Genomic DNA, 144,179 nt, shown 5'->3' on the forward strand with positions numbered 1-144,179 from the left:
GTCTGTTTAGAACTGAGATGCAGAGAATTTCTTTAGTCAGAGGGTGGTGAATCTGTGGAATTTGTTGCCATGAATAGCTGTGGAGGCCAAGTCATTGGATGCATTTGAGGGACAGATAGATAGGTTCTTGATTAGCCAGGGCATCAAGGGTATGGGGAGAAGGCAGGGGAGTGGGGATGACTAGATGAATTGGATGAGACCATGATTGAATGGTGAAACAGACTTTATGGGCTGAATGGCCTACTTCTGCTTCTATATCTTATGGTCTTATGGAACTTCCAAAGGTATTGTGAATCAGGTTACAAATCTCCCTACTTTAGTACTTCTTCATCAAGGAATGGAGACTTCGGTGATATTCAATATGACTGCATCTTAAAATACCACTTCAAGTCAGGTCTCCTGCCTGACCAATGCTGAGTAACTAAGCAGTGGGTGCCCACCTGAAGTAGCTAATTTATTACCAGTAAAAAACAAAGAAGCTTGTGGAATCAGAATTGGGTTTATGAATGTGGGGGATAGTAGAGGAAGAATGTGATGCATGACAGTGCAGGACCAATTCAACTTCTCTTTTGTGATATTAGGTACTGCCTATCTTATTTCTGTCCACTATATCCTCCTGCAACTTGCTTTGCTCGATGTGCCTCCAGGCAAATTTTAGAGAGAACTCCAGATGGTAGGAAAATAAAACAGGCAAGGCTGATCAAGGAGAATCAGTCACTTGGCATTCAGGATGAGGTAGTAAGTTAGATTAGACATTGGGCTTGCAAGAGAAGCCAGAGAGTGGTAATAGATGGCTGTGCCACTGACTGGAGCCGTGTGACTAGTGGTGGCTGCAGGGATTGGTGTTGGGTCCATTGATGTTAGTCATCTACATCAATGATCTAGATCCAACCAGTGAGTGGTGGAACACTGAGGAGTGCTGTAGAACAGAGGGATCTAGGAATACAGATTCATAATTCTTTGAAGGTGGAGTACAGATAGATAAGGTCATAAAGAACGCTTTTGGCACATTGGCTTTCATAATAAAGTCATTGAGTACAGGAATTAGGATGTAATGTTGAAGTTAGGATGTTATGTTGAAGTTCTGAGGCTTAACTTCGAGTATTGTGTGCAGTTCTGGTCGCTTACCTACCAATAGGAGTGATATTGATAAGAGAAAATTTGCAAGGATGTTGTTTGGACTTGAGGATCTGAGTTATAGGAAAGGTTGAGTAGATTAGGACTTAATTCCCTAGAGCATAAGAAAATGGAGGGAGAAATGATAGAGGTACACAATATCTTGTGGGGTATAGGAGGGTAAATGCAAGCAGGCTTTTTTCACTGAGGTTGGGTGAGACTAGAACTAGAGGGCATGGGTTGAATGTTTGAGGGAAACATGAGGGGGATACTCTCCACTCAGAGGGCGGCCAGAGTGTGGAATGAACCGCCAGCGGAAGTGGTAGACAAGGGCTCAATTTTACAATTTAAGAGAAATTTGGATAAATATATGGATGGGAGCTGTAGTGTCTGTGAGTCTAACACTTGAATTAATACTGAGCTTTTCACTACTTCAGGCTGCATAAAGTGCTTTAGAGCTAAATTATGGACATTTTAATTGTCATGGTTACAAATCAGAAGAGGCAGCAGTGAATATTTGCACAGCAAGCTCCCACAAATCAAAATATGCTGTTGGTTATGTTGTACCATTTCATGATGTTAGACATTGCCCTTGTCCTTCTCTTCAAGTTGTACTGGGTACCTTTGGTGAACTCAGATGTAATATCTCAGATGAACCTTACACCAGAGTACCTGGATATCCTTGGGTTCAAGTCTCTGGAGTATGCTTTGAAACTATGATCTACTGATTCAATTTGGAATAATATCATTGGAGTAGAACCTTAAAGGTCGTTGTACTGTATATGTACCCACCTTCAGGTTAGGAAGAGTTAATGGAATGAAAGGAGAACACTGGAGGTTGGGGTATGTGTGGGCTGATGGTTAGGTGGTAATTGATCTGTGACCTGAATTTTACATATATAAAGCTACATGTTAATCGCTACCTATCAATTACGGCAATGCTACATATTAGCCTCCTCCTCTGAAGTCCAGTTTCACTGACTTTACCACTGAACTACAACTTATGTAGCTGTGGGTACATTTTTGACCCACAATGTTGCTTTCAGTTGAACTTTACTTGTGACAGTGAAAGCAGGCAATAAAGCACGTTTTGGTCATTTGCTAGGCAGATGTCAATCAATTCTAGACTTTTATTTCAGGGCCTAGAAATGTAATTACCATACTATAGATCTAAATGGAACTTCTTGTTAAGTTGCTTAGAGAAAGATTAGGTGTGTAGACAGGAAACAGAGAGATATCAATGAACATATATTGATTTGATAGCCCAAGAGACACACATTGAGGACATGCAATGATTCTCAAATCGCTTTAAATTCTATATATAATTTTGAAAATAAAAAAAAAGAATTGCTGTCAGTTTGGGCACTCAAGTCAAATCAGGTTTGGCATTTTGTGGTTAGTGCTAGACCGTTTGAAAAATGCGAAGTTCTGTATAATGACATATCCTATGTTTACCTTCATTTTCACAGTGATGCTCAACATTAACTGTATGCATGCACCTTTTGAGACAAATCATTTTATTTAAAATCAGGATAATTCTGTACTTGGTTTTCCCTTCCTCATTATCACCACTTTTTGTCATTGGCACCATGATTACGAGAACACCATTACTGCCTGGACTCCAATGACTCAAGATCCACTCTTACTCCTATAGCTCATGAACAACTCAGCCCATGAGATAGTTTCTAAATATGTGTGACCATTATTAAGGTCCTCCAGCGCCCAGGGCATGCCCTGTTCTCACTGTTACCATCAGGTAGGAGGTACAGAAGCCTGAAGGCACACACTCAGTGATTCAGGTACAGCTTCTTTCCCTCTGCCATCTGATTTCTAAATGGACATTGAACCCTGAACACAACCTCACTTTTTTAATATGCAATTATTTCTGTTTTTTGCATGATTTTAATCTATTCAATATACATATACAGTACTGTAAATTAATTAATTAATTTATTTATTTTTCTTCTTCTTCTATATTATGAATTGCATTGAACTGCTGCTGCTGTTAACAAATTTCACAACACATGCCAGTAATAATAAACCTTTCTGATTCTGACTTGCGAATTACTCAAAATAAATCCATACCATCTCTTTATAATATTTGAACACAGCTGTTAAACTTCTTTAAAATAAAAGATGGAATTCATTAACATATTACACAGACATTTGGCTTTAATGCATTATCTATTTTATTACATTAGCAAGTAAACAGTGATGCAATAATAATTAGCTGTTGACAAATAATGATCTAGTTACAATTGGTTCATGAGTTCATACTGCACAGGAGAAAAATGCCAAAATGTATTATGCAGACCATAATAATCAATCATATTTTGTTAGAAGGCTAGTACATTTGCAGACTTTTTTTGCTGTATATTGTAAGCTTAGGTTGAGTTTATTCTCCATTGAAAGATGCAACACATCTTCTCAAGGACTGGGTGAAAATTTGTTTAATATTGCTGAGAGCTGCCACAGGTCATACCTGTGTCATTGTCACAGAATGGTGAAGCTTGTGAGATTGACAGCAGAGATAAGTGTAGAGAAGAATCCTTGTTTCCTTTTCTTTGCAAGATTGCTCCAGTAGAACATAATCCAAGATGATTAAATAGCTGTGGTAGATTTGAAGACTTGGAAAATTGCTTGTGAGTGGACGTTTGAGACTCAGATACTTAGGTAATGGCTGATACTGTGATAGCTGCATGTATTGTGAAGGATTTAATGTCTTGATGAAATTATCAGTATAAAGTAATTGTGGATGTAGTCACACTCTTTTATGAAAATATGACTACACAGTCTTTGCTTGCTTAACCCCTGCTGCACAGTGTAAATGAATCACATATGTGCTATGACAAGCAAAATGTTTTTCCCTTTGGGCCAATAAAATACTTAAATAATAATGTGCTGTGTGGGGTACAGGATTCTAACAGGACACAGCTGGATAATGTAATATCATGTAACCTAAATAGCACTCATTATGCCTTTACACAATGTGGTAGAACACAAAAACAGATCTGCGATGTTTCATATTATCCCTGCCACTTAACACCACGTGGAAATGATAGGAGGAAATACCTTGAGAAGCTGAGATAAAAGCAGAGTATGTCATAGCTTCCATCAGTGTGGTTGACAGCATCTGCATTTGTCCAGCTACCCTATAGGAATTACTTTTCAGAAATTCAATTGCACAGTGCATGCTTTTGTAGAGGCCTCCCCTTCAACATGAAGGGGAAAAGCCATTGTGAAACATATTCAACATGTTCACAGGTTGTGAAATTGAATCCCAGTCTGGAGGTTGTGGTAGCTAGCATGTTTTGTGTGTTTTCTGCTGCCACAGTATGGATGAGATGTGATTATGAGTCAAAGAGTGTAAGCCTTGGTAAGACTGAAGAGTGGGTCTCATTGCCTGTCTGAGCTTGTTAACAGGCTGTTAGGAAACAAAGAGTTAATTAGCAAGAGAACATGGCCTTCTATTCTTGAAAATGTGTCAAGTATGCTGGAGCTTTTACACTTTGCTGGTTATGCTCCTTGTAAACCATTGCTTAAGTAGGATAAGAAGCGTTCTATTTTTAACCTCTTCACATGTACTGCTGAAAAGGTCCTGACTAGTTTTATTATGGTCTGGCACAACAATTCAAACATGCAGGAATGCCAGAAGCTACAGAGAATTTAAACGTAAACTACAGAGAATAGTGGATCTGCCCAAAGATTATGGGCACGGCATTCCCCACCATCGGAAATATTTACATGAGTCAAGTCAGGTCAAGTTTATTGTCATTTAACTATAGGCATGCATTCCACCAAACGAGACGACGTTTCTCCAGACCAGGATGTAAAGCACGGCATTACACATAACACACACACTGTATAGCACACAATAATTTAGGAAAGTAAGAATTAAATCTACAGTATGTTTTGCATAGGTAAACAAAGTAAAGTGCATAAATTAAATATTGTAGGGTACAGTGCAGGTTATCTGGTTGCACTTAGAATGCAGTCAACTCTTCCCATTAAATAGATCACTGATACGTATGCTGCCTGTAATCTGTCAAAGCAGTCACACCGAGAAATCATCATGCATAATCCAATAGTGTGTGGATACCCCCATCATGTCTGAATAACACCAAAGCCAAATGACATGAATTTATCTTCTCTCTTCACAGATGTTGCCAGGCCTGATGCGAGTTCCCAGCATTTTCTGATTTTACTTCAGATTTCCAGCATCTGCGTTTCTTTTTCAGGACCGAGGGGAATACTTTGGGGGCTGCCATAGACTCATGGGGTTGAGTGGCCTCCTTTCATGTCATCAAAAAAAATGAGTAGTGACGGTGACCACTCCACCACACAACTCTGTGCATTACAGATGTTCAGGCTGTGGAAAATAACCCTACAAAACTGACAAATCAATACCCAATAATCTGAGATGTAGAATAGAATTGGCTCTCTGTGAAAATAAGTAAATAAATCAATACTTTCTTTTCAACTTGCGCATGTTTCTAGATCGAGGTACAGATAACACAGCTTTGAGTTCTGGGAAACAACACCCCCTACATAACATGGGTGGGTGATGGAGGGAGGGGTTGTTCATATGTGTGCACAATTATTAATGGAAATATATAGTTATCAGGGCATATAGTTACTGTATGTCTGGCATATCTACCAATCAAACTAATAAAATCCAAACCAAGTCCTGGAGTCATCCAAAAGGCCATAGATTAAAGTTGCTGTTGTTTCTGCAGTCCAAAGTCAAAGCTGAGTTTATTGTCATAGGCACAAATACATGCAGGTGCAATGAAAAATGATCTCCCAGTATGATGGCGGCATGCTCTGATGCAGCCGTTACTCTGGGTCCAACCGAATTTGTTTGTCTTGTAGGTCTCTTTTACGATCGCAGGCCACTGCTGGATACTAAGAAAATCAAGTACTACAGGACTATCCCACCAGTGAGTTGCTCAATGGTGGTGGGGCTAGACTTATTGCGTAGTGTTGATGTGTTGTTGCCTGGGCATGTTGCGTACTGATGTGCCAAGATGGCGTGTGATCCAAAAATTGCTGCGAGTGATTGTCTTGGATGTTTTTACTGTGATTGCAAGACCCCGTTGGACATTGGTATCGTAAAATACTGAAAGGCTGGTTTACTGGGGCTGGTGGTAGAGACTGATAAAATAAGCACATTTAAACGATTCTTGGAGACGTGGCTATAAGAATATGAAGGGTTATGGGCCATGTGGAGTAGGTTTATATATGTTAGCACAACATCACTGGCTGAAGAGCCCTTACTATGCTGAACTGTTCCATTACACAAACAAAAGCTTTTCACTAAATCTCGGTACAGAAACTGCATGAATGTCACGGCTATATGAAATTCAGCACTTTGTCATTATAGCCTGGGGAATTGATTTGTGTGAAGCACCATAACCCTATAAGACAGCAAACAACTCCATATGGTAGCAGCCATTTGAAGTGACTGCTACAAAAGGATTCAAGATCAGAGAATCACGTAAAATGCACCCCTCTTCAAAGTGCTCAAAGCACCATCCAGTGCTAATAAATCCACACAACATAACCTCAAACTCAATGAAAAAAAACTTCAGATGATGCATCTGTCATCACTTTCACGTCATCACTCTGTGAGGACAGCCTATTTCTTTGTAAGGCTGCTTTGAGTGTGTTTGGTATCTCAGGCCCAGTACATGTTTGCAACTGTAACAAAGGCACACCAGGGTCTTTAGTTGGAAGTATAAGGAGCTTTGACATGTTAATGAACACTCCAACTTCTACAGGTGTAACATTGAAAGTATCCTGGCTGGTTGCATTGTGATCTGGCATGGCAATTCAAATGCACAGGAACAAAAAATGCTACAGAGAGAATTGTCATCCTGACAAGAGAGAATGCTACAGAATGCATTACTAACACATCCCTTCCAACTATCTGCAGTATATACATGGGATGTCACCTCAAGAAGGCGACATCCTTCATCAAAAATATCCGCCATCTAGTCCATGCCATCTTCTCACCACTGTGATCTGGCAGGAGGTAGAAAACCTGAAGTCCCAAAGTACCAAGGTCGAGAATAGTTGATTGACCACCCTCTGCATACTATGGGAAAACCAATTCTGAATCCTCTTTTACCACCACTCTCCTCCTCTTCTCCTTCCCTTCTGAGCCACAGAGCCAGACTCAGTGCCAGTGACCTGGTTGCTGTGGCTTTGCCCTGATAATTTGTTTCCCCTCCGCTCCAATAGTATTCAAGGCAGTGCACTTGTTATTGGAGGGAATGGCCACTAGGATTCCCTGCAAATGACTGCCTTTTCCTTTTCTCTCTCCCAACAGTCACCCAGCTACCAGCCTTCCACAACTTAGGTGTGACTGCCTCGCTGTAACTCCGTCTATCGCTTCCTCATTCTCCAGTTCCAGCTCCAGTTCCCTAATGCTTCTCACACATGTAGTCATCAGGGAAACTGGAGGTCTCCCTGACTTCCCACATCATGAAAAAGGAACATTACCCTGCCTTGGTTTCCATTCCCACTACCCTACTTATGCAATAATAAAGAAAGAAAGAGAAGCTTACTGGAAACTCAGAATCAGAATCAGGTTTATTATCACTGGCATGTGTCGTGAAATTGGTTAACTTAGCAGCAGCAGTTCAATGCAATACATAATCTAGAAGAAGAAAAAAAAATATATAAGTAAATCAATTACAGTATACATATATTGAATAGATTAAAAATCATACAAAAAATAGAAATAATATATATTAAAAAACTGTCATGTCCCTTCTTTATAACTGCATCGATATGTTGGGACCAGGTTAGATCCTCAGAGATCTTGACACCCAGGAACTTGAAACGCCTCACTCTCTCCACTTCTGATCCCTCTATGAGGATTGGTATGTGTTCCTTCGTCTTTACCTTCCTGAAGTCCACAATCAGCTCTTTTGTCTTACTGACATTGCGTGCCAGGTTGTTACTGCGATACCACTCCACTAGTTGGCATATCTCACTCTTCCACGCCCTCTCGTCACTATCTGAGATTCTACCAACAATGGTTGTATCATCAGCAAATTTATAGATGGTGTTTGAGCTATGCCTAGTCACACAGTCATGAGTACAGAGAGAGTAGAGCAGTGGGCTAAGCACACACCCCAGAGGTGCACCAGTGTTGATCATCAGTGAGGAGGAGATGTTATCACCTATCCGCACAGACTGTGGTCTTCCGGTTAGGAAGTTGAGGATCCAATTGCAGATGGAGATACAGAGGCCCAAGTTCTATAACTTCTCAATCAGGATTGTGGGAATGATGGTATTTAATGCTGAGCTATAGTCAATGAACAGCATCCTGACATAGGTGTTTGTGTTGCCCAGGTGGTTTAAAGCCGTGTGAAGAGCCATTGAGATTGCGTCTGCCATTGACCTATTGTGGCAATAGGCAAATTGCAATGGGTCCAGGTCCTTGCTGAGGCAGGAGTTCAAATTAATCATGACCAACCTCTCAAAGCATTTCATCACTGTCGATGTGAGTGCTACCGGGTGATAGTCATTAAGGCAGCCCTCATTATTCTTCTTAGGCACTGGTGTAATTGTTGCCTTTTTGAAGCAAGTGGGAACTTCCACCCGTAGCAGTGAGAGGTTGGAAAAGTCCTTGAATACTCCCACCAGTTGGTTGACACAGGTTTTCAGAGCCTTACCATTGGGACCTTCCACCTTGCGAGAGTTCACCCTCTTTAAAGACGGTCGACATCAGCCTCTGAGACAGAGATCACAGGATTATCAGGTGCAGCAGGGATCTTCACAGCTGTAGTTATATTCTCCCTTTCAAAGCAGGCATAGGAGGCATTGAGTACTTCTGGTAGTGAAGCATCGCTGCCATTCGTGCTGTTGGGTTTTGCTTTGCAGGAAGTAATGTCCTGCAGATCCTGCCAGAGTTGTTGTACATCCAATGTCGCCTCCAACCTCGTTCGAAATTGTTTCTTCACTCTTGACATAGCCCTCCGCAAATCATATCTGGTTTTCTGGTGCAGTCCTGGTTGCCAGACTTGAATGCCACAGATCTAGCCTTCAGCAGATGACATATCTGCTAGTTCATCCACGGCTTTTGGTTTGGGAATATACAATAAGTCTTTGTAGGCACACACTCATCCACACAGTTTTTAATGAAGTCAGTAACAACTGCAGCATACTCATCCAGGTTCAAAGATGAATTCCTGAATACAGTCCAGTCCACTGATTCAAAGCAGTCCTGTAGGCACTCCTGTGCTTCCCTTGTCCATACCTTCTTGGTCCTCACTGTTGGTGCTGCAGTCTTCAGTCTCTGCCTATACACAGGGAATAGAAGTACAGCCAGGTGATCAGACTTCCTAAAGTGAGGGCATGGAATAGCACGGTAGGCATTCTTGATGTGCTGTAACTATGGTCCAGTGTATTGTTTCCTCCAGTGTTGCAAGTGATATGTTGATGGTAATTGCTTAGTAAATTTTTCAGACTGGCCTGGCTGAAATCCCCCAAAACAATGGTGAAGGCATTAGAGTGTGCTGTTTTGTGCATGTTGATTCCATTACTTAGATCATCTAAAGCAATGGGTCTTGGCCTCTGCCTCTTCTCACCAAAGCTTGTTGAGCCAAAGCCTTAGTTTACCACTCTAATCCTGTCCAATCTCCCACAATGGCCTATCTGCTTAAACCTAACTCCTTTATATTGGCCCTTGCCAATTAGCTAATTACCCGATCAATCTGACACTGAGCAGTAGGTTCCAAATGGTACCGCTTTTTCAATCTCTCGCTTCTCGCAACAAGTAACGGTTCTTGCTACCTCTGTGCACTGACGCTTTTAGCCTGTCATACATCGTGAATAAAATGGCTTCACCACTGACGGCCACACCTTCAGCTGCCCATGGTCCTGAACTCTGGAATTTACAGCCCTAAACCTTTAAGTCCATTGTTCATCTGCTCTCATACCTACTTATGCAGTTCAGTGTGATTTTTTTCTTATTTGTTGGCAGCACTTCTGCAAACCATCCAGGGATATTTTGTGCTTAAAACTGCTCATAAATCTAAGTTGTTTTTGAGACATAACAATTGACTATAATTCACGCGTTTTGGGATTTTAATATCTGGCTTTTCAAACTACTTCAACTCTTACCTTGCCTTATGTTCTTCTGCAGTGTGACAGTAAAGAATAGCCAACCTCAACTCTATGAAAATTGCAGGCCAATTGAGACAGTTCATTGCCATTGAGAGCATCTAATATGAAGCCCTTAAGGAATTTTCAAAGTATCATGCCGAAGAAACTGCCTGTAGGAGGAAAAAACTAGCCCACTTCATCACAGGAGGCATACTGAAATGTTTGTTTTAATAAAATGTCATATTTCTACTCTTTTTATTCATTCATGTTGACTCTATCTTAACCCTCTAAAGTCATGTAGCAACTATACCATACTTCATCCATGGGTAGCTTGGAGGCTGATGAGCTTTGAGAGAAGCTCTGAGCACCCCAGGCGTGGAGATGGTCTCCCCCGTTGATGTAAGATCTCCCTAGTTCCTTTAAAAATATTTAGCACAATACTCAGTATCTGAATGTTCACATGGCGTTTGTAAGGTAATTTTAAAGCTGCTTTTTATTTTCTTGTAATATGACTGAAAGTTCACTTGGACATGGATGGATAGAAGATACTTAGAGGGATTTGGGCTAAACATGAGCAAATTTCAGTGGCTTAGATAAGCATTTGTGTTGACATGGACCACTTGAGCCAAAGGGCCTGGTTCTATGCCTGTGACTCCAGGATTATGATCATTTGGATTATTTTTCAAGGTATGGGAAGACTCTGTGTATTAGCCATCCACTTGTCAGTAGCTGTTTTCACTCTTTGCATATATAAGCTCTGATTCAATCGGTAAAACTGTACTGAAAGATGATAGTTTCAAAAATCCAGACGTGTAAGTCTCGATTGGCATTCTAGTGCAAAGCTGAGGTAGTGCTGCATGGCAGAGGGGCTTTCCTTTCAATTAAACCCAAAATCAAAGCCCCGAGGATTGTCCCGGTTGGACGCAAAAAAACATCTCTCAGGGCTTGGAGGTGATAGATAGATTGAGGAGAGGTAAAGTATAATGGGCAGATAAGCAAAAAACAAAGGTAGATTGAGCCAGGTGGGGTGGGAAGGGGAATGTAAAGGTGGAGACAGGGACACGAGGGGTACATCCAAGAACACAAAGTCTACAAGTGCGAGAATCCGATAAATGAGGTAGGTGAAAATGGGAAACATTAAGGGAAAGATGTTAGGCAGATGAAGTCTATTTGCAGATTTTAGGGTTCTATGATTAGTAGTAGCTGTGTTACTTGGACAAACCTGCTGACATTCACCTATATGTGCGCCAGAGGTCCATGGGTGTCAGGGAGCAGGAGTGAGTGCCATTGCTATTACAAAGGGAAAAATGCTAGGCAAACTCAAAGGTCTTAAGATGGATAAGTCACCTGGGCCAGATGGATTATATCTCAGTCCTGAGAGAGGTTGCTGAAGAGATAACAGATCCATTGGTCATGATCTTTCAAGAATCACTTAATTCTGGTATTGTCCCAGAGGACTGGAAGATTGCAAATGTCACTCCACTCTTTAAGAAGGGAGGAAGGCAAAAGAGAGGAAATTATAGGCCAGATGGCCTAATCTCAGTGGCTGGGTAAGTGTTGGAGTCTATTATTAAGGATGATATTTCAGGGCACTTGGAGACTAATAATAAAATAAGTCAAAGTTAGCATGGTTTCTGTAAAGGGAAATGTTGCCTGACAAATCTGTTAGAGTTCTTTGAAGAAGTAGCAAGAGAGGTGGACAAGGGAGAGGCAGTGGATGTCATTTACTTGGATTTTCAGAAGGCATTTGGTAAGGTGTCGCTCATGAGGCTACTTAACAAGATAAAATCCTATGGTGTTACAGGAAAGATACTGGAATGGATAGAGGAATGGCTGACAGGTAGGAGGCAGTGAGTGGGAATAAAAGAGGACTTTTCTGGTTGGCTGCCAGTGACTAGTGGTGTTCCTCAGGGGTCAGTATCGGAACTGTAACTTTTTACACTGTTTGTTCATGATTTGAAAAATGGAATTGATGCCTTTGTGGATGATATGAAGATAGTTGGAGGGGTGGGTAATTCTGAGGAAGCAATACAACTGCAATAAGATTCACACATATAGGAAGAATGGGCAAAAAAGTGGCAGTTGGAACACAGTGCTGGGGAATGTATGATATTGCATTTTGGTAAAAGGAACAATAGTGCAGACTATTATTTAAATGGGGAAAAGTTTCAAACTTCAGAGGTACAGAGGGACTTAAGAATTCTCATGCAAGGTTCCAAGAAGGCTATTTACAAGTTGAGTCTGTGGTAAAGGTGGCAAATGCAATGTTGGCATTTATTTCAAGGAGGATAGAAGATAAAAGCAAAGAGATAATGTCGAGGCTTTATAAGACACCAGTCACGCTGCACTTGGAGTATTGTCAACAGTTTTGGGCCCCATACCTCATAAACCATGTGTAGTCATTGGAGAGGGACCCGACGAAGTTCACGAGGATGATTCCAGGAATGAAGGGGTTAACATATGAGTACAGCTTTGAGCTTGTACTCACTGGAATTTAGAAGATGCAGGGGGGATCTCATTCAAACCTAAGAAATGTTGAAAGTACTAGGTAGGGTGGATGTGCATGGCAGATGTATTTATGAATGCATTCTGTCACCTAGCCTTTTTTCAGAAGATCTCTGATCCTAGGACACCAGAGGCATTCACAGATGCAGTGTCAACTTCTAAAGAAATCTCAAACTCCAAGAATGAGAAGTCTATCCCCTGAGCTTGTAGAAAGCTTCAAGATCTGGGCATTTGTAATTACTTCGCAATTACATCCGCATGACTTCTTCATCGGCAGATGTCAATTGGTGAAGACTGGTAACAATATCTCCTCCTCACTGGTATCAACACGTGCGCTGCAAGGCTGTGGGCTTTGTCCCTGCTTAACTTTCTGTACAATAATGTGAAATTGCATAATGTGAATAATTATTTGAATGGAGAAAATAGGGATGCGTTCCAGAGGGCTCCCTAAATATGTTTTATCTGTAATTTATTCACATTTTATACCAATATGACACAAAAGCAGTACTACAAGACAATATTTGTATTATATTTAATCGATTTAAGGTAATATTCAATGTGATAAATCATAGAAAGTTAACATCCTCTGGTGTACAGTACTCACCAACAATGGCAGGTGTGTTCGCTCTGGGAGATGAGTAGATGTTGTGGTGTCGGGCAGCTTTACACAGATAAGGTGAATGGTTGTGGTTGTCGGATAATATCAAGCACAGCAAGGGGTGAAGGAAAACTCACAGAACTCTTAGAACTAGCAACACACATAAAAGTTGCTGGCGAACGCAGCAGGCCAGGCAGCATCTCTATGAAAAGGTACAGTTGATGTTTCGGGCCGAGACCCTTCGTCAGTACTAACTGAAAGAAGAACTAGTAAGAGATTTGAAAGCAGGAGGGGGAGGGGGAGTTTCAAAATGATAGGAGAAGACAGGAGGGGGAGGGATGGAGCCAAGAGCTGGACAGGTGATTGGCAAAAGGGATATGAGAGGATCATGGGACAGGAGGCCTAGGGAGAAAGAAAAGGGGGATGGGGGGGAAGCCCAGAGGATGGGCAAGGGGTATAGTGAGCGGGACAGAGGGAGAAAAAGGAGAGAGAGCAAAAGAATGTGTGTAAATAAATAAATAACGGGTGGGGTATGAGGGGGAGGTGGGGCATTAGCGGAAGGTTGAGAAGTCAATGTTCATGCCATCAGGTTGGAGGCTACCCAGATGAAATATAAGGTGTTGTTCCTCCAACCAGAGCGTGGCTTCATCTTTACAGTAGAGGAGGCCGTGAATAGACATATCAGAATGGGAATGGGATATGGATTTAAAATGTGTGGCCACTGGGAGATCCTGCTTTCTCTGGTGGACAGAGCGTAGGTGTTCAGCGAAACACTCTCCCAGTCTACGTCGGGTGTCGCCAATATATAGGAGGTCGCACCGGGCCTTCTATGTCCCATTCCCATTCTGATATGTCTATCCATGGCCTCCTCTACTGTCAAGATGAAGCCACACTCAGGTTGGAAGAACAACACCTTATATTCCGTCTGGGTAGCCTCCAACCTGATGGCATGCACACTGATTTCTCTAACTTCCGTTAATGCCCCTCCTCCCCTTCTTACCCATCCCTGATTTATTTATTATTATTATTATTATTTCCCTTTCTTTCTCTCTCTCTTTTTTCTCCCTCTGTCCCTCTCACTATAACTCCTTGCCTGCTCTCCATCTTCCCCTGGTGCTCCTCTCCTCCTATCCCATGATCCTCTCCCTTCCCCAGCCTCGTATCCCTTTTGCCAATCAACTTTCCAGCTCTTAGCTTCATCCCTCCCCCTCCCGTCTTGTCCTATCATTTCGGATCTCCCCCTGTCACTCCCACTTTCAAATCTCTTACTATCTCTTCTTTCAGTTAGTCCTGACAAAAGGTCTCGGCCCGAAACGCCGACTGTACCTCTTCCTATAGATGCTGCCTGACCTACTACGTTCCGCCAGCATTTTGTGTGTGTTAGTTGTAGGGTAATAACTGTTCTTGAACCTGACGGTGTGGGACCTGAGGCTCCTGTGCCTCCTGCCTGATAGTAATAGTGAAAGAGAGCATGGCCTAGATGGAGGATGTCCTTGATGATCGATTCTGCCTTTTTGTGGCAGTGCTCCTTGTAGATGTGTACATTGGTGGTGAGGGTTTGCCTTTGATGGACTAGAATGTATCCACCATTTTCTGTTGACTTTTCTATTCCTGGGCATTGGTGTTTCCATACCAGGCTGTGATACATGAGTCAGGATGCACTCCACTGTGCATCTATAGAAGTTTGTCAAAGTTTTACATGACACGCCAAATCTATACAAACCTCTAAGAAAGTAGAAGTGCTGCCATGTCTTCGTAGTGACGGCACTTATGTAGTGGCTGCAGGACAGATCCTCTGATATAGTAACACCAGGAATTTAAAGATACTGACCCTCTCTATCTCTGATCCTCTGATGAGGACTGGCTCATGAAACCCCAGCTTCTTCCTTCTGTAGCCAATAATTCACTCTTTGGTTTTGCTAATGTCGTGTGAGAGGTTGTTGTTGTGACACCATTCAACCAGATGTTCAACCTCCCTCCCATATGCTGATTCATCGCTGCCTTTGATTCGGCCAACGGCAGTGGTGTCACCAAATGTAAATATGGCATTGGAGTTGTACGTAGCCACACAGTCATAGGTACAAAGTGAGTAGAGCTGGGGGCTAAGCACAAAGTCTTGTGGAGCTTGATTGCTTTCAAATATCTCTGATGGGCAGATGGGCTTGTACCTGTCAATTAGAAACAGATTAAAGTGTTAAAAACTAACTCAAGCTTTAAAATGATATGGGTAGCACAGTATGCAGTTAGATGAGCTCCATTAACCCTGGTGCTGGGTGCTGTTTGTATGGGCTTTGCACATCCTGCCTGTTGCCCAATGCATTTCATCCAGAAGCTCTGGTTCCCTCCACAATTCCAGCATTAGTTTAATTACCTTTAGTATGCAAGTAAGTTGTAGAATGTGAATGTGGGGAAGTTTGTGGGACTCGGAATCAGAACCAGATCTATTATCACCGACTGAGATGATGAGAGCTTCATTGTTTTGAGGCAGCAGTATAGTGCAAGGACATAAAGTGAGTATGAATTACAAAAATAGTTCAAAAACAAGAAATAATGAAGTAGTGTTCATGAGTTTATAGGCTATTTAGATATACAATGGCACAGGGGAAGAAACTGTTGCATATGAGTTTTCAGGTTCCTCTACCTCCACCCTGATGGTAGTAATGAGAAGAGGGCAGGGCACTATTAGTGAGGGGCCCTGGTGATAGATGACACCTTCTTGAGACACCACCTGCTGAAGATGCCATTGGTGATGGGGAGGGCTATGCCCATGATGGAACTGGTTAGTCCATAACCCTCTACAGCTTATGGAGTTCTCCACCATACCTCCAGAGAAATTTATGAGTCTTTAGTAATCTAATGGCCTAATTCTGCTCCTATATCTTATGTTGGGCCCAAGATGCATCCTTCAAGATCATGTAGACTTTGAGAGTAGGCAGGATTAAATTGGTTATTGCAGGATTAGTAATATAATGAGTGGCGGATGGCTGATGTAGATTCAGTGGGCAGGATGGCTTATTTCCATGTTGTAAGACTCTCAATGACTCTAAGATTTTGAAAAGTTGTAGGTAAATTGGGTAAAGAATGATATAGATTTGGTAAGAAGGATAAGAAAGGTATAGAGGGTATAGATATACAGAAACTTCTCCCCTTATCAGAAACAAATAAAACTAGAAGACGTAAGTTTAGGGAAAAGAGTAAAAGACTTAGAGAGCATCTGAGGGGTACCTTTATCACCCAGAGAATGGTGAGTACAAACTTCCAGAGAGAATGGTTGAAGCAGTCACAGACACCATTTCAGGAGTTAAAGAAATACTTGAATTGTCTAGGCTTAGAAGGCTATGGGCAGAATTCAAGTTCGAATTTATTGTCAGGGCAAACATACCCAAGGCGTAAGATTAGCAGCAGTAGTGTAGTACACTACAGACATAACAAACATAAATTACATAAACTTAAATGAACGTAACATAACATAAACAAGTGTGGAAAGACGGGATTAATATGGATGGTGCTCCTTGGTCAGTGTTCACAGGGTGAGCTGATTGGCCTGTTTCCATGCAGAATGACTCCAAAGCTCTCAGAAATGATTTACCTTTAAGTTAAGGTCAATGGCACTATTTGAATTGGTCCCAAACTATGGTAAAGCTGGGGGTCTGCTTAAGAAGTGCATTCAACCCCTCATCTCGAGACATTTGCGCTCCACTCTTGGATTCAGTGACAGATGTTCTGACATCAGACTTTCTGCATATTGCTGACTTATGCAATGAGCCAATGGTCCTCAAAGGATTGGCAGCTAGATCAGCAAGAATTGACCCATTTAGTGGAGCAGCCTCTTTACTCTGGTGGGCTGTGCTCAGGTGTTGAAACCCTCATTAGAAGCCACACTGAGGTCCATGTTAGAACACCTTGGAGAATGGGAGTCAGTGACTCCAGGACAGCATTAAATTTACCCCAATAATATATAACCTGGTTATCACTCATTTCTCATTGCAAATGATACAACTCATTCCTGTATTAATTTTAATATTTTTGAAAATTAATATATTCAGCAAGCAGAGATTTCAGATTAATAAAGAAGGTAGTGTTCCTCACATTGAACCAATGATACAGAACCATGATAATCTCTTAAAAATCATTTTGCAGAAATCACCCCGATTACCATAACTTAGCTGGAAGGTGATTTCCTTACTGTTGTGTGTTAAATATTTGCTTCTTACACAAGGGAATTTGAATACATTCTATGACGGACAGAGGTTAAAATAACTCAGGTATCAAATTGTTCCCCATGTATGGAAGACCATTATTACTTTAATTTTTTCAAAGTACAAACCCAGAATAAATATACATGCATCAATGTGGATGAAAATAAGTAAAAAATAATGTATAAATTCCATAAGTGCTAAATTTTATTCTGTAATTCTGAACTTTTGGAAGTAGTTTGCATAAGGGTGAATTTTCATTACCTGGGGCTGCTGCAGTGCAGGGTATTCTGTAATAAAGGAAATGGTTTCCCAAGGAATGCAATTGCAGCCCTTTCCCTCTTCATTCCGGCTGTCTGTCTGAATCAGGCTGCTGTATTCGGTGTGTCATTGGACAGGAGGGATGTTAAGCGTACCAGCACAAAAAAGATGGGCCAAATGGTTTCCTCTGTGGTTAACATCTATGATTCTATGGAGAGGTTCAGAGGAAATTTACAGGGATAGTAACTGGATGGTAAATTACCTCAGCCACGTATGTGTTACGTATGAGCGGAGCAAGAATGAAAACAGAGCAGTAAGATTATAGATTAGATGTCTTTACTGAGACGTTAGACATGGTACCTGCTGGACAACTTAGTGCGAGAGCAACCAACAGAAAACACGTGCACTTGAAAGCCTGTGCCAAAAGAGAGTACCTCCCACCTGTATGAGGACCAGTCAAATCACCATGCAATCAATCAGCCGTGTGCATACTTGCCATATTCTTGCAAATGATCCATTGCCATTTGGTTTGAACATGTTGGAAGGAGGGAAGGTTAATTGGGAAATGAGGAAAGATGTTCATTCGTAGGCACACAGTATTATATAAGCAGAATTCACATTATGTACAATTTTTATAAAGATAGACACAATTACAACAAAAGTATATGGAAGGAGCTATACATGGCACCAGAGGTTTTAGTGGACCTGGATAACTTCTTCCAGTTCCACCGTGAAACAGTTTAGTTTGTTTTCTTTTAATGTCTCTTTTTCCCTTTTCAAGATGGCTGGAATCCTGTCGCAGCCTGTGATCTTTAACTGCACTCAAACTGCTGTTGTTCAGGATGGTGGGTTCTCGCTCTCGGAACTCACCAAGTGGCCTACATTTTGGGATCTCCAGATGCAGCTTGGAAGGTGAGTGCCTTCGGGGTGCAGCCCTGTGGATGACCCGATTTCTCACCGGTGTTATCAACTGAAGCGTTGCGGGAGATTGTAACATTAAGGCAACAGTGTATGCTGCTGTTGAAAGAAGCAACGCTGCAGATTGTAGCATTGAAACAGCGAGCTGTTTGTCTCCCTCTCATCTGTTGCAGGAGTGATATCTCACTCTCCCTCATTAGTGAGAGAGGGAGGCTGTTTGAGTTGTCGAAGTGTTGGGATGGACAGTAGCTTTTGATGGACTCTAGATCATGGTCTCTGGGGCATTTGCAATTGCTTGCCTGGTAGGTGGTGGGGATTGATGCTGTTGTTGGAGCAATGGGGGAGAGGGTTGATGCATTTGCTGTTGTTTGTGTGTGGGGGGGGTGCTTTGGGGTTCTAATGCTTTCTGTTATTCATTCTTTGAGGTTTTTCTTCTCTTTTGTGGATGTCTGCGAAGAGTAAGGATATCAGGCTGTATACTGTATACATTCTCTGATATTAAATTGAACCATAGAAAAAAAGTACATTTTTGTGTTGCAGATATGTACTGATTAGGGTTGGACTGGTTGGTTCGAGAACCAAATAGTTGAAGTGAACAACAGGAATTCTGCAGATGCTGGAAATTCAAGCAACATACATCAAAGTTGCTGGTGAACACAGCAGGCCAAGCAGCATCTATAGGAAGAGGCGCAGTCGACGTTTCAGGCCGAGACCCTTCGTCAGGACTAACTGAAGGAAGAGTGAGTAAGGGATTTGAAAGCTGGAGGGGGAAGGGGAGATGCAAAATGATAGGAGAAGACAGGAGGGGGAGGGATAGAGCCGAGAGCTGGACAGGTGATAGGCAAAAGGGGATACGAGAGGATCATAGGACAGGAGGTCCGGGAAGAAAGACAAGGTGGGGGGGTGACCCAGAGGATGGGCAAGAGGTATATTCAGAGGGACAGAGGGAGAAAAAGGAGAGTGAGAGAAAGAATGTGTGCATAAAAATGAGTAACAGATGGGGTACGAGGGGGAGGTGGGGCCTTAGCGGAAGTTAGAGAAGTCGATGTTCATGCCATCAGGTTGGAGGCTACCCAGACGGAATATAAGGTGTTGTTCCTCCAACCTGAGTGTGGCTTCATCTTTACAGTAGAGGAGGCCGTGGATAGACATGTCAGAATGGGAATGGGATGTGGAATTAAAATGTGTGGCCACTGGGAGATCCTGCTTTCTCTGGCGGACAGAGCGTAGATGTTCAGCAAAGCGGTCTCCCAGTCTGCGTCGGGTCTCACCAATATATAAAAGGCCACATCGGGAGCACCGGACGCAGTATATCACCCCAGTCGACTCACAGGTGAAGTGATGCCTCACCTGGAAGGACTGTTTGGGGCCCTGAATGGTGGTAAGGGAGGAAGTGTAAGGGCATGTGTAGCACTTGTTCCGCTTACACGGATAAGTGCCAGGAGGGAGATCAGTGGGGAGGGATGGGGGGGACAAATGGACAAGGGAGTTGTGTAGGGAGCGATCCCTGCGGAATGCAGAGAGAGGGGGGGAGGGAAAGATGTGCTTAGTGGTGGGATCCCGTTGGAGGTGGCGGAAGTTACGGAGAATAATATGTTGGACCCGGAGGCTGGTGGGGTGGTAGGTGAGGACCAGGGGAACCCTATTCCTAGTGGGGTGGTGGGAGGATGGAGTGGGAGCAGATGTACGTGAAATAGGGGAGATGCGTTTAAGAGCAGAGTTGATAGTGGAGGAAGGGAAGCCCCTTTCTTTAAAAAATGAAGACATCTCCCTCGTCCTAGAATGAAAAGCCTCATCCTGAGAGCAGGTGCAGCGGAGACGGAGGAATTGCGAGAAGGGGATGGCGTTTTTGCAAGAGACAGGGTGAGAAGAGGAATAGTCCAGATAGCTGTGAGAGTCAGTAGGCTTATAGTAGACATCAGTGGATAAGCTGTCTCCAGAGACAGAGACAGAAAGATCTAGAAAGGGGAGGGAGGTGTCGGAAATGGACCAGGTAAACTTGAGGGCAGGGTGAAAGTTGGAGGCAAAGTTAATAAAGTCAACGAGTTCTGCATGCGTGCAGGAAGCAGCGCCAATGCAGTCGTCGATGTAGCGAAGGAAAAGTGGGGGACAGATACCAGAATAGGCACAGAACATAGATTGTTCCACAAACCCAACAAAAAGGCAGGCATAGCTAGGACCCATACGGGTGCCCATAGCTACACCTTTAGTTTGGAGGAAAGTTGAAGTGAAGTTGAAGTTTGGTTCTTGAACTGGTCATGTGGGACTTCAGACTTCTGTACCTCATGAGGCTGATGGTAGCTGCAAAAAGATAGCAAGCCCTGGATGGTGGAGATCTTTGAAGATGAATGATGCCTTCTTGAGACAGTTTCTCCTGTCGATCCCACCAATGAGGGGGAGGTAGAATGTGAGAAATAGATTTCATTGCTGGGATGATTGGCAGCTGGATGATGCAAGCAATTGACAACAAAGTCATGTGAAGTAGAAAGGATAAATGTCCATTGCCTGAAGATATATAGGCCTTCAGCCTCTCTAGTGAACAATTCAATGACTGTATAATGTGTGGCAGCATGTCAGCATAACAAAATTTCCAAAGTGCTCCTGGTGTTTAGAGGGAAAATATTTTGAAAACTGATTAGTTGTTGGATGCTACAGAAACATAATGCATAATGCTAGTAGCAGTGTTAGATTAATGGCTTTTATTAAATAGAATAAATGCGTTTTACATACAGCTATCCTAATAAAAATAAAGAGACAGATATGTACTCCCGTCTAGCCCATTTATGCAGGGATGAGCACACGAATGTTATGAAGGGTCAGAGACAACATGCCACAAAGTACTGACAGCACTTTCATCAACAAGTCAATCCACTGGCAACTTGGTTGTAAAGGTTTTTAGAGATTAAGTTGGCACTGATATTTATGTTATTTTCTTAAACTGATTTGTAAACATTTTCTTTTCAATTTTGGAGATGTGAACAATATTTCAAACATATATATGTATATCTTGAATCGAATTAATGGTGATGACATTTAATGGGATTCCCATCTCCAGTCCTTACCATTAACAGCATGGGGAATACAAATGACTAGATAATAAAGTGAACCAACCATGCACATACTGTGGCAACAAGAGCAGGTCAGAAGTTATGTTTCTTATGGCCATTAATTCAGTTCATGATGTCTCAAAGCCTTTCTTACCATCTTCAAGATACAAATTGATGGTGCCTGTAGGCAGGAGGTATAGGAGACTGAAGACTCACACTTCAAGGCTCAACACGCTTCTTCTCCACTGCTGTCAGGTTCTTGAACTGATATGGAAAACACTAGTGCTACTTCAGGCTATATTTCTTATTCTCTCTCTTAGCTTGCACTAATGCCATTATGTTTATTTTGTTGTGTAGCTTATGTATAATTTATGTTAATTGAAGTTTATGTCAATTTACCTGTAGAAGTTTCACGAAAATGACTCTGGGATTGAAAGGCTTGTCATATGAGGAACATTTGATGGCCCTGGTCACCGGAATTCAGAAGAATGAGGGGTGACTTCACTGAAGCACATCAAATGTTGAGAGGCCTTGATAGAATGGATGTAGAGAGGATGTTTCCTTCGAGGCCAGAGTCTAAGACCAGAGGATACAGCCTCAGAATAAAGAGACGTCCTTTTAGAATGGAGATAAGGAAGGATTTTTTGAGCCAGAGAGTGGTGAGTCTGTGGAATTCATTGCCACAGGTGGCTGTGGAGGCCAAGTATTTGGGTATATTTAAGGCAGATTCTTGATTAGTCAGGGCATGAAGGGATACGGGGAGAAGGCAGGAGATTGGGGCTGAGAGGGAAGATGGATCAACCATAATGAAATAGTGGAGCAGACTCCTTGGGTCAAATGGCCTAATTCTGCTCCCATATCTAATGTTTGTCATGTTTGTGATGTTCTGTGTCGCTGTTGCAAAAAGCTCTTTTGCATGGCATTTATATTCTGGATATATATGCCTAGGACAATAAACTTAAACTTGAAACTTGAAAAGTCCAGAGAGAGATGGACACACACGTGCAGCATCAACAACATTCCTGAAACTTACCACTAATCAGAAATTGCTTTACCTGCAGCTGTTATTGACCAGAAGAGCAACATGGGCTCCTTCTTTGTCCTATGATCTTATGTGCCCCTGGATTGGTGCTTGAAACCAGAGCTATCAAACACAGAGGTAAGAGTGTTTCCCACTGTTGCACAAGGTGCCAATCACCTTCCCCTAGAGTTCTGGTTCCCACTGTACTGGGACTACTTTAAATGATGTACTCCCAGTAAGACCTGCTGCTCTAGGCAATATTGAGAAAACTTTTCTCAAATGCCCTGTAAAAATTTTTTCAACCTCTTTTGTTCTTTCCTGCGTAAGGGATTGCAGAGGAGGAATGTTTTCAGAACCAGAACCTGGTTTATTATCACTGACTTATATGATGTGAAATTTGTTGATGTGAGACAGCAAGACAGTGCAAAGATTAATCAAAATTCATATAAATCCCAAAAGAAAGTACAAAAAGGGAATAATAAGGTAACATTCATGGACCATTCAGAATCTGTTGGCAGAGCTATTTCTGAGTCATTGAGTGTGGGTCTCCATGTTCCTGTCCTCCAGAGCATGATCTGAATGGTGAGGATCCCTAGTGATGGATACTCCCTGCTTGAGACACATCCTGTTGAAGATGTCCTTGATGGTGGGGAGGGTTGTGCTTGTGATGAAACCGGCGGAATCTACAGCACTCTGCAGCCGCTTGTAATCTTGTGCATTGGAGGCTCCATACCAGGCTGGGCACAACCAGTCCAAGTGCTCGCAACTCTAAAACTGTGTCATAAAGTAGAACCGCTGATGTGTCTTCTACATGATTGCATCAGCCTGGTAGTTCCCACATAATATGTTCACAGTGATGAACAGCCTGCTGTTCTTTGCTGTGTTTTAAGGAATTATTATATTTTTTTTGTGAGCAATGTAGCTGGGAGAAAGTTGTAAATCAGTTGTTACTGTACCACTCATTACCTGAGACATGTGCTTGCTCATCAGGTTCTTAAATATCTCTGCAATGAACGATTTTCAAATGATTTGTTTGTGCTCCAATAGCTACCTGCATGCTTGGAACATTGTATAATTTCCACACCCTAAAGTCTAAGAAAGCAGATTTCAAACTTAATCCATCATAATCTTTAATAGCAGCTGACCTATTGAAGGTCCCATTGCATTTAAAGTCAATGTGTAATATTTTGAGGAAAGGCTGCGTTTGCATAGATTAGGTTAGTATCTGACTTGGAAACGTGAAAATAATGAGGGGACGGATTTGATATTAATATTGGGAGCATTCACTACTTGGCACATGTGTGAAATAATGACTTAATTACAGTAGGTTAATTCCGGTAACAGCTTGGCTATAGAGTATGTTTAAGGTGATAAGCCATTGCAAGACTCATCACAGGAGAGTGTACTACAGAACTGTGAGCCACTGCAAAGTTAAAGCAGAGATCCAAAGCTTTTCCAAAAGGGCCTGGCAAGGCAGATGTGGAGAGAATGTCCTCTCTGGCTGAGAAGTCTAGGAATTGCAGTCTTACAAAAACGAACTTAAGACTGAAATTGAGGAGAATTTTTTTTTCTCTAAAGGAGCTCAGCCATGTTTAAAGCAGAGATCGATAGATTGCATGAGGACATCACGGTTATGAGGACAAGGGTTGTAAAATTCTGGAAAGGTAGAAGATCAGCCATGACGTTGAGCAGAGCTGGCTCAAGGGACAAATGGCCTACTACATGGAATGATAGAGTATTCGTTAACGTAATGCTTTACAGTGCCAGCTGTACGATAGGGATTCAACTCCACTGCTCTCTGTAAGAGGTTTTATATTCTCCCCATGGCAGCGCAGGTTTCCACCAGTTGCTCTGGTTTCCTCCCACACTCCAAAGGCATATGGTTAGTAAGTTGTAGGCATACTATATTAGTGCCAGAAGAATAGCAAGGCTTGCAGGCTGAACCCAGCACATCATGACTGTGTTGGATTTTAAGGGAGAGGAGGTGTTGAAGTTGTTAAAATATATTAGGGCAGATAAGTCCCCGGGCCTGACAGAATATTCCCCAGGCTGCTACATGAGGCGAGGGAAGAGATTGCTGAGTCTCCGGCTAGGATCTTTATGTCCTTGTTGTCCACGGGAATGGTATCAGAGGATTGGAGGGAGGCGAATGTTGTCCCCTTGTTCAAAAAAGGTAGTAGGGATAGTCCGGGTAATTATAGACCAGTGAGCCTTACACCTGTGGTGGGAAAGCTGTTGGAAAAGATTCTTAGAGATAGGATCTATAGGCATTTAGAGAAACATGGTCTGATCAGGGTCAATCAGCATGGCTTTGTGAAGGGCAGATCATGTCTAACAAGCCTGAGAGAGTTCTTTGAGGAGGTGACCAGGCATATAGATGAGGGTAGTGCAGTGGATGTGATCTATATGGATTTTACTAAAGCATTTGACAAGGTTCTACATGGTAGGCTTATTCAGAAAGTTAGAAGGCATGGGATCCAGGGAAGTTTGGCCAGGTGGATTCAGAATTGGCTTGCCTGCAGAAGGCAGAGGGTCGTGGTGGAGGAGGTACATTTAGATTGGAAGATTGTGTCTAGTGGTGTCCCACAAGGATCTGTTCTGGGACCTCTACTTTTCGTGATTTTTATTAACGACCTGGACGTGGGGGTAGAAGGGTGGGTTGGCAAGTTTGTAGACGACACAAAGGTTGGTGGTGTTGTAGGTAGGGTAGATTATTGTCGAAGACTACAGAGAGACATTGATAGGATGCAGAAGTGGGCTGAGAAGTGGCAGATGGAGTTCAACCCAGAGAAGTGTGAGGTGGTACACTTTGGAAGGACAAACTCCAAGACGGACTACAAAGTAAATGGCAGGATACTTGGTAGTGTGGAGGAGCAGAGGGATCTGGGGGTACATGTCCACAGATCTCTGAAAGTTGCCTCACAGGTAGATAGGGTAGTTAAGAAAGCTTATGGGGTGTTAGCTTTCATAAGTCCAGGGATAGAGTTTAAGAGTCGCGATGTAATGATGCAGCTCTATAAAACTCTGGTTAGGCCGCAATTGGAGTACTGTGTCCAGTTCTGGTCGCCTCACTATAGGAAGGATGTAGAAGCATTGGAAAGGGTACAGAGGAGATTTACCAGGATGCTGCCTGGTTTAGAGAGTATGCATTATGATCAGAGTTTAAGGGAGCTAGGGCTTTACTCTTTGGAGAGGAGGAGGATGAGAGGAGACATGATAGAGGTGTACAAGATAATAAGAGGAGTAGATAGAGTGGATAGCCAGCGCCTCTTCCCCAGGGCACCACTGCTCACTACAAGAGGACATGGCTTCAAGGTAAGGGGTGGGAAGTTCAAGGGGGATATTAGAGGAAGGTTTTTTACTCAGAGAGTGGTTGGTGCGTGGAATGCACTGCCTGAGTCAGTGGTGGAGGCAGATACACTCGTGAAGTTTAAGAGAGTACTAGACAGGTATATGGAGGAAGTTAAGGTGGGGGGTTATATGGGAGGCAGGGTTTAAGGGTCGGCACAACATTGTGGGCCGAAGGGCATGTACTGTGCTGTACTATTCTATGTTCTATTTTGATGCAAGTCAACATATTCCACTATATGTTTCGATGTTTCAACGTACTTGTGGCAAATAAAGCTAATATTTAATCTTCAATACTGTTCTTATTTTAAAAATTCATTTAAGAGATGTGAGTTTCACAGGCTTAGCCAGCATTTAATTGTTCATCCTTAGTTGCCCTAGAGAAGGTGACGATGAGCTGCCTCCTTGATCCATTGCGGTCTTTGACTTGTGGGTATACTCACAATGCTGTTAGGGAGGGAGCTCCTGGATTTTGACCCAGCAATGGTGAATGAATAGTGATATATTTCCAAGTGAGGGTGATGTGTAGCTTGGAGAACAACTTCCAGGTGGTGGGGATGAAATGCTTTTGCTGCCCTTGTCCCAGCTAGTAGAGATTGTGGGTTTGGGCAGTGCAGCCTACCTCTAGATGGTACACACTGCAGTTCCTGATGGTGGAGTGAGTGAATGGTTGTGGATGGGGTACCTATTAAATGGGCTGCTGTGTCCTTTATAATGTCGAACTTCTTGGGTGTAGTTGAACCTACCCCCATCCAGGCATGTGGAGAGTGTTCCATCACATTCCCGACTCCAGTCCCATATCTAGTGGGCTTTGGGTAGTAGATTGTGAGTTACTTTTCGCAGGCTCCTTGTCTCTGACCTGATCTTTTAGCCACATTGTGTATTTTATAGGTACTCCAGTTCAGTTACTGGTCCTGGTAACCCCCATAGTGGGGCATTCAGTATTGGTAATGGCATTGAATGACCAGGGATAATAGCTGGATTTTCTCTTAGAAAAAGAGACATAGAAACAAAGAAAACCTACAGCACAATACAGGCCCTTTGGCCTACAAATCTGTGCTGAGCACGTCCTTACCTCAGAACTACCTAGGCTTACCCACAGCCTTCCATTTTCCTAAACTCCATGTATCCATCCAGGAGTCCCTTAAAAGACCCTATCATTTCCACCTCCACCACCGCTGCCAGCAGCCCATTCCACACACTCACTAGTCTCTGCGTAGAAAACCTACCCCTGACATCTCCTCTGTACCTACTTCCAAGCACCTTAAAAATATGCCCTTTCCTGCTAGCCATTTCAGACCTGGGAAAAAGCCTCTGACTATCCACATAATCAATGCCTCTCATTATCTTGTACACCTCTATCAGGTCACCTCTCATCCTCCATCGCTCCAAGGAGAGAAGGCCGGGTTCAGTCAACCTATTCTCATAAGGCATGCTCCCCAATCCAGGCAACATCCTTGTAAATTTCCTCTGCAGCCTTTCTATGGTTTCCACATCCTTTCTGTAGTGAGGCAACCAGAATTGTGCACAGTACTCCAAGTAGGTCGGATACTGTCATTGCTTGGGACTTGTGTGATACGAATCTTACGTGCCATCTCTCAGCACGGGCCTGGGTATTGTCTAGATTTTGCTGCATTTGGGTGTGGTCAGTATCTGAGAAGATGAGAATGTCAAATTCATAGTCAAAGCAAATTTATTATCAAAGTACATATATTACCTTGAGATTCATTTCCTTGCAGGCATTTACAGAAAAATAAAGAAACAATAAAATTTCTGAAAAAAATCTATACATAAACAAAGACTGACAAACAACCAATGTGCAAAAGAGGACAAATGGTGCAAATAAAAAGTAAATAATACTGAGAATATAAGTTCTAGAGTCCTTGAAAGTGAGTCTGGAGGTAATGAAGTAAATTCAGATTTGTGGTGAGTGAAGTTATCCACACTGTTTAGGGAGCCTGATGGTTGTAGGATAATAAAAGTATTCTTGAACCTGTGCTTTGGGATATTAAGCTCCTGTAGAACATAGAACATAGAACAGTACAGCACAGTACAGGCCCTTCGACCCACAATGTTGTGCCGACCCTTAAACGCTGCCTCCCATATAAGCCCCCACCTTAAATTCCTCCATATACCTGTCTAGTAGTCTCTTAAATTTCACTAGTGTGTCTGCCTCCACCACTGACTCAGGCAGTTCATTCCACACACCAACCGCTCTCTGAGTAAAAAACCTTCCTCTAATATCCCCCTTGAACTTCCCATCCCTTACCTTAAAACCATGTCCTCTTGTACTGAGCAGTGGTGCCCTGGGGAAGAGGCGCTGGCTGTCCACTCTATCTATTCCTCTTAATATCCTGTATACCTCTATCATGTCTCCTCTCATCCTCCTTTTCTCCAAAAAGTGAAGCTTTAGCTCCCTTAATCTCTGATCATAATGCATACTCTCTAAACCAGGCAGCATCCTGGTAGATCTCTTCTGTACCCTTTCCAATGCTTCCACATCCTTCCTATAGTGAGGCGACCAGAACTGGACACAGTACTCCAAGTGTGGCCTAACCAGAGTTTTATAGAGCTGCATCATTACCTCACGACTCTTAAACACTATCCCTCGACTTATGAAGGCTAACACCCCATAAGCTTTCTTAACTACCCTATCTACCTGTGAGGCAACTTTCAGAGATCTGTGGACATATACCCCTAGATCCCTCTGCTCCTCCACACTACCAAATATCCTGCCATTTACTTTGTACTCTGCCTTGGAGTTTGTCCTTCCAAAGTGTACCATCTCACACTTCTCGGGGTTGAACTCCATCTGCCACTTCTCAGCCCACTTCTGCATCCTATCAATGTCTCTCTGCAATCTTCGACAATCCTCTACACTATCCACAACACCACCAACCTTTGTGTCATCTGTAAACTTGCCAACCCACCCTTCTACCCCAACATCCAGGTCATTATTCAAAATCACGAAAAGTAGAGGTCCCAGAAATGATCCTTGTGGGACACCACTAGTCACAACCCTCCAATCTGAATGTACTCCCTCCACCACGACCCTCTGCTTTCTGCAGGCAAGCCAGTTCTGCATCTACCTGGCCAAACTTCCCTGGATCCCATGCCTTCTGACTTTCTGAATAAGCTTACCGTGTAGACCCTTGTCAAATGCCTTACTAAAATTCATGTAGATCACATCCACTGCACTACCCTCATCTATATGCCTGGTCACCTCCTCAAAGAACTCTATCAGGCTTGTTAGACACGATCTACCCTTCACAAAGCCATACTGACGGTCCCTGATCAGACAATGATTCTCTAAATGCCCATAGATCCTATCTCTAAGAATATTTTCCAACAGCTTTCCCAACACAGACGTAAGGCTCACTGGTCTATAATTACCCGGACTATCCCTACTACCTTTTTCGAAAAAGGGGGCAACATTCGCCACCCTCCAATCCTCTGGTACCATTCCCGTGGATAACGAGGACATAAAGATCCTAACCGGAGACTCAGCAATCTCTTCTCTCGCCTTGTGGAGCAGCCTGGGGGAATATTCCGTCAGGCCCCGGGAACTTATCTGTCTTGATGTATTTTAACAACTCCAACACCTCCTCTCCCTTATTATCAACATGCTCCAGAAAATCAACCTCATTCATATTGTTCTCACCGTCATCAAGTTCCATCTCATTGGTGAATACCGAAGAGAAGTATTCATTGAGGACCTCGCTCACTTCCACAGCCTCCAGGCACATCTTCCCACCTTTATCTCTAATCGGTCCTACCTTCACTCCTGTCATCCTTTTGTTCTTCACATAATTGAAGAGTGCCTTGGGGTTTTCCTTTACCCTACTCACCAAGGCCTTCTCATGCCCCCTTCTTGCTCTTCTCAGCCTCTTCTTAAGCTCCTTTCTTGCTACCCTATATTCCTCAATAGACCCATCTGATCCTTGCTTCCTAAACCTCTTGTATGATGACTTCTTCCACCTGACTAGATTTTCCACCTCACTTGTCACCCATGATTCCTTCACCCTACCATTCTTTATCTTTCTCACTGGGACAAATTTATCTCTAACATCCTGCAAGAGATCCCTAAACATTGACCACATGTCCGTAGGTCATATCCCTGCAAAAACATCATCCCAATTCACACCCGCAAGTTCTAGCTTTATAGCCTCATAATTTGCCCTTCCCCAATTAAAAATTTTCCTGTTCTCTCTGATTCTATCCTTTTCCATGATAATGTTAAAGGCCAGGGAGCGGTGGTCACTGTCCCCCAGATGCTCACCCACTGAGAGATCTGTGACCTGACCCATACATTCTGTACATTCTGCCTAATGGTAGAATGCAAGAAACGATCATTACGGGGGTCGTTGACGATGGATTCTGCATTCTTTTGGTAATGATCCAAGTAAATGTGCTCATTTGAGGAAGGGATTTGTCTGTGATGGGCAGGACTGCATCTACACTTTTCTGTAGACCTTTTTATTCTTGGGCATTAGTGTTTCCAAACCAGTCCATGATGCAACCAGTTTGGATACTCTCCACTGTGCATCTATAGAAGTTAGTTTAAGTTTTAGATGACACGCAGAATACACAAGCTTCTAAGAAAGTAGAGGTGCTGTCATGCCTTTTTTGTGATGACACTTACATATGTGCTGGTCTCAGGCCAGATACTCTGATATGATAATGACAAGGAACTTAAAGTTACTAACCCTCTCCGCCTCCGATCCCTGAATGAGAACTGGCGCTTGGATCTTCTTCCTCCTGTAGCCGATAATCAGCTCTTTGGTTTTGCTGATGTTGAGTGAGAGGTTGTTGTTGGTGCTGAACATTTTGCAATCATCAGCCAATACCCCTAATTCTGACTCTCTGATGAAGTCCAATGAAGCAGTTGAAGATGTTTGGGCCCAAGAATTATCCTGAGGAACTCTGACACAGAGGTCCTGTAGCTGTGATAATTGTTCTACAACCACCACAACAGTCTTCCTTTATGCTAGGTACAATTCAGTATAGGGGATCCAACTGATTCCCATTGATTCCAGTTTAACCTGGGCTCCTTGATTCCATACTCAAATAAATGCTACCTTGTTATCAAGGGTAGTTACACTGGAGTTTAGCTCTTTTGAACATGTTTAGACTAAGGTTGTAATGAGCTCAGGAGCTGGATGACTTGGGCAGAACCCAAAGTGAGCTTCTGTGAGCAAGCTATTACTAAGCAAGTGCTACTTGAAAGCACTATCCATTATCCCTTCTTCACTTTGCTGAACTTATGTCAAAGAAGGTTCAAATAAAGGAGGAGAGGTACAGAATGTTAGGCTTGGAATTTCAGAACTTGAGCAATAAATGACAAAGACAAGTTTATCATGTTTGAACATTCACCATTGCTGGCAAGGTCAGAATTTCAAGGGTGTCTACACTTCTCTTGAAAAGTGGTCATGAGCCTAGATGTTGGCTGCTTTGTGCTGAAGGCATTCCTACATTCTGCTGGTGGGGAGTTGCAGGATAGTGACAAAGGACAGTTCACAGGCAGGGGAGATGGAATCTTAATGGCAGTATATTTAACGCAAATGGTCAAGAATTTAAGAAATGTATCCGCACTTAATGAAAATCCTCAGACTTTATGGTTGAAGCCCAGGATAAATGTGCATGACTCCAACAACAAATAGAAGTACCCAACAAGAACAACGGTGAGTTGGAAAGAGATTGGAGAATGGAGGAAATTATTACAAGGATACAAAAGGAAAAGGAATTTGTTGCAAAGTAAATTATCTGCATTCAGATTATCAGATGAAAACATGGAAGCAAATGAAGAAGAACTCTGAGGTCTCAGTAAACAACTGCAGGCTACGATCCAAGAAAAGGAAAACCTGGAAAAGCAGATAGACTTGGAAAAACAGCAATTTTAAAAGTATAATGTGCGATAATTACTATTCTTTAACAGGATGATTTTAGCCTTACAAGTGATGTAGATGAAATCAATGTAGTTGAGGTAATGCAACTACGTGAAAACATGTGGCAAAATTAGGGAAGAATAGCAGTTTGCGGCATTATCTAATGAGTGCATTAAGCATTCATGAGGAATTGCAACTACAGAGTGATGCTAATAGAGAACTGCAGGCTGAACTAAATTGTCTAAAGTAGGGAACTCCAGGACATATTTGGTTGGAACACAAGAAGTCTCGCAGGTGGCGGTAATGCACTGAAAACTGGTTGCCAACTGCCATAAAGCAAAGAAGAAGGAGGAGGAGGAGGAGGAGGATGACGACGACTGCGAATGACTGAGGCTGGCTGAACACCATGTAACCTGGGAATTGGTTCTGTTTTCACACACCTATTACTCCTGTACCTCTAACTAGGTCAGGCCATAAGTTGAATATTTCTTATTGCCTTGATTTTATTTTCCTAAGAGGAATAAATAGATAAAAACTGTTCAAGTGTTTGAGTTTATTGTCATAGGCATACATACATAGAGTGTAAATGCCATGGTAACTTGCATTTTGCAGCAGCAGATCAATACATTGCATGATAGAATGATATAATCTTAAATTTAAAATAACTCATAACTTACATGCAAAATCAACAATAACAAAAGCACTAGTGCAAGATTGAGAGAGAAAATGAAGGGTAGACCACGGGAGTGTTAAGGTTCCTCTGATTGGTTCGAGAACCTGACAGCACTGGGGAAGAAGCTGTTGTTGAATCTTGAGGTGTGGGTCTTCAGGCTTCTGTGCCTCCTGCCTGATCGTAGCATCGAGAAGAGGGCATGACCTGAATGGCAGGAGTCCCTGATGATGGAGGATGGAGGAAGGATGAATTTCATGTGTTAACAAAGAATTCACTTCTTTTCTCAAATATTGAAGAATTTCCTGTGTCTGATAAATATTATCAGAATATCGATTACTTCATAAGCTTAATAACCATCTGGCAACCTTGAAAAGAGAAATTAAAAGCTAGTAATATCAGAGTGATAAGTTAATGTTAAATTGTCATCTTTACTCTCAATTAGATTATAGAATTAATGTTGGTGGGTGAGAGTGAAGAACCACTGTAAATAAACATATAGTTCTTGCCTTGACATTATTCTTGCCTGCTTTATGTAGACAGGATCAGCCTTGACAGACCATCATCAGGGGAGAAGTTTCTCTACAAACAGTGAAATACATATTACGTGCTCTGGCACCTTAAAATTTATTTGCTTAAACCTCCAATTATGTTGCTCCTGCCCTTACTTTAAAATTCTGTCATCTAATTTATCTTGACAAATTAAATTTATCAAAGAAGTCACTCAACAAAATTTTGAATTGGATATTACTTCTGAATTGTGAAGTCATGGTTAATGGAACACAATTATGCGACTAAATTAGGAGATCAGTTAACTGATAAAATAAATAATACAGTACATATTTTTTGATGAATTCAACAGAACAGTATTTACTCATGAGATTTATATCTGAGATAGATATCAATTGGGGAGATTAATTTAGTATTAACTGGGAAATTAACAGCAGCTAATTCTGTTTGATTAAAGCCTTTATGATCATTTTTCCCAAGTTTTGTGATGGGTTGTTGAAGATTAAATGGATGTCTAAAACTGTTGAGCTTGTGTTGGAGTTATGAGCTGGTTATCAGAAAGGTGAGGTGCTGTTCATAGAAACATAGAAACATAGAAAATAGGTGCAGGAGTAGGCCATTCGGCCCTTCGAGCCTGCACCGCCATTTATTATGATCATGGCTGATCATCCAACTCAGAACCCAGCCTTCCCTCCATACCCGCTGACCCCTGTAGCCACAAGGGCCATATCTAACTTCCTTTTAAACATAGCTAATGAACTGGCCTCAACAGTTTGCTGTGGCAGAGAATTCCACAGATTCACCACTCTCTGTGTGAAGAAGTTTTTCCTAATCTCGGTCCTAAAAGGCTTCCCCTCTATCCTCAAACTGTGACCCCTCGTTCTGGACCTCCCCAACATCGGGAACAATCTTCCCGCATCTAGCCTGTCCAATCCCTTCAGGATCTTATACGTTTCAATCAGATCCCCCCTCAATCTTCTAAATTCCAACGAGTACAAGCCCAGTTCATCCAGTCTTTCTTCATATGAAAGACCTGCCATCCCAGGAATCAATCTGGTGAACCTTCTTTGTACTCCCTCTATGGCAAAGATGTCTTTCCTCAGATTAGGGGACCAAAACTGCACACAATACTCCAGGTGTGGTCTCACCAAGGCCTTGTACAACTGCAGTAGTACCTCCCTGCTCCTGTACTCGAATCCTCTCGCTATAAATGCCAGCATACCGTTCGCCTTTTTCACCGCCTGCTGTACCTGCATGCCCACTTTCAATGACTGGTGTATAATGACACCCAGGTCTCGTTGCACCTCCCCTTTTCCTAATCGGCCACCATTCAGATAATAATCTGTTTTCCTATTTTTGCCACCAAAGTGGATAACTTCACATTTATCCACATTAAATTGCATCTGCCATGAGTTTGCCCACTCACCCAACCTATCCAAGTCACCCTGCATCCTCTTAGCATCCTCCTCACTGCTAACACTGCCACCCAGCTTCGTGTCATCTGCAAACTTGGAGATGCTGCATTTAATTCCCTCATCCAAGTCATTAATATATATTGTAAACAACTGGGGTCCCAGCACTGAGCCTTGCGGTACCCCACTAGTCACTGCCTGCCATTCTGAAAAGTTCCTTGCTCTGCCATTGACCTTCATCAGACCAGTGCAGACTTCCAAGGACAGAGGTCAATGAGTGAATGTGAAGAGAATGTACTTTCTTACACACATTGAAAATACATGTTTTCACATGTCATGGATTTATATTCAAAGTTATTACTTGGGGGATGAGGAAGGGGCAGGAGAGAAAAACTGCCAGAATCTTTGGGCAGTTTTTGCTCATTTTCCTTGTTTGTTAAGAACATGTGTAGAGTCATAGAGTCACAGAGTCAAGCAGCATGGAAGCCAGTCCTTCGGTCCAGCTCATCTGTGTCAACCAAAATGCCAATCTAACCTAGTTCCATTTGCCTGCATTTAATATCATCATCATCATCATCATCAGGTGCCATGCCCAGTTTGAGCTTTGAATGCCATGGCCCACACACTCCTGTTTCAGGTCAAGTGGATCAATTCATTGGTATTCATTTCCAGTTCTCTGGCTGCTGTCTCCATCAACATTTGTCTTTGTCTTCCTCTTGCTTTCTTCCTTTCAATCTTTCCCATAATTACTGTGCATTCTAACTCCTCTTTCCTAATCACATGTCCAATGAAGTTACGTTGCCTTTTCATGATCTCATACATTATTTCTCTTTTTGTGTTTGCTCTGTATCCTCGTTAGATAATCGTTTTGTCCATGATATTCTTTGCATCCTCCTCAAAAACCACATCTCTGCTGCTACAATTCATCTCCTCATGTTACTACATATTGTCCAACATTCTGAGCATTTAATATATATCCCCTTAAATCCACCCCATCCATGTGCATATTTCAATGTCACTTAAATGTTGTTATTCTATCTGCCACAACCAGTTCCTTTGGCAACTTATTCTATACACATACCACCCTCTGCATGAAAATGATGCCCTTCAGTTTCCTATTAAATCTTTCCTTTCTCACCTTGATTATATCCTCCAGATCTTGATTCCTGAACCCTGGGAAAACAATTGTGAGCATTTACCCTATATGTGCCACATACCACTCTTCCTACTGGAGCAGATATCAATTTGAGCCCCACTGACAATTGGTGATCAACCATAAGAATCTTGTTGAGAAGGCTTGTCTGCTACAGGTGGGTGGGTCAGTTATGGGGAGATAACACAGGACCTTCACTGGGTTGTAGGGTTGACACACTTCTCTACCAAAGAAGCTGGAAGGTTCTTTTTCCCTCCTCTAACCTGCAGGTGACCTCTGCTTTAATAGGAAACTGAAGGGCATATTCTCCCTCATCTGCGAAGGAGTCTGTACCTCCCACATTGTTTTACCAGGCACTTTAGAATCAGTAAAACCGAACGTCTTGGGTCAATCTCAATGAGAAATTATCCTAATAAGCTCTAATGGGACCTTTAGAGCCATTTGCAGTTGGGGATCATTTCACACCTGTCTGTGTGGGGTAAATCTTGCCTCCTTCACTGGCACAATTTTGAGTGAATGTGAATAATCAGATTGACGATTACTCACAAATTACATCATGTGTGGAATAAGCAATAAATTAGGTAGCATTTACATAGTAATCTGAATAAGTTTATTTATGAGTTGCCAGTGGCCCTTGACTATGATTTCAACTATGTTGGAGCTAAACATCATTTTTTACACTGCCTTTCAAAATAGTTCAGCGGTCTAACTGACTGGGCATTGAGATTACTCCATCAAGTATACAGTAGAGCAAAGGGCAACAATTGGGGCTTGGAACATGCCTGAAGCTCACTTGAGTTACAGGAGTTAAACAGCGTATTTCAACTATGTTGTTAGGAAATTTATGAGACAATGTTTGTTCATTCTCCTTCCAGCAAGCAGCCAATGTAATCCAGGAACCCTCCCTACTCAGCCATTCTCCCCCCTCCTCTCCTGTCAGGCAAAAGATCTGGAAAGTTAAAAGCACGTACCACTGGCCTCAAGGACAGCTTCTATCTGACTGTTATTAAAACATCTTGAATGGACCTCCTTATGAACTCTTGACCTCAGTCTATCTCTTCATGGCCCTTGCATTCCATTTGTTTACCTGCACTGCACTTTCTCTGTAGCTGTTCCACTATATTCTGCATCCTGTCTTCTCCTTACTCCCTTGATGTACTTATGTATCGCATTATCTACCTGGACAGTACACAGACACTATGTCTTGGTACACGTGACACTAATGATAATAACGAACAAATAGAGCAACTTTGCAATAAGCAAAATTCAACTTGGTAATTACCTTATCCGAGGCCGAGACAGCATTCAGAAGATTGGTGAGAATCCCAAGAAACCGTGGAAGTAGATGGGAACAAATGCTGCAAATACGAATTACTTCATGAAGTTAAAACCTCATCAACAATTGAATTCAGTGACAGGAATTTCCTGTCAGCTAAACGTAATCCCATAATTGACAAAGCTTCAGTTCTGGATGAAAATTAGCAAAAAAATTCTTTCAGCTTTAAGTAGAAGATGTGCATCAGTTAATAGGATTGCCACATAAGCATTGACTGCACCCTGTTCTAAAGATTATTCTCAGGCGATGGGAGGGAGCCCATTGCATGTTGCTGTAAGTTGGAGTGGCAAGAAGGAACACTATTCATGATAAATAATTGTGATATTAGGCCTTTTAAATACAGAAAATAACTGAAGTAGAGATCACAAGATTGAAATAAGCTTTAAGGTTTAGTTTAGTTTAGATGAGATAGTATCATTCAGAAACAAAAATAAAAGTGCCCAGCCTAATAATTCTGGCATCTTGGCTTGAGAGTGTGGTCAGTAGGCAGGTGAAGACATCATGCAAAGTACTCTCTTCTGCTTTACGCAGAAGGTAAAAAGAATATAGTACATGAACATAGCACAACGTCAACAAGGGTTACTGAATGATTTTTTTTCTTGTTTAATTATGATCTGTCATTCCAGGCATTTGACAAGGTACCTCATGGGAGGCACATGCAGAAGATTAAGAGGCATAGGATCCATGGTGAATTGGCCATTTGGATTCAGAACTGGCTTGCCCACAGAAGACAGAGGGCAGTGGTTGATGGGACTTATTCTAACTGGAGATCTGCAATTAGTGGTGTTCTGCCAGGAACTGAACTAGGACCTCTGCTGTTTGTGATGTATATAAATGACCTGGATGAAAATGTAGGAGGGTCAGTTAATAAGTTTGCAGATGATATGAAGATTGGACAACATAGAAGACTGGCAAAAATACAATGGTATATAGTTTTGAATCAAATCACTGGCACGTGTTGTGAAATTTGTTGACTTAGCAGCAGCAGTTCAATGCAATACATGACAAAAGGGAAAAAGAATAAATAAGTTAATCAATTACACTAAGTATATATATGTATATTGAATAGATTAAAAATAGTACAAAAACAAAATAATATATATTTACAAAAGTGAGGTAGTGCTCATGGGTTCAAAGTCCATTCGGGAATCAGATGGCAGAGGGGAAGAAGCTGTTCCTGAATCACTGAGTGTGTGCCTTCAGGCTTCTGTACCTCCTACCTGATGGTAACAGTGAGAAAAGGGCATGTCATGGGTGATGAGGATCGTTAATGACGAACATCACCTTTTAGAGGCGCTCCTCCTTGACGGTGTCTTGGGTACTACGGAGGCCAGAACCCAAGATGGAACTGACTAATTTTATGACTTTTTGTATCATCTTTCAGTCCCGTGCAGTAGCCTTACCCCCACCCCACCACCACCGCACCCCACTGTACCAGATAGCGATGTAGCCTGTCAGAATGCTCCCCACAGAATATCTACAGAATTTTTAAGTGTTTTAGTTGACAAACCAAATCTTCTCAAACTCCTAATGAAATATAGTCTTCTTTATAACTGCATCAATATGTTGGGACCAGGTTAGATCCTCAGAGATCTTGACACCCAGGAACTTGAAATTGCTCACCCTCTCCACTTCTCATCCCTCTATGAGGATTGGTTTGTGTTCCCTTACACTTAAACTTATCTTACTCTTCCTGAAGTCCACAATCAGCTCTTTCATCTTACTGACATTGAGTACAAGGTTATACCACTCAGGTATATCTCGCTCCTCTACACCTTCTCATCTCCATCTGAGATTCTACCAAAAATGGTTGTATCATCAACAAATTTATAAAAGGTATTTGAGCTATACCTAGCCACACTATCATGGGTATAGATAGAGTAAAGCAGTGGAATAATCACTCATTGCTGAGATAAGCCAGTGTTGATCATCAGTGAGGAGGAAATATTATGACCATTCTGCACAGATTGTGATCTTCCGGTTAGGAAATCAAGGATCTAATTGCAGAGCGAGGTACAGAGGCCCAAGTTCTGTAACTTATTAATCAGGATTGTGGGAATGATGGTCTTAGACACTGAGCTCTAGTCAACAAACAATATCTTGACATAGGTGCTTGTATTGTCCAGGTGATCCAAGGTCATGTGAAGAGCCATTGAGATTGCATCTGCCGTAGACCTATTGTGGTGAAGAGCAAATTGTAATGAATCCAGGCCCTTGCTGAGGAAGGAGTTCATTCTAGCCACGACCAACCTCTCAAAGCATTTCACCACCATAGATGTGAGTGCTATTGGGCGATAGTCATTAGGGCAGCTCACATTATTCTTCTTAGTTACAGGTGGGAACTTCTGACTGTAGCAGACAGAAGTTGAAAATGTCCTTGAATACTCCCACCAGTTGGTTGGCACAAATTTTCAAAGCCTTACCAGATGCTCCATCTGGGCCTGCCTCCTTGCAAGGGTTCACCCTCCTTAATGACAGCCTATCATCGGCCTCTGAGACAGAGATCACAGGGTCATCAGGTGCAGAAGGGATCTTCACAGCTGTAGTTATATTCTTCCTTTCAAAGTGGGTATGGAAGGCGTTGAGCCCACTTGGTGGTGAAGCATCACTGCCATTAATGCTATTGGGTTTCGCTTAGTAGGAAGTAATGCAGATATGGGCAGAGGAATGGGAGATGGAATTTAAGCCAGCCAAATGCGAAATGTTATACTTTGATAAGTGTTAATCCAGCCAAATGTAAAAAGACTGTGCATTGTTAAGAACAACACCCTTAACAATGCTGATGAACAGGGGGACCTTGGGGTTTAAATTCATAGCTCCCTCAAAGTGGCTACACAGATTGATAGGGGGGTTAAGAAGGTATATGCATGCTTGCCTTTATTAGTTGAGACATTGAGTTCAAAAGTCAGGAAGTTACGTTGCACCTTTATGAAACTCTGGTTAGGCTGCATCAGGAGTATTCTATATAGGTCTGGTCACCCCATTATAGGAAGGATGTCATGGCTTCGGAGAGGAGGCAGAAGAGGTTTACCAGATTGTTGCCTAGGTTAGAGGGCATGTACTATATGAGAGGCTGGACAAACTTGAGTTGTTTTCTCTGGCTGAGGGGAGATCTAATAGAGTTTTATAAGATTATGAGAAGCATAGTAGACAGACACTATTTTTATCCTAGGGTTGAAATGTCTAATACCAGAGGACATACAGTTAAGAAGAGATGGGGTAATTTCAAGGAGACGTGAAGTATAAGGTTTTTACACAGAGAATGGTGGGTGCCTGGAATGCGCTGCATGGGGTGATGGTAGAGGCAGATGCATTAGGGATTTTTAAGAGATGTTTATATGGGCATATGTATGTGAGGGAAATGAAAGGATGTGGATATTACATAGGTAGAAGAGATTAGCTTTGTTACCCACTTGACTACTAATTTAATTGGTTCAGCACAACATTGTGGGCTGAGGGGCCAGTTCCTGTGCTGTACTGTTCTATGTTCTACATTACTTCCAAATTATCCTCTTTCAAAACTGCAACGTTAGAACTTAGCTAACAGAGTAAATTGAAAATGGTTTGGGAGTAAAATCTGACTTTCATCGTATGTGCTGAATGTGCAACTTGGTAACATTTGTGCTTTGCACCCTGCTTCTAAAATTTAGTTCCTTTAATTTCAGTACTATTTTATGCATATTGCACATGCAGTCAAGGATGTGTTCTTAGATATTTTCTTTCTCTTAGTTTAAAGCCAAAATTCTAATCTTTGGTTCATTTTTAGACAGAAAATACCCATTTTGATACTTGTATTTGAATAAATTAATAGGCATTTCAAATGTTTGAGAGTACAAAACACCAATCAGGAATTAGTGATAATTCCAGACTAAATCATTTGTGACAAATGGGTTATTGCTTCTAAGGAATCGACAGGCAGGGATTTATACCCAGTACTATAGATGATATTAAACACATTGTGCTATTTTGCCAATACTTTGCCTTCCTCTTAATCTCCTTGATAACAAGGGCTTTCACTATTTATCCTTCGCCATTTTTGAGTTGCTTGACAGGTCAGGATTTGGAGAGAGAGAACAGTTTTGGAAGGGGCTGATGTTAACACAATGCCTAACTGTGGAGCTAATTTGCGTCAAATATTCTCCTTGCTGTTGTGCAGTGATTAACATGAAAACATTCATAAAAGGGTTGGAACGCAGAGTTTCATTTAAAACATAAACTACTGGAGGAATTTGATGAATCAGTCAGCATCCCTTGAGGGAAACCTACATTTCAGATTGAGACATTTCATCAGTCCCATGACATCAACTATTCATTTCCCTCCACAGATGCTGCCTGACCCACTGAGTCCTCCAGTAGTTTGTGTTTATCACTCCAGGTTCCAGCATCTGCGACCTCTTGTCTCTCTGTCTTAATTTAAAACACATTTTGATAAAACCTGCTAAGATGAATAAAATGCAAGAAATGCCTTATTATAAAAAAGCATAGAATTTTCCAGTCTAAATAAGCACTTGGATTCTTAAGTGTATTTGATTTTTATTAAAGAACCTTTCTTATTCTTGTTTGGTTTTTAAAAGTATGAGGCCTGATGCTTCTTGATCTGTTAACAACACTCTATAATTGTTTTCTGGGACCTGAAGATGTCTGCTGTTGGGAACAGGGATGTTCATCTAATTTTTTCCTAAGCCTCAATCGCTGTCATATCCCTATATAAAATGCCATATTTAGTGTCATGTAATGATTTAATAGCTGCATTATGGCCTGGTATTGAAACACCAATGCCTTTGGATGGAAAGTCCTACAAAATGTAATGGATTCGGCCCAGTACATCATGGGTAAAGCCCTCCCAACCATTGAGAACAGCTATATGAAACGCTGTCATAGGAAAGCAGCATCCATCGTCAGAGATCCCCACAACCCCACCACCTAGGCCATGCTCTTCTCTTGCTCTTGCAATCAGGTAGCTGGCACAAGGGCCTCAGGACTCACACCACCAGGGCCAAAAACAGCTAGTACCTTTCGACCATCAGGCTCCAGCACAAAAGGGGATAACTACACTCACTTGTCCATCCATTGAGATGACCAGTGATCTCACTTTAAGGACTCGTTATCTCATTGTCTCATGTTCTCATTATTTATTGCTATTTATATATATTTGCACAGTCTGTTGTCATTTGCAATTTGATTGATCTTTCCCTGATGCTGTTATGAATCTCAGGGTTGTATATGGTGACATATATGTACTTTGATAATAATGTTTACTTTAAATTTTAATGGTAAAGGAGAGACATGGAACCTGCCACATGGCTACAACGAGAAGAGGAGCCTCATAGTTTCAATGTATCCTAACTAAGTTTGTCCATTGGGAACTCATGAAGAAGAAGAGATAATATAGACAGAATTACACTGAGCAAAGTTCAGACATACATATATTATTTTATATAGGTGGATATTGCTTGCAAAGTCAGTATCTATTCACCATCCCCAAATGCCCTGAAGGTGCTGGTGAGCTACCTTCTTGATCTATTGCAGTTCTCATTGTGCTTATCGTCTTTCCCTGCACCTCACCTCCTCTGGTTCCTACAGTGATTGCTCTCTTGTCCACTTGTCACTCCCCACTGATCTCCCTCCTGGCACTTTATCCTATAAGTAGGACAAGTGCTATACCTGCCCTCTCCACCATACAGGGCCTCAGATAGTCCTTCCAAGTGAGATGATACTTCATCTGAGAGTCTGTTAGGGTCATCTACTGTATCCACTGCTCCTGGTGCGGCCTCCTCTACGTCGGTGAGGCACAAAACAGATTGGGGAACTGCTTCTTCGAGCACCTTTATTCCAGCTACCAGAAAAGGCAGGATCTCTCTCTGGCTACCCATTTCAATACAACTCCTCATTCTCATTCCAGCATGTAGGTCCATGGTCTCCTCTACAGCCACAGTAAGGTTGGAGGAGCAACATCTCATGTTCTGTCTGGGTAGCCTGCAACCTGATGGCATAAGCATCAATTTATCTTTTACTTCTGGCAATCTCCTCCCCCTTCCTCATTCTCTCTTTTCCTATTCCCATTTTGGCTACTTCTCACTCCTTCTCTTCTCCTCATCTGTCATCATCTCCCTCTGGTACCCCTCTTCCTTCCCTTTCTTCCACAGTATACTGTTCCCTCCTATCAGATTCCTTCTTACTTCTTCTCCCTTCATCACTTACCCAATTTCCCCCTCACTTGGTCTCACCTATCATCAGCCAGCTTGCACTACTTTCCCTTCCCCCACCTTCTTATTCTGGCTTCTGCTCCCTTCCTTTCCAGTCCTGATAATGGATCTCAGCCAGAAATATCAGTGGGTTTCCAATCATGTTTTGTTTGGATGTGTCAAGCTTCTTAAGAGCTATCGCAGCCTCACATATCGAGGCAAGTAAGGGAGGTTTCATCTCACACCTGGCTTGTGGAATGCAGAAAGACTCTGAAGGTGACTCTCTTGCCTCAGGATACCCTGGCCTGCTTTTGTAGCCAGAGAAAGCTGGGTAATGCTATGAAAGTCAAGTCAATAATGGCATCTTTATGTGCTGATAAATGAGATTATGCCACTGAGAATCAAATGTAATGATTAAATTTGCTTCTGTTCCAGCTGGTTATTATCCGGCACATGTAAGGTATGAGGTTTGGTGTCATGTCATCTTTAAAGTAAAATGATATTTCCCAAAGAGGAATTACTGTGCAGTCATCCCTACACTCGTGAACCTGGACCTAAGTCAAGAAGGTTGCCTGTCTCCTTCTGTTGAACTAAATATAATGTTAAGAGTCAACTGCAATTAGGCTGTGCAGCCACCTTGCAGACTCTCAGCAGGAGCTGTGTGGTTTGCCTGGGTTGACGTGCCTCAGCTAACCTGATCCTGGCTCCCCCCGCATTGCTGCTTGACTTGGAGATGGAGTGGAATTCCCCAAAGCTCCCTCTCATGCTTTTACTTTCCCGTCTGTAACAGCAGGATAACCAGGACTGGATGCTGATGAGATAACACGTTTCCTTCAGAAGAAGTGGAATAAAACACAAGTATTATGTCACAAGACTGTGTGACTGTGGATGTGAAGTGGGATTTTAATTTTAATAGTCTTGCAGATATTCTGTGCGCAGTGCAAAATATTCAACAGAATTTCATCTTGGAAGTCACAACTCTGTCATGAGGCGGAGAGAGTTACCAGAACAATGGATTTCTATCATCTTTGACCTCCCCTGTGTGATGGAAGCCCATCTGTAATCCACATGTACCACTATGAACATTATATTGGTGGCTGGATTATACGTTGACAGAATAGGACATTTTCTTTGACTAATACTTGGCAACATACGAATACAAGGATTGAAACTTTGAAGATTGTGCACCATGGAACTCTGAGCTTAGTCCCACTGCCAGCATTGCAAGCCTTCAGACTGATGCTGAGTGAGTCCTTGTATTCTTTCCCACATCTTTCTTGGTCTGGTTTTTGTTGACTGTAGAGTAAAGCCTAAAGGGTTTCAAGTGCATTGAATGTAGGAATTTGAACGTGTACACAGGGTAGTTTATTGCTTTTAAAAAAAAAACTGTCTGGATAAACTTCCTGGAAAAAAACTTCTGGTTAGGATGGTGCTACCGAACACGTGCGTCAGCTCACTTGTAGTTAAAAAGTTAACCAGTCTGACCAAAAACAGCACAAGAACACCTTTTCTGAGATCAGTTGTGTTAAATTATTGGCACAAACAGCGTGGGGGGCAAGCGATGGCTACATGAGATCGGGGCATGAGCTGAGATGGTATATTGAAGAATCCATGCAGATGGAGTGAGTCATTTGGAGAGGCGAGGTCGCGGCTGTGGAGTTCTGATGCCCGGGTGCGAGATTGGATCACTCTGGGTGCCAAGAGGAGAAGTCTGAGCAGAGGAGATTCGATGCCCATACAACAGTCCTGGGTGTGAGGTTGGATTGCCCTGGGTGCCCAGCTGATTTGAGGAGCCTGAGAGTGGCTACAGGCTGGTCGGCAACGTCTGGGCCCAGGGTGAGTTGCTGGGCGACATGGTCTAGGCTCCGAGCCTTTTGCAGTAGCCGGGTCTTAGTGCGAGGTATGATCCAGTTTTTAGACAATTTAACGCCAGCCCAGCTAGACTGAAAAGACAGGGTGTCAGGATCTGAGGCAAGAGACAATTTCACTCGCTGTCCACTATGGTTACTCCTCTCTTCATGGTGCTGAGGCTATGAAGACTGCCAGGCTGCAGTGCTCCACGCCCACTAATATAATGAACAGATAAACGAGGCTTTGGGCCTACTCCAGGCCGCTCCAGGTTCGGATCTGAGGACTAAATTTTGTTCGGAATGTTGTTGTTCGCTGCAATTGTTTGCATAATTTGTGATTTTTTTTCTTTCTCTTGCGCATTGGGGGTTGGTCTTTTATTTTTATTTTTTTTCTGTTAATTGAGATTGTTAGGGTTTCTTGCTTTATGGCTACTTATAAGTAAACAAATCTCAAGATTGTATAAATTTATACATTCTTTGATAATAAATGTACTTTGAATTTGAACTTTGAATGAAATGTTCCTCAATAAAACTCTGTCAGTAACAGGTTATTATACATGATCTTTCAAGAAACATCAAATGTATCCAATTTGCAAGATCCAGTAAGGTGGTAATTAGATTTGTTCTTGCTGGAGATGAAAATATTTGTATATTTATAGAAATATTCTGCAATACACTATGTAGCCAGTTTTGTAATATAGTTTCAAAGCCAAATCTGGTTTTTAAATCAAAATGAACATCACCTTAATTAAAATAAAAGATTAAATTCCCTTTTGGAAAAATTAAAACACTAAAAGGGTACAGACTTAAAAAAATAATTAAACTCATTTGAACTAACTGAATTAAACTGAATTTTTAAAAATGTATTGCACTGTACTACTGCTGCAAAACAACAAATTTCAGGACATATGTCAATGATATTAAACCTGATTCTAATTCTGATCATTTTATTGTTGCATACACCATGGTGCAATGAAATTCCTTCCTCATGAGAAACTGACAGAGTAAACCGTATACAGGGTAATAATAACAAGTAATGTTAATAAAGTGGCAATAATGGAAGAGGTAGAAATCAGGGCTTGAGAATGTGACACCACCACCAAAAAAGGGATGTGAAAGAGGTGATTGATTCAGAAATCAGACAGCATGGGGAACTTTGAATTTTGAATGAGTTGTTCTGAAGTCTGGATGGCTTACAAGCTGGAAGCATATAAGCTGAAAGATAAGGTGGAGCAGGGTAGGAGGATTGGAGGTAGAAGGCACAAATTGAGGCTGAAACCAGAAAAAGGAAGGATGATGGGCAAATGGAACTAGATTTGGGAGGAGATAGGAAGGATGGGCCAAGGGAGAAGAAACCCAGGTGGATGGATAGATAGTGCCAGGTGTGGTAGTTTTGAGCAAATTTCACAACACATGCCGGTGATAATAAACCTAATTCCGATTCTGATTCTGAAAAGGTGAACAAAGGGAGGGACAACCAAGATGGACTGATGGACTGGTAGAAGTGAGAAAGCAACAAGGTGACGGGGTGGTAGCTTAAAATGGAAAATCCCTTTTGTCCCACTATGTTGCTCGACCTGCTGAGTTCTTCCTGCAGTTTATTTTTGCTCCATATTCTAGTGTCTACGTTATATTTCAAAGCAGCAGAATAGGCCGCATTTCTGTGCTGTATGACTGTGAGTCCACAACTCTAAATTATTGATTCATTGGGAACGACTCAAAGTTAAGCCTTAATGGAATGAAAAGATGAATGAATAATCAAGAATTAGAGGAGCTTGGGTTATAGGTCTGGAGGTGACAACACAAATAAAAAGGACAAGACAAAGGAGTGAACTGAAAATAATTTTGAAATTGAATTGTGAGTTGATCTTATTGAAGAGGAGCAAGTCCAGAAGAATATATTTGCGATGAGTATGCTTGCTGCAGATGCAATAACTGTGCAGATCTTGTTATCAGATGTACATTATTATTATGATCTATTATGAAACATTACAGTTAAAAGTAAAATGCAGAGTTTGATCTTATAATTCTGGTACAAGAAGATATATTGAAACAGTGGTGAACTGGACGTGCCTTTCAACAGACTAAATCCAGATTTATCATTATTGATTTTCAGTTGAATTACATTTGAAACAACTGCAAGATAATTGCAATGATACAGAAAAGAACCCAGAGAAGATTGATGGCATCAGTTCTTCAAGAGCGGGAGAGACTGCAGGAGGAGAATAAATGAAATAGAAGCAGGACTAGACTGTTTATCCCTTTGTCCCTACTCTGCCTTGAAGACCACAACTGATGTTTTACCTCAGCACCACTTTCCTGCATTAACTACATGATTCATAATTTACTTAAGGTTCAGAAGTCTTTCAACCTCAACCTTGAATATACTGTACACAGTGAATGAAACTTCCTACTACCCTCTTAGATATTGAATGTCAAAGAGACAATTCCCTCTGGAGAACGAATTTCTTCTCATCTCAATACTCCATTAGGAGACTATGATCCATGGTTCTCAACACCACAGTAAGTGAGGCATTATTCCTGCATTTACCTCATTAAGCTCTGAAAAACCCTTATATATCCACCTGCACTCTGGAGAAAATAGTTCCATTCTGCATAATCACTCACCAGAGGACAATCTGCCTACACTAGGGATCAATCTACTGAGTCATTATTGCATTCCCTCTTTCACATGTACTGTATATCCCTTATTAGGTAGGGAGAGGAAACTGGGACATAATATTCCAGGGCACTTTCCTCACAGTCCGATATACTCAAACAGGTGAGATATGATCACCTACTTATTTCAGGTGGAGAGTTCACTTCCAGAACTGATACACCGAAAATCAAATGCTAGTTATGCCTCTTGGAGCACTAGCTGTGCAATTTCATGATTTGCCACACTTACTTTCCAGCCATAGAGGTTAATGGCGAGAAGTTGGGTATGATGAGCTTTCTGCCAAAACTGACACTCTGATATGTTCTACTCATTCCAGCTGTCTGTCTGACAGGGTGCTAGACTGGGTAATTACCCCACATCAGATTGCAAGCAAATGAACAAATGCAGAAGTGTATATTTTTGTCTGTGGTTAGCTTTTGAATTTATTTATCTTTTATACAGCTTCCCAAAGCATAGTTAATTTGGCAGTGGGTATCCATTTTATTGGGTTTTTTTTACATGTTGCTGTGTAGATTTAATAGAATCTTGAAAAAGTATGGCATAAAACTTGACATTTTATGGCATACACTTTGCAAGGCACCCTGGCCCCCTCCAAGTCACAAAACGTTTAACCAGCCTTAAATTTTTCCCAAAGAAAGACAATAAATGGTGTATGTTTGCTGAAAAATAGATACATTGGATTCCACTTAATTGGGACACATCGGGACCCAGTACATTTCGGCCCAATTAAGCAGCTGCTCTAATTAGCCAAAGTTTCATAGAAATACTTCAAAAAATATTAAAAAGACAAGCTACTATTTGACTAAGTTACAAATTATATATTTAAATGAAATACATAGAACATAGAACAGTACAGCACAGTACAGGCCCTTCAGCCCATAATGTTGTGCCGACCCTTAAACCCTGCCTTCCATATAACCCCCCCACCTTAAATTCCTCCATATACCTGTCTAGTAGTCTCTTAAATTTCACTAGTGTATCTGCCTCCACCACTGACTCAGGCAGTGCATTCCACGCACCAACCACTCTCTGAGTAAAAAACCTTCCGCTAATATCCCCCTTGAACTTCCCACCCCTTACCTTAAAGCCATGTCCTCTTGTATTGAGCAGTGGTGCCCTGGGGAAGAGGCGCTGGCTGTCCACTCTATCTATTCCTCTTATTATCTTGTATACCTCTATCATGTCTCCTCTCATCCTCCTTCTACAGAACAAATTAGAACATTACCAATAGTACTACAGTAGTATAAAACTGTATATTAATTCCTAATTGTTAACAACAGACAAAATCATCTAGTGTAAGATGCCATGTTCTTTTAATTGTGAAAGAACAAAATCAGTGCAGATACCTAGTGAAGATAATGGACTGCCTTCATACAATATTTTCAACAATTGTATTCTCCAAATCTTCCCTTTCATTGTAACATTCAAGATGATTGCTGATAGCTTCTAATTCTTCATATTTCCTACCTCGTTGAAGTGGTGAAATCATTTTGTTTTCATTCCCGGCCATTTCTGGCATCTCCAAGCCTGTATGCTTGAAACCGCAGGGAGCAAAACGATGCTGAATTGTCATACTGCTTTCTTCTCACCAACAATCAGTGACAAAAGTCACTGCTTTTTGAACACAAACACATGCAACTGATGCTATTTAAAATCTGTTCACTTTAAGTACAGTATAGTGTCTGACAGCCACAGCAAGCGCTTGCGACGCATGCTATTGAGAAACTTTTTGGTAACGGTCGCCTGTCCGAATTAAGGGGAGTAGTGACCCAAGTAATTGAAGGGAATCCCAGGTAATTTTTTGATTAATTTTGTTCTTTAAGAGTTGCCCTAATTAAAGGGTTGCCATGATTAACCGATGGCCCAATTGACCAGAGCCCACTGTATTTGCAAGTGAACAAGCTTTGATTGCGAAAAGGCAATCTCTTCCATCCCATCCACTCCTTTAGCATTCTTGTTAATCACTAACTCAGACCCCCGCGAATGCAAACCACAAGCATCATCAATGATGCAAATATAAACTAGCTTTACATATTGGATTTCCTGTTATTCAGTAGAGTGAAGATCTTTCCCTAAACCCAAAGCAGAATGGGATGTGGGAGGGAAAGAGATTAATTCTTTGTCAAGAGCTCCTTGAAGATTTAATTGGATCCTGTCTCTATCAATGCACAAAAGGAATATTTGTTAACACTTTTTTATTTTTGAAAATCTAATTTCTGCATCCTGGTAGCTGGTCAGGGGCTGAAATAGAATTTGTCTTCAGTTTTATTTTCTTCACAGAGGAGAAACAGAGGATAAGTACTTTTTAAAAACCCCATAAAGCAAAATGTTTCATGGAAAATGGGAGAAGAAGCCACACAAACATTAACCTGACCAAAGTACAAATGTGCAGGAGAAATGTAACTATGTAGTCTCACTTGTTTTTAATTTTGGAAAATGCATTGTCCACTTAAAATGTTTCAAATTCTTGACAAAGTGCTAGCGCTGAAGTATCCATTATTGTATTTAAAGTTTTCAATTAAATGATCCATCAAACTTGGCAGAATTTTCAGAGAAGCATAGGCGTGAATGCATTAAGGATGCATTTGAGAAGTGGGCTTTGAGAGACATGCCCACGAGCGTGGCTTGATAATCCTCTTTATGCTACTGGGAAGGATACAATGCCGATTATGTTTCGTGTTTATGCAGTATTAATAGTGGGATCTTAATGCAATATGTGACCTTGATTTCTGTGGAGGAAAATTAGACTTAAACGATATTTTGATCCACTGGGACTATTCTATACTTTTTTCCTTGCTTGTCTGGACACTGTAAAGCTTGCATCTTTTCTGGGAATTCCGGAATAAAATGACTGTTATTTATCATTACAAACCTCTTTATCATTTAGTCAATAAAAGGCTTTTTTTTTGCAGAGCGAACTCAAGAGTCAGAAATCTGTATTAGTCTCCTTTGGCCCGAAGGCAGGAGATGTCAAAAGGTAAATCATGATCAGCCTTGGCTTTCTGGCTAAATTGTGTATGAAGGCCTCAGGGTAAAGGTGCACATGCTCATTACTTGAGACAGAAAAGAGAAGTTCACACACAGAGACGCACATATGCAGCTGGCAATATTAGATATGAAACAATTCAGCTTCAGACAACTTGATTCCATTTGTTTCACGGATTAACACACAATGTGACTTTCAAGGGTAGGGGGTTTAACTCTGCATAATACACCCTTTGAAGTTTATCAAGAAGGCTTGGAAACAATTTAACAGTCAAATAGCCCCAACAAAGTGGAAAAGAAATGATATTCTTTCGGTTTTGTAGTATTCTGCTCCCAAACCGAAACCATTTTCACACTCGGAGCCTCATGTGTTTTCTCTTTTGTTTTAGTTTGGTTTATTTATACCTTTGCAAACCCTTAATTTTCTACTTTTCTTATTTTTCAGGAGCAGAAAAGTAAACCAAATCGTGTTCTAATTTTTTTTCAAGTGCACACGTTACCGACCTACAGTATTAAACGCTCAGCCACTTTATGGCTCCTTTTAAAATGACAAAGAAATTGCAGAATGATCCCTAAAAGAGCTCAGAGAAACTAGATTTTCCATGGTACGGCACAACTTGCATTTTGTTAGCACTTTTAAACAGTATAATTCCCTTCACAGGGGCCTTCTCATACAAATATTTGATTCTGCGCCACATAAACAGAGATCAGCAAAAATAACCAAAATTCTGCACAGTAGATAGGTTTTATGGAGTAGCAAACAATCTCCCACAGGATCCCAGCAGCTCGAGCAGCATCTGTGGTGGTTGAAGAAATTGTTAATGTTTTGGGTTGAAACCCTGCAGCAGGACTCTATGTTATCTGTGGCCCCAGATTCCAGCATCTGCTGTCTCTTTTGTCTTAAGGGAAGCAGCATGTGCAGAGGGAAGGAAATGTAATAGGTAGTTGGGGGGGGGAGAGGTCAGTTTTCTAGAGCTTACAGCCCAAGCAATTGTGGGCGGTACAGTGGTACTGCCCACTGCCTCATTACGCTAGAGTCACGGGTTCAATCCTGACTTCAAATGCTGTCAGTACGGAGTTTGCACTGACTGCAGTTTGTTTTTTTCATATGTCCCAGTTTCCTCCTGCTTCTCAAAGGTAGGTGGTTTAGTAGCTGCTGTGAAGTGACCATAGGAGGGTGTGTAGCTGATAGGTAGAATCTGGGGAGAGTTGATGGAAATACAGGGAGAAGAAAACAATGGACTAAAGTAGGATTAGTATGTGATTGATGGTCATTGTGAACTCTGTAGGCCCAAGGGCATGCTTCCATGCTCTATCTCTCTACGACTCAGGCAACTTTCTACAAATGTACAACGAAGAGCAGTCTAACTGGCTGCATCACTGTCTGCTATGGTGGGGGTGGGGGGGGGGAGTGGAGGGGTGGTGCTGCTGCAGAGGAGCACCACCCTCAGTGGTAAACCTAGTCAGCTCCGTCTTGAGCACTCACATCCGTAGTATCCAGGACATCTTCAAGGAGTGATGACTCAAAAATCCGACACCCATCATTAAAGAGCCCCATCACCCTTTTCTCATTGCAACCATCAGGAAGGAGGTACAGAAGCTTGAAGGCACAACAAATTCAGCAGCAACACACATCAAAGTTGCTGGTGAACGCAGCAGGCCAGGCAGCATCTCTAGGAAGAGATACAGTTGATGTTTTCCTCGAGGAATCCGCAGAATTCCTCGTGAATACATTTTTAAATTCAGCAGCAGCTCCTTCCCCTCTGCCATCCAATTTCTGAATGGACATTGTACCCATGAACACTACCTCACTGCTTCTTTTATTTTTATTTTTGCACTAATTACTTAATTTAACTATTTAATATATATAAGTACTTACTATGATTCACATTTTTTCCTCTGTTATGCATTGCATTTTGCTGCTGCCGCAAAGGCAACAAATTTCACGACATATGCTGGTGTAACTAAACCTAATTCTGATTCTGATTCTAGCTATTCATGCAAATAAGGCAGCAACTAAATTGGAGGAATGAAAAGGAGCAGAGGTACCTCAAAATTTGGCAGTGAGGAAATTATGGATGGGTATTTGAAAATATTAAAATTAAAATTGTTATTTACCTGAAAGCTTATACATAGAGAGAAAACATTGCACATGTTAAATGAAAGAAAGCTAATAATTTGGAGACTTCCCTCTCCTCCTACTACCAATGCACACACTCTCTGTGGCTCAAAGAGCAGTCATTTTCTTTAACTGATGCAAATGTCAAGCCTAATTAGTGACAAATTAAAGACTCCAGTGATTTTCCTGTCAGTTGATACAAGCCAGTGATTGGCAGGGCACCAACTCTCCTTGAGCTGTTTTACATTTATTTACTTTTATGGCACAGAAGAATCAAAGCCACGGTGTTTTTGTCTGCACAGAGAACAGCACAATGGATAGTGGCAGGGCCTTTGCATTTAGCACCTTGTTAGATTCACTGTTTTATATCAGAGGTTGTGCCCTAGTGTTCCATTGAATAGCCTCACTGGAAATTACACAGTTAACTCACAATTATAAATCTCCAACTAAAACACTCCACACCACCTCAAATCATCATTAAGTTTGCTTATTTACTTACATCACAAACGGAAACCCAGTACCAGTACATTGACAGTCACAATAAGTATGTTCTTAGTTATGCTGTCTGTTATTGAAAATGGGAGAACATCACGTTTTTAGAAATCATGTATTTTTTAGGCCATCCTGAGCTCTCTGTTGCAGACCATTTCAGCTTCCCTTCCCATTTCCACCCTAACCTGTTTGTCCTCAGATCTCTCCACTGCCAGAATGGAGGCCAACACAATCTCAAGGAACAGCACCTTATAGTCTGCATCCCAATAGCATGAATGCTGAATTTTCCAATTTCAGGCAACCCATATCTCCTATCCCCCACCCCTCCCTCTCTCTGATTCAACTTCGGTCCTCCCATTTTTGTCCATTTACCTACTGCTATGATGATGGCTGGTTCTTCACTTGCGAAGATCAGGAGGGAAGAAGTGTTCCTGGGAGTGATGGCACAATCACTGGTGACTGTAGAGACACCCCTTCTCCATCACTGCAGGATTTTTTTTCTTCCCGCCTGCACCACGTAGGTTTATAGTGAGGATCAGTGCCTGCAGACCGATTCCACTCTTTAGGCTGGGGGACGTTCCACAATGGCACAGCAAACTGCGATGACTGCGGTGACCGCAAGGCTATAGGTTGAATATTGGAGTTTTCCTTCTCCTTGACAGACTGCCTGGCAAGGCTAACCAGTCCCATCTCCCGGATTTGGGAATCGGAGTTGTCCTTTTCCTAGGCTGGCTGCCAACGAAGGCTAACGAGCCCAGCCCACTCGCACCATTATCGCTGAATACTGCACGTAGCAAACTCAGGGACACCACGTGAAGGTATTGCTATGGTCACAGTAGTGTAGGAGAGGTCATATGCGAGTGATCTCCTGCATGGCAAGCCAAACAGTGGTCCTGTGGTGATCACTACACCTGGAAATGAGAGGCTATGGGCTGGACATCCTTAAGTGACCAGGATGTCCAGCCCAGGACTTGCCCATCCCCATTCACCTACTAATCATATATTTATTCACTGATTACACCCCCTACCCTGAATGCCAATCTGATGCCACCTGCCCTCTGACTTATCCCCTAATGGTTCCCCATATCACTGTTCTTACATTTCAGATTGCAGCCGTAGTAACCTTTGTGTCCTTGCTTATCACACTTCTAGCTGTCTCCTTCATCCTTCATCCTCCTCTCCCCCACCTCTGTACCTCTGGTTTTTCCCTTTGCGCTTCGAACTCTCACCCATCTAACTCTATCTTCCAGTTCCACCACTCTCCCAACCTTACCTAGGTCCATCTGCCCATCAAGCTGGAAAGGGCAAGCACCTTCAAATTCCTGGGCTTCAATGTCTCAGAGGAACTATCATGGTCCCAATACATTGATGCAATCATGAAGAAGGAGCACCAGCGACCCTCACCAATTTTTATAGGAAGCTTCTCATTATTACCATCAGAGAGGCAGTGCAGGAGCCCAAAAATGCACACTTTTTTAAAAACAAGAGAAAATCTGTAGATGCCGGAAATCCAAGCAGCACACACACACACACACACACACACACACACACAAAATGCTAGAGAAACTCAGCAGCTCAGTCAAGAATATAGCCAATGTTTTGGACCAAAACCCTTCAGCAGGACTGCCTTTTTAAGGAAGCTTCTTCCCCTCTTTCATCCAATTTCCGAACAGTGCCTGAACTCATGAACATTACCTTGCTAGACCTCTTTTACGTGATTAACTTATTTATTTTTGTTGTAACATACCAATTATTTTTCTTTTTTATGTCTTGCACTGTGCAACTGCTACAAGACAACATATTTCACAACATGTTGTTGGTAATAAACCAGATTCTGATTCTGAACGTTTGAACCTTGGGGAGGAACATAGACTAGTACAGCACAGTACAGGCCCTTTGGCCCACAATGTTGTGCCGACCCTCAAACCCTGCTCCCATATAACCCCCCGCATCTTAAATTCCTCCAAATACCTGTCTAGTAGCCAGTCCTGAGGAAGGGTCTTGGCCCGAAGCATTTACTGTTCGTTTCCACAGATGCTGCCCGACATGCTGAGTTCCTCCAGCGTGTTGTGCGTGTTGCTTTGATCCCAGCATCTGCAGAGTATTTTGTGTTTCCAGTTTAGAATATTGTAAGAATGTGTTGTATTGTCAGTATGGTCAGAAGTAAAGTCTATACATGCCTGCAGAAAACAGCTTGTAAAGTAGCTTCTAAAATCAGCCTCCCTTTATGGCATTATAGCTTTGAACAATGTTTTAATGCACTAATCATCAGGTATGCAATGAACTTACACTACCATTACCAAGCTTCTGAATGCAGCAAAATAATCACACATTCATCTGTTAATGTTAATGAACAGGTAGCCAATAGGACACAAAGAGACCTCCACACTGAATTCCCGAAAATAGGCTACCAATGTGCAAAGTTCAGTGTGACTAATTGACAACATCCACACCATTGTGTAAATGTCTCTATTGGTTCTTTCTAATGGAATACAGGTTAAGATCAAGGAAGTGGCCCAAAACAGATCAACAATCTTCTTCAAGAGAAATTGTTATGGATGATAATATTTGGAAATTGTTTGATTTGAATTCTTCTTTTCCAATGAAATCAATTTCCCTTAGAATTCAGAAAGCAGGGGATATCAATTTAACATGTTTCACGGAAGGCTTAGAGAAGAAAATTGAAGAAAAATACTTTCACCCAAAGAATGGTGGGTGTTTTCATGGACAGGATGGGAGGGAGAATCCTTTGTTACATTTCAAGAGTTGATGTGAGCATTTAATATGCAACAACTTACAAATGGCTTGTGAACCAAGAGCTGAAAAGTTGAATTCAGCAGAATAGAACTTCAACACGAACGTAATAATCTGAATAGGCTCCCTTGAACCTCAGATTCTGCTGATTATGTAATGCAAATATTATGAAATGCCATGAGATTTTTAGTGATCCCATGTTGTCTGTGAGCTAGCACTGACAACCTGGTCCTTGAACGGCTTCCTTCTGTACTGCATCATTCCCAGCTTCTAAATCAAATATATATTATTTTGCTGTTCCCAACATTTTAACTCAGATATAGAAATCGCTCCAGCCCAGTTAAATTTTCCATAATATTTTAACTTTTATTTATAGGGTGTGGACATTAACAGCTTTTATTGTCCATCCCTAACTTCTTCAAAATTGAAGAGACCACTACTGGCTTGGAATAACATGAACCAAAAAGAAAAGGTAAGGATAGTAGATCTTTATCACACTGATGATCTACAACTGATTGCTTCATAGTTACCCTTATTGCTTCCTAGTTTTATATATATATATATATCTTATGGCTGGTTCTTCACTTGTGAAGATCAGGAGGGAAGAAGAGCATTCCTCAAAATTCTTGGCTGCTCCGTGGATCAGTGTTCTCCAGTGGTCTTTGTCACAAGCCAGGTGCTGCCACTTGTTGACCTTGATATTTGCTGAGAGGGCTGCTGCTTAAGTTGGTCTTTGTACCTCTTGCGCAGGGCACCACGATCTCTCCTGCCCTGAGAGAGTTCTCCGTAAAGTACTCTTTCAGTTACTGGAGATGTCCGTGCGAGACACGTGGTCTGACCAGCAGAGCTGCTTGAATGGCAAGGTGGCTGCAATACTTGGAAGTAGAGCCTTCTCCGAGATCTCGTTGTCAGAGACACAATCACAGAGGATGTGCTACAGGCTCTAGTCACCCAGTTTGCCAATGCTGTAAGGGTTTTTGGATTAATGATCAGTCTAAAGTAAACAATGTTCCTCCATCAGAAGCCACCTCTTGGCATTTACAACTTGGATTGACAACCACCCTCTCACTATGGTTTAGCCGGTTCACTTACCAGAACAGCATCATCTCCAACAATGCTACAGTAGTAAGACACATTGACAATCAGCTCGTCAGAGCCAGCAGGCCCTTTGGGTGCCTCCAGAAATGTGTGTGGAAGAACCACTAGCTGTGCCTGTTCACAAAGTCCAGGTGTACAGGGCTGCTGTCGTCACAACACTGGCACGTGGCTCCAAAGCCTGGGTCTTGTACCGCCTTGAACATCTAGCGTGGTAGCATTGGAACTACAGTGTATACCTGGATCCATGCCTCCCGTTGCTATACAAGCAAAGTCACCAAGCTATTAATTCCATATCTTCAAAGCAGTTTACAGTCAATTTACCTCAGTAGTCATGGTGGCAGCCCTATTCCAATGTATTACCATTGCTGGGTTAAGAGTAAAAATATAAAACAGTTAGTTATTTATGGCTCAGCAGATCATTTTTGAAAGTCACATATCATCTGTATACTCCAATGGTGTGGGAAAGAAGGATGTGCTGTGACATTGGGAATTTCTGTCTAATCTTCTTCTGATTACTCCTGATGGGAGTGGTGTTAATACTTTGTTTATGTAGAGTAGAACGCTTCACTCTTCACTGGAAAACAGTGCTTATCTTTAATCTCTTTGCTGTGGTAGTTCAAAAGATTATCCTCCTATATCTTATGGCCTTATGATTTTATAGTTATCAATGTCTCCGTGTAGCCATGGTATAATGGCAATGCCCCCGACTGTATGGATAGATGATGCCTGGAGCTGTGGTTTAGTGCTTCTGATTTAGAGATGGATGCCTCTATCTATGGTATAGTTGCTGAGATCTCAATGAGGCCTTGCTGTCTTTCTCTTTGGTGAGGCTGGCTCAAGATGTGTCATGGAGAGAATGGATAGGGAAATATAAGGCCTTGCAAATTAAATGCAGAACATATTAGTCTTGAATCAGCAACGTTAACCATCGTGCTACAATAACGTGTGGGGAGGACTTTTGTTCATATGCATTTTGGAAACAGAAGCAACATTCTCCAATTGATTTCCTCTTCTTTGTAGTTAAAGGATATAGGAAACAGAGGAAGGAGTGGGCCATAAGGCTTCCTGAGCACACTCTGCTATTCAATAAGATCATGACTAATCTGACTTTGGCTTCAACGTGACATTCCTACCTTTGATTCAAAGACTTGCATGTATCAGCCATCAGCTAGCCTACTGACACAACTTCCACATTTTTCCTTGAGATAAAGAATCCAAGAGATTCACATCAGAAGGTCCTCCTCATCTTGGTCTTCAGTGGAAGCTCTTTTCTTGAAACTGTAGCTTGCAGTTCCAATCTCTCCTGTGAGAGAAAACATCCTCTCAGAATCTACCCTATCAAGCTTCCTCAGGACACTGTATGTTTCAGAAATCTCAACCTTTCAATCTTCTTAACTCCGAAAAGCTTGGTTACTTGTTTATAGAAAGTACCTGGAATATATTGAACAAATTTTCATATCTCCAAGGTTAGTGTAATCATCTTTAAGTACCATATCCAAAACTAGAAATGCAGTACTCAAAGTTTGATCACACCAATGTCCAATGCAAATGCAACAATATTTCTTTATTATTATTCTCCAGAGTGAGACTTGCTTTTCCAATTACTTGCTCTACCTGCATGCTAACTCCGATGATGCTTCTCTCAAATTGGACTGCCCATGACCCATTAAGTTTGGTACCCTCCTGATACGGATGAGCAATGGTAAAGGTAATAGAGCTGCTGTTTGAGAAACCCAGGATCCTAGGTTCAATCCTGACCTCAGATGCTATTCACTGCATGATGAGTCTGTCTGTTCGCCATGTGCTGCCGGGGCTTTCTCCAGAAACTTCAGTTTCCTTCCATATTCCAAAAACATGCAGGACAATTGGCTGCTGTAAATTCACCCTGGTGTGCAGGTGAGTGTAGAATCTGGTGGGAGAATGTGGAGAGAATAAAATGATATTAGCATAAAATGATATATTGTGCCGTTTCACTCTATACATCTATGGCTATGTTGCCACTAAAGTGCAGCTATTAAGTACCTGGAAAGCATGCAGACATTCATAAAAATAGTTTTTTTTTGTAAAGCGATTGCTTTTCACCAATGCACGGGTTGATACTTATTGTTAACTCTTAGGTGTGACTTACTGTACATTATGCGTTATTTTTTCAGTCATGTAAATATCGAAGGAGTGATGTTAACTTTTGTTGGGGCAGCATGGTAGCATAATGGTTAGCACAACACTTAACTGTACCAGGGGCCCGGGTTCAATTCCCGTCGCTGCCTGTAAGAGTTCGTACTTTCTCACCATGACCATGTGGGTTTTCTTCCACGGTCCAAAGACGAACAGTTTGGTAGGTTGATTGGTCATTGTAAAATGCCCTCTGTTTAGGCCAAGATTAAATTGGGGATTACTGCACGGTGCAGCTGAAGGGCCGGAAGTGCTGTACGTCAATAAATAAATAAATAAACTTGCTGAAAGTAGGGTGGTTGATGTCATTTAATGTGTCCGGAGCTTTAGTGGTCTTTGGATACTTCCACATTGCCTGTGTTCTGGGATACCCTTATAGGAGTTAGGATGCTTCTCGTATATAAAGTGCTTCCTCTCATGTTGATTAGACACAGTTTATCCTTTCAAAATATTTAAACACATCTGTTATAAACCTTGTACATTTTTGATTAAATGTATAGAAACAGTATGTAAACCATGACTATTTTTCTTTGTTGCTACAGCCTAGATACCGGGAACATTCAGGACTATACATTTATACTTAAAGAGGAAATGCAGTCAGTAATCAAAATATTTGAAATTTGCACACTGACAAATTTGCTAGACCCTGTCTCATGTAATCTGTGAACTGTATTGTTGGCATAAATGAATGAAAAGTTTGAATAATTGCTGTAAGGCTGCAGGAACATACTGACACTCTGGAGACCCACGTTGCTCTCCACAATCCCTACCCACTGCCCCATAATCTGTGGCAGGCCAGATGTTCGTGATGTAGCCTGACTTTGTACTGTCCAAACCAAGTGTTGGAAAGTGTTGAGGTTGGGAGAATGTGGGCTTGTTTGATATTCTGATGGCCATCTGTTCCACTTCAACATGGCCAGGTTCTCAAAATGATTCCGACAGTCTTACAGCAGGCCCATGTTTACAGAGTTCACCATCCTATCTATCCCAGAAATTATTAAATCAAAGACTCAAGTTGCAGGGAAAGTCTCCTCTTTTCTTTTTATTTAAAAAAAAAATCACTTAACCATAAATTGTGTGCTAAATCCATCCATATGCTTGAGTACACTAAAAGTAGAATCCCTGACACTATTTGAGGGCGGTGAGGGAGACAGTATTTAACCCCAAACGAAGTTTAATTAATTAGGCATTGTTCGCTGTATGTGGGACCATGAGCATGAAGTGTCTGTCAACTTGCTCTTCAAAGCTATAATCAAACAAGCTGTAAATCCCCAAAAGACTGATGAGAGTTACAAGCGCTTCTTATGAATGCATCACATGATTGGCTTCATCCCAGGATTCCTGTTTCCGGGGTATGTTTGATGGGATAACTGCTTTCACTTGTACTTGACCTACGTGGTCAGACTGGCTTGGGTGTAATATTTTTAATTTATTATGTTGACTGGCATGATTTGTTCACAGTGAGCATTTTTGGCGTATTAAGTGTAAAGCCAACTGTCATCCTTAGAAAACAGAATCAGGTTGGCTGGCTAAATCTGCTTTGTCCCATCGCAATATTAAATGCAATTCTTGCCATTCCTTAGTGCTGACAAATTAGGAAATTTTGTTTATTCTCTGACAGAATTTTGCTCCTTCATCATATAACCTGCATCTTATGTTTTCCATGGAAAAAAATACGGTGTAAGATCTTCCACTCCCATTGTGAGTATCAGGAATGAACGAAGTAACAAGGAAATGCTTAACCAGTGCAATATAGGATTGCTATTTTCCATTATATTTACAATATTGCTTTCTTCAGAGCATGCTTCCTTTGGTTCAGTATTAGGCAATATAAATATTGGTAATAAGTTTCTGGAGGTTGCTGGCAGCTTCACGTGTCTGCATTCTGCAACCACCTGCAAGTTGTCGCTTAGTGCTGGAACTGACGCATGTATTGCAAAAGCAGAGTCTAAGCTGAGCAGGCTGACTGGGAGCCCAAGCTGCAAGTCTGCCATGCAGTATGTCCATAGTGCAAAGCACATCAGCACACACAGCAGAGCTGCTGTCTCACAGATCCAGCAACCCGGGTTCAATCCTGGCCTGTCTGTGTGGAGTTTGTATATTTGTCCGGTGGGTTTCCCCTCAGGGGCTCCAGTTTTCTTCCACAGCCTAAAGATACAGCTTGGTATATCAATGGGACACCATAAAATTCCCCTAGTGTGTAGGTTATTGATAGAACCTGGAGATAATTGATGGGAATGTGTGAAACTATAATGGGATGAGTATAGGATCAGGATAACCATGGACACTTCATGGTTAGCACAGTCTTGTTGGGCCAAAGGGCCTGTTTCTGAGCTGTACATCTCAATGGCTTTGTTGTTCACTTCTCTACAGTAGTGAGACCTGGTCAGGACCAATGTGTAAGCAGCCTTTGCTGCTTCATTCTCGGGATCTCCTGGCAGGTCGAGACCGCTATTTAAGTGATCGTGGACTATGCTAGTCTGTCAGCATACATTAAATCAATCAATCAATCAAAGTACATTTATTATCCAAGAGTGTATAAATTATACACCTTTTGATTTGTTTGCTTATGGGCAGCCACAATGCAAAAAACAGCATTGCGAACCAGAATGAGTCCTCAGGTCTGCTCCCTGGAGCAACTGGAGTAGTAGGCCCAAGCTCCGATCTCAAGTTCATCGTATTAGCAGGGCAAAAACGCTGCGCAACTTGCAGAGCTGACAACCATCAGAGAGAGGAATGAACATCATGGGAGAGCAAGAGAAGACAGCCTGTCCCTCCCCTCCGCACTTGGGCTTTCCAGTCTATTTGGGCCAGTGTTTAAGTTGTCCAAACACCGTGTAGTGCCTCGCTCTTGGACCCGGGCCATGGTGCAGCAACGCATCTGGACCGCACAGCCCGAAGCCGTTCTCAATCTCCCCAAATCAGCTTTGAGTTTGGAGCAATCCAACCTCGCACCTGAGTTAGGTGGATGGGCATTGAAAGTCTTCTGCATCAACTCCTCTCCAAATCATTCACTCCAACAGCGACAGCGTTAGGAGCTCCGTCTGCACTGAGTCTTGACACATTGCGTTCCAGCTTTGCAATACACCAGCACGGCTCATCCTTAAAATCAGCTTCGCCTCTGCATGCTTCTTCATTGTTTGCGGTGAAAGTTGACCACAATCTACCTCAGAAAATGTGTTACTAGTAATGTTTCCAGTCATATTTCTTGCCTTCTGATCTGCCAGTAAGCTGTTGTACAACTTCAGCAGCGCTGAACCAGAGATAGCACTATTAAACCAGTGAAGTCTGTGATGGGCTGGCCGCATTTACTTCTTGCTTGATGTTCATATTATCAAGGACTCTCTCTGTAGTGTTAGATGTCCGTAACTCAGCTCTGAAAGAAATGAGGAGAAGCTGTCTGAGCAGAAGACCTAGAGAAAGCAAAGGCTGGTAAATGTCACAACTTCTCAGCACATATCCCAAGTACCATCTAGAGAGAGGGTCCTGAGCCACACTAGACAATGCCCGACTCCCCGACTCAGAGGTGACCACAAAGAGTGCATATAATCATACTGTATCATGGTTGGAAAGTTGTCATGCAGGACATAGTTGGTCTCTGAGACTTTTTGCAATGGAAAATTCCTAGCTGTTTGATAAGTAGTAAGAAAACCTGATGTGTCAGGTCTCACAGGTTTGATTCCAATACAGCGATGATGAGTTTATTGCTTCAGTCCTATTCCCAGAGCCCAATGCTTTTTTCCACAAATTACGCCAACAGTTTTCCGTGGCTGCCTGAGACTCAGCTAGCAAAATAAAGATGATCTATTCGTGCTTGGGCTCCCATATGGGGCTTCAATGCATTACCTGGATCTAATTATCTCATCTCTGTTTGACAGAGAGGTTTCTTTGGAATGTTCTCCATCATCAGAAACCTCACCCATGCCTACAATGCTCTAAATTGTTTAAAAACACAAGGGAGATTATGTGGTGTGTTCAATAATTTGGGCTGTCTGATGGTTTGATGTATTTTTGGGTCTCTTGCACATTGGATGAACAAGTTAGAGCAAATCTTATATTGACCTCAAAGTCTTTATGAACTACTCAAGCATAATATCCTCTTCAGAGGCATGTGGGGAGTAACAGTAAAGTGCCTCTGGTCCGTAAAGTAGTTTTGAATGCACACAAACTTGAAGAAGCTATTGCTTAGCAACCGGGCATCATTTATAGCCATTGCCTTTTCTATTTATTGAAGCAAACTGATGTTGTACAGGAATGTTCCCGTGCAGACACAGTCTTCATGACTGTTGCTCTTAATTTTTTTTTGTTCTGAAGGGTGCTGCACAAAAGCTGACAGCTGCTGTGACAAGCTGACGGATTTGTGATGTCTGAATCTTGTTAACAAAGTTATCTCAAATTCTAGCCTGTGACCTGGAAAAACAAACTGGGAAAAATTCAGACTGGATGTGCCGAAACTTAATTTGTTTCACTGTTGCATTTAAATAGCCAAAGTTCTCCCTGATGCAAAGTAATTCTCTTGATTCACGGTCCATCTAACTGATACCCTTTTCCATTTTGGGGAAGGGCACTTTGAGGCTTGAAGTTCTTTTGAGCACCTCCACGTAAGACTCCAGGGGATGATGGAAGTTGATGCTGCGTCACATGAGGAAGGCCATCTTAACGAGACAAGAACCGAGATCTGTAATTACTTTGTATACTGTGTATTCCTCCTGATGAAGGAACACCCCTTTTCTTTACCCCAACTAAAGGGCTTTCTTCATCACAGAAGTATCGTTCCATTCAGAAGGTAGCAGATCTTCCAATTAGTCAGTAGATTGTGGGTTCAACTCCCTCCCAAAGACTTGATCTAGGCTGTCAGTGCAGTACTGAAGGGTGCTAGCATTCAAATGAGACGTGAAACACTGTTCCTCCACTGAAAATGAAAGCTCTCATTGAATTGTTTCCAGGAGAACAGATAATTACTTAGAGTGTCTTAGTCAGAATATTGTCAAAAGCAGACCGAGTGGTTATTATCACTCCACTGTTTGTGAGAGCTTGCTATGTACACACTGTCTACCAGGTTTTCTACATTTCAATGTTCACTGCAGAACACTGTGGGCTATCTTTAGATGATAGAAGGCACTGTAGAATATTTATTTTCTCATGTTCTACACCACTCAAAAAGGTCAAAAACTGATGAAAGACCAGTGAATATGAACTTTGATGTTTTCATAGATGCAGCGAGAATTTCTCTTGAATTTGTGATTCCTGCCTTGCACATCAAACATTATTTTTCCATCCATTTGCTGCATTTCGTTCATCACATTTTATAGAGTCACATTTTGGATAGGAACACATTTTTAAATAAAATATGTAAAATCTACACCAACACCTCCGTAGAAACTTAGGTAATTGAAACTAGGAGGCAGGATTTTATCATCAAAAATCATACCTCAAGCACCAATTAGAATGGAGGTTACTTGGAGGAGTCGATGCTTTGGTGGTTTGTAGCAAAGCCCCCCATCTGATTTTAAAATGTACTGTTATGGGGCATGTAAAGTCCGGTTATAGAACAGGTCATTTTTAAATTTCCCAATTAAGAGTAGTCACAAGTACAGTCAAAAAGATAAAGAGAGGGGGGGAAGCGGGGGGGGGAGAGAGAGAGAGAAGGGGGAGAGAGGAAGGGAGAGACAGAGACGGGAAGAGAGAGGGAGAGGGGGAGGGGGAGAGAGGAAGGGAGAGAGAGAAAAAAGAGGGAGGGTGGAGAAAGAGAGAGAGGGAGAGAGAGAAAGAAATAGATGTCCAAGTGAGCTATTTAGTTGTTGGATAAGAAGTGAATTTGACTATTTCCAATGCACTGCCATTGAACTTTAAGTAGTATCAGAATCAAAGTTGTTCTGATATCTGTAAACTGTGGAATCTCCGATTCTATCTCTTCCCTCTCTCAGTCTTTCTCCTTCAGGCACTCATTCCTGTTTGAATGGCTCTGATAGTTGCTGTGTACAAGACCCTTTAATGAATGAAGAATTGGAGAGTCTGTATGGAAACATGCCATTTTGAACAGCAAATCCACAGGAATCATTGAGAACCCATTTACAATGGTGGTTGTCTCTCGGGGTCTGAGGGAGGCTAAACATTGTGCAGTCAATCTGTGGATACACATGTGGCTTCGGAGGCCAAAGGCCGAAGCACACATGCGGTTGCAGGTTGGACATGGAATGGCGGTTGATAGAACAGGTGCATACACAGCTTTGTGGCGTCAGTCTCGTGCTGCTGCAAGGCACTGATTTCGGTCATCCTCAAAGTCAGATGCAGCTTTTCTGGACAGGGCACGCCACGCAGCCCTGTCGGCTGCAGACTCCTCAAGTTGTTGATGCTGGAGGTCTGCTCACTTGATGTACGATTTCAGATTGCCTTTGAATCTTTCTTTGAGGCGGCCCCGATTGCAACTACCGTGCTCAAGCTCACCGTAGAGCAGCTGCCTGGGGATTCTTGTTTCACCCATGGCCAGTCCAGCATAGCTGGGCTTGGAGGATCCTTGCCTCAATGTTTGTGCTGTTGGCTCTGTCAAGGACTTCCTGGCTGGTCCTGCCATTGAATCCTCACGAGCGACTGCAGAGAGCGCATGTGAAATTGCTCCAGCTGTTTGATGTGGCTGCAGTACAGGATCCAGGTTTCGCCGCCGTACAGGAGAGAGGTGAGGACCACAGCCTTGTACACCTTGAGCTTGGTTGAAAGCAAAATGTCCTTGTGCTGCAGAACTTTGACACAGAGTTTCCCGAGTGCCTGGCTGGCTTTCTGGATCCTTGCTATGATCTCTTTGTCAAGGGAGCCATCACTGGAGATGGTGCTTGCTAGAAACTTGAATCTCTCCACATTCTTCAGGACAGTGCCGTCGATGGTGATGCATGGCTGAGGAGGGTGACTGCTTTGTGCACGTTGTAGGAGAACTTCCGTCTCACCGAGGCTGGTTGTCAGGTCGAACAGCCCTGAGGTTGTGGAGAACTTGTTGACAATCGTCTGCAGCTGATTCGGCTGGTGGGCCATGAGGGCACAGTCATCAGCAAACGGGGCTTCCGTGATGAGCCTCCTCAACGTTTTGGTCTTTGCAGCAAGGTGTCTCAGGTCAAACATCGATCTGTCTCGGCGATATCTTATGTAAATAATGACCCTGCACTAATCTGCATTTTATTCAGTCCACTTTCCCATCAACACCCCTGATTCTACCCCTCAACTACACACTAGGGGCAATTTATAGTGCTGAATGGTTTGCCTTTGGGAGGTGGAAAGGTACCAGAGCACCTAGTGAAGAATACCTCACAAAGAGTGCACCAGAAGTCAAATATGAACTCAGGTTATTTGTGCTGTGGTGCAGCAACTCTACTAACGACCCTACTGTGTCACCCAAAGTTTTAGGAGGTCTAAGTATTCCTTAAAAGCAGATCATGAAGATCTAATGCTCATAGACAGGAAGACTAAAGCAGACTTAACCTTTATCTCCTGGAATCAGGAGTACATAAGTGACGAGGGTTCATTCGCACGGAGCATTGTGTTGAATTCTTATTTGGAACATTGTCTTTCAGTTCTCGGTATTTCACTGCAAAATATATTTTAAACTTCATTTTTTAATTATATCCTTCAGCTCTATGTGTGGCTTAAGTTTTATATTACTCTCTGTAACATGTTTAAAAATACTGTATTAAAAATGTTTTCATTTTCTGGCTTTCTATCCTCAGGAATATCTGATATCCAAAAACAGTGTCATCCAGTAAGTTAACACAGCATTTAATGTGAGGAGTATCATGAACAAAGCGGATGAGCTTAGAGCGTGGATCAGCACTTGGAGATATGATGTTGTGGCCATTATAAACACTTGGATGGTGCAGGGGCAGGAATGGCTACTTCAAGTGCCAGGCTTTAGATGTTTCAGAAAGGATAGGGAGGGATGCAAAAGAGGTGGGGGTGTGGCACTGTTGAATAGAGATAGTGTCACGGCTGCAGAACAGGAGGAAGAATTGGAGGGGTTGTCTACGGAGTCTCTGTGGGTGGAAGTTAGGAATAGGAAGGTGTCAATAGCTCTACTGGGTGTTTTTTATAGACCACCCAATAATAGAGACATCGAGGAGCAGACAGGGAGACAAATTCTGGAAAGGAGTAATAATAACAGGGTTGTTGTGGTGGGAGATTTTAATTTCCCAAATATTGATTAGCATCTCCCTAGAGTGAGGGGTTTAGATGGGGTAGAGTTTGTTAGGTATGTTCAGGAAGGTTTCTTGACACAATATGCAGATAATTCTACAAGAACAGAGGCTGTACTTGATCTGGTATTGGGAAATGAACCTGGTCAGGTGTCAGGTCTCTCAGTGGGAGAGCATTTTGGAGACAGTGATCACAACTCTATCTCCTTTACCATAGCATTGGAGAGGGATAGGAACAGACAAGTTGGGGAAACATTTAATTGGAGTAAGCGGAATGATGAGGCTATCAGGCAGGAACTTGGAAGCATAAATTGGAAACAGGTGTTCTCAGGGAAACGTACCAAAGAAATGTGGCAAATATTCAGGGGGTATTTGTGTGGGGTTCTGAGTAGGTACATTGAGACATGGAAAGGATGGTAGGGTACAAGATCCATGGTGCACAAAGGCTGTTGTAAATCTAGTCAAGAAGAAAATAAGAGCTTACGAAAAGTTCAAAAAACTAGGTAATGATAGGAATCTAGAAGATTATAAGGCTAGCAGGAAGGAGCTTAAGAATGAAATTAGGAGAGCCAGAAGGGGCCATGAGAAGGCCTTGGTGGACAGGATTAAGGAAAACTCCAAGGCATTCTACAAGTATGTGAAGAACAAGAGGATTAGACGTGAGAGAAGAGGACCAATCAAGTGTGTATGGAACTGGAAGAAATAGCAGAGGTACTTAATGAATAATTTGCTTCAGTATTCACTACCGAAATGGATCTTGGCGATGGTAGGGATGACTTGCAGTGGACTGAAAAGCTTGAGAATGTAGATATTAAGAAAGAGGATGTGTTGGAGCTTTCGAAAAGCATCAAGTTGGACAAGTCACTGGGACCGGAGGAGATGTACCCCAGGCTACTGTGGGAAGTGAGGGAGGAGATAGCTGAACCTCTGGCAATGATCTTTGCATCATCAATGAGGACAGGAGAGGTTCTGGAGAATTGCAGGATTGCGGATGTTGTTCCCATAGTCAAGAAAGGGAATAAGGATAGCCCAGGAAATTATAGGCCAGTGAGTCTTACTTCAGTGGTTGGTAAGTTGATGGAGAAGATCCTGAGAGGCAGGATTTATGAACATTTGGAGAGGTATAATATGATTAGGAATAGTCAGCATGGCTTTGTCAAAGGCAGGTCGTGCCTTACAAGCCTGATTGAATTTTTTGAGGATGTGACTAAACACATTGATGAAGGTAGAGTTGTAGATGTAGTGTATATGGATTTTAGCAAGGCATTTGATAAGGTATCCTATGCAAGGTTTATTGAGAAAATAAGTAGGCATGGGATCCAAGGGGACATTGCTTTCTGGATCCAGAACTGGTTTGCCCACAAAAGGCAAAGGATGGTAGTAGACGGGTCATATTCTGCATGGAGGCCGGTGACCAGTGGTGTGCCTCAGGAATCTGTTCTGGGACCCCTACGCTTTATGATTTTTATAAATGACCTGGATGAGAAAGTGGAGGGATGGGTTAGTAAATTTGCTGATAACACTAAGGTTGGGGGTGTTGTGGATAGTGTGGAGGGCTGTCAGAGGTTACAGCAGGACATTGATAGGATGCAAAACTGAGCTGAGAAGTGGCAGATAGAGTTCAACCCAGATAAGTGTGAGGTGGTTAATTTTGGTAGGTCAAATATGATGGTAGGCCAGAATATAGCATTAATGGTAAGACTCCTGGCAGTGAGGAGGATCAGAGGGATCTTGGGGTCTGAGTCCATAGGACACTCAAAGCTGCTACGCAGGTTGACTCTGTGGTTAGGAAAGCATACGGTGCATTGGCCTTCATCAATCGTGGGATTGAGTTTAATAGCCGAGAGGTAATGTTGCAGCTATATAGGAACCTGGTCAGACACCACTTGGAGTACTGTGCTCAGTTCTGGTCACCTCATTACAGGAAGGATATGGAAACCATAGAAAGGGTGCAGAGAAGATTTACAAGGATGTTTCCTGGATTGGGGAGCATGCCTTATGAGAATAGTTTGAGTGAACTCGGCCTTTTCTCCTTGGAGCGACGGAGGATGAGAGGTGACCTGATAGAGGTGCATAAGATAATGAGAGGCATTGATCGTGTGGATAGTCACGGGCTTTCCCCAGAGATGAAATGGCTAGCATGAGAGGGCATAGTTTTAAGGTGCTCAGAAGTAGGTACAGAGGAGATGTCGGGGTAAGTTTTTTACACAGAGAGTGGTGAGTGCGTGGAATGGGTGCCAGTGGCTGTGGTGGAGGCGGAAACGATAGGGTATTTTACGAGACTCCTGGATGGCTACATGGAGCTTAGAAAAATAGAGGGCTATGGGTAAAACCTAGGTAGTTCTAAAGTAGGGACATGTTCGGCACAGCTTTGTGGGCCGAAAGGTCTGTATTGTGCTGCATATTTTCTATGTTTTCTAAGCCAATCTCACTGGGGAAATCTTTAGGACAGGAAGTTAGAAAATAAAAATATTTTTAATAAACTGTTTCACAAAGTTGAACATAACACCTAGACTTTATGAAAAAGCTGAAATGTGAGAATATAAAGTATAAAATAACAGTAATCATTTTAAAATGCATTAATATTCTGAAATAGTTATGATAATCCACAAGTATAACATTGTTTTCTTAGGGTCAGAGAGGCTATTTAGCAGTAATTCCACCTTCAAATGCCATTAAGTACTGAATTATTGAGTTTCTTTTAGCAGAGAGAGTATAAATCCAATGTTCACAGTACTCCAAGTGATATCTCAAGTTGGTTACTGCTTATGTATTGTTTAGTGAGTTCTAACAGGTTGTTTTTCACCTCTCTCCTGATCTATGTCTTGGTTCCAAGAAGGCAGTGGAGGCCAATTCTCTGGATGCTTTTAAGAAAGAGCTAGATAGAGCTCTTAAAGATAGTGGAGTCAATGGATATAGGGAGAAAGCAGGAACGGGGTACTGATTGTGGATGATCAGCCATGATCACAGTGAATGGCGGTGCTGGCTCAAAGGGCCGAATGGCCTACTCCTGCACCTTTTGTCTATTGTTATCCTCTTTCTCATGCTACATCCTCTCTCCAGCCCCCATTTCATCTGCAACCCCCATGTGATTTCACCTGTTTACCTCTTCCGTAACGGTTCCTATTATTACCTTCCTTACTGTTAGGCACTGTGTTCCCCCTCCCCTCCTTATCACCCTTATATTTGTAACCATCCTTCCCTCCCTCCACTTGGCCTCATCTGCCTTTTTTTGTCTTTCTCCATCTGTTACCCATTCGCCTCAGTGTCCAACTCTCCCCGCCCCTATCTGAATCCATCTGCTCATCATCCTTCACCCTCCTCCGTTCATCAAATACCTACTGATCTCTGTCTCACCACCTTATCTTCTCTCTTTGTACTGGCTATCCTCCCTCTACACTCAGTCCTGGTGAAGAGTTCCAACCAGAAAGGTGGACAATTCCTTTCTCCCCACAGGCGCTGCTCGACCGGCTGAGTCCCTCCAACAGATTGTTTATTACTCCAGATTCCAGCATCTGTCGTCTTGCATGTCTGCACTTTGAATAGTTGGAATATATGGCAGGATTGAAACATCTGGAGATATTCAAAGCCTTGAAAGAACATTTATTATTATCAATTAGGAATGCTGTATATGACTCTGAGATTTGTCTTCCTAATGGACAGCCATGAAATGAAGAAGAGCTTTGGAACCCGTTCAAAGAAAGAAAACATCAACCCCCTCACACACAAAAAAAACTAATCAGGTAAAGGGCAACAAAACAAAAGAGCAAAAACACGGGATATAAAACACAAAATCACAAGGCATATTAAAATTCCATATTAAAAAGAGCATTCATAATCTACAAACAGCTGTGCATGTTATTTTGGTATTTCTCTTTGCGTAAGTTAAAATAAAACTTCTGTAAAACTTTCATTTCACCATTGTTATACTTTACTCCAGCAAATTTTCTGTCTGATGTCTACCAGAATCTTTGTCAATTATATTATTAGCCTAAACATGGAAAACGTCAATCATTAAAAACGTCATGGATGAATAGAAAGCACAGCAGATAACTAATGCAAAATAATCTATGTGTTTTCCAGAGTTAAACCTGGGCTATTCAGTTAAAACATCTAAAGGAGGATTTTCAGTTCATGTGATGAACTGAATCTGAAAATAATACGTTAGTATCAGTAACAAGAGATAATCCGCCAATGTGGGAAATCCAAGCACCACACACATGAAATGGTGGAGGAACTCAGCATGCCAGGCAGCATCTATGCAAAAGAAGTTGATTGGTGAAGAGATACAAGGCTGGAGAAGGGGGAGTGTGATAGGAGAGGACAAAAGACCATGGGAGATAGTAAGAAAAGGGGGAAGAGCACCAGAGGGAGGAGATGGGCATGTAAGGAGATAAGGTGAGAGAGGGAAATGGGAATGGGGAATGGGTTGCAGTTACTGAAAGTTCAAGAAATCAATGTTCATGCCATCAGATTGGAGGCTACCCAAGTGGAATATAAAGTGTGGCTCCTCCAACACCAATACTGTTACAATGAGGCCACATTCAGGTTGGAGGAACAACACCTTATATTCCATCTGTGTAGCCTCCAACTTCCACCTTAATGGCATGAACATCGATTTCTCAAGCTTCCAGTAATGCCCCCCACCTTCAGCATTACACATCCCATTTCCCTCTCTCACCTCATCTGCTTACCTGCCCATAACCTCCCTCTGCTACTCCTTCCCCTTTTCTTCCTTCCATGGCCTTCTGTCCTCTCCTTTGAGATTCCCTCTTCTCCAGCCCTGTACCTCTTTCACCTTTCAACTGCTCAGCTCTTTACTTCACTCCTCCCTCACACCCTTTTTCTCTCTAGTCCTGATGAAGGGTCTCGGCCCGAAATGCCAACTATTCTCTTTTCCATAGGTGCTGCCTGGCCTGCTGAGATCCTCCAGCATTTTGAGTTACTGTTAGTAATAGTGATGATAGAACAAGCAGATTGTCACTAAACGTATACATTACTCTCTAATATCCTTTGTCCTTCTCTGGGGTCTGCTGACTCCACAGCCACCAGTATAGCCTCTTCACTGCCTGCTGAGTTCATATGTTCTAATAACACTGAAAGAAGCATTCAGCCTATTAAGCACATACCAATTCCTAGAGCACTCCCATGGTTTGGGGCTAATTAGGGATAAATCTTAAATACCAATAATGTTACATACTATAAATGAAAAAGTAACACAAAAAATATGGGCACCAGAATCATTCACACCTGTTGTCCTTTGCCCTCTCCGGGCTGTGTAAATGCTTTGAAGCTTGTTCAAGATCGGTGGTCCAACATGTTTCCACCACAGCACAATTTTGCAAGGAGGTCTGAAATCCAACGAGGTTCGAGCCATCCAGTGTACCATTGGAAAGGATATGCCTCTCAGATGAAGCTGTGCATGGTGCCCAGTTCGAGGCGCTGCTTGTAATTTGCCTTCCTGGCCTTTGTCAATCAGTGCGGCAGTTTACAGCTAAGGTCCATGTATTGCTAGCACGAAGTATTCTGAGAAACTACCCTTTCTTGAGGCTTTCATTCTACATGTTTGAGCTAGAGCTCAGATTATTTGGAGTGGTAGAGAGGATGATAGTGGGAAGGGAGAGGCATCTCTTTATCTATATTTCCTTATGACACAGAAGGAGGCTATTTGGCTCATCAGAGCTGCACTGGTTCACAGAGCAATCCCATCCCCTCACTAACTCTTCCTATCTCCTCACTTGGAATCAACTCCCCCTAGCCACTCCAAGTCACCTACTCATTAGTGACAATATACAGCAGACAACTAATCTACAAACTCGCATTTTGGGGATTTGAGGGGAATTCTAGACAGCCAGAGGGAGAACATGCAAACAGCAGCAGGATTGAACTTGGATTGTTGTACCTGTGAGGTAGCAGCTCTACACATTACACCATTGTGTTTCTGCAGTTGTAGGGGTGGGTATTTGTCATATCATTAAGTATAAATTAAGTATTAAAGTTCCAATTCTTTCTGTGAACCTACCACTATAGAACAATTTCATGAACTTTTAGGAATTATAAAGGAAATCTTAAGAGGTTTCATGGTTGTTACCAATTTGGTAAAATGGCAATTTTTGTGTGTGTTTATTTTATACAACAATGTAATCCTTTTAAACAAAATACAACTAATGCTGTGTGTGTTCTAAAGGATTTTTGCCTAATCGCATTTTAAAGTCTTTCCTACTTGAATTCCTATAAATATTTCATCCAACTCTTTCTTGAAAATATTATTACACTAATTTGTTTACCAGTAACTATGAATGTAAATCATCTGACATAAGGCAACATTAACTCTTGAAAGCATGAAGCTTAATTTAATGATAGGCAATCCCATTCCTGAATGAAAAAGACCAACGCAAAGGCTCTGTGAATAATGGTAAATAATTATAGTAGCTTATTCAGACTATTAGCTTAATCAATAAGTTCCCATTAGTGCTGTACACACCATATTATGGAAGAGGCACTATTAGTTGCTAAAAAAATGCTGTTTGAGATTCCCTCTGCTTGACTGCTCTCACAATCCGGGCTGAAAATATGGTTACTGCAAGTGAAATTCAGGTGACCACAAACCTGGGAAATCTCCACAAGACAAGATGTATTGAGACTTGGAGTAAAATGACTAATTCTGGTGTGAGTTCACTGAGAAGAGACGTATTGATTTTTAAATGATTAATAAGGACAAAATAATTGTATTTCATTAAGATGGATGGGATTTCATTTAGTCTCTCTTCTCTCTTTCCACTTCAGATGGGAAAAGAAATCAAGTCATCATTGGTGGCACTTTTTGTTACACTGCTATGGCAACAAGGTCATTGATTAAGTGAAGGAGGTTTCTATGCTGCAAGCCAGCCCCTAGTACCTTAGCTGGCAAGATGGCCAAGACGAAAGAGACCAAAACTTGCTGATGTGATTGTGCCAAATGAAGTGCTGCAAGAGACCAAGCAACAGAAAGCGTGAAATACACACAGCTAGAAATTTGATTTACGCGACTTCGTTTTCTTCAGTCTCTGCAATTGAAAATCGGTTTAATCTGGAGCAAGTCACCTTTGTGATCATTTCTAAGTCAAATCATAAGAACGTAAGAAATAGGAGCAGGAGTAGGCCATCTGGCCCATCGAGCCTGCACCACCATTCAACATGGCTGATCTGTCCGTAACCCAGCTCCATCTACCTGCCTTTTCCCCATAACCCTTAATTCCCCTACTATGTAAAAATCTGACTGTATCTTAAATATATTTAGTGAAGAAGCCGCAACTGCTTCCCTAGGCAGAGAATTCTACAGTTAAAAATCACTTCCATCTCATGATGTGACCAGGCACTTCATGTGGTGATCTTGTGACTATGAAGTGATATCTTTGTTTCATGGTGACATCATTTTCTGTGCGCTGGAATCAGGCCCTTCGCCTCACTATATCCATGATGACCATCAAGCATTTACCACTCAGCTAACGCACAACAGCAACTTACTTCACAAATAACTCATGAAATATACAGGCCCTTCAGCCCAATAAGTATGTACTGATCAGCAACTACCCATTCATACTAATCCTACATTCTCTTCCCATTAAGTCTCCTCAGTTTCTACCATGCTCCTACGCGCTAGGGACAATTTACAGTAGATAATTAACCATCCACCCCGCACAACAGTGGGTTGTCGGTGGAAACCAGATCACTTGGACAATGCCAGTGTGGTCTCAGTGAGAATGTGAAAAGTGCACATGGACAGCAGCTGAGGTCAGGAATGGTCCTCTGGCAATCTAAGGCAGATGTTCCACTACCTGCACCACTGCACTGCCACTATCTGCCCTGTAATGATACATTCTTCTACTGACCTGCTGAATGAGAAATTTGTCTAAATCCTTAGGCAACTTTCATCCCTGCTCTGAGAATCCCAGTCTCCCAGGCAGCCCCCAGCATGTATCCCACTCCTCTGTGTCACCCCTCCTCCTTCAGTTGACATCACACGTACCAATCTACATGCCAATCTTTGTGATCTGTGTCAGTCTCCCCAAATCTCCACTACCCCAGCCTGCACCCCTATCCCACACATTGATCGTGCACGTGGCTGGTTATTGACCCTGACCTCAGGAGAGGAGGGCTGGTTGATGTATTACTAAACATGAAAATAAGTAACTTGATCACTCCAGACAAAGAGACTGAACGTGCTGAGATCTGGAACAACAAAAAAGCTGCAGGAGAAACTCAGTAGACTGGGCAGTATTGGTGGGGAGAGGAAGGAATCATCAGTACTCCTGGTGCAGGATTTTAACCCAAAACGTGAACAATTCATCTCCTCGCCAGACAAACTGCAATCGCACTACATTCATGAAGCTTTAGACTGCAGAAAGCAGAGGTTTTAAGCAATTTCCTAAAAGAAATTTGGTCAGCTGCATCTCAGCCATGACAACTTGCACCCACAGAAATGAGTAAAGTAGAAAATTTGGACTTCTCATCCACCAACAGCACCCACACACTTGTTATTGCCAAGATTCACATGATAGTGTTCAGGAAAGTGAGCCAACAGCCACTGTATCCCAGCCTTACCAGAGGAACCCACTGTGCAGTGGCCAGGCTGTTGGCAGACAGTACAGATCAGTGGGCGATTCTGACACCCTCCTGAAACCTGACCACATGACGTACTTCCCCATCCAAATGAATTCTCAGCAGAATCCTCCAAGTTGGTGTATGATGATATGAGGAAAAATGTTTTCACATTACACTTCCTGTTGCCTCATGAAATAAGTCAACATAATTATGGACCTCCTCCCATCCTGCTCATTCTCCCTCCTCCCCTTTCAGACTGCATCACCTCATCACCATCTTCTCAAGGGATGTGTCTTGCCATCATGCAAACCAACCTCCCCTCCACTGACTCTGTCTATGCTTCTCATAGGATAGCAACCAGCATAATCAAGGATCCCTTCCACTCCAGTCATTCCCTTTTCTTCTCTCTCCTTTTAATCAGAACATACAAAAGCTTGAAAGCATGTACCTGTCATGGTCCGGTCCGTGAGGTCCATATTCCGGTTCACGGTCCAGTCCATCCAGCCTCCAGCCTCCTGCCAAGCCTCGCCTCTAGCCTCATGCCTGAACACTCCAGCCTCCTGCCTCCTGCCAAGCCTCGCCTCAAGTCTCCTGCCAAGTCTCAAGTCTCTAGCCTCTAGCCTCAAGCCTGAAGACTCCAGCCTCTTGCCTCCTGCCAAGCCTCACCTCAAGTCTCCTGCCAGGTCTCCAGCCTCCTGCCAAGCCTCGCCCTGCCTGCCAGCCTAGCCTTGTCCTTGCCTAGTTCTGGGGTCCAAGCCAGAGGCAAGACCCATGTACTGGGTCCTTGTCCAGTCTCTGGCTCGGAGTCCTAGCCTGAACTCCTAGCTCTCTTGTCCAGTCCTGTTCCGGGTTCCCGGTTTTCGTGTCCATGTCCCTGCATCCTAGTCCTGTCCCTAGTACTTCAGTGTCTGTGCCTTGCTCTTGGGTCCGTTCCTAGCCACCTCCGTATGACAGTACCACTTGCTATTATCAGATTCTTGAATACATCTCTCGTATACTAGAGATGAACTCTTGATCACCCAATTTATCTTACTGTAGCTTCTGAACTGTGCACTTTCTCTGTAACCGTAATACTATATTCTGCATTATTATTACCTTGATATACCTACAGATGGCACGATTTGTCTGGATGCCATGCATAACAAAAGGTTTTCACTGCATTTCAGAAGACTGGGTGATAATAAACCAATTACCAGTCCTAGGTCCTTTGAGTTTACAATTCACACTGAGTTTCTTTCCCATGTTCTTATTTGCTTGAGAAAGGGGTTGCTCTATGTTATTTCCAATGCCAGTTTTACAAACAACAGGGCGCTAAAGGTTCTGAAGCCTGAACAATAATTTAAAAGGATGAATGGGCTTTTTGAATATTAACTTGCATATGCTTGATGCAAATTAATAGTCATTTTATTAATATGATTTAAGTGCTTAAGCATTGATAAGCTGAAATTTTCTGTTATTTGATCATTTTTTTAGAATGTGGGTAATGATGGAATAGGAGTTGGAATTACTTTTTACCAAGATGCGGTGAAAAGTTTTAGTTTGTGTGCCCAGCACAACAAGCCATACATGATTTAATCTAGGTAGTTAAAAAGGATAGCAGAATGCAGAATATAGTGTTTGAGAAAAAGTCCAGAACAGATAGACAAATGCAGCTCAAGGGCCACAACAGGGTAGATTGTGAGACCATGAATTTATCTTTATCATAGAAAAGTCTGTTCGTCTTTAACAGCAGTATAGAAGCTTCTCATGAGTCTGGTTGTAATTGTCCTCAAGCTTTTATAGCTTCTGGTCAATGAGTGGAGGGAGTAGATAGAATGACCACTGTGGAAGTGGCCCTTGATTATATTGCCTGCTTTCCCAAGGCAGTGTGAAGTCAATGGAGAGGAGCCCACTTTGTATGATGGCAAGACCCATTCCCAGTTGCCCCTGAGAAGATGGTGATGAGCTACTGCACTCCCAAAGAACTGGAGTACATTTTCCATTTGCACTCAATTGCCTAGAAAGACAGATTTCATTGAACATCCCTCCAAGAGCCTCGTTGTAATAAATTAGACTTGTGTTGCTCCATGTTCTATCATTGCCACAAGGGCAAAGTCTCAAAGTTCCATGTCTCTTTCAGTACCTCCACCACTCATAGAGCTCTGGGTCAGAGTACATGTGGGGTGATGCATTTGGAAAGGCAAACCAGCTTAGGATTTATACTCTGAATGGTAGGGCACTAGGAAGTGCAATGGAACGGAGGAACCTAGGACTACAAATCAATGGTTCAGTGAAGGAGCTGGTATAGGTAGACATGGTGGTGAAAAAGGCGTTTGGCAATCTGGCCTTCCTTAATCAAGCCTTCATTAGTCAGAGTATAGGAGCAAGAACTTCCTGTTGCATTTGTATAAATCACTGGTGAGACTGAAGTTGGAGTATGGTGTACGGTTTTGGTTACACTGTAGAGGAATATTACAGTTAAACAGGACAGAGTGCAGAAAATATTTACAAGGATGTAATCAAGGCAAGTGGGCTTGAGTTACAGGGAGAAATTGGTCAGGCTGGGTCTTTAGTCCTTGGAATATAGGAAAATGAGGAGAAAACATTAACAATTTTGCTTATTTTATTTAAAATTATGAGAAGCATAGATGGCAACAGTCTTTTCCCCATAATAAGGGAGTCCAAAACTATGGAGCATAGGTTTAGGGTGAAAAGGTAAAGTTTTTAAAGCGGTCTGTTCTTCACAGAGAGGGTGGTGATTATATCGAATGACCTGATAGAGGAAGTGGTTGAGCAGGTACAATATATCATTTAAGAAGAACTAGGATAGAATCATGGACGGACAGGGCTTTGAAGGGTATTGGCCAAATGCAGGAAGTTGGGACTAGCTGGGTGTGCACCATGACAGCATGGACTGAATAGGCAGAAGGGCTGTATCCCTGCTGTTATTGTGCTGACTCTGTATCTCTATTAGTATTTCCTTTGCCAGTTGGTGCTCACAGTCTACTATATCTTTTTCGAAGTAGGTCGGTGCAAAATTGCCATTCAACTTAACGTGTTACAGGGAGTTCTATTTCATTTCAAATCATTTTAGCAGCGTAAGATGTATAATGGACGAATTACAAAATGGTGATCTGAATCAGTTGGAGCTTTTGAGTATTTTAAAAATTCAGACAACAGGCAAGTGCTGGGCTGTCATGGAAACAATAGAGCGATTTATCTTTTCATTGGGTTACTGAATCTTTGCCAGTTACGTGCAAGATTAAGGGCTTTTCTCCATTCCAGTAAAATCTGTGGTTCTGATAGACAACAAAATGGAGCAAAGTGTAGTGGACATCATTACCATCTGATTTGGAAATGCTGAATAAAGCAGCTTTGATTGCACAGTGATACAGCACAGAAGGAGGCCATTTGGTCCATCATGACTTCGATCGATCAATCCATTCAGTCTCATTCCGTTGTTTTCTCCCCATAGTCCCATAATTTCTCTTCCATTCATGTAGTTATCCAATTTAGAATGCTATTATTGAATCTACTACATCAATCCCTTCAGGCAGAACACTGGTGATCATAACAACTCACTGTAAATAGAAAGTCTCATATTGCTTCTACTTAAATGACATTAAATCTGTGTCCTCTGGTGACCCAACTCTTGTCCCACTGGGAGCTCTATCTAAAACCGTTAACGTTGCTGCCTCTTGGGTCTGGGGTTCATCCGCCACGTGCTATTTGTACGGAGCGTGCACGTTTTCTCTGTGAATCCTGTTGCTGAAGTCTGGCTGCTGGATAAATAGCAGAGGCGAGAGAATCAGCCCTTCATATATGGTACAGATGCATATGGCAGTGTGGAGACCAGGAAGCAGGCCTGGCAGAATCTACTGTAATGTTCTCAGGAAGAATAATATAAGGAAAGCACATGTGATATGGAATTTTCAGTTAAAGTGTCTGTGATTTATTGAAAGGCTCTTAACAAATTTAGGAACTCAACAAACTCACAACAACCTCATGAAATTCCCATGAAGCATTTTCTTGACGTGGACAGCAGTTAATCACATGACACATTCCCCAAAGACATGGCAACCTTAAGGTAAAAGTTACCATCAGCAACCTATACCAAGTAACTATACATACACCTTCAGGGATATTGAACTGTGTAAGGTAAGGGAAACAGGTAGGGAAGTTATGGAAACTATGATGATTAAAGAAGAGGAAGTACTGGCGCTTTTAAGGAATATAAAAGTGGATAAGTCTCTGGGTCCTGACAGGATATTCCCTAGGACCTGGAGGGAAGTTAGTGTGGAAATAGCAGGGGCTCTGACAGAAATATTTCAAATGTCATTAGAAACGGGAATGGTGCCGGAGGATTGGTGTATTGCTCATGTTGTTCCGTTGGTTAAGAAGGGTTCTAGGAGTAAACATAGGATGGGGATGATGGAGTGGAGGGATGTTGGGAGGGAGCAGCAGAGGGGTTCTGGTTGTGGATGATCAGCCATGATCACAGTGAGTGGTGGTGCTGGCTCGAGGGGCTGACTGGCCTACTCCTGCACCTATCGTCTATTGCTTATTGTCTAAACCTAGCAATTATCGGCCTGTGAGTTTGACATCAGTGGTGGGTAAATTGATGGAAAGTATTCTGAGAGATGGTAAATATAATTATCTGGATAGACAGGGTTAGATTAGGAACAGTCAACATGGATTTGTGTGTGGAAGGTCTTGTTTAAAAAATCTTATTGAATTTTTTGAAGAGGTTACTAGGAAAGTTGACAAGGGTAAAGTGGTGGATGTTGTCTATATGGACTTCAGTAAGGCCTTTGATGGAAGGTTAGTTAGGAAGGTTCAATCGTTAAGTATTAATAATGAAGTAGTAAAATGGATTTTCAGCAGTGGCTGGATGGGAGACGCCAGAGAGCAGTGGTGGATAACTGTGTATCAGATTGGAGGACAGTGTCTAGTGGTGTGCCTCAGGAATCTGTACTGGGTCCAATGTTGTTTGTCATATACATTAATGATCTGGATGATGGGGTGATCAATCGGATGAGTAAGTATGCAGATGATACTAAGATAGATGGAGTTGTGGATAATGAAGTAGGTTTTCAAAGCTTGCAGGAGAGATTTATAGGCCAGTTAAGAAGAGTGGGCTGAAAGCTGGCAGATGGAGTTTAATCCTGATAAATGTGAGGTGCTACATTTTGGTAGGACTAATCAAAATAGGACATACATGGTAAATGGTAGGGCATTGAAGAATGCAGTAGAACAGAGGGATCTAGGAATAATGGTGCATAGTTCCCTGAAGGTAGAATGTGGATAGGGTGGTGAAGAAAGCTTTTGGTATGCTGGCCTTTATAAATCAGAGCATTGAGTATAGGAGTTGGGACGTAACGCTGAAATTCTACAAAGCATTGGTGAGGCCAAATTTGGAGTACTATGTACAGTTCTGGTCACCGAATTATAGGAAAGATGTCAACAAAATAGAGAATACAGAGAAGATTTACTAGAATGTTACCTACGTTTCATCACCTAAGTTACAGACAAAGGTTGAACAAGTTGGGTCTTTATTCTTTGGAGTGTAGAAGGTTGAGGGGCGACTTGATAGAGGTATTTAAAATTATGAGGGGGATAGATAGAGTTGACGTGAATAGGCTTTTTCTATTTAGAGTGGGGGAGAATCAAACAAGAAGACATGAGTTGAGAGTTAAAGGGCAAAAGTTTAGGGGTAACATGAGGGGGAACTTCTTTACTCAGAGAGTGGTAGCAGTGGTTGAGGCAGGTTTGATGTTGTCATTTAAAGTTAAATTGGACAGCTATATGGACGGGAAAGGAACGGAGGGTTATGGGCTGAGTGCAGGTCGGTGGGACTAGGTGAGAGTAAGCGTTGGGCACAGACTAGAAGAGCCGAGATGGCCTGTTTCCGTGCTGTAATTGTTATATGGTTATATGGTTATACACTAAAAGTGTGGAAAGACTTTGATAATTGTTACAAATTCATCAAAGCTCAATAATTTTCTCAGTGGAAATGTTGTAACTTGTGTTATATTTGCAGGCAGAATCAGATTTATTATTAATAACTTGGCTGATGTGAAATGTGTTGTTCTTTGGAAGCAGTATAGTGCAAGGCATAAAAATTACTATAAGTAAGAAATATTAAATAAATAGTGCAAAAGTGGACTAATGAGGTAGTGTTTGTGGATTCATGAACTGTTCAGAAATCTGATGATGGTAGGAAAGAAGCTGGTCCTAAAATGTTGAGAGTGAACATGTAATGAATATTCATTTCTTGGGCACTTTTTGTTCCTTTTGCTAAGCTTAACTTTCTAAACACAGCAGCTGCCACTTGTAAAGATCAAACTGTTATAAGTTAAACTTCTAACTAATATTTAGCTCCTGGTTGTAAATGGGAGCCGGTCTTCAGTTCTTAAAATATAGATAGCAAACAGAATTAAGTAATGAGTTTGAAAACACAGCTTTGCAAACAGAAGCACTGTATACAGCAGACTTAATGGCTTATAGTACCTGTGTTTGCTTCTGAAGATGTGCAGTATTAGACAACAGGTTATTTAATTTGTCTTGTTTCAAAAACAGACAACACTGGCTAAATTGTTTAATTCAAGGGAGTTTGCAGATCAGATGGAGGCAATCACTTAGTATAGCAATAACTGACTATTAATAATTTGGAATGTTTATGTTCTTTGGGAAGTTAGCTTCACAGCGTTAATCATGAAAACCTGAGATCTATGTCTCCAAGAAGCCTTGAGACTATTTGTGTTAAGAGTATCTCAAGAAATATCATATATATATGAAGTCACCCAAGAGGCAGAAAATGTAGACAACAGCTCAAGCTTATAAGGAAAAGGGTAAGAAACACCAAGAAGCATGAACTAGACTTTTTTTCCTCTGCCTTTGATTTCTGCAATGCATGGCTGGTTTGTCTACATTTTTTGGTCTGTCTTTTAGCTTGTATAAATTGTGCCTATATTTTGGAAATCCTTTGATTTTTAGAAATGGTTTGTAATTTTCATGTCTCTTATAAGTTAGACGTCCTGAATGAGTTTTAAATGTGTTTTAAGAATGTTCTTTGGATTTAAACATCTTTCACTGAAAATAAATGAACTGTGTTTTAAGTTACCTTGTTAGCTGGAAGCATCTCCTCCTTGGTAGGGAGGAGGGATCCACCACTCAAATAGTGGGTTTTGGCAGCTAAACTCCATGGAAAATTAATAGGGAAAGTAATTGGTCTTCAAAGATTTGGTAGTTACAGTATAACTTCCATTTAGTGAGGGGAGAGTACCCATGGCTGTTTATATCAGCTGAAGGTCTCCATCTGAGGTTAGAACTTTGCAGTCAGCAAATCCAATACCATCACAGGTCTTCAGTCTTTGTATCTCCTCTTCGATGTTAATAATGAGAAGTGGCACGTCCCGAATGGTGAGAATCCTTAATGATGGATGTAGCCTTTTTGAGGCACTACCTCTTGAAGATGTCCTGGATGGTAGGGAATGTTATGCCTGTGATGGACCTGGCACTACAACCCTATGCCGCCACTTGTGATCTTGTGCGTAAGAGCCTCCTTGCCAATTTTGATGTGACCAGCCAGATTGCTTCCAACCATACATCTATAGAGAGTTATTAAATGTTGATGCACAGAAACTTGAATATGCTCACTCCTTTCATCACTGACATCCTTACTGAGCACTGGAGTGTGTTCTCTTGACCTCGTAAAATCCATAATCAACTCCTTGGCATTGCCAACATTGTTGATGAGACACTATTTAACTAAGTAATCTGCAGTTAGAGTATCTTCCATCTCTGGTTTAGGTGATCTCATTTCACTTTGACTTTTGTAGGAAGCTTCAAACATGGCACACCAACAGCTGTACCTCATTAGAAGCTTGAGGATAGTTGGTATGTCACAAAGTCTCTTGGAAATTGTTTATAGATTTGCAGTAGAGGGCACAGCCTGGTACTGAGGCTGCACTGCACAGGAGCATAAGAAACTGCACAGTGTTGCAGACTCAACCAGCTCTTGGGCACAACACGCCCCACATTCAATGACATCATCAAAAAGCAGTCCTCAGAAAGGCAGCATTCATTGTGAATGACCTTCATTATCTGGATATGCTCTCTTATTTTTACTATTACCAGAGAGGAGATACAGAAGCCCGCAAGCCCACACTCAGTGATTCAACTTCCCCTCCTCCCTCTTCTTCACCTCCACCAACCGATTTCTGAATGGTCCATAAAACCACAAACACTACATCGTTATTCATTTTTTACACTATTTATTTATATTATAATTTATAGTAGTCTTATGCTTTACTGCCTTATTATGATACTACTGTCACAAAACCACAAATTTCTCTTTGTATAAGACAGTGACAATTAACCTGATTCCAATTCTGATTCTGATCATTCTCAAGGATTAAATGGTCAATGTGGACTCTGGAATTTCTTGTCCAATTTTCACAAAATAGTTCCTACTTCATTTTTCTCTGATGACCCATTCCCAATCTCCGATCTGATTTATAACAATTATGACAGTGAGTGCAGGACACCTGAGGAAACTATTACAGGCTCGGTCAAGCCTTACTAATACAGAAGGCAAAATAAAGATAGAAAACAGATTACACTGATTTTCATTTTTAACTTAGCGATACAGCACAGTAACAGGCCTTAGTGATCCAACTAGCCCGCACCCCCCAAGTGCACCCATGTGACCAATTAATCTACTAAATCGGACATCTTTGGAATCTGCTGTTGTGGCAACCTATGAGGAAGATAGTTTTCCTAACACAACTGTAGGAAAATTTGCAACTGGAGTTCTTATTTTGAAGAAACAGTTCTCGTTTTCTGAACTCTGTCACACAAGTTGGACCTTCTGTCTCTATGGCCTGCATCACGACATTTAATCTCTTTTAATCTCCTCCCACTTTTTCTTTCAAATTGGTTTGGATGAGACTGAGCAACGTTCTGAATCTTTGATTTATTAATATTTTGATGGGAATATACTGTGTTGTACCACTCATTTTTAGGAGAAAGCAATACTGCTTATCTGATGCCATGTGCCTGCGATGCTGTTACAAGTAAGCTTTTCATTTCACAAAAAGTTGACAAGAAACTTGACTTTGACTTTGAAATGTTGTGTTGATGTTTCATGGTGATGATTGATCAACTTCCAGTCCCTATGTCTTCAATGCCCCACTTTACTTGAAGGCTGACCTTGCTGCTTTCTTATTTGCACCAAGATGGCCAGGAGAAATAAAACAGGATTTTTTTCTATTGCTTCTCTTCAAGTCCTTCAAACTGAAGAGATCTAAACTGCAGACCATTGTCTGATGTGACTTCTTATAGATCACAATTCTTTCATTGTGAATTATGTGCAATGCACCATCCAACATTTTTGTCACTGATGGTAGGAAATGGTTGCTAGTTATGCTGAGATGTTGTTTGTTCCTCTTTCAAAGTTATCAATATGGAGCTGCTGGAAAGGTTACAAAGGCACTTTCACACTTGGTGTGGTGCCTCACGTATTCGATATGTTATGCACCTCCTTGCCAAGTCTTATTATTGTTGTGTATGGCAGGTTAGTAGGAAAACCTTACAGGCAGTGACTTCATCTTATCATATCCAAATGTTCCTCGTTGAATTCATTCATGTCAATTTGTTTTGCAATCTCAGCAGTTACATGATCCAGTCTCTTCACCTCATAAAATCAAGTATAAGGACAATTCATAGTGTTTGTAATAAAACAATGTCATCTCTTCACTTGGACCTACTTTGCAGGATTCCATTCATTAATCTGAATTAAGATTTGAATGAAAATTCATGTTGATATTTTGATTATTGATGCTAATTCTAACTGTCAATCATCCTGAGTGATGCATTTGCTTTGTACAGTGGTTTCCTGACATTGTTTATTCATCTCAGTGTTGTCTTAACCCTCCTTTTTGTTTATTTTACTACAATTGCTTTGCTTTTGTTGGGATAATGTTTGAGATACTTGTATTCTGCTTAGTTTTGTACAAAGCAGCAATGTTTCCTCTGCTTTCCACTATTATGTTTTGTTCTGACACATGTGCTGAGTAAATTACACCTAGCCTGGTCTTAATGCAGCAATCATTCATAATCAAATGAACATAGGCCTTTGTCAAGGTGTCATACAGGAGGCTGCTTAACAAGGTAAGAGCCCATGGCACTACAGGAAAGATACTAGTATAGATAGAAGATTGGCTGACTGGCAGGAGGCAAGTGTGGGGATAAGCAGGGAATTCTTTGGTCGGCTGCCGGTGACTAATGATGTTCCACAGGGTTTGGTATTGGGACAGCTTCTCTTTATGCTATGTATCAATAATCTGGATGATGGATTTGATGGCTTTGCGGCCAAGTTTGCAGATAATACGTACGTAATTGGAGGGGCAGATAATATTGAGGAAGCAAAGAATCTGCAGAAGGAGTCATATCCAGAGAAATGTGTCAGACTATTTTCTAAATGTGGAGAAAAATCAGAAATCAAAGCTGTAAAGGGCCTTAAGAGTGCTCATGCAGGATTCTCTAAAGTTTAACTTACAGGTTGAGTCAGTGGTAATGAAAACAAATGCAAAGAAAGCATTCATTTTGAGAGGACTAGAATATAAAATCAAGACTGTAATATTGAGGCTTTATAAGACACTGTTCAGACTCCACTTGGAGCATTGTGAACAGTTTTGGGCCGCTTATCAAAGAAAAGATGTGCTGGCATTGGAGAGGGTCCAGAGGAGTTTCACAATAATGATTCCGACAATGAAAGGGTTAACATATGAGGAGCGTTTGATGGTTCTGGGCTTGTACTCACTGGACTTTAGAAGAATGGCGAAGGTGGGGGGGGGTGTCTCACTGACAGCTGTTGAACATCGATAGGTCTGGATACAGTGGATATGGCGAGGATGTTTCCTACAGCGGGTGAGTCAAGGACCAGAGAGCACAGCCTCAGAACAGAGGGACACCCATTTAGAACAGAGTTGAGGAGGAATTTCTTTAGCAGAGGATAGTGAATCTGTGGAATTCATTGCCATGGACTGCTGTGGAGGCCAATTCATTGAGTAAGTTTAGAGCGGAGGTTGATAGGTTTGTGATTAGTCAGCATGTAGCGGGTTACAGGGAGAAAGCAGGAGAAAGGGAATGAGAAGAAGAATAAATCAGCCATGATAGAATGATGGTTCAAAGTCAAAGCGGCCGAATAGCCTAATTCTGCTCCTATGTCATATGGCCTGATGCTTTATGCTACTGTCTCCTTTACCACTGCCATGATGTGCGTTTGCAATATTGGAACCAAGTGTAGAGGAAAGACAGACTCTTGATGTAGATATAGTAACAAGGGTTTATTCATAATAATTCCAAAAGAATATTGATGGCTTGACATAGTGACACTGTGAAAAGTAACATTCTCAAAATTAGGACCCTGTGATTAGTGCTAATTGAGCATCCATTTAACCATATAACAATTACAGTACGGAAAGAGGCCATCTCAGCCCTTCTAGTCCATGTCTGTGTTACTTATATTAAATAATATGAGTAACACAGAATCCCTGAGCCTATCAAAATAAATTCAACAAGCTTAAGCAGAAAGCGCCAGGAGACCATGTTACAAAAAGCGAGCCGCTTGAGAAAAACACAAGGAGATCTAAGTAATTAAGACGGTTATTGAACAACAATTAACCAATTCAGGTGCTCTAAAAACCTCGGAGCCCAAAGTTCTCTGGCATCCCGCACAGGTCCAAAGAACTCATTACAACCACAAATAATGAAATGAGAGATTCCATATACTTCAGAATAACCTATTCAACCACACACATTCAAGGGTTTGCTTTCATAAAAGACCAAGGACTCACTTTTATTTTATCTGTTAGCAAAATATATCACTTTAAAGTTCACCTGCCAAATTTTGTCCACTTCAGCAACACATGTACTCCTGTTGTGTACTCCCATCTATTTCAATCCTCAGGATAACTCCATGTTCTGTGACTAACCATTGCTGACACACAATTCTTTCTCATTAAACCATGAGGTACTGAGACAGTGAAGCAAAACAAGCTGGAAGCATCACATCAGACAGGACCACTGGAGGGAGAAACAGTGTCTTAGCTCACTGAACTATCAACAGAACGGCTCAGCCATAGACCAAGAACAAAATGATTTTGATTCATATTTACAATCCTGCATTCTAATTATACCAAGCAGATTAGTATGCGCACACGAAACCTTTGTTAATAATTCTGGATATAATACAAGCATCCACAACTTAAACATTGTAAGTAATGTTTAAGTTGCCAGAGAGAAGGGGACACTCTTTATGGTCCCTGACTGCTCTTTGGCTCCATAAGTCATGCCATCAACCACAAACTGCTCACAGGCCACTTGGGGCTGAGCTCTTTTTCTCCTGTCCTTTCAGTTCACTCAACAACTGTGGAGATATTCTCTCTGACTGATCAGAAGTGAATTAGCAGAAGCCAGAACATGGCTCCTCAGCCTTGACTGGTCATGCCATGGACAGAAGTGCCTGCTTGGACTTTCTACTCTCCATCCAGGCATTCCATTCTACTGATGTTGGTGCAACAGTACTTTCGAAACAGAGTTCAAAACATTGTCAATAGAGCAGATTTGTATTCAATGCAAACCATCATTTTTTTTCTACTGCAAGGTAGTCAATTTTTTATTTTCAAAAATTAAAAAAAAGGCCTCAAGTAATCTCCAACTGGCAAACTTGGTAATATTCGTGGAAAGAATTGAAATTGGCAATCCTGTTAAATAACTGAGGAATTAAGTATCCCAAAAGCTTGGAAGTCGTGCTGTTATATTTTAAAAGATAACGTCAAAACAGGTTTCTTCTCTCAAATTGAGGTTTAGTTTAGACTGCAGTTGGTGTGAATGTGAATGCACCTTAGTTGTGATTATTTTTGTGGAAATCTGCAGGCTTTAGCTGCTACTAAGAAGTAATGAATGACCCTCAGAGATCTTGTGAGAGGGGAGGTGACTGTAGCTTTGTAGGGGAAAAAGACCACGCTGAATTAATATTCAGCCCTGACCTACACGTCACCCACATTTTATTGAATGGGTGACTAGGATTTGAAAACAGGGACTGTTACCAAATACTGCTTCAGTGGAGGACTGGAAATATAATGGTACAGTTAAACTGAAATTGGAGAAGAGGGGAATAAAGAATTGATGTAATCAAACACGCTGTTGTTCCCAGAACTTCGACGAAGTTTCTAAATGAAGGTTTATGACTTGCTCATTTATTAGTTGAATGGTCTTGCTTCTTTGCTGCCATGTGTTGCAGTTGTTGACTAATTTTCCTGGCCAGATGCCCAAAAGAAAATTAAAACACTGCTATCTACTAGCATTGTATTGTGTCCTTCTTGGCCCAAATAGTAGCAATGGTTGCACCTTAGAAAGACTAGTCTGCTAGTGAATGTGTCGGTGCCAACATTGGAACTTGCTTATTTGTTCTTTATCAGGGCTTGGATTATTATGGAACTGTGGGGACTCAGTATGTTTTCTTGGTATTCCTTCCCAATCACTTGGTAACTGTCTGTGGGGCTGGAATGCTGGAATGCAGCAGGTGAGAAGGCATTTGTGGAAAGGGAAAGTTTTCAGGCCCAGGACCCTTCAACAAAAATTTTAGGTGACTAGGTGAGAGAAAAATATGACAATAGGGTGAGACCAGGTAACTTAATGTGGCTGTTAGGCAGTTGAAATCTGTTTTGACTTTCTTTTACCCTGTTTAGATATGAATCAGGTTTCAGAATCAGATTTATTATTACTGACATCTGGTGTGATATCTTGCAGCAGTGCTTGTTTAGGTATTCACTGTAGACTAGTCCCTGAAAGAAGAAAATTGTGGGTTTAAGCTACCTTCCCAAACATGCAGCTGATCTAAAAGCAACATCTGAGAGCTGTGGCGCAGTGATCCTGCAAATTTATAGTTTAACCTGCTACTCGGGAAAATGTAAAGCACATAGTTGGTATTTGGAGCGAGATGCTTCATTACATTGGCTATATGATAATGAAATGGGCCATTTGGCCCAGCCTCTCTATGCTGCTCTTTATGCTCAACTCAAGAAAATTCTTAAATCTCTCTCATACTAACCTATCATTGCAAATTTCTATTCGTTCTCCCTCAAATACTTGTCCAAGCTCCCCTTCAGAATGTCTAAACTATCCATGTGATATTCATTTCATATTTTCCGCAGGCTCTGGATAAAGAAATGTCTTCTTGAATTCCTTGTTGGATTTCCTAACATGTACGTCTGGCTATACCCTTCCCCAAGAATCTCTCTGCATCCACTCAATAGCATCCTTCATTTCCACTAAGTCACTGATCAAACCTTTCCTCCACAGGAGGCAAGAGGCTCAGTGACTTGGCCATCAATCTTTCTGTGGTCTAACCCCACCTAAAATCAAATTATTACCTTATATTGTGATCTTGCTTTGAACGAAATGAACACTCTATTTTTCTTTCACATTATCAAAGAGGCACAGCTTGCAAAAAAGTAATTCATTGTATGACCTGCCAACAATAACAACTAAATGAAGATCTGCTATCCTGCTGCTAAATAGATTCCAGGGGATCCCGTGATAATTGATGGGCTGGATTACTCGAGACCTGGGCAATGTCTGTGGTCCCTGTACTCTTGTGTTTATTTGGACTGGATGCATAGGGAAAATCAAGCTGGCCCTCCCCTCCCTGCAGAAGATCAAGGCCTCAGTGGTAAGCAGTCTGCAAGAAGCATGGAGAATAGGAACATCCTTCAAATTGCCCTTTGGCAATGGTTCTTTATCTCTTGTCAAATCCTGCAAAATTATTTTAGGTTTTTAAATATCTCTGCCTTTGTGATACATAATAACTCCTGAGATTAATGTGTTTTAAAAATGGTATTTACTTTCATAATGAAGAAGAAATAAGGTTCATTTAAAAATTAAACACATAGAAACTGCTAGGTAGATTAAAGTAAAAGTGCTAACCTTCCCCACTTCACAGGACATGATCCCCATTACATAAGGGAAGCTCTGAAATGACTTCTGGTCTGAAACAGGACTAGAGAGATGTTCTTCTGAATAATGTGGAGATCCCAGCAAGACCCATCCACCTCTGGACAGATATATCCGACTACTCTTAAGTCAGTAATCAAACATCTATGCCTTGATTGGAATTATTAGAGTTAATGAGCTAGTTAGAATGATAAAAAAAACAAGTCTTCTAGGGTGTTAATGAAATCAGAAATAGATACATAGCACAGATCAATATGTGGATAAGGAGATGGTGCAGAATGGAGAGTTTCAGAATAATGGATCATTGAGCTCCCTTCTAGGATAAGTGGGATCTGTACAGCCAAGACAGATTGGTTCTGAACTGAAAAGGAACTAATATCCTCACCAAAATGTGCTACTCGGGAAGGTTTAAACTTGAGTGGCAGGAGGAAGGGAACCACAGCACCTGTGCAATAGAGGGAAGGATTGAAGGTACGAAAGATGAAGAAGAAAGAATGAAAGGGTAAATAAAGTCAGACCGAAAGGACAGCAATGGATAAAAAAATAAGCAGGTTGAGACTAATGGGCTGAAATGAGTTTACTTTAACACTTAGAGTATTATAAGCAAGGAGGATGAGCTTACAGCCTGGATCAGCACATAAAATTATGATATTGTTGCCATTACAGATTACAGAGATCTGGCTGAGTGAGGTACAGGATTGGCAGTTCAATGTACCTGGGTTTCATTGTAATGGGTGTGGGTATAAAAGAATTGAACTATTGATAAGGGAGCAGTACTCAAGGAGACACTAGGGCAGGGGTCCCCAACCTTTTTTGCACCGCGGACCGGTTTAATATTGACAATATTCTTGCGGACCGGCCGACTTGGGGGGGGGGGTGTTCAAGTAGGGTTAAACTCACCTCAACATTTCTTTTACAGTTAGGGTTGCCAATTTTATCACTCCCAAATAAGGGACAAAGGTAGCAGTCAAATACGGGACACTTGTGTTTACCCCAAGAAAGTCTATCATGACCATGAAGCCTTGTGCGGGCACCTGTGTGCGCATGCGTGACGTGCGCACACGTGTACGTGCTGATTTTTTTCCACAAATTGGTTTCGGCTTAATCTTCCCAACTATACTGTACATACATTATTTCTACTTCATATAGGCTGTGTATTTATCATATCATTCCTGCTTTTACTATATGTTAGTGTTATTTTAGGTTTTATGTGTTATTTGATATGATTTGGTAGGTTATTTTTTGGGTCTGGGAACGCTCAGAATTTTTTCCCATATAAATTAATGGTAATTGCTTCTTTGCTTTACACCATTTTGGCACAAAAGGTTTCATAGGAATGCTCTAACTCAGCAGGGGAAATACGGGCCAAGAGTGGTCCCGTATGGGACAAACCAATTTAGCCCAATATATGGGATGTCCTGGCAAATACAGGACAGTTGGCAACCCTATGTTCAAGTTCAACAGTGCGTGACAGGGAATGAGGAAAGGTGCAGCTGACATATATCGTTTCCTTGCGACCCGGTACTGGTCTGCGGCCCGGTGGTTGGGGTCCGCTGCACTAGAGGATTTCTCCATAGAGGCAGTTTGAGTGGAGTTCTGAAATAATAATGGTTAATTATACTGATGGACATACTATAGGATCCCTAAGAGCACCAAGAGATAGAGAAATAGCTCCATGTAGGCAGATTATGTAGAGGTGCAGAAATTACAGTGTTGTTATAATGGGGAACTATAACTTTCCCTGTATTGATTGAAAGTTCCTTCCTATTAGAAACTTAGATGGGGTGGGATTTCTTCAGTGCATCCAAGAGGTATTATTGAAACACCTTGCAGAGAGTTCAACTAGATGAGAAAACTTACTGGACCTACCTAGTTTTGGAATATGAACCAGACCAGGTGACAAATCTGACAGTTGGTGAATATTTAGGGAATAGCGACCACAACTCATTTTGCTTTAAGGTAAGATAAAATTGGATCTTGTGAGAAGGTACTAAATTGGGCAGAGAGCAAATTATGACAAGGTAAGACATGAAGTTGGGGTAAGTTGGGAGTTGCTGCTATCAGACTAGTGCATATTTGATATTTGGGAGTTGTTGAGAGGCAAGCTGACAGAGTTTAGGATTAATGTGTTCTGGTAAGGAGTAAGGGGAAGGATGGTAAGCTAATGGAATCTTGGATGACCTAAGAAGTCCCAAATTTAGTCGGGAAGAAAAATGGAAGCATATATAAGGTTTAGGGTGTTAAAATCAGACTGAGCCTTTGTAGAATATAAAGAAAACAGGAAAGTGCTCTAGCTTTGCTCAAAAGGTCGAAAGGGGTCACAAGATATCCTTGGTGAATAGGATTAAGGGGAATTCCAAAACATTTTATATTTACGTTAACAATAAGAGAAATATTAAGGAGAGGGTAGGACACATATTCAGTATGATCCACAGGAAGGTTATTAAGAAAATTTGACAATAAATCAAATAAAGAAAATTTGAACTGATGCTTGATTAGTGAGGTCATTTTTAAAGAATGTTTTACATGTGTTCTAGAGGTGAAAGGAGAGAAGGGCAGATTAGTTTAGGGAAAGAATTGCAGAGCGCAGGATCTCATTCAATGAAAACATGATACTAAAAAAATGCAGAGAGCTGTAGTTTATCTGCTTCCAAATATTTGTCGGCATTTGGACCACACCACCAAGTTCAAGAATAGTTCTGCTCTGAAAATCATTAGGTTTTTGAATTGACCTGCTCAACCATAATCCTACCTCAGCAATAGATCACTTCTTTGACAGCCATGGGCTTACTTCTGATTTGGTGTTCTTCTTGCACTAATTTCTCGTTTTTGTACAGTCTTTTGTTTTGTCTTCATTGTTTTATATAATTTATATTCTGCGTGTTGTCTAAACCTACATGTCTGTGATACTGCCATAAGCATTTCAATAGACAATAGACAATAAATGCAGGAGTAGGCCATTCAGCCCTTCGAGCCAGCACTGCCATTCACTGTGATCATGGCTGATCATCCACAATCAGTACCCTTTTCATGGTACTATACTTCATTGTGCTTGTGCACGAAGATAAATAGATTTGACTATGGTTTCCATTTGCACTTGAATTGCTGTCAGAGATATGAGTCTTACACTTGCTTGTGTAGTAGGGTTTGTCTCACATCACAACCACACTGACACATTGAAGAATGGAGATTGGATAGTAAGAGATTGGAACAGTAGTTTTTTGTTTAAACTTGGCACAATGTGATTTGAGTTACGTCCTTCCCTCTTGAGTGCATATTTAAGCAATCCTTCACTGACAGTACAGGGCTATTCAAGGAGTTATGCAGCATGGAGACAGGCCCTTCAGCCCACTGACTCTGTACTAGCCATCAAATCCCAAATGTACTCAATGTTGACCTTGTAGGAGTGTCGGCAAAAATCAACATGAGTATAATTACTTCTAACGTACACTTTATTTCCTCAGCAAACAAATGGCAATGTCATGTGTGTATATACATATACGTATATATATATATGTGTGTGTGTGTGTGTGTGTGTGTGTGTGTGTGTATATATATGTATGTATGTATGTGTGTGTGTATATATATATATATATCAAAATGTAATAATATACAATGTAACATGTAGCATGCATGGCGAACTTAAACCTTAACAGTCATTGTGAATTCTGCCTAATGAAATTAAGGAGTCGTTACAACCCATGTCTTTAGGACGCAGCTTGGAAATACTATGGGGTGCAGAATCTACAAGTGCCCTCACTTCATAGAAAACATACAAGTGTAATTCTTAAATATTCTTAAACCCTTTGGGCCTTTCTTTAAAGATATCTATAGGGGGATGAATGTAGTGGCGGGGGCAAGAGTGCTGCAGTAGGATCAAGAGAGAAACATGCAGAAATACCCCGTTCTCATTTGGCTGAAGTTCCCTCCCAAGCACTGATTTGTATGTATGGGTTGTGAATAAGTCAAACATTTGTAACCTGGGGAATACTTGTATACTGATTTAATTGTAGTTAACAGCACATCAAGACTGACTTTGGAAATCTATCATGGGATCTGATTTCCGAGGAAAAGATTTATGTGCATGGAACTATCCTTAGTTAATTGCAAGCTATTGTATTGGAACAATCCTTTATTTAATCCTGTTCTATAAAGCTTCTGCTGTGGCCTGTAAGGCGCCAAGTTAATATATATTACTGAGCTTCATTTGCTGATCTTTAACACAAATAAATGGGTTAATAATGTTTATAAAATAGCTTGCTCTGAAACTTGCTTCACATTTATATGACTGCTATAAAAATACTAATTATACATAATCAACCCCTAATTAATGATGTGATCCATGTTATTTTCATTGTTTCTTGTGACTTATACTCTATAGTCTACTGGCTGCAGCAAACACTAATGTTGGTTTAAAACTGTCATCCGTTAAAGATGATTGAAGCAACACATAGTAAAAGCTAATTTTATGATCTGAATGGCTGACCAATCCTCAACATAAGGAAACCACCAATAATTTTCCTTCAGGATAACAACAGCTATATGTTAAAATAATCGTCATTGGCTGCAAAGCCCTTAGCAAAATTCTGAAAAGGATGAGAAAGTTCTTATAGAAATGTAAGATTTTGCTAAAATCTGTATGGGTTCAGGAAATATGTTCTAATCTTGAGAATGACTACAGTGTAGAATTAACTGCCACAAGTGTGGTTGAAGCAGGTAGCACGGCTGTGTTTATAAAGAGTCAGGAAATGCGAGAGCAGGAGAAAGCAAATCGAAGCTTGTGGTTTTAGTTATTTGGATGGGAGGAACATCATATGAGCCTGACAGCTTAGAGCCATGAAGCAATACAGCAAGGAAACAGGTCCTTCGCCCCACGGAGTCTGCACCAACCATCGACCACCCATTGACACTAATCTCGATGTGGTCTTTACACGTTGTTGTCCACCTGCTCTGTAATTGTAATTGTAACACCATATTCAGCATTCTGCTATTACTTTTCCCTTGTGGTACTGCAATGCATAATGTTTAGAATAATCTGTACAGGTGGGAGCCGGTCATCACTGTATCTCAGTCAATGTGAACCCAGTGTCAATTCCTACATTAATCACATTTTTATTCTCCCCACAAGCTTATTAAATCCCCAGATTCTACCACACACCCACACATTAAAGCAGCTTACAGTGGGCTGTTAACCTGCAAACCCGCATGTCTTTGGGATGTCGGAGGAAGTGGGAGCACTGAATGGAAACATATACCTTCACAGGGAAAAATGTGCAAATTCCAGCACTTGAGGTCAGGATTGTTAAAGTTCCGGTAAAATACTGGTCTGTGTTCCTCTTCAATGTGCTCAAATGTGTCATTTGCTCCCCCAAACCTCCTCAATGCACAAACATTAACCACTCTTCTAGTTCAATACTAAAATCCTCAGAACGTGGGCGGACTTAAGGAGGAATTTCTTTAGCCAGAGAGTGCTGAATCTGTGGAATTTGTTACCACAGGCATCTGTGGAGGCTTAGTCATTGGGTATACTTAAATCAGAGGTTGACAGATTCTTGATTAGTCATGGCATGAAAGGGTACATAAAGAAGGCAGCAGATTGGAGCTGAGAGGGAAATGGGTCAGTCATGATGAAATGGTGGGGCAGACTTGATGGGCCAACTGGCCTAATTCTGCTCCTAGATCTTATGGTCTTATGGGCTTTCTGTTTCACATTTGGGGCAATGAAAATGAGAGGAACGTTGACAGTTTATATTTGGAATGCTTCTTTCCAGTTAGCTTTTTCATTTCTGGTGTAAGTATGTCACAAGCTCTGGATCGCTGGATGATACTTTGGGTATGCATGGTTATGTGGAGATTCTCTTGATGTTCCTGCCCCATTTTGAAATACTAGCACCATGCAACGTGAGTTAACCCAGTAATTGCAAAACACAATTACATGCCTCCCTTATTTTCCACATGATATTTTCTCTGAGATCACGTGTATCTGGGTCACGTATACTACATGTGACAGCTGTCACAATCAATTCGCTATTCTATCCAAAGACATCGGAAGATAAGGGTTTTTGGTCCAGAAACTTGAGCTGATAGACCTTATCTAGCTGTGATCAGATCTTTAATGTCATCTTACCTTAGACATCACAGGTGTGGAATACAAAAGCCGGCTCATTTACTACAAACCAACACTGAAGAGGTGTATTCTTAGTTATACAGACTATGACTTTTGGAAATGTTTTATTTTGTTTATTCTTTTCTTATATTCACAAGTTCCTAATTTTAAGCGATGGCCTTTTCTTCAGAAAGCCTATTTTCTATTAATTGAATATTTGTTGCAATAATTATTGCTTTCTCACTTGGAAATGTATTAGAAGTATTGTTAAAGGGAGAGCAACACACTATAAATTCTCCAGTGTCCTAAGGCATCCTTGGCAGCTGCTTAATGATACATGTATCATTATATTGTGGTGTAGTTGGAGGGCAAAACAGACTTGATTACACTACAGACAATTGTTTTGCAATAATACCAAACCATTTTTCATTATGTTTCTTTCAGCGATGGAAGGACACTGGTAATATTTTATCTTCTACCTTAGGAGAAACATCATACAATTAAAATGGGGAAGTTTTTTTTTCCGTTTATGAGATTTAAATGTATTTTTTAATATATTTTTTCTATTTTATTGAAATCTTAAAGTGACAACACTCTATTTTTTGGTTCATGATTAGTAACACTCTGGTACCCTTGGAAGCTACTCAGTAGAATTAGGGATTGATTCTGCATAGGGGAATCCAAGACTAAAGGTGGATAATTACTGGATGGATGAAGTCATCATGAAGGTCTAAGAACTTTCTCAGCTTTTAACAGATAAGGAAGAAGAAGCATTGACCAATGATCATCCAGTGCCATCCATATTTAAAATCTGTGGGTCAAATGCTCCAAACAAAATATTCCCCAGACTTTATTGCAAAGATATTTGAGCAAATGGGTGACGCAGTGGTGCAGCTGGCCTAGTCACTGCCCAACAGGACCAGAGGCCTGGGTCTAATCCGACCTCCGGTGTTATCTATGTGGAGATAGCATGTTCTTCCTGTGCTTGCATGTGTTTCCTTTGGGTGCTGTGGTTTACTCCCACATCCAAAAGATTTGCAGGTTGGTAAAACGGGCCATTGTGAAATTGAAAATTGAGCCAAGTGCATAGCTGAGTGGTAGAATCTGCGGGAGATGCTGAGAATGTGGGTAGTAAAAGAATGAGATTAATATAGGATTAGTGCAAATGAGTGACTGGCAATAGGGGTAGACTTGATGGGCTGAAGTGCCTGTTGATAGTACTGTATCTTTCAATGACTACAAAATAATTTTATAAAATTATGAGAGGTGTAGATGGACAGTCTGTATCTTTTTTCCAGGATCAAAATGTTTAATACTAGAGGACATGCGTTTAAGATCATGGGGGAAAGTTTATGTGAGGCAAGCTTTTTCACACAGAGGGTGGTGGCTACCTGGAATGTACAGCCGCGAGTGCAGATGGAGGCAAATATCACAGAGGAATTTCGTAATTAATATACAATGAAAGGAGGAATGTAGATCGTGTGCTGGCAGAAAGGATTAGCTTAGTTCATCATTAGGTGTGTTAATCTGGGCCAAAGGGCCTGTTACTGTGCTGTTCTATTCTTTGTTCTAAATGCCTGAGGAAGGCTCCAGTGCTCTGGATCTGCAGTGTTTCACTGTAGGACTGTAACCCACATGGTTATGAACTGAACAAAGGAGAGGGATTAAGTTCAAGTGCACTGATGGGTGGCATACATTCCCTCTGTGATGTGGATTTCTATAAGAAGAGAAAAACAGATCAATTAGAACATCCAGGCCTTCATGCCTGCTCTGCCTTCCAACACTCTACGTTCATATTTTACCTGTGCTCCATTTCCATTCACTAACCCTATGTCCCTTGATTCCCCTAACATCAACCTATGATTTTACAAAGGTCGCAGAACCAGTCAGGAATGAGTTAGCAACTGGAGCTGGTCTAACAGAGAGATAGAAAGTGTAATCGAAGTCACTCAGATCTTTAATTTCAAAGTCGGAACTTCCAAATAAAGAGGAAATGTCAGCCTGTGAAACTCCTTGCATCCTAGGAACTGAGTACGTGTTGGGTAAAGGCATCTGTGAATCAGCGACCTCTAAATTGATGGTGATCACACAAGACCTAACGTAAGCTTCTTCTGCACATGCCAGTGAACATCTGCTATGGTGCCTAGTTGTTTAACTACCATGGCCAGGTTGGGATTGAGCTACTTCAATCACTTTTCTCATCTCAAAGACATTTAATTCCACCAACCACTCAAGGCTCTCCTGGCTTCCAGTAACTGGGGAAAGGACTTGGCAAATTCACTGCTGGAAAACCAGTGAAGAGCTGATGAATTTTCCACCATAAAGGGACAGAAACATAATGATAATGGGAAACAAATAGATCAAGTGGATTAAACTGTAGTGACACAGAGCCCTAAATACTCTTTTAAACAGAATACTTTTTATTTTGTAGAGTAAATTCTAACAGAGACTATACTTCCTACAAAAACTTTCAAAAACAAAATACAATAGAAGAACAAACCAGATGGGAGACTCATTTGTCACAGAAGGACAGATTTAGGAAGAGCTCCTTCTTGGACTGAAGCTGATGAGAGGATTCCATGTTTTCATTTCTGTAACTCAAAACAGAGTTTCCTGCCTTTTACTATTTATATTGATTTTTAACTAATTATCAATTGATGACCTCTTCTGCAAGCACTGTTTCATAATTGCATTGATTTGGTCAATTCAATTGATCATCTTAATTTGGCCAACATGGACAATGTTGTTTCTCCTAATCAGGTCACAACCTCCATCAGGTTAATAAAGGCAGTACCGTTTTTCTTGATCAGGTCAAGAGGCTGAGGAGAGATAACTAGTGGGAATTTAAACTATTTAATGATATTTATCTTGGATGGTTTCTTCTGCTGTGCCAGAACTTTGAAGTTAGCAAAATGCACCTTGGTCCTGGTCATTGAATATCCATCACAAAACAAGGGGTCACAGTTTGAGGATTCCAGAATGAGGGGTCACAGTTTAAGGATAAAGGGGAAGCCTTTTAGGACCAAGATTAGGAAAAACTTCTTCACACAGAGAGTGGTGAATCTGTGGAATTCTCTGCCACAGGATACAGTTGAGGCCAGTTCATTGGCTGCATTTAAGAGGGAGTTAGATATGGCCCTGGTGGCTAAAGGGATCAGGGAGTATGGAGGGAAGGCTGGTACAGGGTTCTGAGTTGGATGATCAGCCGTGATCATACTAAATGGCGGTGCAGGCTCGAAGGGCCAAATGGCCTACTCCTGCACCTATTTTCTATGTTTCTATGTTTCTAAAACAAGGTACAGTAATCCTGGGTAAATTATGGGCACTCTTTGTTATCCTATGGTCATAAACAAACAAAATAGCCACGTCTATAACATTGACAGAATTCAGATCTCCTCCTACACAATATTTTTTACTCATTGAGATACCTCTGGCCATTTATCTGGGCTGGATCTGGGGTTGAGGGGGTAAACAGCTTTAAGTTCCTCAGCATCCACATCACCGAGGACCTCATGTGGTCTGTACACAACAGCTGTGTGGTGAAAAAGACACAACAGCACGTCTTTCACCTCAGACGGTTGAGGAACTTTGGTATGGGCCCCCAAATCCTAAAAACTTTCTACAGGGGGACAATTGAGAGCATCCTGACTGGCTGCATCACTGCCTGGTATGGGAACTGTACCTTCCTTAATCGCAAGACTCTGCAGGTAGTGTGGACAGCCTAGCATACTGTATCTGTAGTTGTGAACTTCTCATGATTCAGGATATTTACAAAGACAAGTTTGAGAATGGAGCTCAAAGGATCATTGGGGACCCAAGTCACCCCAACCACAGTCTATTCCAGCTTCTACCATCCGGGAAATGGTACGACAGCATAAAAGCCAGGACCAATTGGCTCTGGGGCAGCTTCTTCCACCAGGCAATCAGACTAATTAACTCTGAATGTATTTCTATGTTACATTGACTGTTCTATTTATTATAAATTATTATGAATTACTATGATTGCACATTGCATGTATGGAAGGAGACATAATGTAAAGATTTTTACTCTTCATGTATGTGAAGGACATAAGAAATAAAGTCAATTCAATTCCTACTTGGTCTTTCACTGAGTGGGTTGGCATCTAAGAGTCAACCACATGGCTTTCCATATATGGATTTACATACAGACCAGACTGGGTAAGGAAGGCAGGTCTGATGATGAATCAGAAATGCTTTTAAAACAAAAAGGAAGGTTCTGTATTGCCATTACTGATACCAGCTTACTTCTCATTGCAGAAGCTTGTTTGATCAACTTATTTCCTCTGGATCTGTGGAGCAGTTTGAACTCTTGTGAATTCTGGGGCTCTAGTCTAGTAACTACCAGTTAAAATATTGTAGCTTCTTCAAGTTTTTGAAAAGCAGAAAGACTAGCTTCCAATACCTCATCAGACAGATCTCATGTTTTATTCCAATTTTTGATTCATAAATGTGTTCCTAGGACTGGATACATTTAGCAATGACGAAAGGACATAAGACCCTACAGATGCTGGAATCTGGAGCAACAAACAATCAACAAACTCAATGGCTCTTCATTTGAACCCAAAAGGTTTTGACCCAAAGCGCTGTCTATTTCCCTGCCTGATCCGTTAAGTTCCTCTAGCAGTGTGTATTTCTGCTAGCTAAGAAGAAAAGGGACTATTTTCTTTGGAACCGAGTTCACTGAGGGGGGGTTTAATTCAGTGCACAAGGTTATGGAGTTCTTGAAGTAGCACGGTGGTGTTTCAGCACTGTTGTTCTCTCCGTGATCCAGGTTCATTTCTGACCTTGGGTACTACCTGTGTATAGACACATGTCCTTCCTGTGATTGGATGGGTTTTCGCTGGGTGCTCCAGCTTCTGCTATATCCCAAACATTTATTAGTTAATTAGCCACTGTCAATTATCAGTTAGTGTGGGTTAAGGGCAAAAAGAATCTAATGGGAGAGTGTGAGAGCAAATTATTTGCAGGGATATAGGGAAATAAGGACAAAGGAAATGGTGACAATGGGATTATTTAGGGAGAGATAGCATGCAACCAATGGGACAAATGACTTCTTTCTGTCTCCAAGATAAAGTGAACAGAAAAGAAGTTTACCTTTTCACAGCTGACACAAAAAGCTGGAGGCAATTGATTGAATATAATTGGTAGAGAAGCCACAAAGCAAATAAGGAAAGAGTTTTTCCACTCAGTGTTGTGGAAGGCTGGAACTCTGACTGAAAAGGTGGTCAAGACAAGTTGAGACAAGACAAGTTCATTGTCATATGTGCAAGAATGGTGAGGTACAAGGTACAATGAAAAGCTTGCTTGCAGCAGCATCACCGTCACGTACATTCAAACCACGCCCAGAACATATTCCACACATATTGTACATAAAATATGCAAGACTGTGAAGAAAAACAAGACTGTGCAAAATAGACATGAATGAAAAAAAAAATCCCACTCGGAGAAGTCGTGTTCTGTTGCTGAAGATCAATTCAAGAACCTGACATTTGAAGGAAAGTAGCTGTTCCTGAACCTGGTGCTGTGGAACTTCAGAATTCTGTACCTCCTACTTAGTGGTATCAGTAAGAAGAGGCCATCAGCCCAAGGGTGATCTTTGATGATAGGTGGCACATTTTTGAGGCAGTGCTTCATGTAGATGTCAGCAGTGGTGGGAGGGCTGTACCATAATGGACTGAGCATAGCCCTCCATCTCACTGACTGCAAACCTCATCACATTTAAAATCTACCCATGTACTTATAGAGCCAAGAACTATAGTGCTGTATGGTGGTGGGATGAGAGTGGATATTTCTTTTAGCACTGCACTATATAATGGATGCATGGCTTCTTTCTGAGGTGTGAGTGTACTATGATCCTGTCATCACCACTAGCAATCAATGCAAGAAGGGATGACTGTTGGAGCAGTTCCTTCCAATATAGCTTGAGCACACGATACATTTGAACTCAGAATATTCTACGCCGGATATTAAAAAATGCTATGATAATCCTATGATTCCGGGATTGCTTGAGACTCTTACTATGTCTCCCATGTATGTTAAAAAGATGAGGAGTAGTTTTTAAAGGTGGGGGGAGGGGAGAGAGAAACACAGGTGATAGGTGAGACCAGGAAGGGGAGAGAAGAAGTAAAGAGCTGGGAAGTTGATTAGTGAAAGTGATACAGGGCTTGAGAAGGGGGAGTCAGCTAGGAGAGGACAGAAGGCCATGGAAGAAAGAAAAGAGGGGCGGGGAAGAACACCAGAGGGAGGCGATGGGCAGGCAAGGAGATAAGGTGAGAGAGGGAAAAGGGGATGGGGAATGGTGAAAGCAGGGGGCATTACCAGAAGTTGGAGAAATCAATGTTCATGCCATCAGGTTGGAGGTACCTAGATGGAGTATAAGGTGCTATTCCTCTATCCTGAGTGCGGCTTCACTGCAGCAGTAGAGGAGACCATGGACTGACATATCAGAACAGGAATGGGAAGCAGAATTAAAATGGGTGGCCACTGGGAGATTCCTCTTCTTCTGGCAGACAGAGCATAGGTGCTCGGTGAAGGAGTCTCCCAATCTACATCGGGACTCAGCAATATACAGGAGGCCACATCAGGAGCTCCAGATACAGTAGATGATCCCGACAGGCTCACAGGTGAAATGTCGCCTCACCTAGAAGGACTTTTTGGATCTCTGAATGGTAGTGAGGGAGGAGATGTTGGGGCAGGTGCAGCATTTGTTCTGCTTGCAAGGATAAGTGCCAGGAGGGAGATCAGTGGGAAAGGGTGAGTGGATAAGGGAGTCGTGTGGAGAACCATCCCTGCGGAAAGCAGAAAGTAGGAAGGAGGGAAAGATGTGCTTGGTAGTGGGATCCCATTGGAGATGGCTGAGGTTGCAGAGAATTAGGTGCTGGTGGGATGGTAGGTAAGGACAAGAGGAACCTTATCCTTGGTAGGATGGTGGGAGAATGGGGTAAGAGCAGAATTGTGTGAAATGGAAGTGATACAATTGAGGCCACCATTGATGGAGGAAAGGAAGCCCTTTTCTTTGAAAAAGGAGGACACCTCTTTCATTCTGGAATGAAAAGCCTCATCCTGAGAGCAGATGCAGCAGAGACTGAGGATTTGAGAGAAGGGGATGGTGTTTTTACAAGTAACAGAGTGAGACGAGGTGTTGTCCAGGTAGCTGTGAGTATCCCATGTAGCTATCTCTTATAATAGCTCCCTGCTGGTCAGACACCGCCTTAATACTAATGTTACTCAATAATAAATCTTTGCCTTAACTTCAAATCAGTCATAAGTCTGATCTATCATTAAGAGGGGGCAGGATGGAGGGGAGGATCAATGTCTGATTTATGGAGTTCAAAGTTCAAAGTAAAAATTAATATCAGAGTACATACATGTCATTACATACAGCCCTGAGATTCTTTTTCCTGCGGGCATACTCAGAAAATCTATAAAACAGTGACTGTAAACAGGATCCATGAACAATAACTGTACAAATATAAATATATAACAATAAATAATGAATATGAAATAACAAGATAAAGAGTCCATATAGTGAGACCATCGGTTTGGGAACACCAGAAGCAGAAAGAGTGTAGTTATCCCCTTTTGTTTAAGAGGCTGATGGTTGAGAGGTAGTAACTGTTCTTAAACCTGCTGATATGAGTCCTGAGGCATTTGTACCTTCTACCTGATGATAGAAGTGAGCAAAGAGCATGGCCTGGGTGGTGAGGATCTTTGAAAATGGATGCTGCTTTTCTATGGCAACGTTTCATGTTGATGCAGCCAATCAGCACACTCTCCACCACACATCTGTAGAAGTTTGCCAAGGTTTTTGATGACATGCTGAACCTCCACAGACTCCTGAGAAAGGAGAGCTGCTATTGTGCTTTCTTTGCAATTATATTTTTATGGAGCTTCTGATAGGACTGATAGGACCAGTGTTTAATTAAATAAAGTCAATCACTTAATCAGCGCAATATTCCAGCTACACACATAAAAGTTGCTGTGTTCACCAGCAACTTCTATGTGTGTTGCTTGACTGTACCTCTTCCTAGAGATGCTGCCTGGCCTGCTGCATTCACCAGCAACTTTTATGTGTGTTGCTTGAAATTCTAGCATCTGCAGATTTCCTTATGTTTGCAATATTCCAGCTTACTTAGGTCTCGTGCCTTGCAAAATATAATCAGAGTTTCTTGCGCTTCTTTTTTATGGTATTTTAATTCTAATAAAAATTCCCTATTCTGGAAAGAACTGTTGGTACCATTATGACACAGGGCTCAGATAGAGCCAGGATTGTCTATTCAAAGTTCAAAATTCAATGTTCAAAGTTCAAAGTAAAATTCTTGCCAATGTACATATATGTCCATATACTATTTTGAGATTCATTTTCTTGCACTCACAGTGGAATAAACAAATAAAGTGTTTATTTTTGTGCACATAAACAAAGACTGACAACTAACCAATGTGCAAAAGAAAACACACTTCTCAAATACAATAATAATAATAATAATAAGAAGAAGAAGAAGACCATAAGCCATAGGAGCAGAATGAGGCCATTTGGCCCATTGAGTCTGCCCCACCCTTTCAGCATAGCTGACCCGTTTTCTCTCTCAATCCCATTCTCCTGCCTTCTCCTCATAACCTTTCACACCCTGACTAATCAAGAACCTATCAACCTCTACCTTAAATACACCCAATGACCTGGCCTCCACTGTGGAATCTCTAGCAACAAATTCCACCAATTCACCACCCTCTGGTTAAAGAAATTCCTCTTCCTCTTCATCATTGTTGTAAATGGTCATCCTTCTAATCTGAGGCTGTGCCCTCTATTGTTAGACTCTCCCACTATAGGAAACATTCTCTCTGCATTCACTCTTATCTCGGCCTTTCAATATTCAATAGGTTTTAATGAGATCCCCCCCCCCATTCTCCTAAATTCCAGTGAGTACAGGCCTAGAGCCATCAAACGCTTCTCATATGATAACCCTTTCATTCCAGAATCATTCTTGTGAACCTCCTCTGAACTATCTCCAATGTCAGCATATCTGTTCTTAGATAAGTGGCCCAAATCTGCTCACAATATTCCGTGAGGCCTCATCAGTGCTTTATAAAGCCTTAGCATTATATGCTTGCTTCCATATTTTCTTTCTCTCAAAATAAATACTAATGTCTCATTTGCCTTCCTTACAACCAACTGAACCTGCAAGCTGTTTCCTTTTCTTTTAAAAACATGGTAGTCAACTTCTTCCATGACTTTGTCTCTCACTATTCAGACCAGAAACTAGTCAAAACCTTTGCATTTCTCTGTTTCTGGTCTCTGGTATATACACTGTTCCTAAGAGTGGATGTGGAGAGGATGTTTCCTATAGTGGGAGAGTCTAAGTCTAGAGGGCACTGTTCCTTTACCCAACCTTTGGCTCCCATGCCTTCTGCTTTCCACTCCAGTTCCTTCGACTTTTCACGACATAAACTTGGATTTATATAGCACCATTAAAGTGGTAAAGATACCTTAATGAGCTAGCTTATAAAAAGATGAGCTTCACTTGAATTGAGCTAAGATCACTGAATGAGTTAAATAAATGACTTGGATTGCAGATTAGCATAAACCTATTAGTTGGAAGTGAAGTTGATAGTTGCAAAGAGAACTGATGAGGGGAAACTTAGGAAGTTAAAGAGCACAGTCAAAGCAATCGTCAAATGGGTAATGATAACCAAGAAAGGCAGGATGCAAACATGTTCAGTATATCTTCAATTAGAACTAGATTTGGATAAAAAGGCAAAGATTCTAGTTTAGATGGTACACAATGTTCATAGATTGTTAGATAAGTTAATGTCTCAGTCTAATAGCCATTACGTGGATGAGATTGCAAAGTGATCAAGATTGGGAATTAAATATTCCAGGATATTAACTTTTAGATGAGACAGGGAAAAGGGGAGAAATGGGGAGTGATGTGTGAAACAACAAAGGGCCAGAATCTTTGGTGGGAGCTTCTGGAGCACTCCAAAGAACATTGGGAGTAGAAGACATAGTAGCAATCAAAAATATATAATATTTATTACACTGTAAACTCTCATTTACCCAGCATTTATATATCTAGAATTCTGCAAATTTTTTCTAGTAATTTCATGCTATATATTTTATTTCAGGTATTATGCAAAATAAATGTGAAAAGACATTTTAGCTTACTTACATTTATGGAATTAGATATTTAATTTTATAATTTATAGTAATTTTTTGATTTGTATTATATAGCTGTTGCAAAATAAGTCAGAGATAATAAGACTGATTCTGATTCCTTAACATTTGGTTCTTGAACCAACCTGTACAACCTTAATCACTATATTAATATTGTAACGTTATGATCACGTTGACCATTTTGCACTACAATAGACTTTAATTTTTGTTTTAATTGTGTTCTTTTTTGAAGAAAATATGCATAATTTATGTTTAGTTCATGTTTTATTTGTGAACACTGCTTATACAGTCCTGTGTGCCTGTGATGCACCTGCAGGTAACTATTTCATTTCACCTTTGCATACTTGTGTAAATGACAATAAACTTGACTTCAACATAAGGGTCATACAATTGTATACTGATTAGTAGTAACATCCTCCTTGAAGATTTAGAAATGAGTATAGACATTTACTTGATTTAAATTTGCTGTGCTTTACATTGATACTGTTTAGCCTTAAAATATAGAGTTAATGTATGAAACAATGTTATTTAAAAGAGTAAGGAGGTGACATATGTTTCAACAAATTATAAAGTCATAGAGTCAAAATTTTCATTTTTCAACCTTAACTCATGACTTCTGGCTGTAGTCCCAACAAACCACAGTGGAAGAAGTCTGGCTGCATTTACTCTATCTATACCCATCATAAGTTTGTATACCTCTATCAAATCTCCTCTGAATTTTCTACTTTACAAGCAATAAAGTCCTAACCTATTCAATCTTCCCTTATAACTCAGGACCTCCAGACCTGGCAACATCCTTGTAAATTTTCTCTGTATTCTTTCAACCTTACTTTTATCTTTCCCGTAGGTAGGTGACCAAAACTGCACACAATACTCCAAATAAGGCCTCACCAAAGTCTTATACAACTTCAAGATTTGTTTAAAGTTTTATGCATAAACTGCTATTGTGTGATATACAGTGCTTGAGCAAGTCTTATGAAACAGGCATATTAATGTAACTAGCATAGCTCCACCTCTCCATTCCCCATGGATGTTTGAGAGTGCACTGTACAATCACTGGGAGGAATCAAATCACATTCGCAACAGTAGTGTGAAGGCTGAACTTGTGGAGTACATGGAGATGGTTTTCCAGATCAGTATGTTGAGATACTAGAACTATTTTGTTTCTAATATTTTGACTATGGCTTACAATGGAAGCTAGAGATAGCATTAGATGGATGGGAAAGATTCAAATTGTTTTTCAAAAGAGCAGTAACACTAAAAATTGTGGTGATATCAGGATTCAGCAAAGGAAGATTAAAAAAAAAGGGAAAATGGAATAAAGGGTTAATTTGTCAAGTAATGTAAAAATAGATTATACCACCTTCCATGGATATGTGACTGGGAAAATATTAACAAAAGTTAATATAGATCCCTCACCGACAAAAACAGGAGGAATTGTTTTGGGAATAAGGAATAGCAGCAAATTTAGTCAAATATTCTATGTAGGATAGCAAGTTTAGAACAGAGGCATTCAATTGAATTTTCATCAGTTCCAAAGTTGTGTTGGAAGCATATTATAAGTGGGACTGAAAGCCAATAAATCCTCAGAACTTGATGACCTGAATGCCAAAGTTCTGAAAGGTGATGGATAAATGTGGATCTCAGCTTCCAAAGTTCCATAGATTTGGGAATGGTTCTACAGACTGGATTGTATAATTGTAAAGAATTGTAGAAATAAGTCCTGATGAAGGGTCTTGGCAAGAAACATTGACTGTTTACTCTTTTCCATAGATGCTGCCTGACCTGCTGAATTCCTCCAGCATTTTGTGTGTTTTGTAGAATTGTGAAATATTTTGAAACATACTTGAAAAGGAATCATTATATGTAGATGAAGATTTTTTTTAGAGCAAGTTGGTTTGATAAGGAGTAATTAGCGGTTCATATGACTTACATCACATTTAGTAGGATATAAGGACATAGGAGGATGAGGGATAAACTTATACGATAGTTCAAAATTATGAGGGGTATATTAACAGTCTTTTTTTCCCAGGGTGCTGTAGTTGAGTCTAAAACTAGGAGATTTATGTCTAGGATAAGAGAAGAAAGATTTGAATGCGAACTGAGGGGCAACTTTTTCACTCAGAAGCAAGTGAGTATAAGGAATGAGCTGCCAGAGGAAGTGTCTGAAGCAGGTACAATGATATCATTTAAAAAGCACTTGGATACCCTCGTGATGGAGTGCGTCTTTGAAGAATATAGGCTTAACTCAGGTAAATGAGACTAGCCAGTGGGCACCATTGTCTGCATGGACTGGTTGGGCTACAGGGTTTGTATTCGTGCAGCGTTGCTCCATGACTCTATAACTTTATAAGAAACTCATTCTCACCGCTTAGCAATGACAGCTTTAGGTGGAACAATATGCAATTAGCCATTTAAACAACAGTAGATTTGGGAACAATGGAAGCAGCAGAGTTATTGACAGACTTGGAATATTGAAGCTCTGAATCCACTTGATTCATAGATTGCACTATGATTGAATTTATTGTGGTTTCCAAGTACCGATACTAGAGAACTAGCTCTCAGATCCCAAATCAGCTTAGACTGGGCTCGAGATCTGAGATCCATTTACTCCGCTGGGAGGCTGTGAATTTGGAGGTTTAAAGGGTGCATCAGCAGTTTCTTTTTCAAATATTTTCACTTAAGTTTAATATTTTTAATTAGTAACAAGTGTTCTAGGTGCTATGATAGTTATTTATAATAAAGTGTAATAATATAAAAACAATTACTTAAATTTTTAGAATTTTAAAATGTCTCTGAATGTAAGAGTTGTAAACTATTGAAAATCACTCACAGCCCTCAATGTTGTGGTGTAGGAGATGGATTTTATCAGCTGTCTAAGGCCACAAAATGTGTTTTGTAGGCAAGGCATCTTGGCTATATTACTTCCTTTCACTGTCCATGTTTAAATTGTGTGTTTCTAGAGCAGGTAAATATAGCCATGGTGGGGCCAGGAGGTGGTAATTGGAAATTGATTTACAAACGTATAATTGATACTGAGATACAGTGTAAATATTTTTCTTGCATGCCATCTGGACAGATCATTCAATTCATAACTACGTCAAGGTAATACAAAGATAAACAGAATGCAGAGTTTATTGTCACAATTGCAGAGCAGTGGCAGTGCAGGTAGACAAATAAAGTGGAAGAGTCATGCCAAGATACTGTAGATTCAAGATTGCTCAATGTCATTTCCAGTACACAAGTGTATAGGAGAACAAAATAATTGTTACTTCAGATCCAAAGAAGCATAAAAAACATAATAAGATAAAGGACATGAAAATAAAAGACACTAATAAATATAAGCACATAAGATAGCTTATATACGTAGATTGATTGTATGTCCATAAAGTGATGCTAGGAATAGGAGTGTCTGTACATAAGGTGACTATGACAGGAAATGATAAAGTAGTAGTGGTGGTGTGGGATGTGATGGGTGGGTTAGTGGGTGGAGGTGTGGATCAGTCTCACTGCTTGGGAAAAGGAGCTGTTTTTGAGTCTGGTGGTCCTGGTGTGGAGGCTATGTAGCCTCCTCCCTGATGGGAATAGGATCAAAGATGAATAGTTCATCTTTATTGTATAAGTTTGATCTGATAACTGTGGGATAGAAGCTGTTCTTCAAGACTCAAGATTCAAGATTCAAGATTGTTCAATGTCATTTCTTGTACACAGTATAATGAAAAACAAAATAATTGTTACTCCAGATCTAATGCAGCACAAAAAAAACACAAAAGATAACAGAGCACAATAATAATAAAAAACACAAGAAATATAAATACATAGATAGCTTAAATACATAGATTGATTGTATGTCCATAAAGTGACACTAGGATATACATAAGGTGACTTGTGTAGAGGTGGAGCTAGTGGGTGGAGGTGTCAATCAGACTTACTGCTTGGGGAAAGTAACTGCTTTTTAGTCTGGTGATCCCAGCGTGGATGCTACATGGACTCCTCCCTGATGGGAGTGGGACAAACAGTCCATGAGCAGGGTGGGTGAGAACCATCATGATGTTATGGGCCCTTTTACAGCACCTATTGTAGATAAGTCCTTGACGGGGGGCGTAGGCTGGTGCCAGTGAGGCATTGGGCAGTTTTGACTATCCATTGTAGAGTCTTCCTGTTTACTGCAGTGTGTAGTTTCCATACCAAGCAGTGATACATCCTGTCAGGATGCTCTCCACCGCACATCGGTAGAATGACGTTGAATATTGATGTGCAAAGTCCAGCTCTCTGCAGCCTCCTCAAAAAGTGGAGAGATTGGTGAGATTCCTTGACTGTGTAGGATGTGTTCTGGGACCATGTGTTGTGTGGTGCACTCCCAGGAGTTTGAAACTGCTTGCAGTTTCCAGTATCGTGCCGCCAAACGAAGGTGGTGTGGGTGTGTGAATGGTGCAAGTTCTCCTAGTCGATAACTATCTCTCCTTGAGCCTGGTGGCACATGTTCTGGCTCTTTCATCTTCTGCTTGATAGGAGTGGAGGGAAGAGAGAATGGTCTGGTGTGGGAGGGGTCATAGGTCACATTGGCCGCATTCTCAAGGTAGCAAAATCAATAGTGGGGAGGCTGGCTTTTGCAATGGACTGTGCTGTGTTCACAGATCTCTGCAATTTCAGTTCTTAGTCAGAGCAGCTGCCTTATCAGGCCGTTATGGTTCAGAGAGGATGCTTTCTATGGTGCAACTATAAAAGAATCAGAAACAGATTCACCTTTATTATCCCTGGCATACCGTATGTCGTGAAATTTGCTGGTTTACAGCAGCAGTACAGTTTAATACATAAAAATTTACCAAAAGTTACAATAAGAAATGCATTAAAAGAAAATTGTGCAAAATGAGAAGAAGTAGTGAGGTGGAGTTCACAAACCCTTCAAAATTCTAATGACAGAAGGGAAGAAGCTGTTCTGAAAACATTGAGTGTGCACTCTTGGGCTCCTGTACCTCCTTCCTGATGGGAATAATGAGAAGAAAGCATGTTCTGAATGATGAGGGTCCTTCAAGATGGATGCCACCTCCTTAAGGCACTGTCTTTAGAAGACGTTCTCAGTAGTGGAAAGGCTGGTACCTATGATGGAGCTGGTTGATTCCACAACCCCCTGCAGCTTTTTCTTGTCCCATGCATTGGAGCCTCCATACCGGACGGTGATGCAACCAATCAGAATGCTTCATAGATCTCCGTACGTCTGTAGAAATTTGCTGGAGATATCAGCATCAGTATTTTGGGCCCAGGATAGATGCTTTGAGATGTCGACACCCAGGAACTTGAAGCTGCTCACCTCTTGTGCTGTTGACCCCCTCGGGCTTGTTCACTCACAATCCCAATGCAATCTGACAGAGCATGAGGATCTTTTGTAAAGAAGAATAAGAATGGGGAAAATTGCAGTGTCCAGATGTGCAAAGCTGATGGAGACCTATCCACACAGACTCGAGGCTGTAGTTACTGCCAAAGGTGCATCTACTAAATACTGACTTGAAAGGGGTGAGAAATTATCCAATCAATTTTATATATTATTGTAATTAGTGAGGATTGGTGTGTACTCTCCTGACTTCCCCATCCTGAAGCCCAAGATCAATTCCTTGGTCTTTATGACAAAGAGTACAAGGTTGTTGTGACGCCTCTCAATCAGCTGATCTATCTCACTCCTGTACACCTCCTTATCACCATCAGAGATTCTGCCAACCATAGAAGGAAGGATTCAAAGGGGGGAAAGTGGCCACAGTGGTTGACAAAGGAAGTCAGAGATAGCAAAGCATTAAAAAGGAAGTATAACAGAGCTAAGGTGAGTGGGAAGACGGATGACTGGGAAATTTTTAAGGGACAACAGAACTTAACTAAAAAGGCAATACGGGGAGAAAAAATGAGGTATGAATGCAAGCTAGCTAGGAATATAAAGGAGGATAGCAAAAGTTTTTTTAGGTATGTGAAGAGAAGGAAGATAGTTAAGAACAATGTTGGGCCCTTGAAGAATGAATTAGAAGAAATTGTTATGGGAAACAGAGAAATGGCAGATGAATTTAATAAGTACTTTGGATCTGTCTTCACTAGGGAAGACACAAGCAATCTCCCAGATGTATGTATGGGCCAAGGACATAGGGTAACAGAGGAACTGAAACAGATTGACATTAGGAAGGAAACGGTGATGAGTAGACTGATGGGACTGAAGGCTAACAAATCCCCAGGTCCAGATGGTCTGCATCCTAGGGTACTAAAGGAGGTGGCTCTGGAAATTGCGGATGCATTGGTGATCATTTTCCAATGTTCCTTAGATTCAGGATCAGTTCCTGAGGATTGGCGAATGGCTAATGCTATCCCACTTTTTAAGAAAGGAGGGAGGGAGAAAACAGAGAACTATCGCCCTGTTAGCCTAACATCAGTAGTGGGGAAGATGCTAGAGTCCATTATTAAAGATGAAATAGCGGCATATCTTGATAGCAGTGATAGGATTGGGCCGAGCCAGCATGGATTTACCAAGGGCAAATCATGCTTGACTAATCTATTGGAATTTTTCAAGGATGTAACCAGGAAGATAGACATGGGAGATCCCGTAGATGTGGTGTACATTGACTTTCAGAAGGCATTCGATAAGGTACCACATGGGAGATTGGTGGGTAAAATCAGAGCTCATGGCATTGGGGGGAGGATATTGATATGGATAGAAAACTGGTTGGCAGATAGAAAGCAAAGGGTAACAGTGAATGGGTGTTTCTCGGAATGGCAGGTGGTGACTAGTGGGGTGCCACAGGGCTCGGTATTGGGACAACAGCTGTTTACGATTTACGTCAATGATTTAGAGGAAGGCATTGTGAATAACATCAGCAAGTTTGCTGATGATACTAAGCTGGGTGGCAGTGTGACATGTGATGAGGATGTTAGGAGAATTCAAGGTGACTTGGAAAGGCTGGGTGAGTGGGCAGAAACTTGGCAGATGGCGTTTAATGTGAATAAGTGTGAGGTTATTCACTTTGGGAGCAAGAACAGGAAGGCAGATTATTATCTGAACGGTGTGGCGTTAGGTAAGGGAGAAATGCAAAGAGATCTAGGAGTACTTGTTCATCAGTCTGTGAAGGTGAATGAGCAAGTGCAGCAGGCTGTGAAGAAGGCTAATGGAATGTTGGCCTTTATTACGAAGGGAATTGAGTACAAGAGCAAGGAAATCCTTTTGCATTTGTACAGGGCCCTGGTGAGACCACACCTGGAGTATTGTGTGCAGTTTTGGTCTCCAGGGTTAAGGAAGGACATCCTGGCTGTGGAGGAGGTGCAGCGTAGGTTCACTAGGTTAATTCCTGGGATGTCCGGACTGTCTTACGCAGAGAGGTTAGAGAGACTGGGCTTGTACACGCTGGAATTAAGGAGATTGAGGGGGGATCTGATTGAGACATATAAGATTATTAAGGGATTGGACAAGATAGAGGCAGGAAATATATTCCAGATGCTGGGAGAGTCCAGTACCAGAGGGCATGGTTTAAGAATAAGGGGTAGGTCATTTAGGACAGAGTTGAGGAGGAACTTCTTCTCCCAGAGAGTTGTGGAGGTGTGGAACGTGCTGCCTCAGAAGGCAGTGGAGGCCAATTCTCTGGATGCTTTCAAGAAGGAGCTGGATAGGTATCTTATGGATAGGGGAATCAAGGGTTATGAGGACAAGGCAGGAACTGGGTATTGATAGTAGATGATCAGCCATGATCTCAGAATGATGGTGCAGTCTCGAAGGGCCGAATGGTCTACTTCTGCACTTATTGTCTATTGTCTATTGTCTATTGTCATAGTTGTATCATGATGAAGTTATAGAATATCACTTGAGTTGTATTGGATCAAATCGGTGAGGGAATGTAGGCAGAAATTCTGAGTGTAACGATTGTTTCCCAAAGATCTTTCCTAAGATTTCCAGGATATTTTACTGCAGGACTAGTTTATAAATATAAGAAAGTCAGGACAGTTCATGTGATTTATCTTGATTGCAGTGAAAAACTCTGCAACCTATGCTGATAGTTAGGTGGAGGAGCTGTGACAGTGTCTTCAGGAATTCCATCCTAAACAATAGATGTGGTGAAACCTTGAAGCTGCAACCTGTTTCTTGAAATACCATTAATGTTGGCAGTTTTACCATTATCACAGCTGCAAAATCCAGGCCAACTATTCCTGGCAACACTTTAACTATGCAGTACAATCATGTGGTAAAAATTGTTTTTCCTTCTGTAAGGGCACATCCTAACAACAGAAATCTCAGGGTGCAGTTTAAGTGCTGTTGGACTGATTTTCTTTGGAGTTTTACAGAACAGTGACAAGTTTTGTTTTGTATTTCAGATATTTGAATGCATTCTCTGACTTGGATTAAACTATGTTTGAAACAGAAGAATGAAATGATGCTTGTCTGGAAGTGATTTGAAGCCAGTAGAGTAATCCATTCGAAAAATTAATGTCACATTATAAACCTCCTGAACAAAACTTCAGCAGTTTGTAGTCAAAACTGAAACCCTGGGATTAGATTACAGTTATTGTATTCTTTATAATTGATACCAGTTTAATTTTATGTGGATGGTTTGTCTGTTTGTGTTTATGAACTGAAATACCTTGGTGAATACCAGTTATCAGTACTCAGTTTTCAAAGACAGGATTAGCGCTATTAATCTTCCAGATAATCAAGAATTAATCTGCAACGGAGGACGAAAGTACTCCCTGTCCAGTTTATGTTAACTGTGTCGGTCTTATTACATTTGACATTTGCAGATCTGGAGGGTGTGCACAGTCATCATTCAACACAACACTAGTTACTCTGCAAGCCGAGCATCTCCACAACAAAGTGGAAATTTCTCCTGGTAGACCCTGATTAGAAAAGCTGTACAAATCCAATCAGTCTCGTCAATCAGCATAGTGACAGCAGCTGTGATCAACAGTGTTATCAAGCGATACCTTCTCACAAATAACCTGTTAAACAATGCCTGGTTTGGGATTTACTGGGATCACTGAATTTGATATTATCATAACCTTAGTCCAATCACAGACCAAGAAATGAGCCCTGTCCTGATGAATGAACTTGACCTGAAATGTCAACTGCCCTTTTCCTGCCATTGATGTTGCCTGATCTACTGAGTTTGTCCAGCATTTTATATCTTGTTTCAGATTGATAGCAAATTCAGTCTTTCCTGTGTCTCTACAGAGGCAAGACAGATGGCTCTTGACATCAAGGCAGTATCTGAGCAATGTGGAATTAAGGCAAACATGAACAATGGGCATCAGAGGCAAAACACTTGAGTGACTGAAGTCAGACTTTGCATAAAGGAAGATGCCTGTGGTTGTTTGAAGTCAACCCTAGTATATCATGAGACCATAAGGTCATAAGATATATGAGCAGAATTAGGCCATTTGGCCCATCGAGTCTGCTCCGCCATTTCATCATGACTGATCCAGTTCCCTCTCAGACCCAGTCTCCTGCCTTCCCCAGCTGGTGTTCTTCAGGGCAGTGACCTACTCCCGATATCTTCAGCTGCTTCATCATTCACCTTTCTTCCACCACAAGGTCAGCAGTGGGGATGTTTTACTAATGAATGCATGAATGTTCAATTCCTTTTACAGCTCCTTCACAATTAAAGCAGCCTATATCAGCATGCAACAATCAGACAACATACATCAAAGTTGCTGGTGAACGCAGCAGGCCAGGCAGCATCTCTACGAAGAGGTACAGTCGACGTTTCAGGCCGAGAGAGTAGTCCTGACGAAGGGTCTCGGCCTGAAACGTCGACTGTACCTCTTCGTAGAGATGCTGCCTGGCCTGCTGCGTTCACCAACAACTTTGATGTGTGTTGCTTGAATTTCCAGCATCTGCAAAATTCCTGTTGTATGCAACAATATCAGAATCAGGTTTATTATTACCGGCATATGTCATGAAATTTGTTAACTTAACAGCAGCAATTCAATGCAATAAATGATATAGAAGAAAAAAAAACATAAATAAGTAAATCAATTATAGTATACATACTTGAATAGATTAAAAATTGTGCAAATACAGAAATAATATATATTTTTAAAAGTGAGGTAGTTTTCAAGGGCTCAATGCCCATTTAAGAATCGGATGGCAGAGGGGAAGAAGTTGTTCCTGAGTCGCTGAGTGTGTGCCTTCAGGCTTCTATACCTCCTATCTGATGGTAACAGTGAGAAAAGAGCACACTCTGGGTTCTGGGGGTCCTTAATAATGGATACTCCCTTTCTGAGACACCGCTCCTTGAAGATGTCCTGAGTATTTTGTAGGCTAGTACCCAAGATGGAGCTGACTAAATTTACAATCCTCTGCAGTTTCTTTCAGTCCTGTGCAGTAGCCCCCCCATACCAGATGCAGCCTGTCAGAAAGCTCTCCACAGTACATCTGCAGAAGTTTTTGAGCGTATTTGTTGACATACAAAATCTCTTCAAACTCCTAATATAGTATAGTCACTGTCTTGCCTTCTTTATAACTGCATCGATATGTTGGGACCAGGTTAGATCCTCAGAGATCTTGACATCCAGGAACTTGAAACTGCTCACTCTCTCCACTTCTGATCCCTCTATAAGGATTGGCATGTGTTCCTTTGTCTTACCCTTCCTGAAGTCCACAATCAGCTCTTTCGTCTTACTGATGTTGAGTGTCAGGTTGTTGCTGCTACACTACTCCACTAGTTGGCATATCTCGCTCCTGTACGCTCTCTCATCACCATCTGAAATTCTACCAACAATGGTTGTATCACCAGCAAATTTATAGATGGTATTTGAGCTATGCCTAACCACACAGTCATGGGTATAGAGAGAGTAAAGCAGTGGGCTAAGCACACACCCTTGAGGTGCACCAGTGTTGATCGTCAGTGAGGAGGAGATGTTATCACCAATCCACACAGATTGTGGGCTTCCAGTTAGGAAATCGAGAATTCAATTGCAGAAGGAGGTACAGGGGCCCAGCTTCTGTAACTTCTCAGTCAGGATTGTGGGAACGATGGTATTAAATGTTGAACTATAGCCGATGAACAGCATCCTGATGTAGGTATTTCTGTTTTCCAGGAAATCTCAAGCCGTGTGGAGATTGTGTCTGCCATTGACCTATTTTGGCAATAGGCAAATAGATAATGGGTCCAGGTTCTTGCTGAGGCAGGAGTTCAGTCTAGTCATGACCAACCTCTCAAAGCATTTCATCACTGCAGATGTGAGTGCTACTGGGTGATAGTCATTAATGCAGCTCACATTATTCTTCTTAAGCACTAGTATAATTGTTGCCTTTTTGAAGCAAGTGGGAACTTCCACCCATAACAAGGAGAGATTGAAAATGTTCTTGAATACTTCTGGTTGGCACGTGTTTTCAGAGCCTTACCAGATACTCCATCGGGACCTCCGGCCTTGCGAGGGCTCACCCTCTTTAAAGACAGCCTAACCTCAGCCTCTGACACAGAGATCACAGGGTTATCAGGTGCAGCAGGGATCTTCACAGCTGTAGTTATATTCTACCTTTCAAGACTTGAACAACATAAACATAGTCTGATAAATGGGCAAATAACAATAGTGCACTCCGGCAATGACAATGAAAGAGGAATTCTGATCAGCTGCCATTAATTTTCATTGGTATGACTTTCACTAAATTTGGTACATCATCAAAGCCTATAGCAAATTTCTGTAGATTTACAGTGGAGAGCACTCTGACTGGCTGCAATATAGAACCTCTAATGTGCAGGTTTGAAAGAAGCTGAAGAGGCTGGATTCAGCCAGCTCCATCACAGGCATTGTGCTCCTCATAAACGAGGACATCTTCAAAAGGTGGTACCTCAAGAAGGTGGCATCCATCATTAAGAACACTCACCATTCAGGATGTGCGCTCTTCTCATTACTACCAATGGTAGGAGGAGCTGGAGCCCAAAAATTGTACTTTAATTTGCTGCTCCCACTTAACAACAAATTTCACAACATAAGCCAGTGGTAGTAAACTTGATTCTGAGTCTGAGATTCACACTTAATGTTTTAGCTCTAGCTTCTTCCCCACTGCCATCAGGTTTCTGAACAGTCTATGAATCCACAAACTCTATCTCACTATTCCTCTATTGCACAATTTATTTATTTATTTGTAGCTTATAGTCATGTTTATGACTTGCACTGTACTGTGGCTAAAATAAATTCAGAGTTACAGTATGTCAGGGCCAATTCTGATATTCTGAGATATTCTAGGAGGTCAGCATTAACTAGAAATTCAAATGCACCAACCATTTAAATACTCTGGCTACAAGAGTACGTCAGAGGCTTCAAATTGTTCCTGTTTATTCCTCTGTGACCCTTGTGATTCATGCACTATGACATTCCAAAAAGGGTACTGAGGCAAACATGCAGGATTTCTGGTAAAGTGTTAAACCATGAATTGTATCAGCTATCTGGAGCAGCACAGGGGTGTAGTGTGTAGATTTGCTGCTCTATAGTGCCAACAACCCACGTTCATTCCAGACGTCTGATGCTACATGACTAACTTTCGAAAAATTCAAATATACTACTCGCACAGATTAGACCTATTCATTTTTTTCAATTAAAATGTAAAAGAAAACTCTTATAGTTCTGTTAAATATAATTTCACTTCCATCATGCCCTGGATAATTTAAGTGCCAATAGCTTAACTAAAGTTATGTTCTTAAGAGTCTGTGAGAATTCCCATACATCTTGGAGCACTTATAGGATCTCCTCAGAACTTTGAACACCTCTTGTAGTTGGGCTTGCTTACATACAATAATTTCTTACATGGAACAGTCACCATAGAAACAGTCCCTTCAGAAAACCATGTCTGTGCCAATCATAATGCATATTAAATTAATTCCATCACATGCACATGATTCCTCCATTACCTGCCTGTTCATGGGTCTGTCTAAGTATTCCTTAAGCACTGCTATTGTGTTTGTTTGCACCACAGGTGTGGAGACTGTCCATGGTGTTGTTGGCCTGACCCATGCCCCTTTACTTGGCTCAATGTTTCAAGAACCTGTACTCAGACTGCTTCAGAACTAGAGTAACTTGACATCACCAGGGGCCTAATAGAAGCCTACAACCTTGGATTTAGCTGCTTTACCTCTGTCTCTGGCAGTTGAACAGCTTGTCCACTTATAGGCTTGATTCAAATTGGTAACCGATTGATCTCAGACATTAAGGCAAGGAAAGGGCTAGGACCAAGCTCATTCTTTATTCATCCCCAACCTCCAATCACTGAATTTCAAATCCTTATAGCCTGTGTCTTAGTTATAGGAAACCCATGTTTTGCATCTTTCCTCCTTCATGTCTGAAGCCTTTGAATAAAATAACCTACCAGACTTTTAATGTAACAATAATAGTCTTCCAAGCGTAAAGTTGCAGCATTTCTTCTGAAACACCTTTATATTAAACAATTTTTAAGCAAGAAAGTGGGTTGTTGTATTGAGCAAAGAACAGAAGGGAATTTATGTTGGCATTGCATTTTGGAGATCAGCCTTTTTCTGTGTTTGAAATGCATGAATTTAATTATTATTTTGGCAAAACACATACAATCTTTGCAGTGTTCTTTGAACTGGCTTACATATCCAAACTGAAGCAGTAATGTGGCTAAATTTAGATTTATTTAAACTAGATACTGAAGCGTATTGCCAATGTCGTTATGGTGAGGGTGTTTCCTCTTGTGAGAGACTCAAGAACAAGGGGGTCACTGTTTAAAAACAAAGGACAAGGTGATTTTATTTTCTCTTAGAGGCAAAGTGAATTTTTAAAACTATCCTCCTGAAAAAGTGAGGGAATCAGTGTCTGGTTATTTTCAAATAGAGGTAGATTTTTTTTATGATAAGCAAAGGAGCAAATGATTACTTTGTGGAGTTGAGCTTACATTTAGTTCCACTATGATGTTTTTAAAATACAGCAGACTTTTGTCCTTGCATTCTTTCTCCTTAGTCTCATTACTTTGTTATACCTAATGATTCCTTTACAGTATATGTTGTATGTTGTCAGCTTTCATCTTTTTTGCTTTGTAACATCTGGGTGTCCATTGAAGACCAATGTGATCAAATTATATGGACTGTTTAATTTTAGTTGGTTAGGGCTGGTTTACTGACTATCTCTAATTTATAGGTAGCTTTATATTTTTAGCTGAACAAATTACTTAGTTAGAGCAGGGGTTCCCAACCTGCAGTCCATGGACCCTTTGGTTATTGGTAAGGCTCCATGGCGTAAAAAAGGCTGAGAACCCCTGAGTTAGAGCCCAGCCTGGCAAAGGATAGAAGCCATTGACCTAGAATTTGCAGTGTTTTTTTTTATTTTTAACTATTTTTTCCTTGCCTGCATCACTCTCTGAATATTTGTGTTGCAAATTTGAATCACCAAGGCGGTGCTTTGAAGAATGGGACCTTGTTGAATGTCAGAGCCCGCAGTCTAACCGTTATTTCAGTTGTTCCTCCTTTGATTCAGACTGAGCCAACGTAGATCAGTGACACTGCAGGAATAGGAATATCAACTGCTGTACCAGTTATAACTCTCTGTGGCAACTTTGATATGCATTTACAACACAAACTTAACAGTTAAAAGCTCCAGTTATCTGGAGCCAAAGAACAAAAGAGCAAAAGGTAATTCAGTTATTTGTGACACCTACAAATCACAGGGTATCTCCTCCTTCTGGAAAATGCTGGTATACTAAAATTGAGATGAGCATTAATCTTGGTGAGATTTCTCCAACAAATTCTTGTTCAACTTGTTATGGCAACTGCTCTGCCCAAGACTGCCACAAATTGCAGAGAATTGTGAACTCAGCCCAGTCTATCGTGAAAATAGATTTCCTTCCACTGACTCTGTTTACATTCCTACTGCCTCAGGAAAACAGCTAACATAATCTAATATGTCCCCCAACCTATGCTGGTCACTGTCCCCTCTCCCACTGGGCAAAAGATACAAAATCTTGAGAACACCACCAGTCTCAAGAACAGCTCTAGTCCTCTGTTAAAAGGCACTTGAATGGACCTCTTATATGATAAGGATGAACTCTGAACCTGAACTGCACTTTCTCTGTAAGTATATTTTGCATTCTTTTTTTTAAAATTCCTCTTCTACTACCTCAATGTATGGAATAATATGTATGGCATGAAAAACAATCTCTTTAAGAGGGGAGGGAGGCAAAAGCAAGGAATCTATAGGCCAATTAGCCTGACTTCAGTGTGAGGAAAATGTTAGAGTTGATGTGGAAGCATTGAAAAGGGTACAGAGGAGATTTACCAGGATGCTGCCTGGTTTAGAGAGTATGCATTATGATCAGAGATTAAGGGAGCTAGGGCTTTACTCTCTGGAGAGAAGGAGGATGAGAGGAGACATGATAGAGGTATACAAGATATTAAGAGGAATAGATAGAGTGGACAGCCAGCGCCTCTTCCCCAGGGCACCACTGCTCAATACAAGAGGACATGGCTTTAAAGTAAGGGGTGGGAAGTTCAAGGAAGTTCAAGTTAGAGGGAGGTTTTTTACTCAGAGAGCGGTTGGTGCGTGGAATACACTGCCTGAGTCAGTGGTAGAGGAAGATACACTAGTGAAATTTAAGAGACTACTAGACAGGTATATGGAGGAGTTTTATGTGGGGAGTTATATGGGAGGCAGGGTTTAAGGGTCGGCACAAGATTGTGGGCTGAAGGGCCTGTACTGTGCTGTACTGTTCTATGTTCTATGTTCTATTGTTAAGGATGTGGTTTCAAGGTACTTGGAGGCACACTATAAAATGGGCCGAAGTCAGCATGGTTTCCTAAAGGGGAAATCTTCCTTGGCAAATTTTTTGGAATTCTTTGAGGAAAAGACAGGGAGGATAGACAAATGGGAGTCAGTGGGTGTTGTTTATTTGGATTTTCAGAAGAACTTTGACAAGGTGCATACGAGACTGCTAAACAAGCCCATGGTATTACAGGAAAGATACTATTATAGACAGAAGATTAGCAGACTGGCTGAAGGCAAAGATTGGGAATAAAGGGGGCCTTTTCTGGTTGGCTTCTGGTGATTGGTAGTGTGCTGCAGAACGTGGTGTTGGACCTACTGCTTTTCATGCTTTATTTAACAATCTGCATGACAGAATTGATGGTTTTGCGGCCATGTTTGTGGATGATACATAGATAGCTGGAGCAGCAGGTACTGTTAAGGAAGTAGGGAGTTTGCAGAAGGACTTGGACAGATTAGAAGAATGGGCAAAGAGGTTGCAGATGGAATACAGAGTATGGAAGTGCATGGTCTTGCACTTCGGTAGAAGGAATATTTTCTAAATAGGAAGTGAATTCAGAAATCAGAAGTGCAAAGGGTCTTGAGAGTCCTAGTGCAGGATTGCCTAAAGGTTAAGTTGCAGGTTCAGTCATCGTAAGGAAGACAAGTACAATGCTAGCATTCATCTTGAGAGAACTAGAATATAAAGACAGGGATGGAACGCTGAAGCTCATTAAAACTTTGCTCAGAACACATTTGGCATTTTTGGGCCCCATATCTAACGAAGGGTATGCTGATATTGGAGTAGGTCTAAATGATGATTAGAAGAATAATCCTGGGAATGAAAGGGTTCAAGTAGAGGAGAATTTGGTGGCTCTGGGTCTATGGTCACTGGAGTTTAGAAGAATAAGGGGGATCTTGTTGGCACCTACCAAAGACTGAAAAATCTAGATAGAGATAGATAGAGTACGATTTATTGTAAATTACTATAAATTGCACATTGTACATTTAGATGGAGACGTAACATAAAGATTTTTACTCCTCATGCATATGAAGATATAAATAATAAACTCAATTCAATTCAATAGATAGGATGTTTTCAGTTGTAGAAAAGAATAGGAGCAGAGGGCAGAGCTTCAGAATAGAGGGGCATCCCTTTAGAGGAGGAGTTTATTTTGCCAGAGGGTGGTGAATCTGTGGAATTCATTGCCGCAGATGGCTGTGGAGGCCAAGCCAATGGGTATATTTAAATCAGAGCTTGATAAGTTCTTGATTAGTAAGCACATCAAAGGCTATGGCGGGAAGGCAAAAGAATAAGGTTTAGAGGTAAAGTAAATCAGCTATGATCGAAAGATGGAGTATTCTCAATGGGCAGAATGGCCTAATTCTGCTACTATGTCTTATGGTTTTCTGATCTTACTTTCACTATATTTCAGTGTATGTGACAATAAAAAGCTAATTGCCTTGGAATAAAGAGTCATGTTAAAAAAATTCCAAATTTATACACATGCACAGTTGAATTGTCACACTATTTTAACTACAAAACTACATCTTTAATATCCTGCATATATTATATCTGTTGTTTGATTTTAGTGCCATCTGATCCTAATGACTCATTTTCCTTAGACTGGATCATTAAAAAAAAATTAAAAAGCTAAAGAATTATTTTTACCTGTCCTGTGCCAATGCACTGCTTCTCCAGGTACAGAAGACAACATATGGTGGAACTCTGCTGTGCTTTGACTTCTAAGTCCATGAGTTGTGTTTCCACACTCCTAACTCAGGTACCAAATAAACAGCGATACAAGAAATCGTGAAATTGCAACAGTATTTACCTGCTTCAAGTTTCTGACCAGAGTCTTGACAAATGCCCTTAACTCTAAAGTACAACTGTGAGAATATGTACAGGATGCCTGAGTGTGAGTAGGAGACAAAACAAGTGTAGGTGTGTGAGAGAGAATAAGAACACTTGAGCAACAAATCTGCTGGAGGAACTCAGCAGGCTGAGCAGAATTTGTGGAAGGAAAGGAATGATTAATATTTTGGGTTGAAACCATATGTCAGGACTTGGAGTAGAGGGGGAGATGGCCAGTAAATAAAATAGGGTGTCGTAAAATAGGGGTCTGAGGTAAGGTGGACTCAGGAGAAGTATGAGATGATAAGCAGGTTGCATTAGGTAGATGAGGTGAGCAGGGATGAAGCTGGGGGATAATGGTAGGTGAATGATAAATTGAGGCTGACAAATTGATCTAGATTTCAGCATTTGCAGTCTCTTGTGTGTTCTTTAGAATATTTGGGTCTGAAGAGGAGGATATGAGTGAGAGAGGGGTGAGCGGGGGAGAAAAAGATTTTGAGAATATTGGAATAGACAGAGAGAGAATGTGAATGTTTCATCTGCCTGGCCAGAATATAGATTGCGCTATGAGTGGGGACAATGTTTACCCACTTTCGCTGTTCTCATTCCAAGTGCCTTGATAGAAAAGGACTTGGATTTACTAAATCGACAAAAGGAGAAGACATTGAGCATTATGGTAATAATACCAGGATAAACTAAAAAAGTTTTCCAGGAACAGTTTTCCAGGAAATGTTAAGTAAAACTTGGCAGAAGAACTATTATATGCAGATAACTCCTGGCAAACACAACGGCTCCTAAAGCTCAGTTAATGCATCACAGAATCGACCATCCTGCCAAAAGAAATAAGTTTGTTAATGAGATGATACAAATAAATTATGTTCTTAGCTACTAGACTAAGATAATCAGCATTGCTGCCTTCCTGGAAAGATCTGGCAGTTTTAAGGGTGACGGAATGAAAAGTTGGTGTGTAATATTCTTCCATGGAGAGACCACACAAGGGCATTCAGATTGCTCATTGCTGGAATCTCTACAATGTGCCCTGAAGCAAGCTAAGATTTTCCAAAAACCTTTGTGACAATCAGCAAGCTCATGAGGTAAAGTTAAAATTTGGACTACAGCAATGAACTTGGCCATTCCTGTAGAATACTTTGGCATGGATATTGTAGGGTTTTGCTGGTAATTTTACAGGCATCTTCTGGAATTTCTCAGTGAAAGCACCAGGAGGGTTTAGGAATATCTGAATGAACTTGGAGCTTAGTTCTCCCTTCCAAGTTCTCTCTGCCTGGCTGGTGGATTTCACATGAAGACCAACAGAGCCACAGGAGCCCGCTGAGATTCCACAGCACGAGTGCTAGGCATTGTGCTCTCAGCTCCTCTAGCATATCTAACCTGGAGTAAGATCGTTGCACCCACCCATTTGAATAAGGATTGAATGTCTAATGGGCAAAAATGAAAGAAAAATGTAAGTTTAAAACTATATTTGTTTGGTCTATTTTTATAATTTAGGAGTATTTATAATGTATTCATAATTAATAACAAGAGAAAAAAAACCTAATTATTTGATTCATTTTCAAGTGTTTGTAAATACTGTATATCTGAATATTAGAGATCTTCGTTAAGGGCCACCAATTAAGTGGCTGATATGCCCTCAATGCTGTCAAACTTCATGAGTGGAGCTACACTTATTTCAATACTTCATCACACTTGTGCCTTGATGCAAAGGGAATGGAATGTCAAAAGAAGAGTCACTTGTGACAGGATACCTTCCCTCAAATCCTTTAATGCAGCCACAGTACATATGCGAGGTGGGCAATGATAATGGCTTTAAATGTCACTGGTTGACAAATTGACTTCAACTTTTTTGAGAAGACCATTGCCTGTTACTTTTCAGCTGCTTGGCTAAGTATTATCAATTAGCGAACTTTCATAATAATTAAATGTGAGAGCTCCAGCAACAGAAAGATGTAAGAATGTGTTGCATTATGGATGTGAAATTGCTTAAAGAATTGCAATGACTTTTATGCGCATTTTGGATTATAGAATTATTGGATCTGTCTGCAGATTTTAGGCTTCCAATAAAACTAAGAAATGATGGAAACACGCAGCAATTCAAGCAATATCTGTGGTAAGATGACTTTCTTGTTGCTGACTGAAGAAACAAAGCTAGATTATCACCATATAAAAACAGAGAATACTGGAAGAATTCAGCAGATCAGGCAAACTGTTGGGCATTTCTAGTTTTATTTCAGATTTCAAGAATCTGCAACATGTTCGTTTTAACTTTCCTCCTCATTTACTACCCATGGTTTGGGGTGAGGAGGCTGCCAATTTTGAATTAAAAGCGAGTCTGCAGTTGAGGGTAAAAATATTGGACGGGTTTATATAACCCTTTTGATTTCTGTTTTTTTTTGTGGGAACGTTTTTATTTAAGACTTTGAAAGATTTAAGACATTTAATTGTTTTATATCTACACTCAAATATCAGGGAAGTTTTACACACTACAGCTTCAATGCTAGCCTGTAAGGAAGCAAAAAATAGACTGAAGTAAAAAACATAGTTGAATTAGAAAGTAGTTATGAAGGGAATCATGGGGTCATTCCGCTTAAGTTGTGCAGAATCTTTCATTGGCAATGGTACTTCCTAAATTTTTATTAATAGTCATTTTATAATATTGTTATCAGAGATGTTAATAACTTTATTATATTTATGTATTCAACTAAATCTAATGATGTAATTTATACTTATAATACATAATTTGCTGTAACGTGCTTGCCTTGGGTTCTTGTAAAGAGCTTTACAGAGATATCCTCTTTCTATATCTGAATTCTAGCTGATCAGTCCTCAACATTTCCAGTCCCACTCTCTTCATGATTTGATTGCTTTCCATCACCCCAAACATTGTCTCTCGCAATCACTGATACATCAAGGCTACAGGTTGTGTCATCTACAAAATGCATGTCAGCAGCTCATCAAGGTTTCCTCAGCAGAATCTCTTTAACTCACAGCCTCCACCCCCATGAAGGGCATCAGGGGCATAGGAGTACCACCACTGCAAGTCACACACCATCCGTTGTGAAGGAGTGCGTCACCATTCCACTGTCATGAGTCAAAATCACTTCCCAATGGCATGGTATGAGCACCTTCATCCCATTGGACTGTAGGTGTTCAAGACTGGAAAAAGAAGAAGCCCCAAAGCACTGGATCACAAGGGGCTGTAAAGAATTGTAGACTCAGCGAGCTACATCATGGGCATAATTTTCTCCACCATCAAGGACGTCTTCAAGAGGTGGTGCCTTCAGAAGGTGATAACCATAACTACGCACCCTCACCATACGGGACATGACCTCCTTTCATTGCTGCCATGGGGGAGGAGGTACAGGAGCCTGAAGACCAACATGCAATGATTCAGAAACATTTTCTTCCCCTCTGCCAAATTTCTGAATGGCCCACGGACCCATGAACATGACCATTTACTTCTGTCATTTATATTAATTATATTAATCTTTGCACTGTACTGCCGCTGCAAAACCATAGCTTTCATGTCATATAAGTCAGTGGTAATACATCGGATTCTGATTCTGATTCAGAGCCTAGGGTAATCAGGAATGGGCAGTAAACATTGCCTTTGCCAGCAACGTCCAAATCCAGTATTCGAATCTAGTAAAAGTGTGTGCGCTGCACTTCCAGTGCACTGTATCTGAAACATAGTGCATGGTGACCTTGGGGTATCCCTGGTGTAAACACACACCTTAATCATAGGAGAGTTATTGAGTTCACTCCTACTAAAGCTGCGTCAAGGTTGAGGGGATGCCCATTCCTAATTAAATATGCCAAATGTTGAAAATTTCTAGGAACTGCACACTCCTGTAGAATGAAGAACAATTCCTTGGTTCGCCTCGTGCAGAATAGAGCTCTACACATTTGCAACTGAATATAATTGGTTGCTACTGGTAACCAAGTGCCTGCATATAAATTTACTGTGAGTCATTTAACTATAAGGCTTCATTATCTCTCGTTATAATACAATGCCCACTGCATTACAGCTTCTTTAATTAATGGTTGCTCTTTCTAAAATTACCATTCACATTTCTTTATATCTTACAATTAATTTAAAGGGGCAATTATGATATTAACATAATTATGTATTATACATTATGCAGCATGTGCAGCAAAATGGCATCAGCAAGCTGTCTTCTACATACATATATTAAACAGATAATATTCCAAACTACTAAATGTGCCAGACTATTGCTGATATGGCCAGGATTGGCCAAAGGTCCTGTTCAAGTTGCTGTAATCTTTCAAGTGATATCAAGTCATAACTGGTTACCCTGGATACACGACTCCAGTCCCACACTCAGTGTTCTCAATTATCGAGACAACTCAATCATTCATAGCATTACTTTTTTTTTCAAAACTACATTTTATGCATAATATATACAGTAAAGACAATTTGAGCATGTCTTGCACTGTGATCATTATACCATCATTTCAATTTTTCTTTTACAATACGTCAATGTCAATCCTCCATAAATGAATGCTTCTGTGAAATATCTAAATGGCTGAAACACCTAGGCCCCTCAATATCCATTTTGGCCACACCCTGACCTATGGCCCCATCTTCCTATTATGAAGTGACAAAGAATGATCTTAAAAAAAAACCATTCTTCCTTAAATTCATCACTTTGATGAGATTATTTAGAACATAGAACAGCACAAGAACACGTCCTTCAGCCCTGAATGGTGTGCCGAACTATTTAGACTAATGGCTCCTGATCCCTCCCGCTACACATAAATCACTTCCCTCTATCTTTTACATATTCATGCTCCTCCATTGTATCTAAGAGCTAGTTAAATGCCTCTATCATACCTTCTTTCACCTTCACCCCTGGCTAGCACTGCATTCCAGGCACTCACCTCTCTCCTTGCCCTGCACATCTCCTTTGAATATCCTCCCCCTCACCTTAAATGCATGCTCTCTAGTATCAGACGTTTCGACTTTGGGAAAAAAAAGACATACTGCAATCTACCCTATCCAAGTTTCTTATAATCTTACAAACTTCTATTAGGTCTGTCCTCAATCTACGCCACTCCAGAGAAAACAACCCTAGTTCGTCAATTTCTCCTTATCGCACACACCCTCTAATCCAGGCAGCATCCTAGTAGACCTCTTCTGAACCCTCTTCACATCCTCCACATGTCCAGGCATTCGGAGGACACGCCACAAGTGAGCAGCACACTGATGATGTTGCTTTATGTGTTGACGAAACATTTGCAAGTGGATTGCCAAGATTGGAGAATAACTCAACTCAGCCATCAACCACCCGAGCTACACATTTTCTGAGTTATTTCCAACATCTTTCCTATAAGGGGCAACCATAACTGAATGCAAAATCCCAGATGAGGGCTAACCATAGTTTTATAAAACTGCAACATAACTTTCTAACTCTTGAGCTCTGTGCCTTGCATAATTTTGAACTAAGCATTAACATTTCAGAACTATAGTTCAATGAGTCTTTGTTGTCAGCATCAAGGCAATGAGCACCTGAACTCTCAGACACAGGAACACCACTAAGGAGTTGGTGTGAAGGGTGGAAAGAGCTTTGACCATCCCAAACTGCCCAGAGATCCACCTCATCAAACACCACCTGGTTCATGGGACCCATTGATTACAGAACGCAGAGAACTGAAGTAGAAACAATTCCTTCTCGGGCCCAAGCCAATATAAAAATAAAGATAAATGCTTAAAGCATCACTTGTTGAAGTTGTAATACAGAATTTGAACAGTTGAGGGTACTTTAACTTACTAACTTGTTGAAAAGTGATGTGTTGCTAGTTGAGTTCAAACCTTGTTGGATGCAAATGAAGCAGTTGTATTGTTTCCCAGACTGCCCTCTGCTACCTGGACTATTCATTACACTCTGATACAGAGCAGCATTTGAATTTCATGGAATATTTTTGCCTCGTCAAATCAGGTCCAAAAATCAGAACTCCGCAACAAAACTCTCCTCCACAGTGGAGAGTGCAGCAATTGGAATCAACTCTCAGCTCAGGTTACACATTGAGAAGAATTAGTGTTGGCTGACATGACACAGATTTGGATAAAGCCCAGATGTGTTGCCAAGACATGAGTACTACGTGGCTGATTCAGAGCGAAAAGAAGCTCTGTTTTTCGTCAAATCTACATGGACTTACTATAGCAGCTTTCTGCATGTTGAGGTCTCCTTATTGTAACTTTAAATTCCTTGTTTTATTATAACAACATGATATTATAGCAACTTTAAATTCCTTTGTGTTATCATTTCAGAGGACGGGTCCTGGTCAAGTACTTAAGTATCATTATGGAGAAAGCACTGTAGTTCCTTCACTTTCTTAGAAGTTTGTGAAGTTTTGGCATGTCATCTTAAACTTTGACAAACTTCTATAGATATATGGTGGAGAGTATACTGAATGGTTGCATCATGGCCTAGTGTGGAAACACCAATGCCCTTGATCAGAAAAGTAGTGGATACAGCCCAAACATTGTGGGTAAAGCCCTCCCCACCACTGAGCACATCTACATGGAGCACTGTCACAAGAAAGCAGCATTAATCATCAAGGGCCTCCACCATCAGGGTCATGCTCATCGCTGACCTTGAACCAGAGAGGAAAACTTCACTCAACTTCACTTGCCTTGTTACTGAACTGTTCCCACAACCTATGGACCCACTTTCAATGATACTTTATCTCAAGTTCTCAACATTTATTGCTTATTTATTTATTTACTTATTCATTTATCTATTTGTTTATCTATTTATTCATTTATTATTTTTTTTCTTTGTGTCTTTTGCACTTTGGTTGTTGTGCATCCTGCTTGGTGCAGTTTTTCATTGATTTATTATGTTTCTGCATTTACTGTGAATACCCTCAAGGATATGAATCTCAGGGTTATATATGGTGACGTATATGTAGTTTGATTATAAACTTACTTTGGACTTTGTATGCTGGATGAGTAAAATGGATGGTTTAAGAGTTCAACGCTTTCACTAAAATCCATTCACTGCACCTGTCCATGAAAAAATGGAGTTGCTGGAAAAGAAGGTCTGCTTTGCTGGTCTTTAGAGAGAGGATTGGGTCATATTGCTGAAATAGATATCCCGGTGAGTGTTCTGCCATCAGTGTTGGATATCTTGGTGTAATTATAGTGCAGATCCACAATTGATAATTGGTTTATTATTGTCTGTGTCAAGATAACAGTAAAAAGTTTTGTTTTACAAGCCTCCAGACAGATCTCTTCATTACATATGTACATTAAGGTTGTAAGAAAGGAAAGAAAAATAAATAGCGTTGTCGTCATGGCTATCCCTCGAGGTCGAGGATGAAGGTCTTCGTTCTGTTGATCTACTTATGGGCTCTCAAGTGGCTTCTACGTCCAATCTTGGCTTTGAAAGTTCTTCCGCATTCAGGACAGGTAGTTCCAGATGGCAGATCTGGCTTTGTTTGTTGCTGCCTCTCTTTTCATTTTCTTCTCTTTTCTTCTAATTCTGTACATCTGTTGGCTTCGAAAGTTGCTGTTCCTTCTCGGATGATGGCTTACCAGAGGTTCCTGTCCTTGGCATTGGTTTCCCAATTGTTGATGTCGATGTTACATTTCTTCATGTTGACTTTTAAGACGTCTTTGAATCTCTTCTGTTGTCCACCTCTTTTACGTTGCCTTCTGTAAGCTAATAGTGTAAGCATTACATAGAAAGTGCAGTGCAGGTAGACAAATGAAGCACATGATCCACGGCAAGGTAGATTGAGAGACTAAGCTGTCATCTTTATTATATAAATAGTCCGTTCAAGATTCTTATATTAGTAATTAATCTGAGTGCATTCCCAGGGCGGGAATGTCAAATACTAGAAGGCATTGCTTTAAGGTAGCTGGGCAAAAGTTTAAAGGTGATTTCTGGGGCAAATTTCCATAGCCAGGGGAGATAGTGGAAGCAGATACAATCCCATTGTTTAAGAGGCATCGGGCAGATTGTGTAGTGGTTAGCATAATGCTTTATAGTGCCAGCCGTAAGATCAGGGTTCAATTCCTGTTACTGCTTATAAGGAGTTGTACGTTTTCCCTGCGACTGTGTGGGCTTCCTCCTGGTGCTCTGGTTTACTCCCACATTCCAAAGACACATGGGTTATGGATAGTAAGTTGTGGGCATGCTAAGTTGGTGTCAGAAGCATAGTGACCCATGCAGGACGCCCCAGCACGTCTTGTTGCTGATGCATCAATGCATTTCACAGCGTGTTTCGATGTTTTGATGCATGTGTGACAAATAAAGCTAACCTGTAATCGTTATCTTTATGCATGATATATGCAGGCTGGAAATATGGACCATATGTGAATCAGTATGACTTCACAATGTTGTCATTGCAATCCCATTGGGTCAAAGGTCTTCTGTGCTGTCCTGTTTTATTATCTATAAATCTGAACTAACCATCAACCAGCCACCTGCACTCATCCCATTCTACTTTTCCCCACATTTTCATTCATTTCCTTGAGATCTACCAACCCACGTATCTTTGGGATGGGGTTGAAGGCAAGTGATTCAAGCAGATTGGTCATATTGCACACAGACACAGCCAAAGATGAGACAGGATAAAATCTGTGTCACTGAAGATGGTGATAGAATATAGAACACAGAACATAGAACAGCCCACTATGTCATGCCAACCTTTAAACCTACTCCATGATCAATCTAAACCCCCTCTCCTACATAGCACTCCATTTGTTCATCATCCATGTGCCTATCTAAGAGCTTCCTAATGTATCCGTATCTGCAACCACCCTTGGCAGAGTGTTCCATGCATCTGCCACTCTCTTGAAAAGGACTTACCTCTGACACCCCCCTTATACTTTCCTCCAATCACCTTAAAATTGTGTGCCCTGGTATTCGTTATTTCTACCTTGGGAAAAAGTCTCTGGCTATCCACTCTGCCCCTGCCTTTTATCATCTTGTACACCTCTGTCAGGTCTCCTCTCATCCTCCTTTTCTCCAAAGCGAAAAGCCCTAGCTCGCTCAGCCTACCTTCATAAGTCATGTGGTTCACCTACAGGAGGGCTTTGATCTGTGTGTTCTCACAGCCTGGTATCATCCCTTACTCACTCTTCCTTCAGTTAGTCCTGACGAAGGGTCTCGGCCTGAAACGTCGACTGCGCCTCTTCCTAGAGATGCTGCCTGGCCTGCTGCGTTCACCAGCGACTTTGATGTGTGTTGCTGGTATCATCCGCTGTCTTGTGCCTGTGCTCTTCCTGATGAATTCGGCAAAAGGCTTGAACTATATTATATAGTGGGCGATATATTAGCGTAGCGGTTAGCACAACATTTTACAGTAACAGCGAACTGGGTTCATTTCATGCCACTGCCTCTACATTCTCCCTGTGACTTTGTGAGTTTCCTCCAGGTGCTCTGGTTCCCCACAGTCCAAAGACATACTGGTTGGTAGGTTAATTGGTCATTATGTATTGTCTCATGATTAAGCTAGGATTAAATCGGTGTATTGCTGGACAGTGTGGCTTGAAGGGCTGGAAGAGCCTATTCCCTGCTGTATCTCGAAAAAGAACATAACATAACATATAGGTAAAGCAGACAAGAGTGGGCAACTTTGCTTGACTCCACATTTAATAGGGATGTCTTCCATTTTGCACTGATTAGTTTGGACTGCACTGCTGAGGTCTGTGTAAAGTAGTCTGATCTAATTTACGACTCCACTTTAAAGCTCAAATTGGAGAGCACATCCACCACGTATTTGTGTGATATTCTTTCAGAGGTCTTCTAGCCCAAAGTGACCAGGCTCATGTACATCCCATTGTTCCACACACTGTTGATGGTTTACATTTTTTTTACATCATTTGTAAATTTACCCTATTCATGATGAATGTACAATCAGTGTGTCTTTCTTCACATTCATTGAACCAAAAGGCCGATACACATTCTAACAACACATCAATGTCACTCACATTTCCTCTTTAGGCATTACATGGGTGAATGCCCTGTGACTAAGTGCTTAAAACAAAAGCTCATACCCAAGAAACTTGGAGTTTCTATTGGACAGAACCCCAGACAGCTCATTAAATTGATAACGACCCAGTTTAAAAATTGTGATGTCCTTTATCTTTTGACATCACTTAATGAGCTTCATATCAAAATCAATGGGCAATACTTGCCTATATATTGGAGTTTTTATAGCTCTTTATATTGCATGGTGGTGATAGAGTTGTAAGTATCTGATATACCAATCAACATTTCCCAGGTTGATAATAAGGCAATGATTAGTTGCAGGATGTTTGTGATGTCACAGGAGGGGGCTCACTGACACAATTATCCACTGAACTATAAAATTCAAAACTTTATTTCTTTTCCTACTTTCCATCCATTGTTCAAAGCACATATTTTTCATCTCATTGTAGCAGGAAACCTTGAGATTTATGTTTAAGATTTATTATTGAGTTCTGGACTCGGTTTTCATTACTTTGCACTTTACAGTGTAATAAAATGCAGGGCTCAGTTACTCTACAATTCCTATTTCTTGGAGGCTGGGAGTTCATTTTTTAATGAATAAAATTTATTTTCAGAATTAAAAAGAAGCAGATGGACACATGAAGCGTTTTTCAGGACAGAACATCTTCCGGGGCTCCAGAGAGAAGGATGTGCTGGAACCAGGAGAGAGTTTCACAAGTACCATTTGGACGAAGCATTTAGCAGAACTCAACAGAGGCATCAACATCTTATTGGACTGACCCTCTCCATCAGACGCTTCCTGCACATCGAAGCCGTACCCTTGACGCACACTTCCCTCGAGATGACTGCGATGAGGTCAAAACAATTTATGCACTGTGTATTTACAAAGTGAGTCACCTTGTAGAAGTTCAGCCCCAGCAGCAGCATAGCAGAGGACTCTGATTTACAGCCTGTTCTTAAGGACATGACAACAGCCAAACATCAAATGCTGCTGTAAGATAATCAACTCAGTGAAAGAAGTATTTTCCCCCAATTATTTTGTCTTCTAATACAATGAGATGTCCGCAAAGGGAAAGCTGCTAGCTCACAGGTTCCAGGCTGCATGAATGGGTGCTGAAGAATTCACTGACACTTGGTGCTGACAACTTAAAGGCTTTGTGGTTAAGGACTGCTATCTAAATTGCTGCTGCCAAATAGACACTGAAGGGCTGGGACCTATACAATGGACTCACAAGAACTTGCCACATTTTTGGCACTGATGTTTTGCATATGAATGTGTTAACTTAATGACAGTACACATACTCTTGACAACACTATGCATAGACTGGATGTACTGTACATAGAACACAGAATGGTTCAGCACAGAAACAAGCCCTTAGGCCTACAACATTGTGCCAAACCAATTAAATTAGTAAACAAATGTCCAAATTTACTAATCCCCTCTGCCTACATAATGTGTATATTCTTCCATTTCCCTCACATTCATGTGCCTTTCTAAACATCTCTTCAAAGTCTACAGTGTTTCTACCTCTACTACTACCCCAGGGAGCACATTCTAGGCACCGACCACTCTCTGTGCCCCTCACATCTCCTTTGAAATTACCCCCTCTCACCTTAAATGCATGCCCTCTGGTGTTAGGCATTTCAACTCTGGGGAGAAAGATACTCTCTGTCTACTCTATTTATGCCTCTCATGATCTTATAAGCCTCCATCAGATCTCCCCACAGCCTCTGCTGCTCCAGTGAAAACAACCCAAGTTTGTCTAACTTCTCATTATGGCACATTGACATCCTTCCTGTAATGGGACCATCAGAACTGTATGCAATACTCCAGGTGTAGTCTAACTAGAGTTTTATAAAGCTGCAACATCATTTCCGGACTTTTGAACTATTAAGGTGCAACACTTCACACTTCACTAGATTAAACTCCATGTGCCATTTCTCTGTCCATATCTGCAACTCATTTATATCTTGTTGTATTCTTCGCCAATCTTCTACACTATCCACAACACCACCTACCTTCGTATCACCTACAAACTTACTAACCAACCCATGACTTTATGAATGTAAAAGCACTACTTTATATTTCGTGTATACAGATTTTATGAATATAGCTCAGTTTCAACATTTTAAGAAGTGTCTTGCACTGTCAAACTTGTCTCAAGAAGCCCACAGTGCAGTTGAGACAATTGTCCACCTCTTCATGGACTGTGCATGTGGCAAAAAGGTTTGGAAGGGGATACTAAGGTTGTTGTTGAGGTTCACCCTGAGTAGCTGTTTAACAGGGAACTCCACGATTTATGATCTGTTCCCATATACAGAGAATATTAGGAGGTGAACATACTGCTATTAGAAGATCAGCAACTCAGTAAAATACATACTTTGGTCTTCCTGAAATTTGTTGGTCTTCATGTGTAAGGAGAAGCTTGATGGGTATTTTGGTTGGCATGGTCCAGTTGGGCCAAAGGGACTGTTTCAATTCTGTATAATACTATGACTCAATGACATGTCCACATTGATCGGGATATTCCAGACTGCAGGAGTACTTGCCGATGGAGGCACAAAGCTCCATTTAACCACTACCAGGTCTCTGTAGGGTCAGACCACAGTCTAGGATCCTCCTGTCACTGGGCTCTGAGGGGCTGGGTTCTGTGAAACAGTCTCTCAAACACCGATGTATCATTTCAGAAGAAAACATGAGAGATTTTAATGCATTGTAAGAGACTGTCTTATTGCAGTCCCAACTGTATTTACTTATTATGAATAATGTATATTATTGAAGTATACAAAATGCACAGTTTCAACTTTTCTTTTCACTTCATAAACTTTATTGGGAAACATGATTAACAGCTGATGATAGAAGGTTTGATAGCTGTATTTTATGAAGCAGTGACATGCATTCTTGTTAATTTGTTCTAGCTACACAGCAGTTTGATGAAAACAAATCAAGTTCTTTTGTTAGAATCCTAAAATATATTTGATCTGAGTTCTAATTCAAAAGCTGTTATTACCATGTATCTTGTGCATCTATAAAAATACAATTCTTGGACAAATTAAAAATCTTTCAACATAATTTTTGTATTTGGTTGCAATCAGCAATCTGCTGGAGAAATCCAATGGTGCAGGAAAGCATTGTAGTGGACAATGATCTTCTGAGGATTAGGTATGACCATGAGGCCATAAGACACAGGAGCAGAAGAAGTTGCAGGTTCTCAATCTGAAATGCCGAATGTCTATTAGATTAGATTAGATTATGAGGACATGTAGTCCTCTTTTATTGTCATTTAATAATGCATGCATTAAGAAATGATACAGTATTCCTCCAGTGTGATATCACAGAAACACAGGACAGACCAAGACTGAAAATCTAACAAAAACCACATAATTATAACATATAGTTACAACAGTGCAACAATACCATAACTTGATGAAGAACAGGCCATGGGCACAGTAAAAAAGTTCAAAGTCTCTCGAAAGTCCCACATCTCACGCAGACGGGAGATGGAAGAAAACTCTCCCTGCCATGCCCGACCAGAGTCCGACTCTGAGTCGTCCGAAAGCTTCGAGCCTCCGATCAGCCCTCTGACACCAAGTACCGAGCACCATCTCTACTGAACGCTTCGACCCCAGCCTCGGTTGCCAGCAGCAGATAAACCCGGGGATTTGGGGGCCTTCCCTTCGGAGATTCTCGATCGCACAGTAGCAGCGGCAGTGAACCGGGCATTTCAGAAGTTTTCTCCAGATGTTCCTCTGTGCTTCTCACGTCTGATTCCATGTCTGTTTTCCAGGGATCTGCCATTCTCTGTGAAAAAAAAACTTGGCCATCACATTTCCTTTGAACTTACCAGTTCTCAAATTAAAATACATTTCCCTCCACAGATGCTTTCTGACCGCTGAGTCCTGCCAGCAGTTTGTTTATTGAACTGGAGATTCCAAATTGTTGATGAGTTGAATTTAACAAAAAGCTTTTGGAACTCATCGGATTGGTAGCGGAGGCCAGCAATAATTACATGCAGGGTCAATTTTATCACCTCAATAAATGGACAAATAAATAATACCGAGAACATGAGTTGTAGTGTCCTTGAAAGCGAATCCATAGGTGATGTTCAGTCATCACTTAAGTGTTGTTGTTAGTGAAGTTATCCTTATTGGCCCAGGAGCCGGGTGGTTGAAGGAGTTAACTGTTCCTGAACCTGGTGGTGTGGGACCTAAGGATCCTGGTAGCAGTGAAAAGAAAGCATAGCCTGGATGGTGGGGGTCCTTGATGATGACTGCTGCTTTCCTGTAGCAGCACTCCTTGTAGATGTGCCGAATCTGTGCAAACTTCAAGAAAGTAGATGCGCTACTATGCCTTCTTCGAAAAGGCACTTATGAGCTAGTCCCAGGACAGATCCTCTGATATGATAACACCCAGGAATTTAACGTTACTAACTTTCTCCACCTTGGATTCCCTAATGAGCACTAGCTCCTTGTCCCTTGATTTCTTCCTCTCGTAGTCAATAATCAGCTCTTTGGTTTTGCTGATATTGAGTGGGCAATTGTTGGTGTGGCACCATTCAACCAGATTTTCAATCAAACTAATTAAGAACCTATTAATCTCTGCCTTAAATACATCCAATGACTTGGCCTCCACAGCTCTCTATGGGAATGAATTTCACAGATTCTCCACCCTGTGGCTGAAGAAATTCCTCCTCATCTCAGTCCGAAAGGGATGTCATTCCATTCTGAGTGTTAGCCTTTAAATTCTATACTCTCCTACTATTGGAAACACCTTCCCCATATCTGCTGTATTCAGGCCTTCCAAAATCCAATAGTTTTCAATGACATTCCCCTACCTTCCTTCTGAACTCCATCGAGTATAGGCTCAGAGACTTCAGTTGCTCCTCATATGTTAGTCCTGGGCCTAAGATACAGTATGGACATAAGCTTAAATCTCATCATGATGACTGCAGAAATTTAAATCAGTAATTAAACTTATTGTGGAATAAAATATTGGCATTATTAATGAACTTTAATTAATGCTGCTTAGTAATAGCAAAAGCTCATATGGTTTACAAGCGTTCTTGAAATTAAGAGACATACCATTCGTATTTGGACTGAATGTGACTCCAGTCCACACTATTAAAAAAGATTCTGTCTGCTAATTTCTGGGATGAGAATATTGTGCTTTCATGAGCATCTACAGATGTCGGACCTGCAATCTGTGGAACTTAGAAGAATGAGGGCTGATCTTATTGAAACATATAAGATCATAAGGGGGAAAGCAGGGTAGATTCAAAGGTTCATTTGTTATCAAAGTACGTATGCAGTGTAGAACTCTGAGATAGTTCTTCTCTAGATAGCCACAAAACAAAGAAAACCATGGAAGTCAGTTCAAAGAGAAACAGCAAAACCACCCAGTCCCACACACAAAAGAAATACAAAACAATCATCAACACCACTCCAAACACCCCTCCTCCCGCACAAAATGCAACAACAACATCAACCGTTACTCCCTCTCCCCTGCACAAAAAAAATAAAAATGCTGCAAGAGCATTGACACCCCATCCCCACTTTCCCTGCACAAATAAAACACGAAAGAAGGAGCGACAACACAGAATATAAAAATCATAAGACTGAGGCTACGTACACACTAGACCGGATAATTTTGAAAATGCCGGTTTCGAGTAAAATCGACAGGCATCCACACTACGTGTTTTTCAAAATATCTCTGTCCACACCAAAATGGATATTTGGGCGAATCTACTCCTACTGGGCATGCGCAGACACATCTACAGAAAACAAGCAAAGAGGAAATGGTATAATATTTAAGTTTCCGCGGCGGCATTGTGCTATTTCCATAGAATAAAACTAGGGTACCAACAACAACAGCAAAAGAAAGTTTTCAACAATGTCTTCGAGGAATACAAAGAAAACCTCCGCTGGAAAAATCAGACCGGATTTCTTCGTTTAGACAGACAATGAAGTTGAGCTGTTTCTGCGAGTTACAAACGACTACAAAGTCAGCAAAGCAGTGGAGAACGTGGAGATGTTTAATTCCAAACAAACTATTAACGTAGACAATAAAGTAAACAACACACGCATGAAGCCATCCTCCACCTAAGATCAACAAGAGATTGTAATTTCTGCCACCAGACCTGCGCAGTATTTCTGACATTAATATTTTTAAAGATAGACTCAATCAAATCAATTTAGGGGATTTGGTCAAAAAAGCTCACTTTACAATTTAACTCTCATGCCGTTCACACCGACTGCGCGTTATAACAGCCGTCCGGCAGTGCTTGCGCAGTACCAAGCAGAAGCAGAAAAAGCATTGTTGTTGTGGTGTTGTCATGATAACGTTTTTAAATCTCTCCATTTACCCCGTCCACACTGCAACACGAAACAATCGTTTTCAAATTTACACACTCTGGAGAGTGTTTTCGAAAATCTCCGTTTTTGGGGATGAAAACGTTGTTTCAGTGTGGACGGAGGGTCAAAACGAAGAGAAAAAGCTTCATTTTCAAAATTATCTGGCGTAGCGTGGACATAGCCTGAAAAAGTCCATGGTCTATAGTCCAAATCCATAAATACAGCACCTCAGTGACATCCTCTGACATCATCGAACAAGAGAGACGCCACTCAAATGCAGCAGCCTGTGGGTGCAGCAACAGGGCACACAAGCTCCTTCTCCAGCAACAGAGCAATCCCATCAAAAGGCAGGTAGTCAGGTGCTGAACCCATGCTCGCCTTCTGCATTCGCCTTGATATTTCAATCCTCCTCGTCGCATTAATCGACAAAATGGAATTGAACACTGGCTTGCGCCTCATTTCATAGTTTCTTTGCCTCGAAGCTCATGCTCGCATACTGGAATCTTCCCGATTGAGGGGTGTTGTTGTTGATTAAATAACACCATTTAACACCGAGGTGTTTAGGTTATTCCTCTCACTGAGGGTGGTGAATCCCTGGAATTCTCTACCGCTGGTGGCCAAATCAGTGGAGGAGATTAAGGACAGAGAACAGAAACAGTTTTGAAAGATTTGGGAATTGAAGACTATGTGGAACAGGCACAGAATGGGAGAAGATGCCTACCAGTGCCTAAGAAGTATAATATGGGCTGCCTTAATGACTATCGCCCAGTGCACTCACATCGACAGTGACGAAATGCTTTGAGAGGTTGGTCATGACTAGACTGATTTCCTGCCTCAGCAAGGACCTGGACCCATTGCAATGTGCCTGTTGTCACAATAGGTCATGGCAGACGCAATCTCCACACGGCTTGAGACCACCTGGACAACACAAACACAAACACCTACATCAGGATGCTGTTCATCGACTATAGCTCAGCATTTAATACCATCATTCCCACAATCCTGATTGGGAAGTTGCAGAACCTAGGCCTCTGTACCTCTCTCTGCAATTGGATCCTCGGCTTCCCAACCAGAAGACCACAGTCTGTGCGGATTGGTGCTAACATATCCTTGCTGACGATCAACACTGATGCACCTCAGGGACGTGTGCTTAGCCCACTGCTCTAATCTCTGTATACACATGACTGTGTGACTAGGCATAGCTCAAATACCATCTATAAATTTGCTGATGATACAACCATTGTTGGCAGAATCTCAGGTGGTGACAAGATGGCGTACAGGAGTGAGGTATGCCAACTAATGGAGTGGTGCTGTAGCAACAACCTGGCACTCAACGTCAGTAAGAGGAAAGAGCTGATTGTGGATTTCAGGAAGGGTAAGACGAAGGAGCACATACCAATCCTCATAGGAGGATCAGAAGTGGAGACAGTGAGCAGTTTCAAGTTCCTGGGTGTCAAGATCTCTGACCATCTAACCTGATCCCAACGTAATTGATCTAGCTATAAAGAAGGCAAGACAGTGGCTATACTTCATTAGGAGTTTGAAGAGATTTGACTTGTCAACAAATACACTCAAAAACTTCTATAGATGTACCGTGGAGAGCTTTTCGATAGGCTGCATCACTGTCTGGTATGGAGAGGCTACTGCACAGGACCGAAAGAAACTGCAGAAGGTTGTAAATCTAGTCAGCTCCATCTTGGGTACTAGCCTACAAAGTACCCAGGACATCTTTAGGGAGCGGTGTCTCAGAAAGGTAGCATCCATTATTAAGGACCTCCAGCACCCAGGGTATGCCTTTTTCTCACTATTACCATCAGGTAGGAGGTACAGAAGCCTGAAGGCACACACTCAGCGATTCAGGAACAGCTTCTTCCCCTCCGCCATCTGATTCCGAAATGGACATTAAACCTTTGGACACTACCTCACTTTTTTTTTAATATACAGTATTACTGTTTTTTGCACTTTTTAAAATCTATTCACTATACATATACTGTAATTGATTTGCTTATTTATTTATTATTGTTATTTTTTTCTCTTCTATATTATGTATTGCATTGAACTGTTGCTGCTAAGTTAACAAATTTCACGTCACATGCCAGTGATAATAATCCTGATTCCGATGCTGGTTCTGAGATTAACCATGAGCATATCGAGGAGCAGGGCAGGCTTGAATAATGTCCTGCTCTTACTCCTTTTGCTATGTTCTTATGTTCAGTCCTAGTAGTTTTGTCTAAAGGCTGAGTCAAGCACTCTGTTTTACCAAGTATCAGTACATGGTGGGAGCACTTTGGTCAAATGAGTTCGAGTTGGTTCCTTACTACCATTTAGAGGATAATAAGGGGTGGGTAATGAGGTTCCCATCCAATACAAACTTGTAAACTACCTCTTCAATACATGAGATGCCTCTTATTTGTACTGTATAGCAGAAACTTGTGGTCGTCTCATCAGCGTGCCAGACTCTACATTCACCCATTATACATTCACAGATTTATTATATGGATAAAGCAACACTCAATACTAAATAAAAGTGTTTACTTTGTAGGCAAGCAGTCAGTTGGCTGAGTATGGTGTGTGTTGTATTATGTTTTGTAACTTCAAAACATTGAATTAATTCAAGGGAAGACACAGAGTCTGAAATACAGGTGTAACTTCGTTTTATTTTAAGCTCATTCCTGTCTTCCCTTCCAAAGAACACATGCTTTTTGTAATTCGACCTGTTCCTCGCTGCATTTTATTTTATTTTTGAACATTTTACTGCACTTTAACAGGTCTTGGGTTCATTTTAAACAAAATACC

The sequence above is a fragment of the Mobula hypostoma genome, chromosome 1 (genome assembly GCF_963921235.1).
Source record: "Mobula hypostoma chromosome 1, sMobHyp1.1, whole genome shotgun sequence".
In the NCBI taxonomy this organism is placed as follows: domain Eukaryota; kingdom Metazoa; phylum Chordata; class Chondrichthyes; order Myliobatiformes; family Myliobatidae; genus Mobula; species Mobula hypostoma.